Source organism: Brachionichthys hirsutus, unplaced genomic scaffold, assembly GCF_040956055.1.
Source record: "Brachionichthys hirsutus isolate HB-005 unplaced genomic scaffold, CSIRO-AGI_Bhir_v1 contig_1405, whole genome shotgun sequence".
Taxonomy (NCBI): domain Eukaryota; kingdom Metazoa; phylum Chordata; class Actinopteri; order Lophiiformes; family Brachionichthyidae; genus Brachionichthys; species Brachionichthys hirsutus.
Genome location: NW_027180323.1, coordinates 65,519 through 170,657, shown reverse-complemented (window position 1 = coordinate 170,657; position 105,139 = coordinate 65,519). Strand labels below are relative to the sequence as shown.

At 43.4% G+C, this 105,139-nt stretch overlaps 2 protein-coding genes across 2 annotated transcripts; both read left to right on the top strand.

The window, feature by feature from the left end:
• Positions 1 to 2,335: 2,335 nt before the first annotated feature.
• Positions 2,336 to 21,206, top strand: LOC137912718 (protein MTSS 2-like). The gene is made up of 16 exons (XM_068756852.1): positions 2,336 to 2,404; positions 5,089 to 5,150; positions 5,265 to 5,338; positions 14,562 to 14,646; positions 14,844 to 14,935; positions 15,034 to 15,108; positions 15,494 to 15,502; positions 16,346 to 16,503; positions 16,595 to 16,702; positions 17,068 to 17,165; positions 17,428 to 17,560; positions 18,335 to 18,409; positions 18,589 to 18,744; positions 19,119 to 19,295; positions 19,430 to 19,598; positions 19,852 to 21,206. The coding sequence occupies exons 1-16, from the start codon at positions 2,336 to 2,338 to the stop codon at positions 20,625 to 20,627; spliced, it is 2,316 nt and encodes a 771-aa protein (XP_068612953.1). The 3' UTR covers positions 20,628 to 21,206.
• A 5,688-nt stretch (positions 21,207 to 26,894) lies between these two features.
• On the top strand, positions 26,895 to 100,808 carry LOC137912719 (neural-cadherin-like). The gene is made up of 33 exons (XM_068756853.1): positions 26,895 to 27,912; positions 48,015 to 48,212; positions 49,910 to 50,135; positions 50,984 to 51,188; positions 52,169 to 52,280; positions 53,810 to 54,059; positions 56,271 to 56,413; positions 57,766 to 57,938; positions 59,840 to 60,008; positions 60,472 to 60,642; positions 61,357 to 61,529; positions 64,511 to 64,678; positions 65,555 to 65,804; positions 65,878 to 66,005; positions 66,272 to 66,458; positions 68,294 to 68,437; positions 69,779 to 70,062; positions 70,444 to 72,052; positions 72,747 to 72,840; positions 73,483 to 73,667; positions 75,425 to 75,654; positions 76,088 to 76,365; positions 78,358 to 78,572; positions 80,934 to 81,061; positions 81,224 to 81,351; positions 83,246 to 83,369; positions 86,273 to 86,456; positions 86,728 to 86,894; positions 89,009 to 89,273; positions 90,362 to 90,545; positions 91,678 to 91,928; positions 99,104 to 99,258; positions 100,242 to 100,808. The coding sequence occupies exons 1-33, from the start codon at positions 26,895 to 26,897 to the stop codon at positions 100,806 to 100,808; spliced, it is 8,763 nt and encodes a 2,920-aa protein (XP_068612954.1).
• Positions 100,809 to 105,139: the final 4,331 nt, after the last annotated feature.

The following is a 105,139-nucleotide window of genomic DNA, read 5'->3' as shown; positions in this document are numbered from 1 at the left end:
GGGTCAAGGTTAGCGGAAGTCTGGAATGCCATTCAGAAGGAGCATGAGGGAAAATATGGAAAGAAACTTTCATGAACTTATAACCTGTGCTATGTTTCACTATATTTCACTACTCCACTACTATAAGAGAAGTAATCATCAGATTGCTTATGCTAATGAGGTGATGAATTGCTGTCCTCTGGTTTTTGGTACGGATGGGAGATGGAAAAAAAGATCTATCATACAATGATGGATGAAAACTCCCAAAGAATTCAAAGCCTTTAACGTTGAGGGCGATGACTGCCAGTTTCACAGTCTGAAGTGAGTAAAAAAAAGACGCAACACTTTTCATCCTTCCAAAACATCCGCCCATTCTGATTTAAGGAATGCAGAGCACATGCATCCATATTACGCCACAGATCAATATGCCCCCTTCCCCCCCCCCCCCCCCTCTTGTCCCATTTTTTCCCAGGGGGCTCATGCTGCTTGGAAGCTAGGAATGTCAGCATCTGCATTGGGGATATTCTCTGTTTTATGGCTGTTTACTCAGAGGATGCCTGTGAGTGCTGTGGTGAAAGCACAAGCTCTGAGCCCATCCAATACCTCACATCTGGGCAGGAGGGTACGATATTAAACCAGACATAGTTCTAAAATAGTCACCACAACTTAAAGAAAAATAAAGTGGAGTCTGGTTGACATGATTCTGAATCTCGTCACCGCAACTTAAGAAAGAGGATAATTGTGTTTTCTTTGTGTTGGTCTCAGTTGATTTTATTCCCACAGGACTCGTGTTTAAGACCCTGTTCTTGTTAATAAATCCTGCTATCATGACAGGTTATTTGGTTGCTATATATGAATCCCCACAGAGGAAATCGTGTGCTCGTCTGGATAAAGAAATATGAGGAATATTATTGCAGGACAAAAGACACAGATTGTGTAATTCCTGAGGAAGCTATTTTTAGTAACCCAAAGGCAGTGATGAAAGAGAAGCACGACTGATTAAATCACTGTCTTATGTTAGCCTGATGTTTCCATGGAGCTGTGCGGCACAGAAAAGGTCTGCTATGTGGAGGAGAATCTCATCCCTGAAAATCAATTCACGGTCCAAGACCTCTGAACTGTTTGCTTATTGAAACATCCAAACTCAGTCTGTCAAAGTCAAAGTCGCTTTACTGTAAATGTCAAGACATACGAGGAATCGAGAGGACGTTTCCCACTCTCCCACGGTAAGACAGATAAGGTGCACATTTCTAATACTAAAAATAAACATAGCAAATAAACATAAATAAATATCTGGCCCTGACTGATAACGCTGAGCTATCGTGGAGGAGATTTGCAGTCTCTCTCGTTTCATTTTTGTTTTTGAGAATCAAAGAAATACTATTTCACTTTGAAGATTTCACCCCCACCTCCACTGTCTGATATCACATGATCATGTTAAATCATAAAATTATGTCAAAACCAAAGGGGTTTAAAAGGTGACATTTGAAAGGCACTTCGTGCTAAACTACCCCCCGATTGGAGTCGCCCTGTCCCATTTAAATTGCACACGCAAATTTTCTTATTTATTTATGAAACAGAGAGCAAAAATGAGGTATTTTTCTGGAACTCTTCCTTTAAATTTCAGGAAACGATGGACTGATTTTAAATTATTTGCCTTTATATTGTTTATTCGGGAGATTAAGTGATTCCTGGAAAAAAAAATAATCAATCCTTCCATACGTATAAAAGAAAAACCATTGTACAGCCCCTTTTCCATTCCCACGGATCGTGTTAGGAGGGGGGGGGGGGGGAGTCCTGCCCTAAAGACATCTGCTCAGCCACTAACAACCGAGCCCGTCTCTCGCGGTGCCACCTCCTCCTCCTCCTCCTCCTCCTCCTCCTCCTCATCCCTCTCCAGAATGTCAACCACAGCTGCGTCCACTCCGTTATTTGCGTAAACGCGGCGGTCATGACGATGCACGGTGCGTGAGTCGTGCACACAGTACCCTGCTGCAGGTCGTTCTCCCCGTCGCTCCATCCGTTCTGTGAGGCCGAGGGCCGGCGAGCAGCGGCAGAATCAGCGGCAGCGCCCGGTGCCTTCGAGCCGCGCGTTTCTTTTTGTCTGCGCGCCCCGCAGGCTGCTGCCCGGCCCGCAGGCTGCTGCCCCCGCCCCGCAGGCTGCTGCCCCCGCCGCGGGCTCGCAAGGCTTCGCAAGGCTTCGCATCCTCTCCCTCCGCTGCCGGCGCATTGTGAGAGAGGACAGGGGAAGGGCGGACCATCCAAACAGAGATTTCCATGTGTGATGGTTCGGTAATCGGATATTTCCTCTGATTTTTTTTGTCGTCTGGCTTTTTCGTTTTGTTTTTTTGACACCATGGAGTCTGTGGAGAAGGAGTGCGGCGCGCTGGGTGGATTATTCCAAGCCATCGTGAACGACATGAAGGTAAATTAACCCTCGATCATATTTGACCTTCAGTTTATGCCCGATGGCTGATCAGGCGCATATTTTTATTGCCTTTGTCTCTTTTTTTGCGGGGTCCCCCCCCGCCACCTCCCCCACTTGAAACACCGCTGCGGGACAAAATGAGAGATGAGACGCGTTTCCCTTTGTGCTATTTGCGTAATGCGGGGTCGGTCTATCAGACACTGGTTACATTTCAGGTTTACCACTCGTCGTGTCAGGACTGCTCGTGCTGCAGTATCAGCAGAGAAAGACGCGTTTTTTAAGGGGGGGGGTTACAGTGTTTAGTTCAACGATCTGACATCAATCAGACAAAAATCAGGAAAAAGGGCCGTCAGAATGGGAGGATCATTTTAATTACGCCATAACAAATATCCTGCTGCTGCTTTATTTCTAACGCCTCCATCCCAGACAGGATTTCTTTCCAGACTGAACATAAAAGATGGTGAGATGCTCTGAAAGGAAACTCGCCCGCTGCCCTGCAGCCTCACATGCTATTGACATTGGCTCTTTGATCTTTCTGGTGACATGAAAAACAACAACAGTCCTATTGAGCTGTATTTCAACACAAATCGGATTCAGGCCTCGGTTAAGAAACCAAATTAATCCAGGTTGCATCGCAGCCGCCACGCAAAACAAACCAACCCCAAATAACAAAACACAAACTGGACTCCTCTCTGTTAGAGATGTAAAGGATCCTATAGCTGTCTCCTGTTATCTTTCACACACATCCAAGTGGTGTGTGTGTGTGTGTGTGTTGGGGGAGGGGTCGAGCCGAGGAAGTTGAACTCGGGTGGTTGTTATTTGCAACAACAGCTGGAAAGTGTGCGCCATTCATCAGGCTGGGTGGCAGCTCATTGTGAAGGCTGCTTTCAACAACAGCCGACAGGTCCGTGCATCAGGAGGGACTTCTCACCCTGGGATCATTGATGTGTGTGCCTGTGTGTGTGTGTGTGTGTGGGGGGGGGGCCTCACTTTGGACTGACCATTTATGGGCCTCGGTTTGTTGTGTTCCAATGGAATCAGCCTTCAGCTATTGGCAGCCCTGCTTCGGTTTCATATATTTCCAGTTTGTGTTGTTTGCATGCCAGGACCAGAGAGACAGAGAGGGGGGGGGGGGGTTCTTGGAGAGGCAGTCTGTGTATTGATAGGCAGAACAGTTGAATGAAACTGAAGCCCTTAGTCAGCACAGTGTCGGTGTCCACTGTGATCTGACCTCATTCCTGGCTGCCTGGCTGGGCCAATGCGAGCCTGTCAGACCAGCTTTCCACCCACAGGGAGCCACGCGTTTGGCTCTGAGCTCGCTGGGTTCGAACAGTGTTGCAGCCTTTAATGATACCTACGCAGTGCAGTCCGTTGCACTGCATTACAGGCTGCACAAACAACATGCATTGGTTAATAATGATATGCTGATGCTGTGAGAGGAGAAGGAGATGGTTGAAGAGGAGGTGGAAACAATGACTCATCTCGATAAGATCAGGAATTAGGTCAACGTTGGATTTGATTCAACACCTCTGTGTTAGATGTCCATGAGACTCAGAGATGATAAGTCACGATGGTCCTGACCTCACCCTCCTGTGCAAGATGGTGCACAGGAGGAAGACTTTCCATCCCTCCTTTTTCCTATTTACCTCTGCCACTCAGTTCCTCGGGAGCGCCTGGTTGAGGATGTCAAGAGAATACCGTGCCCTCCTCTACTCCCCCTTACTGCTGTGCATGCCACACTCTCCCTTTGCTCACTTCTTCACCCTCCAACCTCAGCTGTGTTGGAAGCACCCCCCCATTGGGACTGACAGGGTCACAAAAAGCTAATTAGACACCTGTGGCAGTCAAGTGCAGAAGACAGCAGGGCTGGGAGGTTCGTACAAACATTTACTTTCGGGGTGATGATCTACTTCTACTCTACTTCATCTGAGAACAAAATGAATTTAAAGGCGTCAGTGCCCCGGAGGGAGGGTCGCATCGGAAATGGGGAGGAATGCAAGACAGGATATGTCTAACCAGGATAATGTGTTCTGTTTCAGCTCCTCGCCATCAACGAGGCGTATCTGGGGGTTACGTCCTTCCTCTCCTTTCTCCAGGGGGCCAGGCTTTTTCCTCTGATGTGATCTAGCCTCCAATGTGTTTATTGTTTGTCTTTCACTTCTGTAGTTCAAAGTAGGGGCGTGATGATCCTGGGGCAATATCTGATCCAGATTTTTTTTTACAAAGACTGGCCTTTACTGACTTGCCTGTGAACATAAACGCTTGTGATACGAGAGCTTATGGAGATCACACTTGCACAAAAGACATAAAGAGCATGTGAAGGCAACCACCGGAATGAACGAACGAGGCATTTGGGTGCATAGGCAGCAGTAATCACCCAAGTGTTTTGCTGAGAAATCATTCTGACCTTTGTTTAAAGACAAGTCAGAGCATGGTACTCGTACACTAACCTGTTTCTCACCTCCAGGGTATAATCTAATGTAAGCCCTCTGAGTTATTTAACCTTTATCTCAACTGTGTGTCTAATCAGCGCATTAAGGCAAACAAATTCAGCTGAACTATTACTCGGCTCTAGGAAACCAGACTGTGTCCTGTTGAACAGTATTACGCAGTTTTGAAACGGTGTGCTTATGCACTTGGATGTCCAGTTGTGTACTCACTTCATTTCTCTTTCTCACCAGAGCTCTTATCCCGTGTGGGAAGACTTCTGCGCCAAAGCTACAAAACTGCACTCTCAACTCAGGTGAGAAATGCTTCCTGTGAATGGTAAAACTTGAGGGAGAAAAGTAAGGCGTAACATTTACAGACTGTGTTTGCAAAGTCATAGTGCGGTGAACGTGTGCCAATGTATTTACAGGACCACAATTCTGGCAGCAGTGGCCTTTTTAGATGCCTTTCAGAAGGTGGCGGACATGGCTACTAGCTCAAGAGGTAAGGCAGAGCGTTTAGACTCTGAAAGGAATTCTGTCCAGTGTTTACCGAGGACTTGTGGAGAGAGACTGTATCCCCATTATGAATGGACATGCGTTACCTACTTACGCATGGAAAAAGCTAACCCTGGAAGTGAAACGTTTTTTGATTAAAGGATACTGCAAATCCCCCCCGCCCCCCCCCCCAAAGAAAACCCAACAACTCAAGAGCAAGGTAGCGAAAAATGGCCGAAAGAGTGTGAGTCTGTGCTCTAAGTTTTTTTTTTTCCAGCCTTTAGCTGGACTCACTAGAGATTCCAGGTCACTCTCTGTTATCCCATTCTCTCTGTACACTTGTGACATGAAAAAAACAAATGTCCTCTCCGGTCAGCAGTAACTGTTAAACGCCAACACTGAGGCGAAGATATATACACTGTTAAATATCAGACGTTTAGAAAGCCTATTCTTAGCTCTTTTCTTGCCAGTAAACTGACATTGCACAAGTAGATGTGTGTAGTCCCATTGTCCTTGGTGTTCCATGTAACCACAGAAAGTGAAACATTTGATGCTCGGTGTGAGCAGACAGAATACCTCAAAAGACACGGTTCTTCCTTTCTCGGTTGGCCATGGGTGTGGGGGGGGGGCATCTGGGGGGCACATTCAGCTCAGGAAAAGTGAAAATCTGAGCTTATTGTTTCTTTGGTCTTAATGAGGTCTGCTGATCTGCTTAGTCACCCTTCTAGATAGCAGCAGCCAGGCGGGCCAGAGAGGCAGCTGATTAACAAAGATTTCTTAATTGATCATTGAGAGTAGCATGTAGGTCAACCCCCCCCCCCCCCCCCCCCACCATCTTAACAAGTGTGACCAACTGCTGGAGAAAATGGCTCAAATTGGGCTTTTGTTCAAAGGGCGTGCGCAGATTCTCACCAGCCTCACTCCTGCAACGTGTCCAGTAACAGTGAGGCTCATTGCTATTGGTCAATATGTCACATCACCTTAAATGATTCCTGATGTAAATGTGTGTTAGTTTGGCAAGACGAAGCAAGGTAAGCTGGAGTCCAGCAGGGCGCTGCTCGCAGCCTGCTTCAATAAAACATTGGTACGGACCATGCAGCCAGAGGCAGATAAGTTCAAAGTTAGAGTTTGCCACCAGTAAATGAAGGGAACACAGAAGGAAGATAAATGGATCGGAGAGAGATGAGCGAGAAGGCTGTGTTAAGTTTCGCAACTAAAGAAATCCCTCTAAGTGTGTCATTTAAACACACACTGGGGGATTAACACACACACACACACACACACACACACACACACTCATCAGTGTATGAGGGCTGCAGGGTAATCTGTGTGACAAGAGACTAATGGAACATGGATTGGATTAGTGTTGGTGAAGTTTTCATTTGTCTTTGAACTACATTTTAATTATCTTTCTTTGTCAACACTATTGTGTGTTGATTTAGTCGTGGTTAGCTTCGGCTAATGTTGGTGTCATCTCGCCATTTTCTTACAGTAGAAGTGAAATGGAAATAAAAGGTCATTGACAAACTTTGCTCATCAGAATCACAATACTTTAATAATCCCATAGGGAAATTATATCGGCAACAATTCTCCACTCAACAAAGAAACAGGATGTACATAGTGCAGAAATAGATAAAGAAAACAATAATATACACAAATACTGAACAGTAATATCATTTTTTGAAGATGAATTTTCATCATCACATTATAGCTGCAAGCTAGGCCACAGGCTGCATTTTATTTGAGCAGTCTTGAGCAGATTCTCTTTTAAGTCGTTATTTTTTGCGAACATTCATTTGTAAATCACGACGAGTTCAATGACTGTGAACCCAACATGATTTGTGTTACAGCATCATAAAGTACTTTGTTCTAAATGCGCAGTAATTCATGGTGGTTTAGGAAGAGTTTTAGTTTTGCCCACATTAATCGGATACTAATTTAATCCACCAGACGAGTGCAACAATTATTTCAATGAATCTGAAAGCGTTTGTACATTTTTAATGCACTCCTCTCCAGCGTACCACTTCAAACCCACTTCTCCCGTGGGAGCTGAGCTTCTCTGCATGCTCTGGAAACCAGCCTTTAATTTGGAGCGTGAGGGAATGTGAATATGAATCGGAGTTGCCTGGGGTGGACTGGGTGACCTTTGAACCCTGGGTTGAAGGCGTTGTCGACAATAGATAAATACAGTTTGCTTCTCTTATGACCCAAACGTATTTTGGGATTCAAACGTTCCAATTGTTCCGTCAGCCAAACTGGCTACGACTGTTCAGGAAACAGTAACTCAAGAACCCATTCCATAAGTCTCTATTTCTGTCCCTTTTGTTTCTCTCTTTCTTTCTCCCTTCATCTGTTTTTTTAAATCTGCCGTCATCACCGTCACCCCAATTCCCCGCTGGCGTTGTGGGACAAGCTGCAGCTGTTGGCACAGCTGGAGGTTTCATCTTATTCTTCTTTCCTTTAATCTACCTTTGACACATTTACTCCATCGCTGCTGTAGTCCCTGCACGCTCTCCAAACAGTTTATGTTTCCACGTGTCGACCTCTTTGTCGCCATGTTAATGTGTCAAACGTGCAGAGTCTTTGCTCATGTTCAGGCATCCGTTTGCCCTTGCTGTCCCGTTGTAGAGTTCACGATTGTGGTCGAGGCTAAAGCGTTTGTGTTTTATGGCGCATTCGGAGTAGCCGGCTGCCAGGCGCTTTGGCGCTGATGTTTTTTTTCAACCGGGGGCTTGGATCCGGTTCAGTAAAGGCCCACAAACCACAAGGGCTGTAATGGAGGAATGTATTGGGATAATGAAATCCTTTTAAAGCTGTTTATGTTTAAACACCTATCTCTCCTTGACATGTGCTCTGTGGCTGGTGTTTTGTTGTTGCTATGGAAACGCATGGCATGCGCCTCAGATGAAGGGTGCTTTTTCTTCTTCCTCCATTTTTAGACGTGGTTGAATTAGATAGAGGTCAAAGATCCAATAGAGGGGTTCGTCCTTTTCTCAATTTCACACAATGCATTGCGGGCGGCCTTATGTGTGGGCTGCGTTTACACGCTTCAGTGTTGTTGATCGTACATCCAGTGATAATGCAGACTACGTGTGCTATTATAAACCGTCAGAATCGCAGAGGGAGAGGGAATAAAAGAGCTTCTGTCGCGTTCCTAAGGTTATTTCTTGGCAAGGGGAAGCGACAGAACAGAAGTGTGAATGGCGAAGGAGAGCATGGATTGCTGCAATCAACCGATCCGTTTGTGCCGTGCTATGACTGTGGCTAAACCCCGGCCAGACAATGATGACTGGTTTTCTGAAGCCTTTAATTATGCTCAGCCTTTAGCATGGTAGTGAACATTCCTTTACACATGACTCCAGAAACACAGTGAGCGCTGAGAGACGGATAAAAAGAAAACGCAGCTCTCTTAATAAAAGACAAAATATACAGGAAGAGCAACAAAAATCGTTCAGCTGCATGAAAGGCAAACAAAATGTTTGTGTTTGCTTGGATCATTTCAGGCAGGTTATATTAAGCAACATTTGCTCGATGTAATATCATAATAAATGAAGCCCACATTTTATATTACATTGATTTGTCTGTTCGAAAATTAGTTTGGATTATGTGAGCAGAGTAAAAACCAAACTATTGTAGCTGTCGAGACTCCGATCATTCTGAAAGTCCTTCAAAGAGTACAATAGGCTGGGTTGAAAGATTAGGTAATTGACCAAGTCCAGGTAGGAATTTACCACGTTATGATTAGTGATTGTGTACGTCTCTGTAAAAGCTGCCCACAAATATGGCCACCGGCGGTGCATTGTCGGATACTGTTACAAAAAGGATCACCCCTCTGTAGTTCAAAGCTAATGGTCCATCAGAGTATGAGATACATGGTCCATATTTTTGAGAGAGTGAGATGAGTCCGGAGGGGGGGGGGGGGGGGGGTTGGGTTGGCCTACTGTGGGGGGATGTGATTTCAGTGGGATTTCCACAGCCCTGGGTATCCAGGCTAGGCAGAGTCGTTTAGCTAATCCTCTTAACCCCACTCTGTGACACACAGACACAGCATGGCTTCCCATCCCTTCCTGATGAGCAGAGCCTCGCTTTATATATCCGCACTGCAGCATCACCGATTATACCGGGATGCGCTGCGAAATTATATTCAACACTGACGAAACATTCCTTGCTCTACATCTGTGCGCCACAGAGCACCGTCAGACACACATGGACTCCTGTGAGTCTGCTCTGGCGGGCTTTTACTCTTGCAGTCTCGTAACTCAGTGGAGGAATTGGAGGTATGCTTGTAGATCAGCGTCTCGGCAAATTGGTAATCTGCTTGGGCCTGTGCTCCTCTGAGTTTGGCAGATGGGATGGATATCCCTCCCCGCCATCTGGAGGGCCTGGCACAGGCGGGATGTGACCATGGTCTAATGCAGAGAGATCAGGGGATTATTCTCCTCCGCACTATCCCAGCAGCACAGCTATTTTTACGGACATGTCAAATTATAAGTGCGCCCATGAGGCCGTCTCTGACACCCCTCTGTCAAGCTCAGTATTTGATGTCCAAGCCCGACATGAGTCAGTGTGGTACTAGTATGTACAAATACAGGAACTTTGGCACTGGGTTTTATGTAGAGTTGATTTTATACAATAGATTTAAAGTATCTTATTTTAGATGTGCACTTTCATGCAGCCGCTTTTATGGTGTACTTTACATAGGGGCTGGGATATTGTTTGACATTTTCTGATCCTCGGTTGCCATCTCACCACTCGACATTTGGCGAGAGCCTCTGATTTCCTTCTATTGAGTTTATGGGCTTCAAAAGAAAAGCTCTAATTGGTCAACAAATATCTTTCATCCATTTTTAGAGATTACACGGTGAAAGAAAGGCGAGACGTGTCTGCAACAGTGATGTGAGGAACAGATGATGAAGCAAGGAATACTATTGCTAGAGAAAACAGATCATTTGGCTCTGCTTGGCCTTCATTCTGAGGCTGAGTGCGGAGCTGAGAAGACAAACAGGAGACTTGGGGAGAACACAGTGTTCAGCTATAGCCCAAACACGAACTCGCAGTGGACGGGAGGTAAGGAAAAATACTGAGAAGAGGGAGCTCGCTTCCGGAATGTATGAGAGGACATTAAAAGTTCTAGAATTATTATGTGAATTATATAGAATGTACTAAGTCTGTATTTTACATCTCTGCACTGATCTCTCACTGACGAGGAAGAGAAATGGCGACGAGAAATGCACTCTCAGGGTAACAAAGGCTACAGGTGTGTGGGGGGGTGGGCGGGGCCTATGAGAAACCACAACATCAGCACAGGCGTCAGCATTGTTTGTTGGATTGTTTGCAAATGAGCCGAGCTGCGGGAGCTTTGGTGGAGCAAAATAGAGGGCAGAGCCTTGCCAGCTGAGATCAAGAGTACAAAGGGTTTGAAGCAGGACAATGTCTGACTGAACTGTCCTCAGAGTCCCTCTTGTTTGTCTGAAGTTTTATACAAAGCCTCTGGACCTTTGCCTTGCATAACCTCACATGTCTCTTTCTTTAAGGCATGCTGAAGAAAATCATTGGGCTTTCTGTTCTTTCCATTTCTGTTTTGTGCGATCCAAGAGCCAAAAGGCTCGTTTATTTTTAGCAGCAATTATGTCCCCCAACAGGAAACTCCTCAAAAATAAAAAATATCACTTCCTTCATGCTCTCTCCTCTTCCTCCTACTCCTCCTCCTGCTTCTCCTTTGGTCTCGTCCTAATGCTCTACAGAACATGTTTAAACCACATAAACACCAGGGTCTCTGTGTCTGTGGGTGTTTCTGCGCTGCCTGCTGGCCAGACAACAATGGCTTGAGTGTGTTTGACTGTGTGAGTAATACAGTTGATGCTGAGGCCATTTCCTTTCCTTTCATTAGCATTGTTGCTGGTAAAAATGACGTTCTTCAAGTAAGGAAGTGAGACAAAGGTGCTGAATGCTGTTTTGTTTTCTAATGAAAACATGCAGCACGTAATGCGCAAATGTTATCTCATGAATAACACGTGCAAAGTTTGACTTTTTATTTTTATTTTTATATATACATCTCGCTTTATAATTTGTGACTTTTCTCTGGTGTAGTACAAACTAAAATCAATGTTTATTTAGTCACTCATGTCCTACAGCCTTTGGGCTATGGTCGATTTTGATTGTTAATTTTGAGTCGCTTTTTTAAAACTAGAAACAAATAAACTAGAATGGAACTAGTATGGGACTTGATCATACTAGCAATATTGCCAACCAACCAGCACGTCATATCTTTACTTATTCTTGGTTGAAGGCTTTAATAAATCTCTCTGATAAATCTTTCATCCTTATTGTTGTCTTATCACTTTTGCAAATTGAAAAATAAAATATCTGCATGGTGTTTCCATTTCTCTGTGAAGGATCACATGAAAGGTTAGATTTTTAAAAGCGATCCGTGAACCCCTGATCTTCATCAATCGTTTATTTGCTGGACCTTTTGCTGTGAGAGATTTTGTCATGTTGCACCTGCAGCAGCCAGCTAAGACTTCCTCTGCCTTCCGACTGGCCGAACCCTCCCAGCACCTTGGAAGTGTGAGCCCTCTTTCATTCTTCCCTTCCCTTGCCTTCCTGCCCTTTTCTCCCATCAGTGGCCTCCGCTGTGTCCCTGCCAGTTCACACTATTGCTTAAAAGGAGGTTAAAGGCACGTGTCCTAACAGTCCTTGCCAGCTCCGCAGCTAAGGTGCCAACGTGAGGAATAACCTTTAACACGTGGAAGACGCAATTTTCTCAGCTTAGCAGTGACTGCGTGAGAGCTTAGCAAAAGCAGAGAAGGGACTTCATTTATCGTTTTTGTAGGGATGCTCTGTACCTTTGGGTTCTACAGCCCATAAGCATGCTTCATTTCCTAAGGATGCAGAGAGAGAGAGAGAGAGAGAGAGAAACACTTGACTCAGGAGAACTGGATTTACAGCAGACTGTTGCCCAGCATGGTAGTCTTGAAATCAAAAGAAGTCGGAAGAAAGCTGCGGCGTTTACATGCTGAAACGGAGATAGTTAAGCTAAGCTGCCACGTTGAAGACATTAGGGAACAAGGCCCATGGCAGTTTAGCTCCTGGGCTCCTGGCAGGAGAGCCCTCTATAAAGCAGCCCTATTAAAATGTTCCTCCGTTCCCCAAGGAATCATGGGACTTAATCAGAACCAGGGGTCTGGATGGGACCGCTGACTAAACGTTTGACCACACTGTGCTGCTTCTGGGTACCGGCGCTCAGCTACCAACAGAGCCTATAGCAAACAGGGCTTGACCTTCCCACCAGTAAACACAGCCACTCAACTTGGACAGCAGAACTGGCGTGCTCCGTGTCTCATGATATATGGCTTGGTTGCGTGGTTGCTACTCCACCCTGAGCTCCGACTCAGGCGACACGAACGTGTTATTAACTGCTCTTGCTGCTACGTGTTACTACCAGCGCTGCTCTCTGGGGAGACGGTTTGCAAAGCAAGATTGAGCTTTGAAAAAGGATAAGGCTCTACTAAACTAAACAATATGACGTTTAACTCGGAAAAGATAGAAGAATCCATGCAAATAGAATTTGTTTTTGTTTGTCACATGCTTGTGTGTGTGTGTGTGCTGGGTGGCGCTGTGGGAGTAAATCTCTGTCCCGGTCCATCCGGGCTAAGGCCAGAAGACAGTAGGGCTCATGGATATGGGCAGGAAGAGTCTGGACCTTCCCAGGATGGAGCTGTCAGCTGATGCCCTCCTCCTCCTCCTCCTCCCCCAGATAGGAAGGAGGAGAGGAGGAGACACTAGCAAAGACATAAATTGGCAGGTGTGGATGGGCGGAGCGGGTGGAGGATGGAGCCGTTGACTGGCGACAGCGACATTAGGAAGTTCTGTTGTAGAGATAAAAGAGTCCACATTGCCCCCCCCCCCCTCTTTGCCTCACCCCCCGTCTCTGAGAGCTGTGGAGGCATCCCATAACGCTTTTCAGAGGAGAGATGTCTACCTGTCACACATGTCTTTATAAAGCCTTGAATGCAGACCCCATGATGATTCCGTCACCTCCTGCTCGCATGTGAATCAACTGGCCTATAACCTGTACCCCCCCCCCCCCCCACACTCCTCGGAAACAAAGAACAACAACCCTGCCTGCTGAAAACGTCCACGTATGATTGAGTCCATATCTCACCCAGCCTTTGAACTGCTGCACTGATGTTGACAGCCGAGCGCTGGAGTGAAATGGTCTTTGAACTCGCGCCGTGACTCGATATCGACCGGAGGCGTAAGCCTAATTTCTCTCTGTGATAACTAGAAAATGGCACGGATCTCCCCGGACGAGCAGCTGCGGCATTCCTCGCTCTGTATCTGGTTTCAGGCCTGCTATATTAGTCGTGGGCTTCTTTGTTTTATTCCGTCAGCTTGGGTCAAGCCGCAGTTTGTCTTTCTCCCTCTCTCCGCCCATGGATGGTGTTTAGGAAGCAGAGAGAACAGGAAAGGCAGAGTAAGCACAGAAGAATAGAGGGATATCCCCTTTCAGGTTACCCTCCTTTTCCCTTCAGGATAGAGGGGGTGAGAATTTAGGAAAGGTGGGGTTGGGGTTGGTAAATCACACCACCTGTCCACATCCACACACGGATGCAGGAAAACCTGTGCGTAGGCCCTTCCAAACTCATTCATGAATACGAATACGATCTCGCTTTTCGACTCTGAGAGGCGTGTGTGTGTGTGTGTGTGTGTGTGTGTGTTGCGAGACGCTCAGATTAGCCCTATGTGGCCCAGATTACAACAGGATCAGCACTGCTACATATTACACAGGTCTGTGAACTATTAGTTAGATAGCGGGCCAGCCGCGGCTTTAGGGGCTGAAACCCCATTTAATTACATTTCAGAGAGGAAAAGTAGAGAAAGAGCTCAATGCAATCTGCTGGTGCTCCGTGGTGAGAGTCATGCACGCCATCTTCAAGTGTAAAACGCATGTTTTTGTCCAGATGGAGGGATCGTAGGCTTTTTGTTATAGGGCACTGCCACGGTTTTTCTTTCCTCCCGACCAATGTGACGTTTCTGGACTCTGTCTTTGTCCACCTAGTGGCTGAAATAAGAAGTGTCTCTCATTCCTTGAATAGAAAGCGTTCTGCACATTATATTTGCATTATATTTCCTCACAGAAAGAAAACTTGTTTTTAAGGCAAAGATTTACACCTCTGACTTGTAATATTAACCTTGTAAATGAGAATTTGTGTTTCGTCCCATTCAAGGTGCCACGAGGGACATCGGCTCAGCTCTGACCAGGATGTGTATGCGGCACCGCAGTATCGAGGCAAAATTACGCCACTTTACCAAGTCAGTGTAACCAATGTTTTATTTTTTCACCTTGAGAATGATCGTGTTCCCATGTCATCAATCGTGAGTGTGCGTGAATGAGTGTCTCAGGTCCCGTTGCATCTCTGTTGACCTTCGTCCCATTCTGCCACTCTACGTTGAGTGTGTTTTGGGTTGCTCCTCATTCTCTCTCATGTTGTGTCTCTTTGACGCTGCAGTGCTCTCATGGAAGGGCTTGTTACGCCACTTCAGGACAGGATGGAGGAATGGAAGAAGACGACCAATCAGCTGGACAAAGATCATGCCAAAGGTCGATAAACCAGGAGGACACAAAAATGGATAGATGGCCATTTGTGATCGTATCGGAAAAACTGACAAATGCTTTTTTGGTTTTGCATCGCTCTACAGAATACAAGCGATCTCGCCAGGAAATCAAAAGGAAGTCACTGGATACAGTAAAACTCCAGAAAAAAGCAAGAAAAGGTGGGAAAACTTTCCCTCGAGACGAAAAACCTATTAGATAAAAGCAGCTCACATAGCAAGGATGGTTTCACATGGTTCTGATTAAAATGACACCATCTCCGCCTGTCACAATCTCAGAGGCGACAGATTATTTGTCTACTTCTGCCCTATAAATCGACTCAAGGATCTTTCCTGGCAGTTCGTACATTAGTTGCTGCTGATAGCTGTAATTAAACTTCTACTTTCTTTCAGGCCTTACTGTGTAACAGCAACAGGGGCTAGTCATGAACATGCACTATGCCCTGACCTGACGTATCTAACATTGCCTGTTCTTCTGTCCTCCTCTCACTTCACCACCCTGCCTGTTCCTGCAAACCCCTCCTCTGTTTCTTTCCCCTGGCTGTAGAGCTTCTGGGTGTGTCCTTTGGTGAGAACTTTACAAGAGTTTTCAAATCATATTCATTTTTAGATTAGAATGGCCAGTGAAAGGAAAGGCTATTACTTTAATTATTCATTTAAAGGTAAAAGAAACATTGTCCAACTAATGCTCATTCATCCTATCGATGACTGATGACATGTGTTCGAGATATGAACTTACCACAAGCAGGGTTGGCTCATCAGGCTGAAAATGGGAACAGCTAAACTTCGCCTGCTAACATGTGTCCAGCGCGTTTCTGCAAGCTATGTAAAGGTGCTCTGTAGGGCATTAGCAGTTGGCAGTTTGAGCTCAGGCCCTCGAATCGTGAGAGATAGCTCATCATCTTCATCGCATCCTTTTCATTATTTTTCCCTCCTCCATCGACGCCATCATCATCTTGTGTGTTTGTGGTATGCGGTCTTGAATGACTCGCAGACATCCTGTTTACTTTTATGCATCTAATCTCATTCATTTCAGGACAAGCACAGCGCCAGTTGCTTTGCGTCAGCGCCTGATTGATGACATGTGTTCAGTGTCCTCTCATTGCCATGCACAAGAGCCATTGGACTGTAGTGTCTGTCAGTGCATTGGCCTCAAATACACAAACCGTTTATCACTATGTCCTAATCATGTCTCATTTTTACTCTTTCTCCCCCCTCACTGCACTTTGTACATTCTTCTTCCTTCATGTCACGTCTTTAATTATCACCCATCCGTTCTGTCATTACTTGTCTCCGTCTTATCTCTCCTCTTCCTCCTCCTCGTCCTCTCTCGTCTATCTTTGCTCCCTCCCTCTCTCCATCCTCCCTCTCCCCCCTGTGTTCCTTTTCCCTCGCCCAGGCCGAGGGAACCTGCGCCCCCAGCTGGACAGTGCCATGCAGGACGTCAGCGACTTGTACCTCCTGATGGAGGAGACGGAGAAGCAGGCGGTGCGCAGAGCCCTCCTGGAGGAGAGAGGGCGTTACTGCACGTTTATTAACATGCTGCAGCCCATGGTGGTAGGAACACTTGAAATAGTATTGGTGAAAAATTACACATTAACATTGACATGTTAAATTAGCCTTAATTTGTTCATTTTCTCCCACTCAGAATGTGGAGATTACCATGCTGGGAGAAATAACACATTTGCAGGCCATTGTTGATGACCTCACTTTGCTGACCGAAGACCCTCACAAACTGCCACCAGCCAGTGAGCAGGTAACAGTGATGTAATGCTACTGATTCCGTTAGGTTTTTGTTCTGTTTTTAAACTACCCATCATTTTATGTGTCTGCAAATTCTGAAATTGCTTTCCTGAGGTTATCGCATATATTTTTGTATATATAAATTCCCATCTGTAATAGTAGTTGCACGGACCACATAGTCTTGCTTTGGTTGACAGTTCCCATATACAAAGATTTATCAAATTACATATTAAAGACTGATTTCTTTAGCAGGAAGGAACATTCCTTTGGGCAACACTCTGATTGTGAATGACTTTTTTTGGTCTCATCATGACATTTGTCTGCAGTAGCAAACATGGCATCGTTGGATCGTCACCATGCTGTTATGTGTTGTTGCAGGTGATTCGGGACCTCAAAGGTTCTGACTATAGCTGGCCCTACCAGACCCCTCCTTCTTCCCCCAGCAGCACTGGCTCTAGGAAGAGTAGCATGTGCAGGTACGTCCAGCAAAAACATAACCTCCTTGGCGGAGGCAAATATTACCTGATGACACGTTCCACAAGACCAGGTCATCTGGTGCGGGTAGAAAGAGGAAATAAGCATATGGTCCAATTATGAATTATTCAGTGTTATTATTTGTCATATTTGTAGCAATTGTCAACAATGGAAGGGGAAAAAAGCTTTACATAATATTCTCAGTGTGACACTATAGAGCTTTCGTGTATGTTTAGTAACATTGATCTGACATCCTGTTGACAGTCTCCTCCAGATGCCGTCTGCTGGAGCCCATCGACTCAGCAGCGTCTCCTCCCATGACTCGGGCTTTGTGTCCCAGGATGCCAACACACACTCTAAGCCTCCGTCGCCCATGCCCTCTGACATCATTAGCCAGGTAGCTCATCTCAGCCATTGCCCTTATGCTAAACACTTTGGCTTTCATTGCAGCAGAATTGTTTGACTCCAACTGATTCCTCAGGCAAAACACTGCTACAAAGAAGAGCTAAAATACGAGCAGCTGACACTCAATTTGCTGACGGCGTAGCTTATTACTAGTGACGAGCTAAAATTAGGCTAATTATCAGGTGAGCTAGACATGCATTGGTTCAGTCTAGAAAGAAAAGGGCTGATAAAAAAAAACAAAAAAACCTTTGTAAATAACTTTTAAAACAAGCGAACGAAATGTTTCCATATCTAACATTTAAAATCTTTGCACGTACAGAACAATTGGCAGTGCAATGCTGTAGCGCAGGAGTCTGCATAATCATTTGTATTTAGTAAAACTAGACCTAGAATATTTCTCTCTATTTTTTCATGCACCTCCAGTCTTGTTTGCATTTCAGACGCAAGCCCATCGTCTCAGCGGGAGTTTCATCGTTCGATAGCAAACCCAGACACGCCTCTTCCTTTTTTGCTGCAATAGAGAGTTACCTGTTGCAAGTGTTGAATTTGTATCCCACTGGACTGATGAAGATATTTCAGACTGTTGTGGTTTGAACCTTTCGCAATGTAGAGAAGACGAGCAGAAGCTCACCGGCAGGCCAACTGATGCAATGTTCTTTTCTAACCTCAGAAATGAAAGCGCCTCCTTCCTCCTGAACTTCATAGACACTGTTCTCCTTTTCTCACATCTAATCCTCTTCTCTATTATACCCCATCTATTTACCAGAAATCAACAAGCTCAGCCTCCTCTGAGGCTTCAGAAACTTGCCAGTCTGTCAGCGAATGCAACTCTCCTACAGCGGTTAGTGCCGCGCGCATCTCACCGCTGTGTTGGACACACACTCATGCAGATGTGCACACACTCAACTTGCTGTGCATTGTGTACCCATTGTTTTGTGTGTCAAACCGCAGTGCAGTTTGACGGGGGGCTATTCATGGATGCTGAGCACTCTGACTCAGACTTGTCTGTCCATTCCGCAGTTTGGCTCATGCTCATCCTTTGGTACCTTTCGCCCTGCTTTCTCTCACACTGGCGCCATCAGGCCTCTCTCTGTCATACTTCCTGCGTCACCCACATTTAACCACTCCTCTGGATCCAACACCCCCTCTCCCACATCCAAGATTCCTAGCTGGAAGGTTTGTGTTCATTTGCAATTTCACTTTTGGGTTTATCTCTTTTGAATCTTTGTTGCTTCTTTGCTTCTTGTATTTGTGTTGCCTTCATGCACATTAATAAGCATAAAGATTAACCTCACGGTCACCGTGCTGATGTTGCTTATTAAGCTCAGCTTTCCATCTTTCCTCGCAAAGATGTGCCAAACTGAAATAGCCCATTCATTCAACCACATGTACATGGCCCGATGTAATCTGCCCATATCTACATGAGGATCTAATCAGTTCATGAGCCCCATCAAAGGCTTCCATGTTTAACTTGCTGCACGCCTGGTGGATGGCAAATGCCAGCGATGCACAATTGGGAGATGGTGCCGTTTTTCCTTCTGCTGCTGCAGGACTGGGCCAAATCGAGCTCCTGTGAGCCATCGTTGGCCGGCACCATTCATCGTAGGATGGAGTCTGTGGATAAGATGCGAGAGCTGGAAGCTCCGCCCAGTCCACTGGGGTATTCTGGGATGCAACAAGATGATCCCAATAGTGCAAGAATTGGTGCAGGAGCCATTGCAGCCAAGGTAAATGTGATAATGTATTAACATGCCCTGAGGATTTTGGTGGTGTTGATGTGGCACACACATGTAAATGAATGCTAAAACATATATACGTCCTGTCTGCTTGTATTTGTGTCGGTGCATGTTGCGTGCCCCAGCATGGTGAGCCCCTGTCTCCAGCAGCCAGTACTCTAGCTATGGTTCTGACCAGAGGTTTGAGTATGGAGCAGCAGCAGAAGAGCAGCAGGGACTCTCTGCAGTACTCCAGCGGCTACAGCACTCAGACCAACACCCCCTCTTGCTCCGAGGACACCATACCCTCACAAGGTAGCACTCAATGCTCAACTCAATTTACTGTACTTCACGGCATTTTTGGCTTTCTCTCATTTTGATGGCAATGTTGTGCAATGCAGCACTATTTTTTTTCCAGTGTTAATTTAATCACTGTAAGATACTAAATGGTAAAACTCAACAGATGCAAAAAAGAAAACAGTTTTTAATAGATGGATAAATAGTAATAATAATTTGTGATCCCAAATTTGGGAGTTCAGCGAAATAAAATATTTCCCATGTCTTCTAGGTTCTGATTATGAGTGCTACTCCCTCAATGGAGATGGGGACAGTGAGGGGCAGGCAGACTTTGACAAGTCCTCCACTATCCCACGGCACAGCAACATTGCTCAGAGTTATCGCCGCATGATCCAAACCAAGAGGCCGGCCAGCACGGCAGGTCTGCCTGCAGGTAAGCCCCTGCAGGGAACTGCAAATGGTGCAGGGGGAGGCGGCTCCGGAGTCATCACATCCGGGACGGCAACCATTCGCCGGACTCCCTCCTCAAAGACCGGAGTCAGGCGCACGCCGTCCACGTCTGGCCCCATTCCCATTCGGCCGCCCATCGTGCCTGTCAAGACCCCAACTGTGCCGGATTCTCCAGGGCTTCCCAGCCCGTCTCCGCATCGTGTAAGCAGAGAAAAGTTTCTGTGCGACCCATCTACTAGCGACTACATTAAAGCTTCTCCAAAGAGGATGAGCCTCCCAGACACATCTTGGGGCTTTGGAGTAGGAGGGGCTGACAGGGCAGTTGCTGCCCACGGTGCCGAGGAGGACCCTCTGCTCGCTGCCAACCGCCACAGCTTGGTGGAAAAGATAGGGGAGCTGGCAGCCAGCGCCCACGCCCTTGGTGAGGACCAGTTTCCCTTCCGAAGCGCACTGCCAGGGGATCCGACTCTGTGTGCGCCTCAGGTGCCGACCTCTACGGCTCAGGAGGACAAGGATATGCTGGTGATAATACGCCGCGGGGTAAGACTCCGCAAAGCAGTGACTGACGACAGGTCAGCTCCCAGGATTCTCCGGTAGCTGGCCAGGGGGAAGACTACAAAGAAGCAGCTGCGATGCCCTTGCAAAGTGAAGCGCTCATGTGATGCATGAAGGTCAGGTACAAGAAACAGAGAGGATGCAACGTGCAGTGAACGAAGGCCAATTGAGAGCAATGACCATGAACAATATAAGTCGGGTCATTTCAGGTCATGTATGTATTGTGTACGTACAAATTAATCCATACTTGTTTTGGCTTTTATTCTTTTTGGATTCGTTTGTGGGTTTTGTGGCTAGATGCATCTCTGCTCCCAATGCGACCGGTCGTCGAGCCCAGTCTGCCCGCTTTAGACCCAATGAGGAAGACCTCACTAATGTAGAGATTGAATGCTCGGTGTCTTTGTTCTTGCTCTTTTGATTAGTGTGCATTTCTTAATGAACACAGCCACCCGTGAAGTGCTCTGTGAGCCTTGTGTGTATGCTGTAATTGTCATTGCTGTATAAGTACGTATTACTGTTTAGTTTCATAAGCTGAGCAGCAGCTGTGTAAGTCATGTAAAATAGAATGAATATGGCAGTGTTTTAGTGCTGTACTGTACTGTCAATATATTCTGAAATTAAACAGGCTTTTTACTGTTGAGTGGGTTCATTATTTTTGTCAGTAAATGCAATGCCTTTAGTCACAAAATAGCAAACCCTCATCAAAGCTGGGAACTTCTCCCCGTACAATACAGTCCAATGTGGAATGCTTTTGTCTTCCATGCATTTTCTCTTCCACTGAGCAAATGCTTCTTTATTCACTAGTTCCCTTCCCTCATGCCTGATCATTTCATATATTTATACATATTTCGTATATTAAGTAAATCTGTCTGACTCTTTGAGTTAAACGGCTGACCTCGAGCTGTCGACAGTGATGATGAAAGGGAATAAAACATATCCACACCTTTGTCCATATCTATTTAAAACATTTTTTTATCTGGGATGATGCCCACTCTTAGATGAGGTTTTTTTGAACAGTATTATAAAACTGCATCTTACAATGCAAAAAAAACAAAAAAATTCCTTCCCACAAGTTTAATTAAAATCTGTCAAGTGGCTATTTGTGTCATCCTGCTGGCAGAAAAAAGTTAGTGTTTTTTTTTAATTTTATTACCAATGTGCAAAAACCCAGTTTTTGCAAATTTTTCCTGATTTTTCAAGCCCCACAGAATATTTTTTACTATGAATATGCAAACGGTGAATGTAACAAATGAAAGATTAAAGCATCTTCTTTCATCAGAAAAAAAGTGTGTCCCACTTTTTGTTCTGGAGTTATTGGTCATTGAAGAGATGCAGACCTCAATGTCAGGGTTGGCAATGAATGTTTGGCTTTCAAAAAACGTTTTTAGATGTGAAGGGCACTCAAAGAGTTAATTTCTTGATTGATCTCGTGATTTAGATTTTTTAAAACCATATTTTTTTTGGAATGCTTCCTAAGTAGCTTTCTCTGTGTTCCATGAATTTGTCCTGGACAGTAAAACCTTTCCATCAGTCTGGATTCTATTTTTTGTCTATTCTATACCACTGCAGTTCTTTTAAGAGACAGATGGGAGCGCCAGAGATCCTTTGGCATGGTCGAGCTGACAAAGTCGCTCCAAAATGAGCAGTAATGGAGTACATCCATCGACATTACTGCTTCAGTAAAGTTCTTTGGCAGCCTGGAAAGATGAATGATAATGGGGAGAAAGAGGATGAGACGGGGAGGACGTCTTACAGGCCCCAAAATGAACAATATTCACGTTACACCAGCGACGCACAGATAACAAAAGAATCCAACTAATATTTCTAGAGAAAATGTGGCAAGCTGTCGCTTGTTTTTATCTGAACTTGAACCCTTCGGCTCTCCAGTTTCAGCTTGTCTAATCGTTGGATGAAGGAGGACGTCTTATTGTAATCAATCAGTCAAAATGAAAATGAATCCTCATCTTAAGCCTTTCACCTCGCTGTCATAAATTGAACAAAATACACTTTATATAAACTACTGCAAGATTATACATCCAGTATAATATGTAGAATGCTCACTTTAAAGCTTATTGGTATTTATCTGTTGGCAGGTAAATTAAGTGGTTACCGCTGTCTCCTCATGACAACGCGTGAATGAGCATGAAGGATAGGTTGTGTGTCTGTGTGCGTCCGTTCTGTGATGGAGTGACAACCTGGCTACAGAATAACGACACATACTGTCTTCAGAAAGGTTCCCTAGAAACTAGAATGGTTCCCTTTCAACTACTCTTTCACTGTATGCAGGCTTGTCCGCTGCAGGCACTAAATCTCCAGGGAAAATGAAGACTGACTGACAATCAGGAAGACTTGTCTGGTTCCACATTCATTACCACCGTTGTCGTCTCTTTGAATGTTTCATTGCATTAATTCAGCCGACACCTCTACCGGGACTGGCTTGTAATAAGTGCATTAAAACGGATGGGGAGAGTCCGTCGGGTCTCATCGGCAGCCTGGATGACAGGCTGCAGGATCACCACATGTGGTCTAGTTCATATATATTTCATTTCATTTTCTAACCGCTTATTCCGCTATCGGGTCGCGGGCCAAGCTGGAGCCAATCCCAGCAGTCAATGGGCGAGAGGCAGGGGACACCCTGGACAAGCCGCCAGTTCATCGCAGGGCAACACTCACACTCACACCTACGGGCAATTTAGTGTCACCAATCAGCCTAGGCTGCATGTCTTTGGTGGTGGGAGGAAGCCAGAGAACCCGGAGAGAACCCACGCAGACACGGGGAGAACATGCAAACTCCTCACAGAATGGCCACAAGCCGGAGACGAACCTGCGACCATCTTGCTGTGAGGCAACAGTGCTTACCACTGCGCCACCGAGCCGCCCCGCTAGTTCATATATATATAGCACATTATTGAATTTACACTATTGGTGCATAACCATGATCTGGTCAAGTAATGAAAAACTTATGTAATGGCCAGTTGGGGCTTCCTGGGATAATTAGATGACAAAGGGAGAACTGAGGTGCTTCATTATGCATCTGAGGTAAATGTTCTCACTGTCCGAACCATCTCGAAGAGAACATCATCACATTTCATGGAATTGGACATTTTCATTTCCTCTTTCAGCGGATGCCCTCCTGTGTCTTTTGATGGTGTGAAATATTTCTTTCTGTGCTAAATAGGATGTCGTGATTGTTCAGGGCTAAAATGGGATCCTGTTCAAATCAATAATCATTTCTTTAGAGCGTTAATCCCTGAGACAGCCTCGGGCTCCACTAATCAGAGAGCAGATATATTAAAAGCTCTCCTCAGACAAGATGCGACTCTGAAGCTGTGCAGTCTGTTTCTAACAAAACATCAGGCCGAGTATTTATCATTAAATTATTTCCGGCATTGTCCTTCAAAATTACGTGTTGTTGTTCTCGTTTTTTTAGTCGAGGCCTACGTGCTTTAAATGCGTAAGAGATAAAGTGAAACGGCTGAAGATATGCTTCATAATAAGGTTAGATTTTGTTGAGTTTTGTTGTTGGGAGGTTTTTTTTTTTTTTTTGCAGAACTGACATTTTCATAAACTAATGCTGCCTCTGCTGCTCTGATAAAGGCGAAGGAAAACTATGAACCTGAGTGCTCATGCTGCCTCCTAATGAATGCCTCTGTTAATAAACAGCTATAGTTTTCAAAGCTTAAACATCACATGCAGTGCCGGTGGTAGAAGCCTTTAGGGAGATCACAGATCAAATCTAATTTGCCGTACCTTCTACAAAAGAGAAATGTCTTAATGGCTATCCAGCTCATCTAAATGCCCTCAGGGGCTGATGAAAGAAAATTCCCCCGAGGGAAGAACATGACAATGAAGCCGCTGTAGAGCTGCGGCTTCTGTGTTGTTCCCAGAAATGCCTCTTTGTATCTGTCTCAGCTTGTTCATGGACACCGGATGATGTCCAGATATCACCTAATGTCCTGTCACTCTATGATAACCTTGACTGTGACAGCTAATTATGTCACAGGAGATTCCTTTTTTTTTTTTTTCATACACTGACATTTTAAACACTATACTTACGCTGTGCTATAAACTGCCCATTAACTGATGTTGGTGCAAAGCCTTTTCAACACCGTCTCCAATAATTTCCTTTTTTTTTTTTTTTTACCCTGCTATTTCAGGAAGAATCATAGACACCCTGTAATTTAAAGAGCACAGAAGTTACAATTTGGAACCTTCACTCCCACAGGCTCATCCACGCTGTATCTGAGGAGGCGCTCACAAGCAAAGGCAGAAATGCTGCAAGGCTATACAACCTTTGCCTTCAGCTGTGTGTCTGCCTCGTTCGGATTGAGGGGAATGGATTTAGTCAATTATTCATTAAGCAGCAGCAGGCTTTCTAACATGCATCGCTAATTCCTTCAGTGGGATTTCTTCTTCTTCCTGTAATGCCTTGTCGCTTTTAGATATCTGTTGCTGGAGCGGGACGATCGCTGATGATTTTTTTTTTCTTTTTTGTACTCTGAACAGCTTTGTTGTTTTTAATGCGGTGTACATTGGTGTTTCGTCTCAGTAGAAAAACTGCTGCAACCCCCAAGTAAACTATCCCTCACACTCTGGCCCGGCCCCTTATGATTGAAATAGCCTTTGCTACAGTTAGCTGTGGTGTATTTGACCATGTGAGACAACATGATTTGTATTCATGAGGCACTCAAGGAGTTCAAAGAGAAGTTACAGCGCAGGCTAGACAGTGCCAGGGGTCTCTCGACTCAAACAATGTCTGTTTTAGATCACACTATTCCGCCTTAAGTGACGAAGTGGCATTTAGATGGTCATAATTTGAAAAGCCCCCCCCCCCCCTCTTGTAAGACATTATAAAAAACACCAGTGATTGTGGCACGGCTCATGTGTCCTGGTGACACAACCCGGAGCTTGTGCCATACACGGTAAAATAATTTTGACAAAATGACTTTTGTGCTCCAGCTGCAGGCTGTGTCTCAGAACGATCTGGGGGGGGGGGGGGGGGGGGGCTTTACTGCCAGTTATCAGAGTTATTGCTTGAAAAGGACAGTTTTGCTGCTGAGGGTGGATTCCACAAAATTTGCAATGATGGATTATACGTTTTCAAACAGATACGGATCCTTCAGCTGTAACTCTGGTAAAAATGTTCCAACTGAATATGAGCAGAGCAAAAAGCAATTACACGTCCAGCGTGGCATTATCCCCCCCACCTAACCCCCCCCCCCCCCCCCCCCGGTGCATATGAATATATTGATGCACGTGCGTCTGAAGTAAAGGTTAACATGACATGGGAGGCAAACTCAACAGCGCTCTTCAGCCCGTTATCTGTTTGACAAGTCAGAGCCTTAATGCACCGGTAATATTTAGCCCTCTGCCTTGTCACGCAGGCTGCGGGGGAGGTGAGGGGAATCGAAGGTGTGTGAGTCTCAGAGAACCAGTAGACACACGCAGGGCTTGGTACTGCATGGCTGCTACTTGACATGCTAAGACAGTGACACTAGAACGGAGGAGCAATCTGCAGGGTGACAGTGGGAAAAAAGAACTCCTGCATACTCACACACCAGCGGATGCACAGATGTGCGGAACTGAACAGTGAAGCCCGTCTTAAATCATGTTTGCACTGTCTCACAGCTCAGATGGGAGCATTTGCATTGAGTATTGATGAATTTTCTTCCACGTTTCTTCCTGCTCTAAACCAGGCGTGATCGTACTGACACGAGATTGCAGCGCATTCAGGGAACTTTTACAAAAAGCGTCTGAGTTCAGATCCCCAGACAGACAAGTAGGGAGATGAAGAGGAAAGCGCATGAGTCAGAAATGTTCCTGCATGGGCAAGGCAGCGCTCTCTCTCTCTCTCTCTCTCTCTTTTGGAGGGGGGGCGCTCTCCTGATGCCCTTGGTTTCCAGACAGCATTGATGTGTTCACTCGACTTTCTCTGAGCCGCTACTTGTCGCTGAGAGCGGATTTACTGTGACTGTGTCACGCAGCTGCAGGGGAGACTCCTGCTGCGTGGGGCGGAGACGCTCCTAAATACTACACAGGGTGGGGTTCAAAATCAAGAGTCCGTCCCCGTGGGCCGCCCCGCCCCGCCCCCCTCTCCCTCGCGATTGGCGCTGTCCGGGGTCCTGAACGCGGCGAATGAATCCACCCAAACCATCGGCTGCGCGCTGCGCTGCGTGGAGCCTGGAGACGGATATCCCATAATGAACATTGGAAGGACCATATTGTGGATAACTGAGGAGGAAGCGTCTCGTCTGTTCCTGCCCTCGTTTTAAATGTCACCCGGAGCGACATAACTTCCCACCGGCCACGATGCGCGGCTTCCTGTTCTGCTGCCTTCTATCGCTGGCTGTCGGATACAAAACGCGGGCGCGCCTGCCTTTCTTTCACGGGCACGTCTTCGAGAACTCCCCGGCAGCGTCCAAAGTCAACGGACTGTGCATCCCGCTGAGGCGGGTCGACGCGCAACGATGGTGCCCGGTGTCCGGGATGCGCTTCAGGCTCCGCGGAAACGGCAGCGAGGACTTCCGCGCCTTCGCTCACCACAAGAGGGGGAATATGTTGCTGAGAACTTCCAGGGCTTTGGACAGAGAGGCCCGCGCAGAGTACCTGCTGCACGTGGGCTGCCGCTGCCGCACCTGCGCGCCCGACTCCGGCGCCTTCGACGTCGCGTCTGTGAAAGTGGCCGTTTTGGACACCAACGACCACGAGCCGGCTTTCCGCAGCGCGGACGCGGTCCACATAACTTTGGACGACACCACCGCTCTCCGGAGCGTGGTGTACAAGCTGCAGGCTGGTGACGCAGACAGCGGCAACAACGCGGAGTTGACGTACGCGTCCGTCCCCAAAAACGGCAGCTTCTACGTCGTCCCGAAAACGGGCGAAGTGTTGTTGGTCGACTCGATTCTGGGTCTTCCGTCTCAAGTCGAATTCCGCGTATTCGTGAGAGACCACGGGTGGCCCCCGCTGACCAGCCCGTCTGTCGTGGTCACCGTTGCGCCGCAGCGGTGGGCGACGCATTCCGGTGATCGGTCGGGGTCGGGGTCGGGGTCGGGGTCGGGGAGGGCAGGACGGTCGCCGAGGGCGTTATTGGCTGACCCTGGCGCGGTCGCGTCCCTCAACGTGTCTGAAGACGCCAGCGTCGGCTCGGTCATTACGAGCCTGGGTCCCGCCAGGTTTCAGTCAGCCGCCTACGAGCTGATCTACCCGGAGCCAGAGAGCTCTCCGGTCAGCGTGGGGCGCGACAGCGGCGATATCACGATAACCAGGAGGCTGGATAGAGAGACGGAGCCTGTCGTGGAGCTCACGGTTAAGATTCAGGATAAACGAGGTGTGTAGAGAATGTTCCTCCATCAACCTGCACCTAAGTTATGTCATTTCCCCCCCCCCCCCCCCCCCCCCCCTTCCCTGGGAATTAGTTGCATTGTGTTGGTGATGCCCTATTTTAGCAACATGCTCTCCATTAAACACGGGAAACCTGCAATGCGCTGCCATCTGGACAACCCACCCCCTCACCAGTGACCCCCCCCCTAACCCTAACCCCCCTCAGCAGCCCTGATGTACACAAGCCATCCATCAAACCCTTACAAGCCTGTCAGCACAGCATCATTTCACAGGTGTGCCTCATTCTCATCTATCTGCCCCCCCCATACCTGAAATATGGCTGAACATTACCGGCTCATTGTGGAAGATGATCCCCCCCCATAAGTGATAAGTCTAATTATGCTCATGATTGAAGCACTGTAGTTTGTGGCTATACAGAAGTAATCCTTATAGAGTGTCAAACCACTTTCACCGCCCCCCCCCCCCCACCCCCACCACCTTTTCTCCTGTCTGATGGGATTACCTCTCAAAATCCTCCTCGCTTTCTCTCTGTATAGTCCCAGGGAGGATTTGAGGTTACACTTCCTCTCTCAGTCAACCGTTCCAATTCCTTGGCTACAGGCGGAACTTGTGTGTATCAAATGTTCTCAATTTTGTTTTGGACAAAAAAAATAAATAAAGTTCGATTTCAAGCTTGAAAACACAACAACAAGGATTCAAACTGATATGTTCTGCAGTCGAGCCACACTCTGTGCAGGAAATCGTCTGCGCTGTTTTAGATCGAATTGCCTGCTGCTCATATTTTGCACAGCTTTAGGTTGTGATTGCATGCCTGATTGGGACACATTCTTTCAAAGGGAGGTTTTTTCAGATTCAGAGTGAGTAAAAATAGTATTTTGACTTTTGTTTTTCCACCGAATTGTAACGAAAATACACTGCATTCATCTGACAGATATTCAGATAATTGTCCTCCATTTTACCGGTCTCACCTGTGAAACTCTCCTCTCCTGATCAAAGACATGGCATGTCCTTTATCCTGCAACTGCGGCTTTGCAGACAGAATCTTGACAGGAGACTGGGCAGACAGGCCTTTATATGGCTTGTCTCCTTCCCTCTCCTTGCATATACATAACGGTCTGACTGAAAGAGGCCATTTGAGCTGTTTCTTAAAAAAAAAAAAATCATTTTCAGAGATTTAACCTAATCTCCCATGTGATTCTTCTTGCCTGGTTTGCATTGCGGGTTTCCTTGGCTGTTGCAATTTGAGAAAAAGAGAAGAATGACAGAAACACATCATATTCCTGCACCCGTCTTACGATTTCCATGCAAGAGTAAGACTGCAAAGTCACAAGAACTGACCCCGGGCACCATAACAACAGATGTAATAAGGCCCCGTGTGTTGCACTGCCTCAATTTGGTTTAGCACGGTCAACTCTCCGTAGCACAGAGCTGTCCGTGGTGCTGACAGGCAGCTGCTGAATGTCAAAGAGAAAACATTTTCATGTGGCAAACTCGCCACGGTTCAAAGAATGTTCAAGTCAGCGGCATTCAGTGGTAACCTTAACAATATTTATTACATTATTCACATGCAAAGTTAAACTTTAATGCAGTCCACTGCCACAGCGTGACAAGCCATGGCCTCAAATAGCCACACTCGGGCAGAAATAGCTGCACAGTGTCTGTTTTGATTGTGTGAGTATTTTCCCCTTCTCCCACAAAACGGATGATACATCTTGTCATTCCTTTATGACAACTGTGATTCCTGTTACCACTCTTACTGCAAATCCATCTCTCTCTAGCCCCTATATCAATTGTTTATTATCAGTGATTCATTTTCTTTGAGCCGCCTTTGCTTCTCAGCTCTTCCACCCTGGATAACAATAGATATTAACAATAGAAACGAGAACGCACACACACACACACACACACATGGCCATTATAATCTGTGTGGGAGAATTCCCAGGTTAATTAGCACTTTCACTCTACCTGTGCTTATTAGCTGGTGAATGCAGATGTAATACATTGTCTGTGAATGTGTTCATCAAACAGGTTCATTTGGGCAGAAAATGATAATCACATTGGAGCAAGGCTTTCTTACATTAATAGCTTTGCAGTGGGCACAAGGCATTAGATTAACTATTTTTTCCTGTTCAAACAGAGATTGACAAGTGCAATTTGTCAAAACATATGTAGAATGAATTCTTCTCGCATACTGCAGACGAAGGGTTGGGGCTGGAGCTGCAGTACTGGACGACTCTCAGTATGGGGTCCATCCTTTTTGGTATACTTAAGTAAGATGGCACAGAAATATTAAATGCTGTGTTAATGTGCAAGGCATGCCATCATCATGTTTTATCAATGAATTAAGACAGCGTGTGGTGCCTCAACCATTTGCATACAATTTATCCAAAGAATTATAGAGTGTGTCCTCATTTATTAAACATATGCAGGCTAACATACTGGGGTGGCTTCACATAGTCTTGAATACATTTAAGTTAATTTCGCCATATTTACCTCGACTGCTGTTGTTATCCATATCTAACACAATTAGTCAATGTTGTGATCATTTAAAGCCGCCGTGCATCATACTGTCATAATGTAAGACTGTGAACAATATTGCTGAACTACAAGGAGATGTGGGGTATGAGGGATTATTCCCGGATCAATTAATTAATTAATGAATTAATAATCTTAAATTAAACATTACCATCCCAGTTCTGTGATACTTTGCATCATTTGGTCTTTATTGCTTTTCTCTTTAGCAAAAGCAAATCAACTATTTTCAATGAATTTCTTCTCTTTTAATAATATATTTTGCCCCAAAATGTCTTTAACATAATGAGAAAATTCTGAAAGCAATCCCTTGTTTGTTTTCCTGCTAGAGCCCCTGTTGATAGTTGATTGAGATCTATTCCCCTTCTAAATTATGTCTAAATTATACCAATAATCATTGAAAACAAGGGAGATATATTTTCTGTGTATTAAACCTACAGTTTAAGAATAAACAAGGCAAAGACAATGGAAGTATGCGGTGACTCACAGAAACCGGTAACGTGGCGTTCTGAGGAGAGGCATTTAGAGACCTCTAGCGCTTCCTGTAAAAGGATTTACGCCGGCCCACAAAGGATGTCAAGGTGGATTTGTATTTGCTTTTGTTTGTCCCCACTGAAAGAAACCCTGTTCTTGTACCTGTCTGTTAATGGTATTTGACAGGCTGGGAGGCGTAACAAACAAGTCGTACTGTCCTTTGTGAGTTGGAGTCAGGGATATTGTAGTGCCCCCCCCCCCCCCCCCACACACACACCTTTGGGTAACTGTGGGTAGGGTGGCATTTAGCTTGTGGCAATCACCTCTTCTCAGCCTGTTTTGTCAGCGAATCTTCTTCAGCTCTTTCTTTCATCCTCCACACTCAAGTCAACATCTCGCTTGCCTTGTTTTTGCACTCATTATATTTGCATATTCCCTTTGTGGTATGAAATGAATTGAGAAGAGACCAGATTTTATTTTGTTTGTAATGTGTGACTGGGAGGCTGTTTGTTTAAGTAGAAAACAATTTAATAAAAAGCCGTCTGCATTTATTTAGTTTAGTGGGGAAAAAAGAAAAAAAAAATGCCCGTGGTCATTATTCTGCTTTTATTTCTGTGCTATTGTGAGGATGCTTCCGGTGGGATGTGCACAATGATTTTCTTTCATGCACATGTCTAATTGAGTAAATTAGTTTGTGTATCAGTCTGTGTCTGTGTTATGATTGCCCGTTCTGATACCCTGCAGTGGAGATTCTCAGATCTGCTGTTTCTGTTGACGTGCTGTGGAGCTGTGACAAGCCTGCAAGCATTTGATTTCCTCTCTGTGGTCTCTCGGATATCAAATGAATGTGTCTGAGCAACATCCCTGCAGTCCTCTCTTCTCTGTAGTCTTAGCATCTGATGCCATGGAAGGAGCGATGGGGAGCGTGTTTGCCACGTTTTTTTTTTCTTTGAAACAATGGGATTAAGAAGCAAGAACAAAAGGAGAGAGACAAAGGAGTTCTGTCCTGTAGATTTAGAGGGAACAAAAGACACGACTGTCAGGGACCCCCCCGAAATGTCGGCGCAAAAGTTGTAATGCTGGGGGTCACGGTCAAAGCGTGTGACTTTAAAGTGAAGAAGAAGAAGGTGAACTAAAGCAGAGGTGAGAGACCTGAGGAGGGCTGAGACGGAAAGGATGAAGGATGGATGGCGGTGAAAAAAAATGGAAGTAGAGTGTAAAAACGTTATACTTTTACCATTGTTATTCTTTCCTTGTATGACTAGAGGCCACTGAATAAATAAAGGGCCCCCAGATCGGAGGCAGTATTGTGCTGTACGCTGCAGATGAGGCCAGCTTGGTGAAGCATAATTGTCAGATGGTTAGAGGGCAGAAGCGAGGAACTATCGGGGTGACAGGAGGGGAATAAGGTGCGCATGTTACTCCAGACTGGATGATGGTGGGAAAAAGATCGTTTTGTACAGCAATGAAAAGGCCAGTGTGTGATTGTATTTGTCTGAAGGTGGTTTGCAGGGAGGAAGAGGAGAAGGAAAGCATGACCTCCTCAAGCAAAACAGACAGAGACAGAAATACTATTGTGTGTTTTCTTTGGGGTACAGGTGAGGAAAGATTTCTTGGCTCATGTTCGTGTCGGGTAAAAACAGTAGAGGGATTCTCCGACAAGCAAAGAGAAAAAAATATCGGTTGTTGCTGCACTCCAGAAATGTTTTCCGGTCTTCCCCCACCAGAAGGATGATGGTCATTTAACTGTGCCCTCCAGAGCCACTCCAATCCATCCTCTATTATCCACTCCAGTTAGATTATGAAACGATAACACTGACTATTATAGGGAGAAAATAGGAAGCAAACAGTTCATCAATGTCTGACGCACTGATGGTGCTCATCAGCCTGACCTCATCACAAGCCACAGTTTGTGACTGATGAGAGTTGCACAATACCACACCAGAGGTCTCACTCACAAGAGTGTAAACGTATCCTGTCAATGGTCATTTGGAAAAAGGACTGAGGCTGTCCCTTCTCTTCAGAGGACACTGCAGAACTTGCCTTGTAACTAAATCCTGAGTCGGCGGACTGCCAAGGCTTAGTGGATGTGACTGATCACAGAAACACCAAACGCCATCAGGATGAGGAACTGTTTTCAATGGGAATTGGTCATGTCCCATCTGTTTAATGAGGTTGGTGCCAGCTCTGACACCAGATCGAATCGGGAGGGCCCTCTTTCTGGAAAACAAGGAAGGGTAGGGGCCCGGCCAGTAGCGTGCGGAGAGAGCATAGGGTGAAGGTGTTGCCATGATTGGTCCAATCGCACGGAGGCTGCAACAGGAGGGCGTGGCCAGGTGTCCAGGTGGGCCGCACCAATCAGACAGCAGTTTGTAGAGGGAGGGCGTGGCCGCGATGGGGCACACCAGGTCAGAGGAAAGACAGATTACCTTAAACACAAGCGGCCAGGGCTGCAGCAGTAACAAGTGTATCCATGGGAGAAAGCACCAACGACCAAGTTAAAAAGTTTTCCTTCATGAAGTTTAGTTTCTCTAATGCGCTCTTGTCCGTCTGCCTGCTCTCATTCAATGAGGCAGATTAAGGGATTCTGTCTCTTCAGGCTGAAGGTAAAATGACGCAGCCCGGCTGCTCAGTGCAGCTTCTCTGATAAGGCCGGCCTGTCTCTGGCAGGGAAGCCACTCTGCTGCAGATTCTACAGAATGCCTGGGCGGACTCCTTTTTAGAATGCACTACACATGTGAGCAGAAAGGGCCTTAATGAGACTTGGGTGAGATATACTATATATATTAATATATCATGGGCCAGGTACCTAATAGTATAAACACACATGTGGGTTGCATTCCCAATAGCCAGAGCTATCTGTTCTTTTCTGGAAGGCCGTTTAGACTTGCTTATAATCACGCCCATGATCAATTATCCTCCGTGCATGAAGCTGCAATAACTCTCTGTGCTTAAGACATCGTCTGTCTCCCGACGCCTCCCCGCATTGCCTCACGAGATTTGTGTTACTGACTAATGGAAGATGTTAATTGTGAAACAGCTAAAACTGCATCCGTGTGTGATATTTATGAACTGTCATTTCATGTGCCATATGTCTCTGATGTGGGTGTCTGTGCCTCCTGTGGTTTGTTGGTGAAACAAAAAGCCAGAGGACCGTGGCCCGCATTGCAAACGTTTTTTGTGATGTTGTCTTGGCGACGATGCTTTGCTGAATAGTGAAGCAAACTAAAAGATTCTGTTTTTTTGTTACGATGTCTGATTTCTTAATCAGATTTACAATTGGTTGTTGTTGTTGATGTTTTTAAAAATAAATAAAATAAAGTAAATTAAAAATAGTCAAATCAAATCATGTGACACTTTGGTAATGTGTCAGACACTTTTGAGGGGGGGCGCATGGTGGTGCAGTGGGTGGTGTTGTTGCACAGCAAGGAGATCCTGGGTTCAAATTTGCCATGACCTTGAACAGAATAAGTGGTAAAGTAAATGAATGAATGCATTTTTAAGTTGTGATAAATGCGTTTGTAAAAGTTCTTTGACATTTGCTTGTTATTTGTGTGTGCATTGGTACACTCATTTCACACACACATATCATTGCACAGATTTTTAAATCTTATTTTTCAGTTGAGGTACAGTATTGGAGGCTAAATTCTCTTTGCATGCTTGCACTGCTACTGGCTGTTTGTTTGTTTTTTGTTCTGACTGCTGACTGCAGGACCAGAGGTAGACTAAAAACAGCCTTTATGCTTGACTCAAACGGTTGCCTCGTATACAGGAACATTTCCTCTGGCACTTCAGTCCTTCAGAATTAATGCTTTCCATTACCCAACACTCTGATAACCAAGGTTCAGCTGTTGAGCTGGTTCTCTGTAGATATACACTTATCACATGCGCACAAATTCATCAAAATGTGGCAATGAATTAATCAAAACCTGAGAATGAATTAATCAAAACCAGGGAAGTAATTGTGTCTTGTGAGTGCGTAATACGATTTTGAGCACCAGATGTAGTAAACATTGCTTTTATATACTCTTTAACTTCCACAGCCACTCAGTTGATGCAGCAATTATCTACCGACCTACCTATTATTATGACACTGAGCTCAAATATTGGACCCACATAAATCATGTGCATCTCATTTGACATGTAGGAGATGTGAGTGCTGCATAAGACACAATGCCGTGTGGACAGGGTGATTTTATATCTTGCAAAGCCTTGTGCATTATTGATACACATTACCTCAGACATTGCCAACGCCAGAGAAAGCACAGAGGCAGGCACTGCCAGGTAAATGTCTTGCTGACCTCCAATGGCACCAGTTCCCAGAATGCCTCTGTGCAACCTGGTGTCCACCTGTGTGATAAATGAGCCCAACTTGCACATTAGACAAAGGAACTTGTCACCAGCTGAGAAGGGTTTGTTTTATTAAATCTGCTCTATTATGTGCGGACACCGTCTTTCGGATGATACAATTTAATTTTTATCCTGTTGTGTTTGATGTGATTGCCAACGTGGACACAGTCACAGTTTAGTTCTCTGGCTGAATGCCTCCTGCACACCTGCCGTCTCCCCCCCCGTCCATTTAAAACTTTTGTCTTAGCTCCAGCTTTACATGCCGTCTAGCCTTTCCGCAGCGTTTCCCCAGAGAACTGAATTGATTTTGTGCTATTGATTAACCAGGAGTTGTTTTGCTCTCAGTCACAAAACATCACTTTAAACAAGAATTTATATGTCGCAGAATAGGCTTTGACAGATTGCTGCTGCTACTTTACGAACTTGCAGAGAGGCAGGTGAGTGTGAAAGGCTGATAATGCTGTCCTAGGGTGCTCTGATGAATCTGCCTCTCAGACGAGCTCACCTGTAGGATAGAATAGACGAGGGAGAATTTGAGCTCGCACTGGGATATGTCGTGGGAATTCAATGTGTGTTCTTATTTATCCATTTGTCTTCAATTTCTCAACCACTTTGCACCCAAAGGTCCAATTAACTGTGCACAACAATCGTTGCAGTTCTGCTCTCGGTAGTGCAAAGATGCACTGATAAACACACGTGGCACAGACAAGTTTGAAAGCTTTGCTGATTGAAGTGCGAACAAGGCAATTTTTAATGCAGAGAAAAAGATCACATGGCTGGTCAAGCTGCATCGTGAGATGCTTTGACATGCCATGGACTCAGCTTCTGGAATAAAGTGGGAAAAATTGCAGCAATTTTGTGCTGCCAATATTCAGAGCTTGTGCGAGTTTGAATGGCGATGGCTGCTATGCCAAAAAAAAAAAGAAAAAAGAGAGAGGCTTTTCCTTTGCATTCAAGCAGACAGTGAAGTCTAGGGGCATCTGGCTGTCATTACAAAGCGTGTTTGAAGATTATGTCCATCTCATGGTTGAGTTGTTTAATCATTTTCAGGAAACAGGGAGACTTAAAAGTCTACAACTCCATCACAGCCAGAGGATGGCTGATTACAATGGCAGGTGTCACTGATGCAGAGATGATGTACGGCCTCTCGGAGCCGATGAGCTTCCAGGAAAGCGTGGGCGACACTGGCTGTTTATGTTGTGTGCATTTTGAATGTGAAAGAAGAGGACCCATGAAAGAGGATTTTTTTTATTCTTGTTTTGTCATCGCCTTTGAAGAGCTATTGTATGCTATGGTTGTGCTGTTTCCATCTGTATCGGGCCTTTTCTGATATGCCAGCTCCAAATGCGGCTCGTGCACCCCTGTGCGTGGAGCATGTGTGCAAGGGTTTTATTTCTCTGTGTTCCAGCTACCAATTTGAGCCTGCTCTCAGTGGAACCAGCGAATGTGCACGGCTTTCTTTCTATCTTTCTCTCTGCCTCGACTGTGCAGGGCTTAATTCTGTGAACTAATCAGACCATATGGTCTCTACAGTCTTATGATGTGCTGAGAAGGATGGGATGAGAATGGCGCCGTACCGTTCGGCCGGAAACTTCGTGCACAAAGTTCAGCCTTTATACCCCTTTTTACTCCGAATGAAACCAAGTGAAAGATTAAAAAAACCAAAAAAACCATGAGGGTGTGGAAAGTAGGAGTTTAATGTTTTCCTCTGAATCTCTCCTAGTTAATGTTGCCCTTTCTGCCCTCAAATCGCATCCTCTATTTCATCATATCCTTTCCATAATTAATTGTTGGAGTCTGCGCTAGCTTGGTTTCGATGGATTTCTCTTACTGAGAAATGACTACGCCTGTCAAACACTAAATTGACAGTCTGTCCTGAAATGCTCCGCCGTCCCCGTGACAGATCACACAATGAAAGTTCCAAACGATCACTCAGCTTGTCCTAATTCACAGCTTGAACTCAAAATCGCTGTATATTTAAAGGCAAATCCCGTGGATGGGGAATTACTTTCAAAAATATTAACACTGGATCATGTTCATCCAATGCTAATGTGTGAACATTATCACAGATTTGGTGCATTAGAATTGATTAATGTTGCTCTTTACGCAACATAATCATAGCTTCCTTTAGCGTAGTAAATCTTGTGATAAATCATGATGAGGAAGGGGGGGTTGTTTAACGCTTGCTCTCCCTCGCACACAGTGGGTGATACGCATTGATCTTGTTTAATCTTGCTGGCCAGCTGTTAATGATGGGAGATGATGGTCCCCACAGAACAGACTGCTCACTGGATTAGATATCTAAATGAGGACTTTATCCTCATCCTCTCTTCCTCTTCCCCTGCCACCAATAAGCCAGAACGCAGTCACATGCTGAGTTACACTTTAATGCATGTGACTATGGTTGTATGTGTTTGCGTGTGTGTGTGTGTACAGACAATATGCATTTAGTGGGTGTGAATCTACACAAGAGGGACAGGTGGTTGAGCAGGTCGTCCAATGATCGAGAGGTTGGCGGTTCGATTCCCGACTCTGGCACATGTGTTCGCTGTTGTTGTGTCCTTGACCAAGACACTTCACCCACGCTGCCTGTGTGAATGTAGTGAGTGAGTGAATGTTGGCAGCCTCGCTTCTGTCAGTCTGGCCCAGGGCAGCTGTGGCTACAACAGTAGCTTCACCACCAACAAGTATGGAGTGAATGAATAATGCACAATGTAAAGTGTCTTTGGGTGCCCTGAAAAGCGCTTTATAAAACCAACGCATTATCATTATTATCGTAAGAGTGGAACGCTTATGTTGGAGGAATGCTGTCGGCGTTCAGATCCACTCTCAAACTGTTGCTGCATAATAATCCTCTGTGCTTCCAAAGGAATGCATTTGCAATGTTAAACACTTTACATTATACCTAGTCTACACAATAACAGACAGCGATAGAGTGGTTCCAGAATGCCTCCCTCTCCATTGTGCTACACAAAGATGGACCTGGGTTCTGGTTTCCGTGCTAGATTAATGTTGTCTCACCCATACGCCGTGGCTTGTTTCCCTATTTAAGCTGCATGGCTTCCCCTGTTGCTTCTGGCTGGCCCTGGTCTTGGCTGGGAGAAAGGATTTGTGAGTCTTTGGGCCTCTGACTGTGCATAGGTGGAGCGTGCTTGTGGTTCTTTTCCCATATATGTGTTTGGAAGGATATAAAAAGATCTCCGAGGACGACCTGCATCAATCACAGACTCAGAAGGAACATGGAGTGAGGGATGGAGGATGGAAAGAGAGATAGGGGTCAACATAGGAGGCAGCAATTGGAGAAAAGGAGAGAAATGCAAAAGGAGAAACATGGATGGAATGGATGGAACAGCCTCTGATGGAGCTGGCTCAGATTGGGAAGGGTAGCGGAGTTTCTATCCTTTAGAGATAAGGTCGGGGAGCAGTGCTCAGCAGCTTCCTTCTCCTGTAGCTCGAACTGAGCGTGATAATAAGAAAGCGTGAATGGGGCAAATTGAATTAATGCCGCAGCACACCATAAAAGCCCTAACTTTAATGCATTTTAAAATCCTATAATGAGCAGAGAGCTAAAATAATTTCACACTTGAGTGAAGAAGATGGCCCGCTAACAGATCTTGGGCCCAGCTAACACTGCCGGGGCTTTTGTCATTTAATGTGAATCTTGGTGCTCAGTTGAAACGATACTTACTCTTAGTTCCTGGGGTACAGTAGTGTAAGGAAAACTTAGGGGAACAAACCATTCAGAGTCCTGCAACACGTGCAGAGTTTAGATCCGAGCCGGGAGAGCAGGCGCTTTCCTGCTAATGCCTCGCCTGGGCCGGCTTTACCATCTTGGGGCAAAGCAGTTTCAGAGAGAGCACATCTGCCATGAAACTGCTCCCTCATTTCTCTCCATTAGCCCTCCCATTCAGTGGTAGAAGTTGGACCCTGTCCCGCTTGCGTGTGAACACATGCATGCTCATACACACACACATACACAGTACAGGCACAGATGTGTGCTTTTGTGTCTGCACAAAACGTGAAGGGCATTATTCTCTGCTTGCCGCCCTCGTGTGCTCTCAGCTCTCCCGTCCTCCTCGTTAGAGGCGTACTTTCATAGAACTCTCCATCGTCGAACCACTGAGGAAGAGGAAGATCGCTCTCTGACACACACTAACACTAACAGACAGGTGTTGATGGAGACTAATGACCAAATGCAAGCCTCTGATATGGGTGGAAGGAAAGAGAGCAACATGACATTAATCACTCTTCTCTTCTCCTCTTGTTTTTTTTTTTTGGGGGGGGGGGGGGGTTATTGGAATTTTGTGCACCGTCCATTAAACCCCGGGCAAAAGTGTGCTGACTGGTCGATTTCTGGTCTGACTTCTCCTGGATAATCACATGTAAACACAAACATACACAGCATACACAATGTACACAATGTTCCATATCCATACATGCATCTACAATGCATGCTCAAGGTGCTATTCAGTCGAGCTTCAGTACCCTGACATCAATAAACAGACATTTGTGCAGATTGTACACTTGGTTTCTGGTAAAGAAGCTGGGAAATCCCACATTTCACGTCTCCCAGAAGGAGGCGGGGCTCGGGCTCAAACCAGGAATTTATATCCGCACAGCTCTAATCTGCCTGAGAGATTCCGTCCTGCAACATAATTTAAATGAGCTCTTCCCTGCCACCTTTCCAAATGATTGATCCCCCACTGTGTATTTGGTGCCAGGATTTGCATATGTGCCACTGCACAGCCAAGTCATTTGCAGTGCAGTGGGTCAGTGCATGGGTGGAATGATGGGTGAGAGCACCAGACACTGTGTACCACTATATGATCTCCACCCCATCTGTCCTTTTGGACAGCAGCAACAGCATTCCATACAGATTTGAGCATATTTCACTGCCAGATCTAATTATGAATCACTGATGCTGTGAATAAACATCGCTTGACTACTAATGTAATTCGTATGCAAATGTAGCCCAATATCTGTACCTAATATCTGTACCGTTGTTTCTCCCCAGTTTAATTTGAGCAAGGAATCCCTTGTGCTCACAAATCGAAATAGATTTCAATATATCCCCCAGAGTGCTTAATTCATCTATTTTCTTTAGCCTTTTTTATTTATCATGCTCCACATCATCTGGCGGAGCAGGAAAACATAACATGCAGCGCCTGTATGGAAGTGAGAAAAGAGCTCATGTTGCAGAATTGCTGCTTTCGCCTCTTAACGTTGCCTTTCAGTGTTCAGCCTTAAGATCTTATTTTTGCCTAACAAGTGGGCTGCTTATGCCAGAAAGCTTTTAATTCCCAATCTCCTGCGATCCTGAAGAATACTTTAAACGGCTCTTCTGTTTGGTCAGGCTGCGGAAACAAAAGGCGATGAGGCGTTTTCAATCAGGGCCATCTAAACCTTGAAGCCGCTCTCCTTAAGAACTGCAGATGGCATCACTGCATCTTCTCTTAAGACAGAAGTGAAAACCTAATTATCCTGCATCAACAGTCACCCCGATACTGCCCCCATTATGCTGGAGGACTAATATTGATTTTTTTTTTGGTGCACTGGGTCCTGTTGACTTTGACAGTGCGTTTAGCGTTTGCTGAAATGGTGAATTGACTTCATTATTTATTATGTTTGTTAGTGTTTTATGCATATTAGTGGTTGCTTCTTTACTTTTGTGAGCCTTGAATGGAAAGCCTGTGCCTCATGCACGGTGCTGCTGTGGATTTATAAGCAGCTGCTTTGTCCTTCTTTCCAGTGAATTGAATGGATGCTGCAACAGTTTGGTTAACAATGAGTTTATTACTGCCTGGAATCAGAGACGGATAACAACGTCAATTTAATTGAAGTTTCTGTGCATTCAAAGCACACACATTGTTGTGTAGAAAAATGCTAGCTTAGTGCAGAAGCTATGGAAAGTTATTGAGTTATTCTATAGGGACGAGTCAGACTCGCTCTGTTAGCGGTGAAGCGAATCATTCTGTCTGGTTTAAGGCGCTGTTACCTTACACTCCTCCTCCTTCCCATTGCATTTGCCTGCATTTAGGTTGTCACACAACAAGCAAAGCTCATGTTGACGGTACTGACTCCTTCCTCTTGTTCCCACCTGGGGTGAATTTCCCAGATCAATCCGTGGAGATGGAGGATTAAAATGTTGTCACTCTTCTCGTCTAACGGTATACAGTCTAATGTGGTTCCAGGCATCCCTCCAAAACTCTAATGTTCCAGTCGATATGATTTCACCTGAAAATCCATATTATTTCAAACTATTATCGGTCATATTTTACAGCTAAATTATTTCTGATTATGATTATAACAGTCATTGATCTCTGACAAGGGCTGTACGGAAAATTTGCTGGTTGATCAAAGCGGATATATTTTGTCTTTTTGTTCAGTCTCATCTTTACTGAAGCCAAAATGCGCCCTGAGAATGAACATGGTAATCTCTTTAGGTTTAGCGCTCCTCCATTAGAGACCTACCTGTTGTCTCTGTGTTTGTAGCCATACCTCCAGACTGCTTTGGAAAAACACCTTTGATTTTATGCGAACATGAATTCAAACAAACTGCCGGCGAGATGGTACCGAAGACAACGTTTTCTTAAGGTCATCTCGTGACTGCAGATGTTGGAGAAAGTTATTATCGAGTCGAGCATCGCTGGCAAGATAAAGTCGATGAGAGACTCTAAATGTCCATTTTTAGCCCTAAGGGAAATATTAGCCTATACGGTACCTCAGGGAGTATTAAGACCATTAGTATATGACTTCTTTATTTATTTGGTGCTCATTTTATGCAAAAATCACCTATATTGACTCTTATTTAGGGAAAAGTGAGGAAGAATTTTAGACACTGTTTTGCATTATTTCTGAAAGCTTTTTGCCATTTTTTTAAACTTTGTTTTCAGCTAATTTTAGAGGACTAAAGCGGTCGAGTGGTCTCATTATTTACATTAAAGATTTAGGATTCGAATGACGAGATTAGAGAAGAAATTACCAAGTGGGATTTTCTTTCCCTCCAGTATTAAACTGGATTTCAGACACAATCACACAACCTGTTTTCTTTTCAACCACACATTGATTATCTAGCCAATGGGAAGGATCGATGAAGTTTCCTTTGATTATGAAGGGCATTGGCAGGATTTGAAGGCGACGACTTCGTTTATGACAGAGCGGGACTAAAGGACGTGTCCCATTTTACACTGTAAAATAACAAGATATTAAACATTAGGCTGTAAATTTTCACTGCGTATTTTTCCTATCAGACAGCAACCAACCACAGCACACACACACACACACACACACAACCTTTCACACAATGCTAACTTGTTTGTTGTATTCGCCGTTTGATGAATGGCAGCCTGACTCATGCTCGGTTAAGAGTAAGCCAAAACATTTGGTCGGATAGAAATTGGAACTGTTTTCACTGAAGGCTATAAACTTGAAAGTTATCGCTCCCTTACCTGCGTTTAACTGAGGTATGTGAAGACTGATCAAAAAACGAAACACATTTTGAACAGATGTAATAAAACATTTTAATTGAGTGGTACAAAATGTATGTTCGGAAATGTAGGTCTGCCCAAAACCCACTTTCAGTCTGCCGTCTCAGAAAGCCCTGCTTGCTAACTGATCTGCTGTATATCTGTACGGATGGAGCCCTCGACTAACAACAAATCACCAATCATACAAAGGTCCCTGAGACACACTGAGGCTCAGCATAAAACTGATGCAATATATCACAATATCCAATAACTAGGGTCCCTCACAAATTTCAAATAAATTGAAAGTTTCCATCCGTTGGATTTTCAATCTTGAACCAAAGTTGAACAAGCATTAATGGTTTCCATTTTTCCCATTTCTGTTATTGGAGGATTTTATCTCTCCTACAGTGTGTCGACTTATACTCTGGAAAGCTGGCCATTGTTTGGAACACCCTCTGTGTCAGAGATTAAATTAAGACCTAATTATGATTTATGCAAATTCTGTATTATCTATTATTCAGCCTCTGTCTGACTAGAATTCCAATGATAAGGCAGTAATTCACAGCAAACACTTTCCAAAGCAGGAAAGGCACAGGTGGTATAAAGAGTTATGGTTTTTAACATTAACATTCAGGTGAGACTGTTTTCCACATACTTGCTCACTATGCTGTGCGACTCACCTGATTGCTTAATGGAATGGAGCCTTTTGTTAATGCTATCATTGATACTTGGATTTTGCTGCTTTAACAAGTCAAAGACGTCTGCAGTAAAGGAGCCTATTAAACCCCTCGCAGATATATATATATATATATATAGTTGGTCTGACACAATGACCCAGGCCAGGGTAGAATACAGCTAAAGGGCATCAGAGCTTATTGAGAGAACGCATTCATCTTCACATTCTACAAAAGCATTGCAAAGTGAAAAGTTGCTGCAGGCACCAAATGTAAAGTTTTGTTTAATTCACAGAGTTCACAGTTCTTGCCCTGTATACAGAAATAAATGCATATGAATGAGCCTAAAGCCTTGAAAACATCAGGTTTCCTACAAAATGTAATTAATCTGCATTTACTTATAGCTGTGTAATAATATATCAAAGACTACAGCTGCATGACACAGAATCTTTAGAGCAATACCTGTGAAGCCTACATGGGTCAGTGCTTAAAATGTTTAGTGTCTATTTACTTTATGGCTCCTTTTTTATTGGCTGACTCGAGAGATGTGCGACGCATCATATTACTAGTGAATGAAAAATCTTGCCACTTAGATGTATGGCCAGCATAATTACTGCTGAGGGGCTTTTTTTCCACCATGGCTCACTGCAGGATTCTCTCTCTGTTGGTTTGATGCGTTCTACATTTATGTATGCATGAATCTATTTGTATCCCCACTACTGTTGAAGTGCAGGAATCTGTGAGTCAAGAGTGCTGTTTAGTTCAAAGATCACAGGACATCATACTGTGTGCAGTAATTTAATCATGCAGAGAATGTTGATGCAGAAATGTTTTTAAAAAAAAAGATTTTTTTCAATTGTGTACTCAGAGCAAATTGTGATGCAGTTATCTAATAGATCTCCCTGAGTGAGCTTTGACTGAAGGCCACATGCTGTTGAAGTAAATGGGACAGTCTCTTAATGAATGCAAAGCAAATCCCATTCTATGAAAGTGTCAACCTCCAGTTTGTTTTTGTCTCATGAGTCTTGGTTATAATTGTGATAATTGCTCATCTCGACAAAACAATCCTTCAAAAACGTTCCCTCTTAAGAGCAATGCAGATGCAGAGGATTATTTATCCATTCTTTCTGTGCACATTTCTTTCTCTTCTTCACTGAATATTTGCATATGCACTTACTAAGCCGTGCCTTAGCCACACCTTTCAGTGACCTTTCTGCATAGATGCAGTCTTTTGAAGGTGTCTACATTTATAATTGTCCTGTTTGTGCGTCAGCCCTCCATAGCCTCAGATTCCAGGGAGTGTGTTGTCAGGAACCCTGAGTTAATAGATTTCTGTCCCCAGTGCTTTTAGCATGTTGATCTCTTCACACTCTGCTTTATGCACAGAAATGCATGAAGGTGGGCAGCTTAGAATGGAGCCTCCTAAACACTGTAAGCATTTGGTCAATTCACCCCATTAATCCATCATTGAGTTGATTTTCACTTTCCATTCATTCACAGAGAGAAAAAAAAACACCTTTGAAATTCCAAGTCTCGTATGGGCCATTGATATTTTCTGCTTGCTAATGCGATTTGTTATATTCCTCACAGAAGTGTTTGTGTTTTAACTCCCTCTCTCACTGGATGGGGAAGGAAAAGGGGATCCATAAGTGGGAGTCCCTCTGATATTAATCGGGTTATGTGTGATCTTAATTTCCTCTCACCATGTGGTCTGCGCCTTTCTGCTGTGTGTTTTCTTTACAAACACGGATTCTCCCTGTGCCTTTCATTAAGCTACGCTCTGCCCAGCTTCCCTTGTGCTATTGTGTTTGTAATATTATTCCACCCTCTCGGCTAATCATCACACAAGACTCTTCCCTGCCTCCTCCTCCTCTCTGCCTCGTTCTCTCTCTGCACATATTTGTGTTTCTGTATCTGTGCCCCTCTCCTCTACTTCTCTCATCCCCTTCCCACACACTCGGCATCCCTGTATTGTGGGCAGTGTATATGAGTAAAGAAGCACTTGAGATAACTTTTTTTTTCTTTCCCATACCGGCAAGCCACTTAGTAGCTTTATATAGCAACTACCCAAGGAGAGGATTAACAGCAGGAAACATTGACAGAATGGCTTGCAGTAATATCGAACACACATTTTTCCACAACTCATGCAACCAAAGCCACCCTCGCTGGAGTGTTTGAGCCTGGGTAAACCACAGCGTTCCATCTTCTTCCACCTTTGTCACAAAACATTATTATTGTAGTCTCTCAGCTGATGCTCTTATCCTTATATGATCTCAGAGTACAGTATAGCTTAAGCTAGAGGAGCCTTTCATCACACTGAGCGAGCACAAAGCATATTTGACTTGGAACAATCCGGCGGCCCATGAGCCTCCTGGGTTTCCTGGCTATTTGTTCTTTTTTTTTCTCGGGCAGGTGAGGCGGAATGTGTCGGCTCGGTGCTCACAGGGCATTTCTCTGCCTGATCCTCTGTGCTTATCTCTCCAGATCCGAGAGAAATCGCACACATCTGCTGCTCCGGAATATACGTAGCGTTGGCGTTATCTCACTTCGCAAAACAGAAGCACCAACACAAGTACATCTTTCATTATCATTCAAGAGCTGATAGGCTCCAATTATCCGCCTTGCCTCTGATTAGTCGCTCTGCTACAAGCTAATTTGAAGGAGCTGTGTAAAATCTTCCCGACCGTTACCACAGAGACGTTGTTGGGAAAGAAACCAAGGAATGCTCCATGCAAAGATATGATAGTCGACTCAATGTTAAGTTGCTGGAGCTCAGATTTCTCCTTGATTAAATGCCTTTTAAACCCTTCTGCTTTGCAAAAGAAGCTTTATCCGCTCTCATTATTCATCATGAAGGGACTGTTCCGTCTTACAGGGTAGGGTGATCAGGCTTAAACGGCATAAACTGCCGCTGTCGACATTTTGGGAGATAGCGTCTGAACATTGATTAGTTTCTCTGCCTCGATGCTACAGCGGCTATTTATTCCATAACCAACTGTTGTCTGAACTTTTCTCTCCACAGTGGCTTTAAAGCCTGAACAGAAAGCTAGATTAAATTTCTCCCCTGCTCCTTCTTTCCTCCGTTATTATCCCTCTAACAATCCTTTTAGGAGGTGTCACACATTTCACAGTTATTCTGATTCAGTTCCAGTTTGGATTGAAACACACTGCATTTTCCATCCAAATTAATAATTTGACTTTGAGTCAGTTAAAAGATTATAAGAGAGCTGAGATCTCTGGATCTATTGTTTGCTGTCGTTTCAAACATACCATGTGTTGTATTTGTGTATCTCTCATTGCCATTGCATTAACCATGAGTTGTACTCAACTTTGAAGCGACCGTATACAGTATGAGATAGACCACCAAGGTGGAACTGCTTTGTGCAGCAGCAGCAGCACATCTGTTGAGTCAGCCCTCAGCGGGTGTAAAAAAAAAAAAAAGGCAACACAACTCCTGCTGCTTTTGTCTTGGATTAAAAAGTACATGTATAGCCTGCGGTCACACAAGGAAGAGCTTTCGCATAATGGGATTTAAAATCCAGATACTTTTAGCCTGTAGGTAGCTCACCTCTATGGGAGAATGGGTGTGTGTGTGTGTGTTTGGGACAGACACAACCGTGCATCTGGTGGCAGCTCTTCAGACATTCTTCCACATCATACTGAGAGCGCACAGCCAATATTTGAGGCAATAGTGCCTTAGCTCACAATTATGTGATTTACAGTAGATGATTTCAAAAACATCCCCTAAATCCAGTCTGTGATGGTGCAAAAAGATTTCCACATTGACATAACAGTGAATGTAGATAATAATCTCCTACTATCTCACTCCTATCCCAGACACCAGTTGTACATTGGATTTCTGTGCGTGTTGCTGTGCACTCTTGCCGTCTGTCCTGGTTCAGTGTTAGCGAGTTGGTAATTGGCTTCCTGGAATCTTCTTATTCAGTCCTGTGATGCAGTGTGCAGGTGACAAAAATTCCTGCAGCCACGAGGCATCATACCGGAGCCCCTGTGGGAAGATCAAGGTAGCTTTACACAGACTGCGTAGATGAAACTGCGTCTGAGTCTTTCACTCACACAAAAACCTTGGTGCCTAGAAATCTGGATGTGAGCCACGACGAACAATCATTTGCATGTTGTATTGTGTAAAGAATAAGCAGGCTGCACATCATCGCCAAACATCACATTCAGAAGCTTCCACCGTGGGCCCAAGCAGACCTTCTCACACCCGCTTCCGCCTTGAAGCGATCATGAAGCAAAAGTAAAGTGGAAAGATAGAGGCTAGATTGCTGCGTTTAGGACTTTAACCAAAACTAAGCTAAAAAGGTATCTGTATTGGTATCAGTTTCACACTGCTGACGCAAGGATCCCTGAGCTTTATTCTAATCCTGCGGCATTATGCGTTTCCATCTGCTGAAGAATGTTAATGTCTCAAATACCTGTAGCCTCAGCTGACATGTTGTTGCTTGTCAATTCCCCTGGTAGCCGGTCTCCCTTCCGTGCGCACAATTTACACGACAGCTGTTACTTTCTGTACCCACAGTTCGGTCACTGTCTCTGTACCCCCCCCCCCTCCCCCCCCCCCCCCCCAGGCCCCGACTGGTACCTGAACCAGGTGAAGCTGACGATCACCGATGTCAATGACAACGCTCCCGAGTGGAATATGAAGCCGTACCCTTACTTGGCTGTAGTGTCTCCCGAGGCCCCCGTGGGAACTTCGGTCTATCGGCTCCAGGCTCACGATGGAGATGAGGGCAAAAGTGGAGAGGTTGAATACTTTTTGTCAGATGGTAAGCTTTTTGACATCCGTACACACACACATGCAAATGCTCCATATTATAGCAGGGGAAATGGGATTAAAATAGGGTGTGTTATTAAAATGGGTTGGCAGGCTATAGAGGGGAAATAAATATGAGTGAGACACCAGCACAGTGCTCAGACAGAGCCAGAGGCATTCACACATTCATTCATGCATTCAAACATCTTTAGCTGTCCATTAGTCTTTGCTTCTCTGTCACAATGTCTCTCTCTGCCTCTGTATCACATGCACACGCAATCACACACACACACACACAGACACACACACTCCGCCAGAGGCCTTCACACATTTGTTTATGCACTTATCATGAACTCTTGTCTGTCTGCCCCTCTCTGTGTGTTTCACACACATGCAGGATCACACAACCATCTACTCAGAGGCCGAAAAAAATAACATACACAGTGGGCTGCTGGAGGCTTGCCAGAGTGATAGACCCCTGGTGGACGAGGGCGCAGAGGTTTTTTGGCCAGTCAGAGATGGCGGGGGGGTAATCTTTCTAAAGGGGTTGTACAAAGCACTACCGCCTTCCCTTTGACTCATTAGTCTGCTGCAGAGCTCCCTGATGTGAAGCAAACCAGGGCTATAGCACATGGTACCCGTGGCGAACTATGACCATGCTATAGGAACTCTTTTAGCAGTGAGCGCTACTTTCTGAAACATTGATCCAAACAAAGAGTGTCCCTTGAAAGTAATGCAGACTCAATTAAATATTTATTTGACCTTCCTGTCCTGTGCTTAACCTGTAAATACCCATTGAGGACTATGAGATCTTTTGTTTCAAGAAACTTTGTGGAGTTTTTTTTATTTTAAAAAGATAACAAACATTTTCAGTTTTTGGCTCAGAAACACATGGTCCGAGTTCTTGGACTGTAACAAATGAACTGAATGTTGTTCAATCCATCCATCCATCCATTTCCTTTAGACGAGACAACATTAATTAATTTGAATCTATGCTGGGTGTACTTTACTGCCTGTGTTTAGATCTATTTGACTGTCTGGCTGCCTGCCTGCCTCAGCATAGAACTTATTTATATGAATGAGCTCCTGTTTTACGGTTCATGAAGCTTCTCATTTACAAATGACATCTTGTCCTGAAGCCAAACTAATCATGAAGCCTGATTCCAAATTCCAGGGGGAAGTTTTCATGGCCAAGAAGTCATATTATGAGGGTCATGCATGGAGCTTTTGCCTCTCAGTAAGATGACACGATGAGCAGTCTTGGTGGAGTTGTTGCACTCTCTTCATGCTGTATAGTTACTTAGATGATTTATTCATGTACACACTAATAAGATTTTTTATAATAAATAAAGGAACTACCGGTAGATTGAAATATTCATGATAATTTGATCTGGAGTTGGGACTGATCTGGCTCAGAATCTGATGCCATTCACTCAGCAGATACCAAACATTAGTAAATGGTCCCATCTATGCTTCATGGAGTGCTGTTTTATGTACCTGCTAGATGTAAGAGTGGACCTTCTGATGCATGGGGGAACTCTGAATTTTGTGACTAAATGTAAATCCTCAGAATTACATTTAAACTCTGATTTCTCAGTTGTCAGGAAAGTGAAGATTAGATGATGGTGAAAGGATGACAACTTTGATAATCAACTGTTAGGCTGGTTCAGATCCTGTTCCACAAAATGATGTCACTGTATTTCTCTGTAGGTGGGGATGGCTGTTTTGCTGTGGATAAGAAGGCCGGTCAGGTCGTGACAACAGGGCTGGTGCTCCAGAGGGACAGAGAGTACCTGTTAAGCGTTGTGGCTCTGGATGGCCTGGGCAGCCGAAGTGCCCCGGCCATGCTCTCTGTGGTGGCAGGAGACAGGGCACCACAGTTCACCAACGCCAGCTACTCCATTTCCATACCAGAAAATACACCCGAAGGACAGCCGTGAGTAGCGCGTTAAGGTTAAAGTGTCAGCCAATCGTAATCAGAAGGAATTAGGGCTGGGTGATATGGCAAAACAGGATATTTTCTTTTGCAGTTACAAACATTGTGTGACAAAAATTTTGCCTAATCAGTAAAAACTGCAGCAGTTTAATGTCTTCCTGAAGTCTTTCTTAGCAGTTAAACAGCTGCAGTGGTAAACACTGAGCTCCATCCCTCCGATGCTCTGTCAGATTCTTTATTGTTGACCCTCTGGTCAACAGCATATTGAAGTATAACTGCCAGATATTAAAGGATACAATATGGGGAGAAACAGCATGAAAATGCGTTGTCGGCATACTTTGTAGCTGTAAAGCACTTAAATGAATACATGCATGATTGCAAACTGAGTCATTTAAAAAAAAGGAGTTTGCAACAAGTGAAACAGAAATGCACGAATCTCTACAGAAACGCGTCTTACAATGACTGAAACTTTTAAAGACGCACGCTTCTATAGGTGTTGATGCCCAAAGTTTACCTGTTAAGACTATACCGAATGCTCCAATTATCACACGACAAACTCAGCCATGAATTAACATATCATTGCGCACTATTAAGGGAAGGCACAATCTCTTAACCATAAAAGCAATCTTCATAATAGAAAGATGTTATTACGCAGAAATGACAAGTACTGATTGACTCTGTTTGTAGCATGCAGCCAATGAGCCATACGGTAATTGAATTCAATACGACGTAGTGCTGATGTAGGGAAAGAGGATGTCAATATTCATTTCAGACGTGTGCAACTAAAATTAAATGGCAAAGACTTTTCTTTTAATCACTTTCTCTCACTGTGTCTACGCGCCCCACAGGTTCCTGGTGGTGTTTGCCATTTCCTTTCAGAAACAGCCAGTCAGCTACAGCCTGCTGATCAATCCCAGCAGCCTTTTCGGCATCCAGCAGGAGACGGGCGAGATCAGCCTCACCAGGACGTTGGATTATGAGAGTGACCAGCGACGCTACCTGCTGATGGTGAGAGCCAGCGAGGAGCCGGGCAGTCGCAGCACTGCCACTGAGGTCAGTTTGATTCGTGTTAGGCGTTCATGCACTCAGGTTGACTGAGCCCAAAACCCACTGTGCACCTGTCACACAGACATCTATACTTACTGATGAATTAAACTGGGGGAAAAACTCTCAAACTGACCAGTTTCCACAATCTTATTAATGTCGGAAGCATTTGTGGCAATGATAAATCCTAACGCTGACCTACTGACATCACACTCAAGAGGAGAGTTTGCTGCTGCCTGCAGGAATGGCAAGGCTGAATGGACGTGAAATGTTCACAAGCTGACCAGGCGACCCATGTCATTTTTTGTTTCACCCTTTTTTTCTTCAGCAAATGTGATCTATATGTGAACTGCATAAAATATAGAACAAAGGCACGAGAACTTAAAATAAGAAGGCGATCCCTAACTGGTCAAGCCGAAAGTAGTAGAAGAAGAAGAAAGTAAAAAATATATCTACATGAATTAATTATCAATTTGGTGTCCCTCAAATAAAGAGATATTGATGCATCAGTGTCATGTGGGACCCTCTTTTCACGGATTTAGCAGGCAATGCCTGCTTTAGCTCGGCTGCATGTTGCTGAGTTTGAGATGGAGACTAGAAAACCTATCTTAGCTATTTCAGGGCTCAGTTGTCACTTTACACTTTACACACAGTGGTGACAGGAAGCTCACAGGGCGGCGGGCGTCTAAGAGCCTTTGTTGGAAGCCCACACATGCTCAGAACATTTCTATTTTTGACTCAAGAGAATCAAATAGTGTAAGATAAAGGATTTGTTGAACCGGCAACTTGAAAAACTGTAGAATGTAATTTAGATTAAGTACGGTATTGGGGTCAGCTTCCTCCAAAATGTATTTCACATGGTTCCCCCAGGATTTGAGTGTTCTTAAAAATAAGATATTTTTTGATTTTCTACTTTGAATTTTGTCTGTTTTCTCCTCCCCGACCCCTTCTCTGCTCCCTCACATTCCATTATCACTCATGCTAATCAGGTTCAGCTGCTGATAACAGATGAAAATGATTGTATACCAGAGTTCCTTCAATCCATCTACAGTGCAGATGGAGTCCCTGAGACTGTAACCACAGCAACATCACTACTGCAGGGTAAGAATGCACTAATCCCACACTTCAAATGTGGGACTAGTGCATATATGTAACGTTTCATTTTGAAGTGGAGGGAGGAGTTATTCAAAAATGCTTTTTTTAACAGGAAATCCAAATATATCTGGGAGACAGCAAAAGCTGAATTTCATAGCCTTTTTTCCATTAATTAATTCTAATTTTTGAAAATCAAAAGACTTGGAATTCACTTGACTTTAAGTATATGAATAACAGCATTCCAATTTATCTGTTACTCAGGCCTCTGTCAAAGTGGCACGATACTGAAATTTCTCCCGATGGCTGTTCCATTGCTTTGTTAATGTTTGTGACAATGGATTTCACTCTTGATCAGTGAGTGTTGGTTTGCATGGTCGTCTCTATCACCAGTGTATGAATGAAGGATTGCTTGCTCGTGTTGAGTCATGGGTCAGAATAGAAAAGCACTTACTAACACCTGTCCATCATAATCTACAACGATATGAAGATGCATTATAATTATTGGTTATAAGGTTGTAAGTTAGGGCTCCTCACTTACCAAGCCGATTAGACGGAGAGGTGCGTGGGTCATGGCAAATTCCTCAATACCATGTTCATATTTTCCTTAAATAGAACAATACTGCTACTAAATTTTAGAATTTGCTGGGGTCTCTTGTTCTTCATAACTGCATGGGAGTTTCCATTAATCAGGAGTACTTTTTTCCCTTTCACCTTTTACACTGTTGAGTTGTTGTCCAATATTTCTACACCTGTGGGATTTCTGTCCCCCCCCCCCCCCCGTTTGGCAGCCATGGATGATTCTTTGGAAATCTCTGGCTGGGTGATTGATGTGAGAAAAATTGAACAATTTAGTTTGAGAACGTTCGTACGTATGCAGCCCGGAGCGGTGGAAATTGTTGGCACAGCAGAACCAGCGGGAGAACAGAAATGGTACCCAGTACAAATAAAGTCATCAACAAAAAATGGGCCAACCAACATGGCAGAAAGAACCCGTCAGTGGCGAGATCCATGGGGAAAGAGAAAGAACATCTTCTCAAAAAGATAGATTTTTATGCTTCCACTGACATACAGGCAGATAATGTTGCCGGACAAAGGAAATTAATACATCAGAAGATAAGAAATACCTGTGGAATGGTAAGGCGGCGTATGAAACAGAAAGTTTAAGTGAAGTCCACTGAATTGCACAAACGAGCAGTGCAGCCAGGGATTTCAGTTCTCGTGGCGGCTTCTCTGAGTCGTTACGACACAATCAAACAATTTCAGCACAGTCGTTTTCATTTCATCGGGTCTTTATGCTGACTTCCAGCTCATTTATTTTTCAAACGGTGGTTATAATTCTGTTGGAGCGGACTGCAGTTCATGCACTCAGAGTTGTGGCTGTCAGCGCTTATGATCTATTACATGTGTAGCAAGGCCATGAAGCGACAATGACCTGCACAGATGTCAACATATTCATCAGCCGCTGCCATCTCATCAACTCACTTTCACTTTACTGCACATTGATGGTCACACTGTGATGCCCCCCCCCCCTGCAGTGTTGGCGACAGACTGTGACTCCGGGCTAAATGCTGAGCTCACCTATTATACCCTGAGCTCAGACTTCACCATTTCACCCCATGGGACCATTTTCCCCGCCGGCCGACTGGACTATGAGAGGCCCAACCATCTTTATGAATTTGTGGTGATGGCGATGGACGGCGGTGACGAGCCCCACTCCGGCACGGCCACGGTCCGCGTGAGGATGGCAAACATCAATGACGAGGCCCCTGAATTCTCCCAGGCCATGTGAGCATTGCTTGAACTCATACTTTATACCTATGCAAACGCTGTTTGACCTTTTTTGTCAGACAAAGAAAGCTGACATTAAGAATCCATCAACAGCTATGAGTAGATATTTCAAAAATATTCAGTGGATATGCGCCTTGTCACATCAATATTATTATTACATTATTAAAAAAGGCACCCTTCCACACACACAGAGGTGCAGCTCCAGCTGGACATGCTGTACTTTGTTACTGCGGCTCACATCAAAGAGATGAGCATTCATATTTCATGACATCAAAGTTTCACTCTTTGTGCAAAGAGCTGCATGACAGATAGACAGAATATTGCATCACACATCAGAGACCTGCCTTCCTTCAGGCTGCCCGTGTCAATAATGTTGAATGCTGCGAGTCCTGCCATGAACGCTAGCACCAGTAAGACGAACACAATACAGGATTTTTCTGTGGGTTGTTAATATAAGCAATCTGGCATCAAACCAATTCTGTACTCGCCCCCCCCTCACATACAAACCATGAACTCAGACGCATTGCCACGTATGTTCATAGGATGCTCTGCTGTTCAGAATTGTTTTCAAGTTGAGCTTTGACACAACATTTACAAGGTTTATTTACTCATTTGGAAAACCCCTTCGCATTGGACTGACACATGCCGGCAAAGCTGTCTGAGTGGGCGGGGGGTCGCTACTGCCACTGTGTTTCTGCTGCATTTATTCCCCCCCCAAATGAGGAAGCTGGTTGTCCTGTCAGTCATCCTTCGGTGACCTTCACAGAAAACTGTTCCATACCTTTGTTACTCACTCTTGCTGCATTGTCAGGTGTCTCGGTGGGTGGCGAGACACAGAGGCCCACAAATATGCGGGCAGACAAACATAAATCAGATGAGAAAAATATGCAGGGAAGTCATAGGAGGAGATGATTAGAATACCAAAACATGCAGAGAGGAGCCATATAGGCAGATAAACAAAGACGACTGTCAACAATTGGGCAAATACACCTTCAAGACTCGCAGAGGGAAGATGTGATGGGCACGCCATTACTGTTGCCCATGCTTAATGCAGATTAGTGCCTTGTGAAGGAACAGGAGATGCAGGCATGTGGAGGCAGACTCAGGATACTGTGATATTTACGAAATGAATGTTTGAGTTTGAATTAGATGCACAGATACGTAAGAGGGTGGCTGAGTGTTTCCCTCCCTGCAAACGATTCCTAGGTGCCTAAACGTGTCATTCATTGTGGGAGAGATATGAAGATAGCGACCGGGAGAAAGGTGGGCCTGCTCATTCTCCGAGAGTGACCTCACAGTTCAGTGAGATGTCAACAGATGCGTGAGAAAAGAAATCAAATGGCAGCATTTATATACACGTCTCTTCTCACAGAGCTTTGTAGAGGTGGCCTCCGGGCCAGGTGACAGATTACAGGTCACTGATGTTGCCACGGAGACCGCTGTGGCTTGTGGAGATGAATCACCCATCAGCGTTCCGCTGTAAACCATCAATCACCTCTGACTTTTCACTAGAGACACTGACAACCCCCCCCCCCCCACACACACACACACAAACAGATGCACCCACACACACATTCAAAGAGGATACAGTGCAAAAAAATGTCACAGGGGATGAGTTCTGCTGACGAATGAACTCAAAATCTGCGAGGCCGCCCCCGCTACCATTCCGCTCCAGTCTTTGTCCATCAGCGCTCCTCTCTCTCTCTCTCTCTTCCCTCATCCCCACCTATCACTCGATCTGTCACTTCGGTGCCAGCCTTCTATTCCCCCCCCCCCCCCCCTCAGTGACTCTTTCTCACCTTTGCTCTGTTTTCCATTTCTCTTCATCTCCGAATCACGCAGTTCATCTCCTCCCCGTTGTGCTCCGTGCCACAGTGGTGTATATCCGTCTCCCGGGTCTAGCTGGGCATCTCGCTACCCAGCGCCACAGAGCAAGCAAATCACTGTTGACATTTTAAAAGGCACCGGATGAAATTATCCACAGTGGGCCTGGGTATGTGAGAGCGCCATTTGTTCAATGACTTCAACATCCCAGCAGACATGATCATTTGTCTCTGGTCTGGCCAGCTGAGACGACGGGGTTCAATCAATAGCGACAAGCGAGCGCCACAGCCCTAAGTCTAATCAGCCCACTGATGTTTACGGCCACAGAATGTTTTGCTTCTCTTGTCTGCATCTTTCTTGTTAAACTCGAGTCCTTTTGTGCAGATATCGGACATTTGTTTCCGAGGATGCCGGCCCCAACACGCTCGTTGCCACAGTTCTAGCCAAAGACCCAGACGGCGATGGCATCGTGTACTCCATAACGGCGGGCAATGAAGAAGGAAACTTTGTCATCGACAACCTGAAAGGTGATTCTTTTTCATCTACAGGCCAGACGACGCTCACCTGAGTCTAATTGACGAGCTCGCTATCAAATCACGCAGTCACTTTATTTTGCGCTTCAGTGGCGCAAAAGGAAAAACCCTCTGCTTTCAAAGTCAATGCAGAATGATGATGTAAATATTAAAGGCAGTACTTTTTGATATGAGTATGAGATTGACATTTAGGACATTTCCACTTGTGTAGACCTGTGTTTCTGAGCTTTCTAGTACTGGTGACTGCACAGTTTATCTTTTTTTTTTTTTCCATCTACCCTTTGATCCGAAGCCAGTGGCAGTCGCTGTGACATTTGTCACCCAACCCTTTCAATTCAATTTCACAACAACTGCTCTATCATAGCTCTCAATCTTCAGAGCCTCTTTCTTTTGTGTGATCGTTTTATATTCCCTTCCTTCCTTTCTGTGTCTTGTTGGAGCAAGAAAATACCACATTTTTGGTGCACGGAAGCCACAATATGGCATTCCACTTACTATATATATATATAAAGAGTGCTGGCTCATGGATAGCTGCTAGAGCTCGGGTCGCATTTGTAAACAAGGTTGACATTTAGGCCCGGAGAAATACCGTGCCCATTCCACAGCTCACTTATTTTAATGTAGTGCTGCGGTGCTGTCGTCGTCACACATTGTCATTAGGAGGCGGGTCGCTTCCGTGCTCTGTGGGCATCATGGATCATGGAGTAAATTGGGAGAGAGGGAAGTCAGGCAGTTGCATTCGTTTGTCGGCATGCCATGTTGTCTTTAATCAAGGGCATTGATACAGATGAATAGAAATGCACAACAAGAGATGTTTGATGGTCCTGCAACCTCTGATGTTTTTGTATCGCCGCCGATGTTGATTCGGATGCTGCATCCTTTTATCTTATTTTTGATCTTGCCTGTTACGAGAGCAGGCAAAGGAGGGCAAGAGGAGTTGCTAATGGGCATCCACTGAGCCGAGTTGACTTCTAACCGAAAACACTTACTTTATATTTTTGCTCTGGCTCTGGCACTGGAGCTGGATAAGTGTCTTTAGAGGAGAGCACACAATGATCAGGTGGCAAATGTGGCAAAATCACCAATGTGAAATAGTTTGTTTTGAGTTTCCTTTGCATATCAAACTTTTTATTTGCACCATTTTATGGAATTCTGAGGTGGATTTTTAGCACTTGCTATCTTATCACCACTGAGTGTATTTTCTGTTAAGCTTTGCCATAGCTCATCCTTCAAGGGCTCAGTGGCAATAGCATCATGCTTAATGACTAATGGAATTGTTGCACCGACTCCGTTAGCAGAAGCCATGTTTCATGATGTGTAGTGAAATGGATTTTTGGTCTTCGTAGGGTTGATTCGTCTTCGGTCCACTCCACTGCCCAAGCTCCAAGGCCTGGAGTACGTCTTGAATGTAACAGCAACAGACGACAATGCCTCAGGCGGGCCACACCCTCTCTTCTCTACCGCACATGTCATTGTCGGAGTCGATGATGTCAACAACAACAAACCTGTGTTTGAAGAGGTGAGGGGTTTTTATTTTATTTTAAAGAGAACTCAAGTCTCAAATATGAGGATGAGACCAGCGTTGAAAAACATTCCCTTTTATGAATTTGTGTTTAGTTTTCAGAATTCACGAGCTGAATGATAAATATGGAAATTCTGCTTAGCTTAGGTTGTCAATTATTTGTTTGGTATCATTCTAACTTCATTCATTTGATTTAGTTTGTATTCCCTATATTTAATATGGGTTAATATAGCTAAAGCTTTGTGCACCTGTCTGCCATTTACCTATATAACTATTCTTTGTTCAGGATGCAACTCTAAAACTTTCAAAAACAATATTTTCCTTGCACCTATTGCTGTTTAGAAATTATTCCAAATGGTATATTTTGTGTTTCCATGGCAACTTGCTTCTGAAGCAGTAATGATGTGAAATCTGTCTTTTGCTAATTACCAAAGAAATGTTCATTTGCTTCTGGTCAGGGTTACACGCTGGTGTGGATTGCGCTGAGAAAGTAATGGCCCGTGAAAGCATCTTGGATGCTCTCGCTTTTCCATTTGAAACTTTCACTTTTTTTCCACAGATTTCATTAGCACCAATTTGATATTTATTTGCATATGACTGCTAAAAAAACAAAATGCTTGTTTTCATGCAAATACACTTGATTTTGTGGGGGCTGGAGAGAAATGCCTCCTCCTGATGGCTCTTCTTTATTGTTGTCCTGTCAACCTGCACCCTTATAATAGATGTCAATGGGTTGTTTCGTTTTCAAATCAAACATTGTTAAATCTCCCTCTATTTGCCCGCCCCTTCTTTCTCTGTGTACACTAGAGTTTCCTCTGTCAGTCAGTCCTTCCTCTTTCTTCATCCCACTCTCCATCTTGTTTTAGCCCTGACATTCTCGTTTCCCTAGCCTCAGTCTTTCTGCTTTATTTCCCCAAGAGTTCTGATTAGCCTGCACACTCAATCTATCTTTAGGCTTTCCATCGGGATTAAGTTATGGAAAAACTGCAGAATCATCACAATATGCTTTACTTCTTTAATAAACTTCATCCTTAATTAGAAATGACTTCAGAAAACATTCTCGCACAGAGGTGGAGCTCCAGAAATCCTATGGCTGGCTGGAAGTCTTGGCAACTGGATGCCTTTAAATACCAAGTTATGCCTCAGAACCGCGTGGCCTATCGTGACCTTTTGTTGTACATTTTGAGCTTTTTGTGAGCAATACCCCCAGGCCGTAGTGTGTGTGGCATCACACCCATGACCTCTTGTATTACGTTCTTCTGTTACTTGCTCACATGCTTTGATCCATTTGTATTTTCAGTTCTCTTTCTATTTTTTTTTACTTAATTTCATGGCCACTGTAATGAAAGAGCAGCTAGCATTTATGTCTAATTTTAGAGAGAAGGGCTTTAGAGATAGGTAATTTATCTGGGGCACTGCTGAGGTGCCCTTGAGCAAGGCACCGAACCCCCCCAAAAAACTGTTCCCAGGGCACCGCTACGCAGCGGCTCTTCACTTCATCATGTCATTACTCTCCGTCTAATCCTTTTGTGTGTGTGTATTTAGGCCTATATGTGTCTGAAATAATTGCATGTGTGCTAAGTCTAAGAAGAATTTCCCACTGAGGAGGGAAACAAAAGGATTGTTCTTCTTCATTAGAGGGAATGGTTTAAATTCCTTCCAAAGACAAAGCTGTTCACTGCTGACCCTGTAGAGGAAATCATTTAAATGTTCATTTCTATAAATGCAACCTTTTGTGTTTATTATAAATACAAATACCTTAGCGTGGATGCTTAATGGATGTATTGCCTTTGATCCCTGTATTCATGTCAATGTAACATATTCTGACGGTATAATCCAGTACATAAGAATTATTTCTTGTATTTGTGTCTCTTTCTTCCTCCTACTCTCAATCACAGTGCCAGAAATATCGCGAGCAAGCTTCGGTGCTGGAGAACCAGCCAGCGGGGACTTTTGTGTTGCAAGTGCATGCTGTGGATGCAGATGAGGGAGCAAATGGAAAAGTCAAATACGGCTTAATGCACAGAGACAGCGCCGTGCCCGCCTTCAGAATTCATCCAGACTCAGGTGGAGTGGTCACGGATTGTCTGTACTAAAATAGGTCTCATTTAATGTTTGGAGTTTGCTGTAGATATTTAAAGTGCTGCATTTAATGGCGATTGATATCCCTAATGACTGTTCAAGTTCAACAGTGGAGAAGAGGGCATGCTGTGAGATCTAATGACAAAGTTACGTCAAAATTAATAATTCTATCGCTGTTTTAAACGAGCTAAATGTCAAAACCTTTTTATTGACCATCATTAAATGGAATCTGTCACAGATTTTCTTAAAGCGTCACTTCTAGTTCTGCATAATGAACAGAAAGACCACAGACATATCAGCCTGCCCTTTCTTTCAGACCTTCTCTTAGTCATTTCCCTGATGAGATCTTTTTACATTCAGGCTAGATGTTTAGATTAATAGATTTTTGGATGGATTGATGGATGGACATATGGATGAGTGCTGAACGGGATTTGTTCTGTATTTACAGGAGTGATTGTTACAGCCCAGCAGTTTGATAGGGAACGTCAGAGGGAGTACTCAATAACAGTAACGGCTACTGACTGGGCGGAGGAGCCACTCATTGGTATCTGTCAGCTCACTGTCCAAATACTGGACCAAAATGATAACAGCCCCAAGTTTGAGAATCTCCGCTACGAGTGTAAGTGTTGGGTCGAAATTCTATCATTAAAGCACAATTAGCCTATAAAGATGTCGAGGTAAAGCACTGCTTTATTCTCTTCCTTTTAACATGATTAGTAATTTGATTAAACTGAGGATGTGTTTCATAGTGTGAAATCAGTAACGATGCCTCCAACTTAGATTTGGGTTAAACTTGGTAGAACAATGATTTTGCTGCTCTCTGTAAGAAAACTGTAAAGAGACATGAAGATTTCTCTGTAATAACATTCAAAGCATCTCTGTTGCTTGACCTTTATCATTCTTTGCACTCAGCCTCATTCGTCCTTTTACAAACTGACCTCAGAATATAACACGCCGTTCATTTTGACTGGTTTTCTGCAGTCCCCTTTGCATCACCATCAAGTTTTAATATGCAGCCTATGAATGAAATCTCTGATCGTATTAAAAAAAATCGAAAATCAACTCTCTGCCCTTTGGACCCCTCTTCCTACTAACTTGGGGAACGCGTGTCTCCTGTCTCTCCTCTGTAATGTCCAACATCATACATTTTTAAACTTATCTATACATTTTAGTCTATCAATGTTTTCACTCTCACTGATTCATTGCTGATTGCTGGTATTGTGCGTTGATTCTATTGTTCCATCTAAGGAATCTTCTCTTCAAAAATCAATCCTTGAGGTTATTTTTTTGACCAGCAAATAGGGGAAATGCATATTATTTCTATCCTCTGCAGACTTCCTGAGAGAGGACACGTTGGTCGGTACTAGTTTCCTTCGTGTGGCAGCTCACGATGACGATTTTGGCAGTAACGCGGCTATCGCTTACTCCATGTCCCTGGAGCAGCCGGAGTACCTGAGGGTCAACCCTGTCACTGGATGGGTCTACGTTAACCAGCCCATATCACAGGTCAGACAACCGTTATTGCACACACACACAAACGCACGCACGCACACACACACACACACACACACATATCAGCCTCTGGGTCTGTGTCAACAAAGTTAATTAATAAGAAAACGTCTCCTGTGTGTTCTACGCTGTCTGGCAGTCTTGGGTACGTGCAGTCCCAAAGGTGTTTCATTTGGAAAGACCATTAAGAAATGAAAGATAGTGAGACAAATTCAGGCTAAACAACTTATTAAAAATAGATTTTAACAGATTTGGATTACTTGATATTTAAAGTTCTGTTTTAATGCACGGTTACTGAAGGCTAACCTTCAGATATGCATAAAAGTCCTCTTGTAACCAGTAGCAACTACAAAAAGGAGTTCATGCATGGATGGCACCATTTTTAAATATATAATTATCACAAACCAGGACTTCCTGTTCATCCCAAATATTTTGGCTTTGATATCACAGATTCATGCTTTCTAAATTTTGATTCATCATCTGAGACTTTGATACGGAGGCTGGCAACAAGCAGCCACTGTAGATAAATCATGAGGTTTGAGGCTATTAATTGTAGCAATTTGGTGGCTGGAAGATAACGCATGTGATTTAAGGCCACATCACTCCTAACAGATTCTCAACAAAGAAAGTTAAGCCATATGCTTGTTCCTTGAGTTTACTTGAACTTTTCTTCTCTAATTTCATCCTTTATGCATAAACTACCTGACCGATGTTGATGATAATTAGTGGAAGGGTTGGGGCAGTGTAGCAAGGAAAATTTAGAGCTCGATTTTGGGATTACTTCATGAATGGGAAAGTTGTGATTGGAACATTTTTCTAAAGCCACATTTTCTGTGGTCTATTAACATCATCTTCCTCTTTTCCTCTTAGAATGATACAAACCTGAATCAAAAATGTTCTTTGTCTAGAAACTGTAGCTGAAGCCATGCATCAGAGTTATTTATCATTTAGCATACTTTGTGGTGCACTGGTGTCGGACATTTTTGCCACGGCCTTCATGTAAAATTTAAACCTGAATGAACAAAGCTGTTGCATATTTAACACTGGTTTCACAAGCTATTTGATTCAGTCCATAGTCTTTGTGCTGTAACTAATATTGCAAAGCCCCTTCATTAAATGTTAAAAAATAGTCATGCCGGCTTTAAATATTCTTCCATTTCGATTTCCACAGTTCAGTGTCTGATTACAGTGAACAAGTATTAAGGCTAAATTGGGACATTTTCACGCCATAATTTGTGGAAAAATGTGCATTGGAGTTTACAGTTGCTACCTCTTAGTGGGATATGATGAAGGAGATTGGCCATTGAACAGTGGAGCTTATTCTGATCCCCTAATACAGCAGCCTTGTGCAAGCATCATCACACTGTACAGGGCCGCTGCACAGAGAATTAAATGGAGACTATGCAAAACGTTTGACTAAATCCGGAAACATTTTTGGGTAGTTCTTGGTTCAGCTCTCACACTATTGCTGCCGATTTAATTCCAAACCTTGTTTAAATGTTACCACAAAATCAGACAGCCATTACATTGTTGTAAAAAAAACAGCTACCGGTGAGGCCACTGGTGCACAGTTGTACATTTACATCTGTTTGCATTGGAAAGCATTTGTATCTCAGAAAAAACTAGCTGATTTTCTCAGGAACACAAGCTGTAATTCTAAGGCAGGTGTCTTTTTCAGTACAGGAGCACAATATTAGAGCTGCGAAGCCGTGAGTTTTATGAATTGAATAGTGCAGATACAATTCCATTTGTATCTGAACAATCTTTCATGAACAAACTTAGCAGGCATTAAGTTTTGCTCTCATCCTGAGGTGGGATTCTTCTTTGCTCTAGTGTGGAATGTAATGTTGATGTAGCACATGTTTAAATTAGATAAAAAAGAATGAAATGATCCAATGATTTCTACAGGATATTTTGGTTTTTTTTGCTTTCTCTGTAGTGGCCACTTTGCTGAAATAACATTTCTTAGTCAAATGTACACCCTTATTTCCCAGTGGTTCAATTACATTATTTTTTTTATTTTGTAACCTGAATTAAAGATTAACAATTTTTTGTACAACTCACATTGCTGCCTCTGCAATTCTCAACTTAATTAAATGATTGTCTCAATGAAGCTCATACAAGTTTGTGTAAGACAGCTACTTTACCATTTACATAATAGACAGGCCAAGCATATTTAAACCTGTGGCTCCACACAATATGGCTGAAATCTGCTCTGACTGGCCAATTTCCACTGGCCCACTGCCACAGAGGAAGTTGGAGGCACAACAATGTGCTATTCTGGCAGCAGGATGACTTACTGTTATCTTATATTTATGATACAGCAGGCTTATGGTGTTTATTTCACTTATTTAGTATGATTTAATTGGACATGACCTTTTTTGGGTCTCCTGTCAATTATTGAAATAATGGTTGGGTATAGAATTTTTTTCCCGACCAAGGTTTTCAGCACTTCAGTTTGAGAAAAATACAATCAGTTTATTTTTCTCTTAATCAGGCTTGATGAGAAGTAAGAACTACCAATTTATTTTCATGATGAATCTGTTGTCAAGCAGTTGCTTATTTCATTATCGCCCTGGCACACCGGACTGCATCTCCTGTGAGATGAAAAAGTGACTCTTGATATTTTTGGAATTTTAAATATGTATTTCTCAACACAAAAAAATGAAAGAGTGAGGTTTCTTTTCATTGGGTCCATATAAGACATGCAAAGAAGATGCGCCTTTTCACATCTTTAGAATTGTATGTAGAAACATGTTTTAAATGAGGGTGCCATCATTAGACTTTTGAGGCTCTTAAGATATTTTGGAAATGACAGAAAAATGCCTTTGCTATTTCTGTTAGATCGTACTGTATTTTCATGTATTGAGATTAATATTGCGTCAGGTGGGTCGGCCCTAATCTTGATTGCTATGAATTAACCAGACAACCCTTTCACTCTAACTGCTACGATGCTAATTTCTAACTATTGGCCACAGCGAACCTACATAACGCGGGACATCATAGCGACTGATGGCGGAAACAAAAGCACTTCTGTGGAATTGACAGTCACCATCACCAACGTGAAGAATCAGCCTCCACAGTGGGAGAAGGAAAGCTACAGTGTCACTGTGCCTGAAAACACCGCCAGGGACACGCCTATTGTGGTGCGTTGCCGTGTAACTGATTACAAGACACACGTTGTTTGGCTGGTTTCTCTGACTGTAATAGTTGCAATGCAGGCGAATGCTTTCTTTTGTTGTTGTTGCTTAATTACACTAAACATTCTGATAAACAAAAAACATGCAATAGAAAGCTTGCTGGTGTTTTAGTTTGATGTTGCAAGAAAAAGCTGACATTGCATTGCGTTTGCGAAACAAGTTTAATGACTCCAGACCATTTAAATCCACGCAAACTCCCTCCTTTGATATGCAAAATATATAGCTGTCAATCTAGAGAACATAGAAAAGCCCCCACCCCCAAGGCCTACACAGAGAGATTCACATGGAGAAATCTCAAGCCTTGCACAACAGCTTCACTGTCAACCTACACTTTATTGTTAATCAATCATTATAAATGCCATTTTAAATGATATTCTTTAACCACAAATATGGACCTGGAGTTCATATGTGAACGCATTTTCAGAGCACCTTTGCTAAGTGGTTAAAAATCCCAGAACATTAACCTCCTTTTTTGATACCAAGCTTTGAATATCCATCAGAAAAAAAGAGTGAAGAAGATTATTGCCCAAAGGCTTCAATCAATCCATTAAAACGGGGAGTTATCTTGAGGTGAATGTCCAACTGTGACATCATGCAGAGTGAGTCAGTTACCCGCATGAGTTTAAATTGGAAAAAGATTTCTTAATTTTCTTCAATAACCAGAAGCTTTTTTTCACATGCACAACTAGGGGCCATGTACTTTATATATATATATATACACACACACACACACGAGTTTTCCTTAATTTGCTAAAATAACCTGAGATTCAATCAGCCAAGCAATTTCATGATGTAACCCCTGATCTTCTTCTTCTTCTTCAGACCATTAAGGCGACCTCTCAGCTGGGTGACCCGAGGGTGACCTATAACTTGGAGGATGGGACGGTCCCTGAAACCAACATGCCAGTTCGTTTTTACCTCTCTCCTAATCGTGAAGACGGCTCAGCGTCCATTCTGGTGTCTGAGCCGCTGGACTATGAGACCACAGCCTTTTTCTCCCTACGGGTTCGAGCTGAAAACGTGGCTGCAGTGCCTCTCGCAGCTTTCACCACAGTATATATAAATATTACAGGTTTGCGCTCTACCTAGTTTAACTGTGCTGCACCAGCATTATGTTTTCTCTCCTAAATCTCTTCTCTCCCCAGATGTCAATGACAACGTGCCGTTCTTCACATCCTCCATCTTTGAGGCTTCAGTAACAGAAGGAGCGCAGACAGGGACTTTGGTTCTCCAAGTGTCAGCCCATGACAAAGATCTGGGCCTTAATGGAGAGGTCTGTGGCTACTTGGTTTTGTTCATGATTCGTCCCATCCCATTACACTTTTATACCAGATTTGGACCAGATCATGGAGGTTTGTGCCTCTGCAGCTGCTTGACTGTGACAATATTGGTCGGCGGGTTTAGCCTGTAATGTGAAGACAGACTGTGGCAATATAAAGGAGACATCCTGACATTTGCAGCTACAATCCTTTATTTTTCCCCCGCCCTTACACTATAGTGCTGAAAAGGAAACCGTTGCTTCATTTTCGCTGTCCACAGATCACTTACTCCCTGCTGAGTGACAACAGCGGCGACCACCATCTTTTCCGTGTTGAACCAAAACTTGGCACGATCCACACAGAAGCTGTGTTTGATCGCGAGGCCCGCAGCTCTTACCTGTTAGAAGTTCAGTCAGAAGACGGGCAGGAGTCGGCACGACCTGGCAAGAACAAGCTGCCAAACACAGGTGAGAAATGACCGTTTTTAGAGTGACAAAGAAAGAAGCTTTCACGAATCAGCAAATTGTGTTTGTGAAGCACATCCTTTTCCCTTTCTCTGTGTAGAGCAGATGAGCAAAAATGTCCTCCCCGGTGTTTACTCTAGTGATTTATGTATTTATTTATTTTATCATGGCAATGATAGATCAATCAGAAATGAGATTTTCCAGATCATGTGGGCCACTCCAAATGCTACAACACAGTAAAGATAATCTGGATCGTAATCTGGAACCGGTAAATACAAATATTTAAAGGGCTATATATATGGGGTTGCAGTGTGGTAGCAGAAAGTGGATTTCATGTACCTATCAAAGGAAAGTTGTTGTTTCCACACAAAAAGGAGGTCCACTTCTACCGTTGTGGAAAGTCATATGTTTTGGGAAACTGCTGATGATAAATTCTAAATTGTGGCAGGATGTTTCCAGGGTCCAGGAATTCTGTGGTATAACGCAGTTTGGCACGGGCTGACCCTGGCACCACTGTGGTGTGTGCTCGTCCCAGAAAATGATTGCTCTCCCTTAGCACAGGATTTCTGCTTTGTTTTGCTGTAGCTGTTTCTGATTATTCGTGCGTGTTTTTTAATGACACTGGCATCGGAGGTGGTATGGGGTCTACTGAGTGCTTTCTAGTTGTTTGTTTTGAGACAACTTTGAGCATGGCCTGCTGGCAGTGTCCTATTCATGAAACACAGCGTTGGTATTTCCCCATGCGCCCACAGGGCAATACTGAAAACTGAACCATGATGAAATTCTTTCTCTTGGCACTGTTTTTTTTTTTTGAACAGATTGCATTGGCATCACATTCATTTTACACCCTGGGACTGACTTAATGAATCTCCATTTGATTTATGCAACTCTCAGTCCTGACCAGACAGTCTCACATTCTCAAACATTTCATGGTTTGCTATTAAAATCCTCTTCCTTCTTCTTGTTTTTTTCCTTTTTGTCACTCAGTGTTCAAACAGCATGGGCTGCATGTTGTTTACCAGGTTCTCCTTGTGACACTTTGGCATTCGAAACGCCCATCGTCTGTATCTGGACTGACGTTTGCATTCAGGAGTGTTTGTGAAGGAGGTATTAGCGGTAAAGGGTGATGTTCGGGAGCAGTAAAGCCTTTTCTCCAGAGTTGCCGGGGGTGCTTAGCATTTGCAATGAGCCTTAGCTGTGTTTTGTGCTACGAATCTCCCACATCCAGAGGGGCTCGTCTCTTCTGCAAACATTACGTGTCTTGCTTCATCACCGCAGGGACACGAGAGGAGGAGGGAAACCTAAAAACAAGCCGAGGAAATAGAGCAGCCTTCTGTTTCCAATATCTCTTACTGTGGCAGCTCCAAATTAACATGTCACCCACGTGTTCTGTGAGCAGATGTCTAACCAAAGAAATGAGCATTGTAATGAGGATGGCACAGATAACGCATAAACACTTCTAAATATTGAACCTTCCCACTAGAGGGGTTCTTTATCGACTCTCCAGCAGAAAGCCAGCTTGTTGAAGACGTTTAGCTCATTACTTAACGTCTCCTTTCTGTTGTAAACAGTTAACACTGTTAAAACGTTAAAAGCTTGAGAAAATGAATAATGCATGTAATTTATGGTGCATCTTTCTGAGAACTGTTTCTCCTGATTCCCGTGTCAATGAGGCACATTTCATTGGCTTAAGTGCCTCTTCCCAACTAAACGGTGACAATGAATTGTAGAATCAATAAGCAGATGGTGTGAGAATCCGAACATACTGTTTTTGGTGTGTGTGTGAGTGTGTTTGTCTGCCGTGTCGTTTCATCTTGAGCCGCTGTCGTTTTTTGCAGACACGGCATATGTGAGAATTTTCGTCAGCGACGTCAACGACAATAAACCGGTCTTCGCTCAGCGACTGTATGAAGTCGGCGTGGACGAGAATGCAGATGTGGGCCTCGCTGTTGTCACTGTCAGGGCTGATGACGAGGATGAAGGTATGCTCAGTGAAGCAACGGGCTGAGACGTTTCAAAGGACAGTTCACTGTTGACAATTCCTAGAAATAAAGGCGAAGGAAGTGACCAAACTAGAAATAGAAAGGAGATTTTCTTACTTGAAATAACAGATATAATATTGCAGTCAGTCAGTTTCCCTTGGAGTGAGCTTATGTGCCAAGTTGACAACTTTTTCGAAGATGGCCTCTGCATCGGTATCAATGTGCAAAAAGAGACCCCGTGGGCAGTCCTTCCCGGTCTGGCCTGAGTTCTGCTTAAATCCTGTAGCGTGCTAGATTTAGCTGTAGTCATTTGAGTGCCTGCACATATGTTCCAAAAAGAGTGACATGCTCCCACACAGTAGGTGGGCGGGATTTAACCAATAAAGCAGTTGCTCATCCTCTGCGCAGCGGAAGTCTAAGATCCCTTTATCAGGCATGTTTAGGTCCGTTAATCAAGTATTTATGGTGAGCGGGGGTGCAGCTTAGGCCAGGCGGCGGCACTAATGATGAATGGCTGTGGAATAACACCAGCCCCCAACTTTTAAATTGCAATGCTGTTGCACATGTATCTGAGAAGCAATGCTCCAGCTGCTCCCCCCCCCCCCCCCCCCCCGTTGGAGCCGCATCCCGACAGATCCCAGCGGGAGGCGTGGAGCACTTTGTCAGCTGGGGCTTTGTTAATAGCACAGATTAGTGTGTTTTGTTGGGATTGGAGCTACTTTCCTCCAAGAGGAAGATTGAAAGTGAGGACTGTTCATTCCAGCGAGATTATTTTATCTGTTCCAGTGTTCAACGTTTACACTGGATGGTCTCCAAGGAGACCCGGTTGATAAGTTCAGATATTGACTTTCTCTTTACTAAACTACATCCTTTCGCCTTCTCTCTGGCCTCCGAATCATTCCCTGGAGGACACTATCACAGAAGCATTACAGTATCCTGCCTTTTTACTCTTGAGCTCCCCCTTACTTTATGGGGCAATCTTTACTTAATTAGTTTCTGTTTAAAGCTGTGCAATGTACAATGTTTCCATTTAATTAAGTAATCAAACGAAGAAAGGGATTCTTTGAAAAACTACCAGCGCGCAGGTCTCAAAGAAAATGAGGTGCAATACCCTTGTTGTTACACCATTCTGTTGATGCTGGAAGAAAAACAAGTGACAAAACCGAGGTCAGCAGCGTGTAGTAGTGGCTGAGGAAATAATGACACCAACAGCAATTGCTGTAAAGTATATTACCTTCTTAAAATGCTGCTTCTTGACTATACATGTGCATTTTCATATTATGTGCTTGCTGTCAGCTGCACATGAAATCAGAATCATGCATTCTGTTCTTCTCGCTACAGGTGCCAATGCAAAGGTGCGCTACCAGATTACATCCGGCAACAAAGGTGGCGTTTTTGACATTGAGCCAGAGGTGGGGACCATCTTCATTGCGCAGCCACTGGACTATGAGCAACAGAAGCGATATAAGCTGCTTGTCCTTGCCTCGGACGGGAAATGGGAAGACTATGCAGCTGTGGTGGTTAGTGTGGTCAACAAGAATGACGAAGCACCCGTGTTCTCTATGAACGAGTACTATGGATCTGTCACGGAGGAGCTTGATGGGTCGCCTGTGTTTGTGCTACAGGTAAGATACTGAGAGGACTGCAGCAGTTTATTCAGTCATTTCTGGAATCCATACACTTGCAATTATCTCTGCAACACTTTATATGTCAGCAACACCTCAAAGTATCCTCCTTGTGGAGCTTTATAATTGTGTTATTTCAGTGTATCCACTGTTTGTGCTGGGAAATGTAGCAGTAAGGTTGATCAGTGATGCCTGATCGGAGTTTATTGGTTTCATTAAGGTGGTCAGGAAAAAGTGCACACGAGTCAATGAGCTGTTGTAGGAATCCAAAAAGGAAAGACAACTCAGCTCATGGCTGATTAGAGAAAGAGGAAGCGATAAACTGGTTTGATCAGATGAACGAATATCAATTTTCTTAAGACGTCGCCTTTGTCTCTGCAGGTGACAGCGACGGACCCAGACAAAGACGCCGACCAGGGCGCCATACGTTACTCTATTCATGGCCAAGGGGCAGAGTCGCACTTTGTAATCAATGACATCACGGGAGAGATGTACGCCCAGCGCACGATGGATAGAGAAGAGCGAGCTGTTTGGCGCTTTGTTGTCATGGCAACAGATGAAGAGGGCGAAGGACTTACTGGCTTTACAGATGTTATCATCAACGTGTGGGACATCAACGACAACGCACCCGTTTTTACTTGTGAACCAGATAATTGCCAGAGCAGCGTCGGGGAGAACTCGCTGCCTGGAACGTTTGTTATGGAGATGACGGCGGTCGACCGCGACGATGCGGCCGTTGGTCAGAATGCCATCCTCACCTACCGGATTACCGAGTCTTCACATATAGGGGATGACATTGATCTTTTCGCCATCGATTCCAGCACGGGTACAATATCTGTGGCAGCAGCAGGTTTGGACCGGGAATTTTCTGACAGCCACCTTGTTGTAGTCGAGGCCCGGGACGGCGGGGGAATGACCGGTACAGCTACCGCCACTATAGTGGTGACAGACGTCAATGATCACGTACCGAAGTTCAGAGAGGATTGGTGCGGCGCTCATGTGCCTGAGAGCACTAATGAAGATGCTCCTATACTGGAGTTGACTGCTATGGACCTTGACTCTGGCACGTATGGACAGCTGGCCTTCAGTGTGGTGGCTGGAGACCCAGAGCAACGATTCTACACGCTGAGCCACAGGCAGGAGCAGACGGCCACTCTGAGGCTGAAGAGGAAGCTGGACTTTGAGAATCCAGCAGAGCAGCGGTTTAACCTCACCGTAAAGGTGGAGGACTCTGACTTTTCCAGCATCATCCACTGTCTGGTTCAAGTGGAGGATGAGAATGACAACGCTCCCATGTTTGTCCCAAGCTCCCACCTCCTCTCCCCTTTGCCTGAGGATGTCGCTGTAGGAACCAGCATCATTGAGGTTGTTGCCACCGACTCGGACTCGGGCCTGAATGGGGACATTCTGTACAGCATTCTCCCTCAGACTGACCCATATGGACATTTCACAGTCAGCCGGGGTGGCGTGGTCACAGTTGCCATGCCACTGGACAGGGAGACGGTGGCAGGCTACGAGCTGGTTGTCATAGCGACAGACGGGGGCACCCCAATGTTGACTGGCAGTGTCACGGTTGATTTCCAACTGCTGGATATGAACGACAACGGACCAGAGATGGAGACCGCCTATGCTCCGGTCTTACGGGAGAACAGTCCAGTGCCTCAAGTGGTCTGGCTCAACAAGAGCTCAGCTCTACTTCATGTGGTTGACAGAGACTCTCCAAATCACGGGCCTCCTTTTTCTCTGTCCCTGCTCGCACGCTACACTCTCGACTTCCACCTGCAGGATTACAGAAATGGCTCAGCCACACTCACTGCCTTGCGGAGGTTTGACAGGGAAAGACAGAGCGAGCTTCACTTGCCAGTGATTATGACAGACAGCGGCGACCCACCAATGACGGTCACAAACACGCTTACCATCACCATTGGCGATGAGAACGATAACGCCCATCAGGCAGGAGAGAAGGATGTCTACGTGCATAGCCGCAAGGGTGAGTTGCTTGCATCCTCTCGTTTCATTCTCTTTTCCTCCGTGCTTTTGCTGCAGAGCTTTCCACTGCAGGCAGGGCTTGAGTGAAGAGGGGAAACTGAGGCTACGGCTGACGGGAACGTTTCCACTCCTGTGCTTGGTTGGTGTAGTGTGGAATTCACAATCGCATTCTTCCTTTTGAATTCAAACGGGGTTTTGTTGTGTTAATGCCATTGTTGATTCCCTTCTCAAGCCCTCAGGAAATTCCTTCCTTGCCAGCATATGCCAAAAGCTTGCTGAACATCACATTATGATAAGGATCATGATTATTCCAATTTTTGTTTTATTATTATTTTTGCCTTTCAAGTAAGTTGGTTGGAAATGTTGACTTGTTAGTGATCTATATTTCAATTTCAGTAATTGTGAAAAAGAGCTGTGCCGTGACTCGTCTTGGCTGCCATTGTTTTCCCAGCTGCAGTACTCTGGCACTGTTGGTTGGTAACATAATCCACACTGAGGATAGCCCTGCTTCCTTATGATCCACACTCTCTATTCAGTCCTGCAGTGGGGCTTCACAGTTACAAGCATAATAAGTAGAACAAGAACACAAGAATGCAGGAGGAGAAGAGAGGGACGAAAATATATGTGTTGGCATCAGCAGATTCTGCCCAGATGGAATCAATGTGTGTGTGTGTATGTGTGTTTACTTTGAAAAGGAGGGGTGGCAAATACAGCACTGGGGAAGGTGTACGCCCCAGATCCTGATGACTGGGACAACAAGACCTACACTCTGGAGACAAGTGCAGCCAAGTAAGGGCTCTCATGCGAATTCATAGAATTCTTGCTTGAAAATATGCTGATCTTGAAATATGCGGCACAAGTACAAGTACACAAGTGTTAACGCAAGTAACCGGCCTCTGATTTGAGCGCCACTTTCCAACAAGACTGAAAGCACTGCTGTCGACAGACTGAATAATTGCCTTTCAAGAAATAAACTGTTCAGTGTAACTCAGGAATCAGTCCACACAAACACGCAGACAGTCTGCCTAGATCCAGGACCTTTTGCAGCTATTCATTATTCACACCCTCAAAATCTGATTAGAAATACCAGTTGCATATTTCCTTTGTTCAAATGACGAATTCTGACGGTTACTATGACAACCATCAAGCTCTGTTTGGAGCCCAAGAGTCTTCTGTTTTTTTCCCCCTCCTTGGCAGTTTATTTTTTTTGTTTGTTTGTGTTTCTTAACTTTTTTTCTTTTCTTCAAAATGAATTTGCATTCACTGCTTGTCAGATCAAACCAAGGTACAGCTCACCAACGGATTGGTACTCGTTTGTCTGCCATCTGCCACATCACAATCAAAAAGAGCTGCTCGTCTTTCTTCCCCCTCCCTCTCATCTCCGATTGAAGCGGTCCTCTTGATCTGAACAGCTGCTCTGTTTTTCCTCAGATACTTCAGTCTAAATCAGAGCACAGGAGCGCTGACCATTCGACAGAGCGTTCCAGCCGGCAGCTACTGGCTGAGGGTCGGGGTGTCTGATGGGGTGTGGCCCGATGTGATCTCGGGGGTCAGAGTTCATGTCAGGGAGCTGGAGGAAAAGGCCATCCTGTCGTCTGCCTCACTGCGTTTGACAGGTTGGTAGACGCAGTGACTCACCTGATAGCATAAACACGGTTTAAACCCTGAGCCACTGGATGCCCGTAGCTCTGTAGGTGTGTGATAGTTGCTGTAATTCAACTCTAATATCGTTTCTGTGCCTCAAAGTGGTCCCCCCCAAAACCATAAGTCAGGCCAATATTTAATCTAAAACATTTTTACATTTCACTCTCTGTCTCGGTCTTCAATCATGGAGAGCTTTTGATGTTCCTGCTGTCATTAAATCACTTTGTGGAGACGGTGCTGAAAGAAACAGCAGCTGCCAAAAGCATGAATAAAGCCTTTCTCTTTATTGAGTGATTATCAGCTTGTCAATCCAGTTAATGCTGAAATTATAGGCTGTCAGGAGATATGTTCATACTTGCATTACTTCTCAAAGCATTGCAAAGCAGCCAGCCACACTGCCGGGTGGTTAGAGTTTTATTTTTTTTTTTTCAATTTAATTTTATGTACAGTGGTACCTCGACTTACGAATGTCCCTACATCCGAAATTTTCAGGTTACGAAGTTTCTGAATGGGAAAATATTGCCTCTTGTTACGGAAGCATTTCAGGATACGAGGTGAACTCTGGGAGCGGCGAATAGCGCTATTCGCCGCTCCCAGAGTTCCCCGAACGTAAACAAACTTGTAGCTGCTCTGCCATCTGCCTGGCAACCCGTTGCGTATGCGTGTATCTCAGCATGCTATTCGTGTCCCCCTCGTGTCCCCCGGAAAAAGTGTTGACAAGTCGGGCTATTGCTCATTATGATGACGTCTGCCTCGCACATTTCCGACGGATTGTCAAAAGCCGGCAAAAGCAGACGTCATCGGATCAGTTTTTCAAGAAACGCGAGGCAGAAAACACCGCAAAGGACCAGTAAACAAAGAGGACAAAAAGTAACAGCTAACAGGTAGATTAATATTTTAAAAAAATATCATAATGTAGCGTCCGTCGGACGCTGGAATAAGCACACGACGGGTAACTCTCTGTGTGTGTGGGTGCCGCGAGGAGGAGGAGAACGGGAGAGCTGCGGGAGCTACGCAGCTCTCCCGTTCCCCTCCTCCTCCCCGCGGCACCCACACACACACACCGCCCCTCCTCCCTGGATGCCTTTGCGGACTCTCTGCAGCGTAGGAATAATGAACACTCCTAAAACATGAACCGTTACAATACTTTTGCGGGGCTTGGAACGGATTAGTGCATTTACATTCAAAATGCGTCTCTACTTACGAAGTTTTCACGTTACGAGGTTAGTCCCGGAACGGATTAAATTCGTAAGCTGAGGTACCACTGTAATTTGTTTCTGTCAGTCTCTCAGAGCAAATCAGAGTTATAAAGGTCAATTTCAAAGTGTCAGGTAAAGTCCTTGACATTTTAAAAACCATTTGGTGAACAGAGTTGATGCCTCTGACTCCGAGTCGTTATCCTTTTCGGAGATTAAAGATGACTGCTCACATTCTCCAGATAATATTGGTGGGTGTCGCCGCAAACAGGATTGATTTTCCGGTCATTAATTATTTTTGCACAAGGAAGTTCTTCAAGAGCCCCCTAACTTTATTCCAATGATGAAACGAATGCGTTTTACTTGATTGCATCACAGCTCATTCCCCTTTACGGATGATTCATTAAATGGATCAATACAGCGACATATTCAGCTGCATCTCATGCTAATGGAATCAGCCTTTCATCAACTCTGTTGTTGACGAGTGGCCAGTTCTTACTGCAATGAGTCCCGGCTCTCTCTGTGTCCCGAAGGCATCACAGCAAGAGATTTTATCGACTCGCGCGTCGAGGGGACGAGCCGGCTGGAGATGTTCTGGGACTTCCTGTCTGAGACCCTGTCCGTCAGAACGGGGAATATCAATATCTTCAGCATAGCAGACCGAGAGGAGAAAACCGTGGACATCCATTTCTATGTGCTAACTGATGGCGGCTACCTGCACCCAGTGACACTGCATGCTGTCCTCGCTGCAAATAAAGAGCAGGTATGTATAGCATTGTGTGTGGTAGATAGAAATCAATGCTCACATATAAAGCGACACACCTGGGAACGACAGGGGAAGAGATAACAGCTTTTTAGCTGCCTCTTTATTTTTAACCCCGTTTTTCTGACTGTTTTCTGCTTGGCCTTGTCATGTATCTATGTCTCCATCATTCATTCTTTCTCCACACTGCCTTTCCTTTCCAAATAACTTTCTTTCTTACATTTTTCTATTATTTTGATTCCTCCATCATTTCCTACTACAGTATGTCTCGTTCATTTGCACTTGAAGGGTATTAAAAGGCTTTATGCAGTTTTTGTTTCTCCTTCATCTTTGATCGCCCCCCTCACCGCCAACACTGGAGTTGCAAATCGTCTCTGACGATAACTGTAATCCCATTTTCCCTCCCTTCTTTCACTTTTCTGACTCTCTGTAGTTGCAGTCGCTACTCCGCGTCCACGTAGACCAGGTGCAGGTGGACGAGTGTGTGCACACAGACTGCAAGAGATCCGGTGGCTGCTCCACGAAGCTAAGCGTCAGTGACTCCCCCACCCTGGTGGACTCGGGTGCTTTCTCCCTGGTCTCAGTAAAGCTGGCGTCTTCAGCTGTGTGTGAGTGCGCTGCCAGGGAAATGATGCACCTACCCTGCTCCACCTACTCCAGCAACCCCTGCCTTAATGGTGGAACCTGTCTCAACACACAGAACGGCTACAGGTGAGAGGCTCATCTGCAGAATCAGGAATAGGAGTTTCCTGATGTGCTGCAGTCGATGCTTTTGTCCTGTTAGACTTAAGAGTGACACTTCGGGAAATTTAGCAAACTATCCCATATGAAAAAAAAAAAATTGAGCCCATTTCTTTATGTACATGTTGAGGATGGAACTGCCAGGGAACAGGGCTAGAGGACGACTTAGGACTAGATACATGGACGTAGCGAGGGAGGACATGAGAGTGGCTGGTGTTTGGGAGGATGATGCAAAGGACAGGGTGAAGTGGAGAATGTTGATTTGGTGTGGAGACCCCTCAAGGGACAAGTACAGTATGTGCATGTACACATATCAAAGTGCATCTTTAATTAGTCTGTTGGATGTACCGACATGTATTTTACAATTCTAGCACCCTGTCTTGCAGGAATTAACAGTAGTGATGGAAAAAAAAGCACGCATGAATTTCATGTTGAAACTCTACACATAAACCATAAATATCGATACAAATATAGACATTATAATGGCGTTCCAAAGGTCTCCATGGATGTCACAGGGGAAACGGAACATATTTCATTTCATGTACAGACTAATGCGCAGATTAAATAAATATAGGGCAAAGGGATTAGTGCAGCTCTGCCCCCCCCCCCAATCCTCGCAACTACTCCAAATCTCATTTCATGACATATATATGAACATACAAGACATTCAAAGGCAGACTATTATTAGAGGATATACAGAACAGTTTTTGTTTTTTTTGCTTTTATATATAAAATAGGCTCTGCTGCAGTTTATATCCACACCGTTGAAAAAACCCCTTGTTCAATGTGAAGAATATCTCCTCATATGCTTTATATGTCCCATCGTGTGTGATAGGAACACACATTATTCCCTTTCCCAAAGGAGTTTAACAGGCCACCTCAGTTGGTGGTTGATCAGATATTGTCAGTCAGAAGAGAAAGTCCCGTCCTTCTTGATTTGAGTTGGCATGGCTCTCAGGAGAAATATGAAAAGAGCAGTGAAAGAGTGAGTTGCTTGGTGTGTGATTATGTATGCATAAAGCTACACTCTACCTAAGCCGTCTCTTTCGCTCCGTATGGATCAGTATTCCTGACATGTGTTGCCCCTCTGCAGAATAAACAGTGATGGAAAGAAACAGCTCCTAACAGCCTCAGTACACACAGATTTCCTCAGACACTGCATGAAAATAGATGGCTTTGACATTATCAGTAATGCCAGCTTGTCTCACATGCCTGCAGTGGAGGGAACAGGAAGAGATCAACCGGTCCCCCTTCATCCTAAACATCTCAGCGATGGAGTGGACTTTGTTTCATCACTGCACACGCCTGTTCTTGTACAGAGCTTTCGTACGATTCTTTTTTATTTATCTTTTTATTCGGGCCTCAAGAACAGTTTCTGTAAGAGCAGTTATCCTTAACAGGCGTGCGCTAATCAAAGTAGACATCTCACTGCGAGAAGAACTTAATTACGCCGATATCATCCGGACATTGTATTACCTTAAGAATGAAAAGGAGGTGAAAAAGACGCTTGAGAATCAAATCCAGGAATTCCGTGGCGGTACTGCATATAGGAAAGTGAGCGAAATATAATTAGTTAACTCTTAACAAAGGAGATGTGATTTGAGGCGCAGGAGTAGTCTCCAGAGGGTTCCGCTCAGGGAGCTGTGATAGATAAAGAATAGACCGGACTAATGTTGTGCTCATAGCTAATTGATTTAAAGTAGAATTGAATATTCAGGGCCTGATGGTTCATGCGAGGAATTGATTGATACGAGTAAAAGTGCTCTCTTAACTGTCCGTGAAACGTCAGGATGTTAACATCAAAGACTTTTCCAGAGCGAATCAAAACGATTGTCACGTCCGTCCCTGTGCACGGAATCAAGAGATTGGACTGCGTTAAGATACACCAATGACACTGATTCTTTCTTTCCCTGTGTTTTAGCTTGACTTTCTGCACTTTTTCCTTTCTCTATGGCGCTACAGATGTCACTGCCCCCCACAGTTTGATGGGCCTGATTGTCAGCAGACTGGAATCAGTTTCCTTGGCAACGGCTATGCCTGGTTTCCCCCCATAAAGCCGTGCTTTGATAGCCATCTTTCACTGGAGTTTAAGACCGAGGAGGACGATGCACTGCTGCTGTATGCCGGCCCGTTGGCCACGCTCCTGCCTGGGGATGCCGAAGACTACATGGCCATAGGTAAATAATGAGTCTGGATAATTAGGTGTGCCAAAATGCCTGTGGGCCTTAACTGCTCTTAATTTCATGTGCTTAATTACTGGGTGGTAGCCAATCAGACAGAAGAGGGACATTTCTTCATTATTGCACTGCTGAGGGAGATCAGCTTTCTCTCTGCTGAGTATTTACATAAAGTTGTGCTACACTGGCAAACTAGTTTGACTATTTTAATGTCTTCATACTACTTTGTTGTATGCCATGTAGGATTGTTTTATTTGTCCCCTGCCTCATTATCCAACCAGTGGTTCATCTTCTTCGTAGACGCCCTTGGATGGTAGACATTCAGTTCTCAAGGAAACACATGAGCAGGGTTTATTGTTGCTCACACAAAAGAATGACCTTCAATACACCAGTAAAGAAGTATAATAAAAAAAATGTTAGCAAGCTGAAAAGGAGATTGTGAAGAGCACAGATTGTGCAAGATATAGATTTTTGTGTAAACTAAAGGCACAAAGACCAAAAGCAAAACCCAGCCTCATCACTAATTGTGATCACGAATACTATCAATGGTCTTTTTGTTTACATTTGTTTATTTGGTTGGCTAATTAAATTCAAATTACACAATGCTGTAAAGCAATCCAGGTTATTATTAAAAGTATTAGAGCAACGTACTCTACATTAACAACTGAATATATAATAATATATGAATATTAGACACCCTTTGCTATATGCAATACCGCCACGGAATTTGTAAAGTACTAAACATTAACAACAATGGTTTTGCAAACGTATGAAAACACATTTGCACATTAGAAATAACAATGTTATTTGTCTATTTAAATGTCGTTCAACATATCATAAGGTTGTGATCAACGGACAAACTCAATGGATCTCATGTACAGCTGCGCTTGTTCATCAGTCTTTACCCATAAATGACGGTTTTATTAGAATTACTTTGTCATAATTAACCATTTATAAATAAATGCAGAATAAATAGTGATGTGAACCATATTATAATGTTAAGAACATTTATCTCTTCAAGATCCCCTCCATGCAAAATTATCCATTTGTGGCTTGCAGAAAGAAAGTTACGACAAAATCCTAAAAATGGAACCCCATACTTCTCCCTCACTTAAATTCCATAATGAATCCTGGTGAGAATATTTTAATGTTTGTTTAATAACTGCTGCAGCTGGGTGTGTGTGATGTCACTGTAAAGTCTGCTCTAAGTGTGCTTCAATGCTCCACCTTTCCACATTGCACCTGTGTGTGATAAATAATTGATCGGGATTGGTATCTCAAATAGTTGAAAAGTGTTAACTTTTTGCTGATGGGTATCTGAAAATGAGTTTTTCAGTCAGCGCAGAGAAAATCTAGAATTGTATTGATGAATATTGAATCAAATTTGGCACATCTTTACAGTGATGCTTGAACATGTAGCAAGAAGATAAGCATAGGTTTGACTGGAGAGGAACTTTAAGTCACACTTGACAGAAGGATGCTGAGTTAATATTACATAATCATGATTAATAGTTTATTAATGCTCTTTGAGGCCTTATTTTAAAGTGGAAAACAAGTTTCCCTTAAGACGTCATAAATTTACAAGTGCTGAAAAAAACCTGGAAATCCATTCATCCTCCATTTTAAAATGTGCATTTTTTATTATCACTCTTATTATTCTTTCATAAATATTTTATCATTGTTTCTCTTTACTTTAATTTCATGAACAATCAAAAGGGAATCTGTCTTGTGATGTTCACATGTGTTGCTGCTACGAGGCAGTGACACGCTGGGTCTCCTACTGTGTTCGTCTTTCTCTTTTTGTTTTTTCATTGTATAAATCATTGAGTTTGGGGATTTTTATGACATTTTACTTACTTTATAGGATGCCCTTGTACGTTTGCATGTAAGATGCTTTTATTATTGTTTTCAAAGCTCAAAAAAGTCCTTCATAACAAGATGTACTGTACTTTGCTGCATGTCTAACCCAACAAGTCAAATCAAAATCGGGTAGTTTATGCACGTTGGATATGTCGAGAAAAAAACCCAAAAGAGAAAGCATCACAATCTAAAAGAAGGTGGAGAAGAATTCCCAAACCCAAATCTGTCCCCGTCATTTTTCCAAACATCCCACCAAAGTCCATGAGAATATAATAAGTATTTTTGTAATTAATTTATCTTCTTTTGTATCATTTATATATAATGACATGTTAAAAACAAGCACCTAATTTCATAAGAATTCACACAGCTCACTGTGAAAAGTAATTCAAGTGAACCGACATTGTAATTAAATTTTTTCCCCAATTTTGCCGGCATATGTGTTAAAAAAATAAATAATTTATCAATAATGATCTTTTTGTTCCCTCACAATCTTTCCATCAGAGCTGATTGGTGGGACGCCCAGTCTGAAAATTAATCATGGTTCTGGTACCTTGGTTCTCCAGTTAACAAATAGTATCGGGGTTGCTGATAGACGCTGGCATCGCCTTGATGTGAAGAGCAACAGCAAAGTAAGACAAGCGTATTTACATGGAGTGTATGAACGAGTCCGACAAAAATTAGTTCGGCCCTTCATAGACATTGCAATTTTTTGTGTCTGGCTCTAGTATACTCGCGCAGTCACATGATTTGCAGCGGCAATGATCTCTTTCTGCTGTCCTGCCAATTTAAAGGAAGTGCGCTTCACTCTCGATCGATGCTCCAGCGCGATCATCATGGAAACAGAAGGTGTTGACTCATGGGCAATGACAGAGGACCGCTCATCCTGTGAAATCCGGGGGGTCACACCCAACAGGGACAAGTAAGATTCATAATTAATTGTGACAAATCCGAGAGACAATGCGCCATGTATAGTCCTAAAGGGAGCCAATGATTATCCCAGGCCTCTCAGAGGTAAATACATGTTATTTATGTCACTGCGCAGACAGGGAGAGCCCAAAAGCACGACAGGAGAAAGGAATCCAGTGACGTAACTTTAATGTCAAATCAAACTCAGGTGACCAGGAGACAAATCAGCACAGGGGCAAGCAAACACACGCAATCTAAAAGACGGGCAGGCTTGGTACACATGAATCAAAATCAGAACAGGAGAGCTGGGGAGGAGGAACGAGTCGCTGACAATCTGGCAGAGACATGAGGACTGAGCAGAGTATCTGTGGTGTGAGAGCTGATTGGGAGATGAGCTGCAGGTGATCACAGAAGCGCAGTTGACAGGAATGAGCCCATTTCAGGAGTAGGGGGAATCTGGAAGACATGAGAGGTTTGTGCTTAAAAAAATACTGCTCGTACTCATACTGTGGCAATTTGTTAGGTTTTTAAGAAGAAGCAAATGAGTAAATGCTTGTTTTGACCTGTTCTGTGCCAAAACGTTGCCATTTGAAAAAAATCTCCACTGGTTATTTTAGGCTTTTATTTGGTTTGCAGAGCTCTCACCCTTCAAAGGTCTCCTTTGCAGACAAACGGGCAGCAGTTTGCAACTTGGTGAAAGAGAAAAGGGATATTTTGCTTATGTGCTGGCATGATGATATTGTACATTTATTATATTTACCTATTATTGAGAGTGTCGCGGTCAAACAATAGAGATATTTCGAGATATCGAGTTCAACATGGTCTAAAACGGAGAACGCAGCAAAGTCTGAATCATTAAGAGCCCAATATTGTTCTGTCGTATTTTGCTTGGTGATTAACTTGAATTATTAACTGATCACCACAAATGTTGCAGACTCATTTAATGTTGACAGATTTTCAAACATCTAATTCATTGCTACAACTCTTAGGCTCGTCCCAAGAATCAGCAACACCTGCCTGGAGCAGAGTCAGTTTCGGTTTCTGCTCTAATAAGCAATAGGCTCTTGTCTCACAGTTCATCGTCGGTGTATAAAACGTTTATGCTGACTTTTTCACACTTTGTTTGTTCAGTTTCTCAACATACTGAACTGTCCTTTCCCCAGGGACATTATTATATTACTAAACGTTATATGCAATGCTATAATTTTTACGCTTATTCTTAAAATGGTCAACCCATCTGTTCGGAGTGTGTTTCTGCACATGCCCAATATTAGCTTTGCCCCAGCCGAGTCTGTTTGCCCCACTGTGGGCTTGGCTTACTGCCACGCTTATTGTTTTTGTGTGTAATTATGCAATGAGTTTGTGAAGTGTAACAATCTACCTGAGGGCTTTGCAGCTCTAATTCATTTTAATAACTTCAGCATTTTAAGAGGCTTCCAGAACGGTTGACTGCAGTTGCTGCATTTGACTTTCGACTGATTAGGTATTTACATCATCATAAACATAATGCGATAGTTAACGGGCAAAAGCCAGACGATCGTTTCCACGCCGCTCGCGGAAACAACCGACTTGAGCTAAATCAGTTTGGGTTTGGATTGATTCAACCAAAAATCAATTCACCCACTATGCATTACTTTTTCACTGTTTAAGAACAGCATGGATAAGATACCGTAGTATCACAAAGCGGCAAACATTGGGACAGCCTCAGAGAGGAAAGAATGCAAGCGTGAATTAAACCTCGACAGATTATATGCTGTTCCTGTTCTTCTGTTTGCATTATGCGTTTCTTTATATTGAAAGGTGCGTGTTGTGAATTATAACCCCAGAGAACCCGCGATTGTTTGCTTGTCACTGACGTGCATTCATCCCTTATCGTTCGTGTTCTGAGAGTACGTTTTTGTTTGCAGGTATCTAAATGGAACTCATGTAATGCAGCTGGGAGGTGTCTATGAGAACATATCATATGAATACCCACAGCTGCAGCACAAGCGCTTTTCCGGATGCATGAGGAACCTGCTTGTGGATACCAAGGTACTGTGAGGAGCATGCAGAAACGGCTAGCTTTGCATCGCCTGCATATGAATCGATCGCTATGTTGTATAGGCCTTCGTTCTTTATCTGTTCAGAGGACAGGCGCTATATTTCAGATAAAGGAGGACTTCACTTCAATATGAATTTATATTTGTCCTCAAGGCTACAATAGGAAGCCTGAGGAATGTAAATGTTACCTCTATTTGAGTCTCTGTAGTCCACGCGGATCTTTTCTTATCCTACTCTCCATGCTGTTTCCCTCCTTCTTCGACCGATGAACAAAATGGGGTGTGAGGTGGCGTAGCAGTTAGCACTGTCACCTCTCAGCAACAATGTTCTGGTTTTTTTTTGTATGTTCTCTTTGGGTTCCTCCCATCACAAGTGGCTCTTTCACATTTTATTCAGCCCAATAGAGCAATTTATTATGTTTTTCTTCAAGGATGTCACATTTTTATGGACAACCGATTCTCCATGCAAATTTAAAGACCAAGAGGTTATTGGACTTTTCCCATTTTGCTGTGCCTAGCTTGGTATTTGTTTTGCCTGTTTGAGTTTAATAATAATTTTGTATCTTAAAGGCAAGAGAAAGAATATTAAAACAGGTGCAGATACGTTTTGTGGAATATTAATTGTGCTATTACATATTACTGCAAAACTGTTAATATTTTATACTTTGTTCCATAAAAATGTGAACTAAACTAATTTCTTCAGTCTGGTAAACCTCTGCTTCTAGTTTTCAGGGGAAGAGGGCAGACATACTGGATCTCTTGCAATTTTAATGGAATGCTTTAGATTTTATTTTCTTGTAGATTTTGTGTATATTCAGTGGTTTTCTCTTTAAATAACTGTTGTCATGAGGTCAAACACAAATCTTGAGGTCAATGCCTTCCTCGTACTAATTTTCAACATTTTAAATAGAGATTTAAATAAATGAATCAAAATCACTTGTCATTCACCTTTTATTTTCATATATATTTGCTGTGTATTCATATGTATAAATGCAGAAATGAAATGCCTCCTGTAAATGATTACAAATCAGAGTTAAATTTTAGAAGTGGATTTTTATTTATCTAAAAACAAATCTAAAAACTACTGAGCTGAAAATATTATTATTAATTATTATCAGGTTTTAATAAACAGTCTAATTCCTTATCTAAACATCAGCACACACAAATGCAGCAACAACAAACATTCAGATAAGCCAGATATTTGTTCCAATTGAACAATATTTTTGGAGTGCGATAATTTATTTGGGGAGAGGAAAAATAACAATTAAAAAAATATGAACTCTACATATGCGATCCCTCATGTCAGCGAGGGATTATTATACAGGAGCTCAAATTAGGCAGCTGCCGGCTGGTGAAAACCTACCTACTGTTTACATCAAGATGATCCTTTGGAGCTTCCAGAACCTTAAGGACAACTTTAATCAGTAAAGTCAAATTAACAAATCAATTATTTTGTTGGTGTGGAATTCCCAAAATGCCTCACCACAATAGAGAGAGGGAGATATAAATCCTTGAAGCATACAAGGCTATTACTTGCCAGGATTTAAATTATATTTAGTTATTCAAAAAGACCATGCTGAATACTAAAGCAAAATGAAAAGTGCAAGCTATTTTCACAATAACACTGGGAAGAATGGGGAAGGATCTGCAGACAGTGCTGGCTAATGACCAGCTCTCCTTCATGGAGAGGATTCAGGTGGAAGCATGTCACCTGTTTTCCTCTGTACTCCGGCTTCAAAGACAAAATGCTGTAATCATCCAGCCTGCTGGAGGTCCAGTGGAAGCATAAACGGCAAGCTGCTTTCATATTTTCTGAAAGTGTTCCTCTGTGGATACATTTTGGAAAAGCGTCTACAGAGTTACGGAGGCAGGTTTTATGACAAAAATGCATTTTCATTTTTAAGTCGTGTGCCTCGGCCATCTGAAAGAGCTCCACTGAACAAAACAAGATAAATACTGGTTTAGGGTGTTTTTGGTGGGCTGTAAAAATGACTCGAGAAAGACAAAACTGCCATTAATAAAGGGATCGACTTCATTTATACAGTAATCTGAGATGGAAGATATTACTTTTGGACTTGGTCAAAACATCCGATCCCTGTAATCCAACTTTTTGTATAGCAGTAATATACTGTACATACATTAAAACATTTTTCCTTGATTTGAATGTGTTTATATTTAGGTAGATACTTATATCTGATTGTGTATTTTATAAAATCTACCCCATAAGTGTGTCCATTTTATAGACAGCTTGCATAATATTTCATACACCTAGAATTCCTTTTTAATGGCTTAATATCCCGCTGAAGGGTAGACTATTTTCTTTTACATATGGCAGAGCAGAAATATAAAAGGAAAAATAAAGCTGCATAAAGTGAAAATATACACATAAATTATAAGTTGAGTAAGTTGTGTAAAAGGGTATATAAAGAATATATAAACTATTAAAAAGACTAAGATTACTGCACTATGCTATTAAAAGGCTTGTGCTGTTTAATGGCACCTAACCAACCGCCAGACTGTTATGAGCTGCATTTTACATTGATTTATTGGAACTTAATGGAGTTATTACACTTGCCACATTATTTTCATTTTAACAGAGTCGTGTGTAGTATTCACTTCTGTTTTTTTTATTTCTCTAACCGTGAAGTAGATGTCCATAATGCGCATAGAATTGCAATTTTTCTTATTGATGGTACTTTTAAGAAGCGATCAATCAACGTGAGATATGCATGAAACAGTAATCGGGCTTTAATTTATAATATTTTGCATTTATTATCAGATCAAATGTTCTTTTTCAAACTGCAATCACATTTCCTTCACCCATCTACTCTCAATGTAGGAACAGAACCATTTTATGTTCCTCCTTTTACGGATTTTTCTTCTTCTTCCATTCAGCTATATGACCTCGCTTCCCCTGCTGAATCCTCTAATGCTGTGCCAGGCTGCTCTCTTATTGATGACTATTGCACCAATTCGGACCAGCGTCCCTCCTGTGGTAAGAAGGGGCGCTGTCGTGGCGGGTGGAGTTCCTTCAGCTGCCTGTGTGAACCGGGGTTTACGGGGCCTCGGTGTGATCAAGGTAAACATTTAAAATTACTTTTTCTTGACCACAAGGTTATGAGGGGAAGTGCAATGAGCTCTCGGTGGGATTTTAAGCCTCATAAAGTGTATTCTTCATGGGAACTGTGGGAAATTCTGCATTCCTAAACCCCACTATGCTGCTGGAAGATAGCCTTGCCTTCCACAAAGTGCTTTTGCAGAACTGCATTTCCCAGCTTTGATTTCCACTTGAATTCCCCACATGACAGCTGAATTAATTGAACATGTCTTGTGTGCTTTTGATTGACAAGCGGCTCCGGAGTTCTCCTTTGATGGCCGCAGCCTCGTTCAATTCCAGCTTCTGTGGTCGTTGCCTGCACGGCAGACGAGGGTCCAGGTTGGGGTCCGGACACGGGCTGCCGCTGGTGTCCTCCTCAGCCTGCTTTCCCAGGAGCAAAATGAGTACCTACGCTTGGAGGTGAGTCATGGCTGGAGGTCACTTCCTTCTACTCTGAAGTCTCTGTTGTGTTTTGCAGGACGAAGAAATGGTTAAGCCCCAATAATGAATGCTGTGAATGCTTGTCAGGCTAAGAGCGAGTAATATCAGGGTTGGGGATGTAGGGGTGGATACAGAGGGGGCTGGTGATTGACATTTATGTTCTCGGCATGTGCTTTCAACACGTCTTTAAAATGCTACTATTGAGAGGCTGCTGTTAAAAAAAAAAAAAAAAGGCATCCTTTATTGAGGTTGTTTTTTTTGTTATCTCTGCTTATGTTTCAACAATAATCAACAGTTCAGTATTTCAAGAAAGCAGATTTGTGTATTGTAATTCCAGGTCAGCGTGTTCGAAAGTAAAGGGCAGCTCCCTTGTGTGTGAACGTTTTAATAGTGAGCTTCAAGTGGTGAGCACAGTCATGTCTGCATGCGTGCTGCTCACATTGCCACAGTGAGAGTGAAGTGGTGCTCCTGGAGACAACTCTCCTTCACGTTGTCCTGTCTGAGACATTCCTGAATGCAATTGCTTCTTGTCAAAATCCTTAGTCTTGGCGATTTGGCAGGTCAAGTGTGAGCAACCCCTGGATGTAAATGGCTATGTTTGACACAGGCCAGCCATTTGCAGTGAACCCGTCTCCGTTGTGGTATATTCCACTTCACTGGGCTCAGGACATCTTGTTGTTTGCTGGATAGCATAGGTCCTGTCTATCGTTCCACAAATAGGTCTTTACACAGCACGGGCAATAACAGCCCGGTAGTCTCAAAGCGCTGGGGAACAAGCCGGGGGTGTTTGTCGACAACAAGCTTCAATATAAAGAAGTGTCTCACTCCTCTTCCTTTCTTAAGGCTAGATTTGGGATGAAGTGCACACTGAACAAATAAGTACACTCTCACATAAAGGTTACCAGAGAGGCCAGGTGTGTATAAATAGCATGCATCTGTGTGTGGTGCTACATGCAAATGCAAAGAAACCAGTTGTGATTTGAGTGTGAAACATTCTGTGGAAATTCACCGTTTTATATTTAATGGTGACCGTGATTAATGGCCATTCTTATTGTGTGTGTGTGTGTGCGTGTGCCCATGCTAAGGGTGCAATAGCCAACGCAGTTTATTCTGAATGGGAATTATCTTGCCCCACTGTTTTCAATTACGCCTTGGACAAGTACAAGCTGTAGTTACGGAAGCCCCTCATTGGTCGAGCCCATCTGTGTTCACTTATCCTTGACTCCTGAAAATAACTGTTGTTTCTCAAATTCTTCCCTTTGGGTTGACTATATTAATGTTGTACGGCACAGCTGCAATTTCGCTAAATTAATTTTTACCGTTTAAAAATTTCACATTATATTCTTCCGGAAGATTCACCACAGTGTTTTTAGTTGAAGTAATTAAATATCACAATCCAAAAAGTCTGAACTAGGCTTCACTGTCTGTTATCACATGTTTCTTTATTTTGTCTACACGGAATGATTTTTAGACTTGAATTCTAGATGAAGTCAAGCACTGTTTTTGTAACTGATGACAAATCAACATTATGAACTACAAGAGTTGTACATTATGAACTACAAGTGTTACATTTACACTTACATTCACAATTTGAAGATCACACCTCAGACGTCATGTATTTTATGCCTGCTGTAAAGAAACTCTTCTCAGGTCAGTCAGATTTAGCAGGAAGGAAAGAGTTACGATTTTAATCTACAATCACTCCATTATCATGAGTAATCATCATCATATCAATCTCAAAATTTAAATTCTGTTTCAAGCACCTTGGATTAAAGTTGATGAGTTTATCCTAAAGGTAAGTAGCCATGACAGCAATGTCTTCATGGAAATGGTTTCAGTAGTTTTTGCATCATGTCACACATTTTCTTTATTACCGACACCTACATTTAGCAGGGGTTTTCTGCCCTCAAGAATAATCCTGCTCACAAACACATGAGGCGGAAACCAAACAAGGACATCAGTAAAAACATGGCCTCCTTGACAGAGGTGATATCAATTATACAATTATTTCCTGGATGTTGTGTGTGTGTGTGTATATGTATATGCTTGCAATTTGTGTCCTATCTATATATAACCGCTCCTGTTGATGTCAGGTTATTCAGGGTCTGCTGGCTGTTTTCTACAACCTCGGAGATGACGACTACAACATGACGCTGTCCCACCATCACCTCAATGATGGCGAGTGGCACGAGGTGGAGCTGGATCGGTACGGCAGAGAGTTCACACTGCGGCTGGACGGAGGCGGAGGGAGACGAGAGATCACCGCGTCGCCGGGGCGGAGTCAGGAGATTATTATTGACCCTAGCATGGTGATGCTTGGAAACTCTTTTCCCTCAGGACACAACCGGAGCTTCCTGGGTAGGTGAACATTTTTCTGTTTTGATAGATCCACGCTGGATGAATGAATATTTAGATGAATAGAAGACGTGCATAAATAAACAGGGCCGTTAATAAATGGATGTTCAGCACGCAAATGAGTGGACTCATTTTCTCATTTATAAAGATCCCCATTAGCAACTGATATTTCATTTGCTCTTCTTCCTGGGGTCTCCTCTACATTAATCTTACACCCTTCACGCCACACACACACACAGACAGGACATATAATAAACAGTCCAATGCAATAAAAATAAATGAACAAAATAAGTGCTTATACATTTACACTCATTCACCAAACAATAGCTGTCTGATACAAATCATCTTACAAAATTATCAACATTCATCATTGGACCTACTGCAATTGTATCAATACTGTTTCCATTTCATGTCCATTGTGCAAAGAAAAAAAGGTTTAAATTTCTTTTGAAAACATTTTCTATTATTGTCCAACAGAAACCCTGGCAATCCATTCCATGTAACCATGGCCCAATAAAAAGCAGTGTGCTGCAGCTACCTTTAGGCAGAACACACCGTGCTCCACTGGTTTGTCTCGTACTCTAACTATGTTCATCAGCAAAAAAGCAACAGTTGTCTGTAAATCATTTCTGGAGACTCACAATTAACTTGTATCCCTGTTAAAAAATATGGTGATTCAGTGGTTATCTTTACCCTTCACTTCTTTTTTTTTTTTTCACTTTCCACTTTGGTCCAAAGGTTTTTTGATCCCTTAGTTTGGAGCAATGAGAGACAGGGAGTCGATGGGGACTGATCTGTATTTCAATGATGTATTAGACATCATGCTGCACACAGACTGGGCAAACAAACCAGCAGGGGAAAATATCCTGCAAAAAAGAAGCCCATGCCGACAGCTTAGCCTCAGGCTGTTTGGCTGTTTGAATGCACAAGAGTATGGGCGTGTCAATGAGGTTGTGTACTGGAGTTTACACACCTGCAATGGTGTAAATACGCCTTCACAAATGAAGTTGCCGGAGGACACGTCTTAGAGTGTATGTTGCCATTCAATAAACTAATGTTCTCTTCTCTATCTCTCTGCCTTTCTACACCAGGCTGTTTGCGAGATTTGAGATTTAACGGTCGTTCCATCCCTCTGGATCGGGAAGGGACTTCAGAGGATCACCAGGTGGTCACTTTGCAAGGCGTGTCCTTTGGCTGCTCTTCAGACGCCTGCGGGAAGCAGCACTGCTCCCCTCCCTTAGTCTGCATGGACCTCTGGAGACACCATGAGTGCAGGTGCTGCAAACATGCAGAGCAGAAAACACAGCCTGTTAATGAGGCCTTATTGTATGCAAGCACTTTCTGTACACATTGATATGCATACATTTAGAGATGTAGCCTTGATAATGCCACTAACAAGCTAGAGGTAGACCTTCCAGCGATCTGATCAGCGGTCGCTTCTGTCCGTCGTATTGTTAGCCAATCATTGAACGGGTTACACTCTGAAGGGCGGAGACATACCTACATACTTCCGCAGTTGAATGTTTTGATTCTAACGGAGAGACAGTCTGCCTCCGTGGAGCGAGCGGGCAGCAAAACAACACCAAACGGAATGGATCGAGTTTACGCCACCGACCTCAAAAACAGACGAGGACGAATCGTCTCCGTATCCGGTCGGAGTGAAAAGAACATCAGATTTTGGAGCATTTATTCAAAATCCGGCAGAACGCTAAAAAGCTTCCACCCTGATATAGATTGTTATATGAATTCCAATATTTATTTTTCATCGATTTTTGTGTTAAACTCATTAGCATTTCCTTGTGGATGAAAAGGAATAAAAAAAAAAAATATATATATTATATGTATAATATAATATATAGCGACACATTTCAAATGAAAGCATCCTCCAGATGGCGGCTGGGCAGAGTTCAGCCCAGTTCCACCGTCTATTTGAGTGTCAGCATGAGAGAACAGGGTGTGTGGCGTGGCAGCAGGAACTGCGTGTGCGTCTCACCTGCCGTTTAAACTCTGCAGGATCACTAACTATCCTGACTGCGCACTCAATACCAGAACCAGGGTGAGCCGTGTTCCTGTGGTTGGATAGCCCTATTTTGTGATTGCAGCAGCAGCGGGGGCGGGTGTGGAATGAACTCGGGCAAGGTTTTGATATTGAAATAGATATATAGGGACGACTCGTAGAAATCCGATCCTACCTTGGTTGGCTTCTTTTCCTCACTCTCTTCTCAACATGACAGTCTTTAAGGAGCATATCTTTGAATCTGAAAGCAGAGGCGTTACTCCTTAGGGATTTGGTCTTACACTGTCAGCTTAGGCTTCATGGCACAGTGCAAGTCCCTCGTCCTTTTATCTGACAGCTTCCCACGTGTCTCTTGTCTTTGTTTTATATTGCTGTCTCTTCTCTGCGCAGATGTCCCCCAGGTCACATGACCAAAGAGAACTCCTTGGGTAAAGTGTGCATCTACACGCTGTGTGCCAGCCGGCCGTGCCGCCATGGCACCTGCGTGGCTCACTCTCCTTCCCGCTACACGTGCCACTGCAGCGAGGGCTACCGGGGACGCCACTGTGAAGTGAATCTCGCCATGTTCCACAACGAGGATGGCAACAGCCTCAGCCTCAGCTCCATGTTCGCCATCAGCATTTGTGTCATGGCCTTTCTAGGTAGCTATGTCGACTATGTCCTCTTCTACCTGTGGTAAACCACCAATCATCTCTTTTCATGCACCATTTAATGTCCTGCATGTCTTTTGTTTTTATTCCCCATCATGTGCACATCCTGTTATATTTGTCACCTTCATGATATAATTACTGTTTCATCTCTGTTTTATCTGTAACACTCACTGATTTATTTGTTCCTCACACCAGTTTGCCTCCAGAAAATCAAGTTCACGTTACATATCATAGCTGTATCGAGCTCAGATGTGATGTTTTTCATGGGCGGTTGTCTGAAACATGAAACAAATAGCTTCACTGAGAAAGAATGACTACCGGTACATGTCTTCATTTGTTATTCACAGGCAGACATCCCTTGAGAACGCAGGAGTTTCTCTTATGTGTTTTTCTATATTTTTCATCAATTCTGTGTCCCCTGTCTCTTCTAATGTTACGCTCTGACTTCAGAAGTCAATTTCACTCCCAGCCTTATTTTTCACTGTCCACCCTATTTTATATCCCACCACCCAGTTCTTTTACGCTCCTGTTGTTTTTCCTTCCAAACTCCACACCTAAATGTGACCCTATTGTGCACTTTTGGTTTATGTGCACTGCTTTGGATCTGTAATCAGGGATCGTTTTCATCAAAATGAAACTAGTAGGGACAAGATGAAAGTTGTATTGTGTCTTGAAGCCAGGTGCATTCTAGGCTAAAGATTAGTTTTATGTTTGGGGATTTAAAACAAACTTTTAGGTTAGTGTTCAGGTCACAGCAATATTACGGTGTCATGGGGCACGATTCCTGTGGCCAGATCTGCCAGTGAGCAACAACAACAGAAAAAAACAGTAGCAAAAAGCAAAATTGACAAAAACAGTTTGTGCAAAAGTACAAATTGCACATCTGCGCAATCTCGCGTCTTTTTGTTGTCAGTTTAGAGAAACTGCTCTTTTTCATCATTTGCTCTAAATGGGAAAGCCTGCTAGCTATCAGCATTTCAAAATAGGAGGAGTATGACAATGGCAGCATCTGCGTAGATGCCACGCTCTGCTCATTTTAGATTTGTTCCAGAGGAAGGCTGGAACTGAGGGCTATAAAAACACAGCTACCAGGTTACATGTCTCTGCCTCTCTACCCTCGCTCTGTCAAGAGCGGCAGGTCCAAAGGCTGTTTTGGGGCTAGCTACTTATAAAGCTAGACTGAGCCTATAAAGCTATATAGTCACAGAAAATCCAAAGGGTCATGTATAAATGTATGCATGTTTATTTGTGATTTAGAGCTGATACAATTAAAGAACAACTTTTCTTTTTCTGATTGTAGTATGTGTTACACGCCTACCAAAACTCCTCCCTCTCGTCATTCATTGCTAGCTTACTCTTTTATTTTGTCTCACTCTAATTTGCATTGCTGGCAATTAGTTTTTAAAACATTTGAATTTTTCTTTGTTGAAGAAATCTAATTTAAAATTTAAACCACTGCTTTTCTCCTAATTAATGCAAATTCTATTCTGGGGACTGAAAAAAAATGTATATAAATGTATTGGCTGCAAAATTCAAAGTTAAGGCCAACTGGGTCACATTGTTTCATTTCATAGGCAGGTTTAATTGTGTATCTGCTTAAAAATGTAGTGTCTTTCACATTTGCATATTTTGTGACTAAGACGTACAACCTAACAAGCATTCATAGCCAAGAATTGAACCCTCAGCAGCGCAACTAATTAAAATGCAGATAAAAAAAACGACAATTGTTTGTGATGCTAGAAAGAAAAATCCTGTTTAAAACCACAGAACCAAAAATATATTTACATACTATTTTTCAGAATTTAAAAATTGTCCATGTATTTACCCAATAAATAAATTACTCCAGTTAATGCATTCAAAATTTGGTTGAGACATACTCTTAAAAACCAGGAAATTCAAATGGACCAAACGTTTTCAGCAGCTAATGGGAAACTTTCATTAAACATTTGAAAATTGCAAAAATGCAAATTCATGTAGTTGATGAAAGCAATGTTCATGTGTGGTTATTTAATGTGCAGCATATGTAAACATATGTATGTAAAACATACGTGGCCTTTCAGCTCAAGTCTCCAACTGATTTAATTGCAGCTTCACCTGTATATGCCGTTAATAAACCTGCTTGGGCGATGGTGTCACAAGCAGCATTAAACTCTAATAGGACGAAGACCCAATATCAAACCACGTTGGCTGCCAGAAGGGATTTTTTAAATGTATATGCATTGATATCCGTTCTCAAAATGCCTCACTGGTGTCAAAGACGATAATCTATTCCTTCAGTTCATTATTGAGGCTCGGCAGGAGAGGCATGAAATAATTGTGTTGTCGATATTGCACAACTGTAACTGAGGAAATGTGATTTATTTTTTGGGTTTGGAGGGGGTGTGTGTGTGTGGGGGGGAACAATATGAGTGGCTTACATGTTGTTGTACTGTTGACGCTCTGTAGGGCCACATCACTGTTTATGAGTCTTTCTGTCAGAAAACAGGCTTATAAAACGCTTGGGCAATTCAATGCACTGTCCCTGTCTCTATAACTGACTCAACATTCCCTCCAGGGCATGTGGCTGCTATTGGGACATCAGTTATTCTGACACTTGAGAATCGTATAAAGCGGTCTGCAATATCTGCTAATGAATTCAAAGATGATAAGGTGTTGCCATGGTACCATTCATGAAAACGCATCTTGTCTGCATACTAAATAAAGAAATGTGCTGTCCTTTGGAGCTAACTTGCCCACTGATGAAGCATTTATATTCAAAGCTTAGCCTTTTCACCTTAACAAGAACGACCCGCTGGTTGCTCAGTAAAATTCATACAGTGCCTGTCGGAGCTGTCTTTGCTGACTGCATTTACACACCTTGAAAAAACCCCAGACAGTTGTTTCTTTCAAACAGGAAAAAAAGGAACTGTTTTCATGATGTGCTTATTAAAATGAAAAAAAGATGAAACCTGCTCCCAGTTTTAATTAAGAGCTGGCTGTACAGGATGTAGCGGTTTAATCATAACCCTCATTAACTCATGGACTACAATCACAAACACATACACACAAGCTTGCAATACGTAAGACTGCTAGCTGGATGCTAAATTAAAGTGGGACCTCTGCCTCAACATGCATTACAAGTTAAAATGATCATCCGTTAAGTTTGACATGAGCCGAGCAGAATGTGAATGCAGCATGTGCTGTTGATAGAGCCGGAGGAGCCGAGGCCTGATCAAGCCTCACTGATCCAGCATCAAATCTAACTTTGCATTTTTCAAGAATCAAAGAAATTAGCTTCTCGTATGTGCTCTGGATGCCAAATTGATGATGTTGCGTGCCTTTTTCTTTTTCATTCCCTTCTTATAAATAAATGATTTTTCGACTCTTCCCTATATCTCACCTGTCTCATTTCCTTCTGCTCATTCATTCTCCGAGATTTCATTTCCTCAAATCTCCCACTGATCCCACGCTCCTCATTTTCCTCATTTACCTCTTCTCGGCGCTACCATGAAAGGGTTAAGTGTTTTGGTATGGCTGTGCAGGTAGCTTTTTACTCGCTCAAGCTTATTCATAATGCACAGTCCGGTCCAGGCCGACATCATAATACCATGTTCATAGTAACGGTTAAAGGGCAAAGAGGCAACAGCATTACAGATTGATGAATGGCCGTGATGCTTGTTCTCCATCTTGAGTGGTATTGATCCCCCACTGGATTGTGCTGCGCACACAAAACAACAACTCTGGGCAGTAGAGGCTGCAGGTGTAGAGGCGAGGCTTTCCAACAGGCAACTACTGTGGATGTCTGCGCATGTTTACCAGTGTCTAATTCTGTGTGTATCGAGCTTCTCCCCTATAGAGATGCGTTGAATATCTACTCAGGTGATGGTTGGGTTAGCAGAGCCCTACAGGCTGCGCCTCGGAGCAGGTAATTTTGAAAGCGAGAGGGAGGGCCGGCGATTGGCTGGGGGCTTCATTGAGATTCTGGTGTTTTCTGCACCGTCTCTCTGGTGTGCACTGGTAATGTAGCCGGGTCAGATGATCAATACCACTGCACGAAGGACAACCAGCTGAGAAGTGGGTGAGAAGGAGCTAAAATTATCTTTATTTATTTTTTATATGAGAGCAGCACAGAAATAGAAAAGTGCCGCAGTTTAAGCGATAAAGATATTCCAGTCACAGAATAAAGAGATTATGATTTCTATTTGAGATGAGCAGCGATTTGCGCTCAGGGAGTTGTTATCCTGCCTTTGTTTAGGAACACCTGACTGTTAGTGTGACCGTAAAAAGCCAGCGGTGCATCCGTCTCTTGCCAAGTAATCGCCTTAAAAATACAGACTAATGTGATTACTTTGCATTTGTCAGATATTAAAATTAAACTGGTAATTAGCAGACACAATATAAACTCTCATGGTCGAAATGGATCCCATCTAGTGTGACAGATAAAAGCTGAGGCCAAAGAGGACCTGGGAAATAGAAGCAGTTGGATAGTTGACAGGAGAGGAAAGACGGAGGGACGTTCCACCAAAAGACCAAAAAAGTGAACTAGTGATAAGAGATAGTGAGAAAAAGAAGCAGAGAAAGAGGGATGGCACATGGTAGAAAAATATTGGTTGAGATTAATGGACTTTAAAGGTCAGTCCAGCATGTTGTGTAATTCAACACACAATAGTTGTGATTGATGAGCGTGCTTAAGGACCTTTCCCGTTCAGCTGTCGCAGCATTCCTTTCCAGCGTTCGGCTGAGCCGACGGGGCTCTGGGTTGGGAAAGAGTACCAATTCAGTTAATAGGCTTCCAAGGAACTGCGAATCACAATGATAATAGTGTTACTTTATTCATGTACCGCCTTTCAAAATAAAGTTACAAAGTACAACCACAATTCCAAAATGTTTGAGCATGATGGTAATGTTAAGAGAAATGGGTCGCGATGATGGTGTTCAATACAAAGACAAGAGACAAACGCCTTGTCTTTTTGTAGATGTACACCCACTTAATTTATTTAATGCCTGCAATTCATATAAGGATGCGTTTAGTGCTGTGCTACATCACCTTTTCATTTAACAATGCTCAGTTTGGAAGAGAGGATATGACTTATTGGTGTTTACAAAGGGGAATTCTGTCCTTTTCTTGCTTAACACATTCCGTCTGTTCATCAGTTTGAGGATGCAATGCATCACACTTTTCTCAGTGGGAGAAGGGTGGGCACTGCGGACATGCCGGCCCAAAACCCAGACTCTACTCAGAAGCCACACTGTTGTAAGGTGGCAGAATGCAGCTTCATTGTCTTACTAGCACACACGGAGAAGTCCCTGAAAAAGCCCGCATCAGCATATGTTGTTCTAAATGGGGTCACGGGTGCTGTTTTGTTTTGTTTTCTTCACTTTGCACTTGGAAGAATCAGGACAGTCCTTTTAACGCTTTAGCACACAGGATGGTTAGCACTTCAAAAAAAACTCCTTGAGATATGAACTCCTCAATCCAAAGGACCCATGTGTCAATCCATCTAAAATGAGGTCGGGCCCAGGAAAGTCAATGGCATTTCAGATTTGAAAGCAGCAGCGTCTTGTGGATTGAAGGTTACAGCCATTCAGTATTGGGTTTTGGCCTTGTCCCTTACATAGAGAGATGCTATTATGGACTGGAAATGGCGAAATTGTGTGTTGAGAAATGTTCTTAAACCTTTGGACTATTTCCCCATCGAGACTTTCACTGAGTGGTGACCCTGTTATCATCCTTGCTTTTTTATTACTGCGCCTTTCCAGAACATCCCAATAATACCAAATCATAATGCCACCTGTTACCAACTTCTGTATCCATTGAATTTTCCAATTTTGTTTCTGAACGTTCCACAATCTACCTCGTCTTTTGTTGCCCCTGTCCCTTTTTGGAGACCTAGTGCTGGCATAAAATCCAGACTTGCCATTTATTTACAAAAATCAATAAAATTGATTAGGTAAATGTGTAATTATCTTGTCTCATTCCATTTTGTTTGATTTGCTTTTCTAAATAATGTCCCAGGCTTTGAAATTGGGTTGTATTTTAAAATAACACAAACAATAAAAGCCAGTGAGGTACAAGAATTGGGTAAAATACTGGCTGTAAAGAAAAATCCATGAACTAAAAGCATTTAAAGAGCATACCAAGTTTGCCTGAGTGATCTCTCTGGGCAGGGCTTTTCAAAACTCAGGGCCCAGACAGTAAGGGCCAATTTATTGACTAGGCCAGGTCCATCATTACATCCATTAGCTGGGCCATGCCAGAGATCAGCCTCAAAGTATCAACCTATTATTTATTACCTGCTGATGCTGAACTGAATGTTGCATTTGTCAAGTCTGGAGGGGGAGCATGGAAAACCTTTTCTAAACCTGCAGCGGAAAGGAACGTGATCTTGGTTAAATGTCTCCGTTGAGGAAATCAGGACAATAAAAATACAAATCTGATTTAAAAAGTACAAATTCAATGCAGAAACGGCTGGAAGAAGTAATTATAAGGATATAGTTATATCTGATTTAGATTTGTTCAACTGTAGAAAATGCTTAGACATCCATAACTTAACTTTGGCAAGGTGGGACATTATACAGGAAGCATCGGTGGCACCAGACTTTAATGGGACATTTAACTGAGTGGTACGCACATCACAATGAAAATCAATAATGTATTCACACTTGATTTACCCCAGGGTCAGTCTGTGTGGTAAATAATAGGGGAACAAGCATAGAGTGTGGGAAAAGACCGCTGAGCATGAGAAGGGGACCTGACCTAAAGCTTAACAGAAAATAACTTGATGGATACGAGACGATCCGAGCACAGTTTCCCAGAGGGATGTCTGTGGTCCACTTTGGCAAAGACTGAGATGAGGTCAAGGAGTAAGACAGGAAACGGAGGCAGCGTTTATGGGAATTGGTGGAAAGATAGGGCCTTTGTTTTCCATGAATGTTCCATTAGTATGTCTAACCAGTCAGTGCAAGTAATATGTCTTAAATCAATGATGGAAAAAATCCATTTACAGTTAAATGTGATTCATCTGCATTGTTTATTTATTCACGCGAAAGTCTTTGAGTCTTGTGTCACTTTCTGCTCATATTGTCAATTTCTTCCACACCCAAAGATGTGTTTTCCCCTCACTCTCTAATTTTTAATACCGTGAGTCTGCTCCTGCTGTGTTAACCTGCACTCTGCCACTCCTCAGTGTTGATGCTGGGCCTGTTCCTCTACTCCTGCTGGAGGAGACACAAAGGCCTGAAGGAGGGCGTGTACCACGTGTCTGCTCACCACGGGGAGTGGGAAGACATCCGCGAAAATGTTCTCAACTATGACGAGGAAGGTGGAGGCGAGCAGGACCAGGTAAACGCAAACACGCTGGCGCTGAGACTGGCAGGGAAGCACAACACTAAACAGAATTATTGCCCTTTGTATTCTAAATTGTCACACACAGGGGATTTAAAAACATGCCACTGTGTTTATGCGCACATTTACAATATTGTACACGCCACTGGTGCCAACCCGGTCAATTTGTCCCAATTGACTTATTCGAGCAAATGTCATTTTCTGCCTAATCTCTGTGCCTTTTTAAAGAGGTGCATAATGTGGGAGTAGTCATTTGGAATTAGCTGGATAAAGGCATTGTGGCTTTGTGTGTTTTCAGACTCAGGACAACTCAGGAAAAATCACTCAAGCACAACTGAACCTCACACGTTGAGAATTAATAATCATAAAGCCTTCCCTACACAGAAATGTACAGCCCATTTAAACAGAATGTGCAGGCAATTTTAAACTAGAGGAAAGCTTTTGTTAAATTGCTACATAAATGAGTGGTAGCATTTGTAGATCCACTGAGTGTATTTTTATGAATGTGAAATGTCATCACATTGTATGTTTTGTTTTTGTTTTTAAAGCTAAAGAATTTGAATACAAATGAGATGGAGCAGAACCTTAATGATGCTTCTTGCAGACCAGCGCTTTTGTTACTTTGAAATGAAAGCAAAATATCAGTTCCCTGGAGATCTGGAAGCGTTAGTTAATTAGCTGAAAATAACCGAGTAGACGGCAAAAAGCTTTTAATTTGTTTTAATGCTGCTGGTAATAGCAGTCCTCTCCGCTACGCAGTCTGATAGATTAATTACTCCCCTAATCAATGTTGCTGTTGTTTCCAACATGCGTTCCTTCATTGTGGATCTTTGCCTTAGTCTGAGGAACGGGCTCATGTGTGAGCAGAAGCATCAGCTGCGCGACATTGCTCTGTGCACATTTTGCAAAATGATTACACGAGGGGGGGCGTTCTCTTTTCTTCTGCTCTTCTTTCACTCGCTCTCTTGTCGGTCTCTCAGAATGCCTTTAATATGGTGGAGCTGCAACGCTCCCTCCAGCCCAGCCCTGCCCACTCTCTTCGGTACAGCTACCCACAGGGCATCATCTCCTACCCGCAGACGAAGCTTCCCCAAGACAACACCAGGAAGGGGGTGTCTAAAGGGAATGGCAATGCAGCTATCGCCCTGCGTCTGGCCATCCCCCCATCTGAGACCGAAACCCTGCCTTCCCCGTTGGCCTTCCGTCGCTCCCAGAAAACTCTTTCCTTCTCCAGCCAGGACTTGGCGTGCTACCTGTGTGAGGTCATCAGAGACTTTGACCACCCGGGGGAGTTCGGCACCATGACCACACCACGTTGTACTTCTGGAAAGGAGCGCAGACTGGCGGCAGTGCGCTCCCTCAGCTCCCTCAGTGCATCTCAGGGTTCAGAAATCAGGCTCCAGGCAGCCCCGATCACCCGCATGGACAGGTTCAAGACCCTCCGAGCCATGGTTAGCGATTTGAGGGGAGACGCCAAGACTCCCGAGGCCCAGAGAGACAAAGTGAAGGAGAGCAGAGGCCAGCTGAACTGTGAGAAGAGTGGGTGAGGCTTCACTGCAGGAAACAGAGGTGGCAGTCAGGCAACGCTAATCAGAAGGCGGTGGAATTCCAAAGGGAGATTATTAAATGTGAAATACTCTGAGACTGGCAGGCGGCCCAGGGTACATGTGAGTTCTGCTAAATGTACTGTATTAATGAAACTTTGAGCATTTATGTTCTTTGATATAAATCATGTCCACCAATGATCAGAAGTGATGTATTGTTTACTCGCCATTGCACTGTACAGTATTTACTCCACAGGAGGCACCTGTTGAAAGTGTTCTGTGCCAGAATCATCTATTTCACCAGATCCATAACAGTTATATGACTCTAAGATGGCAAATGAGTTTCCTATGGGAGTCGGATTCTTTCAGCTGTTAATGACTCATGCAATCCTTTATGTGGCAAAAAAAGAATTTGTTTCATTTGTATTTATTTCCTTTTAAATAAATGATTGTCTTTGATAATATTTCACATTTGCTCTTGTTCAAACAGATGTTCACGCTACTGATCTTTCAGCCTCTCCTATCGAGGTATAGTTTTGAAGTCTAACTTTCAGATTCATTCCTGATTGTGGCTAAGAAATAAATGGATCAGCTGTCTCAGATGGGAAAGGCAAAGTAAAAAATGAAAGTTAAATCATTCATGTCCATCCTTCTTAACCTGCAGCTTCTGGGAGTTTTCAGTATGAACTCAAACATGTGTGTGTGTGTGTGTGTGTGTGTGTGTCCCAGCAGGCTGGCTTATACCACATATAATTAGCCAGTGTTACTGGAGTTTAACAGCTGTGACACTGATTAAAGCCGCTGGGAAGGACAGAGAGCTTCTGCATGCAGCTGATGGCCTTGCCATAGCTCGGTCCATCCACACATCTACATAAAGCATCACACTGAGATGTAAGCAGCAAAGAAGAGGGCTTTAGGTCCCTGCTGGTTTCACGGAAGGTTGCATTTATTCATATTGAATTCGACAGTCTTGGTGTGGAATAGATGTGAAGGACCGGATTGATTGTCCACACATGCATTCATAGTTAGATCTGGATCACTATATGGAGAGTCATATATTGTTGGTCAAATGCTCTAAAGACTGGTTCGGTCTTTTTTCCATCACGCTGAGATGGAAAATCTTGCCTGAATACACACTGCCACCTACCGGCGAGATGCCACATTGCAACAAGCAGCTGATTACTTCTTTCGATTAGGGATTCTCCACAGAGACGAGTGCATGATTGTTCCTATCACGGGTAATAATTCAGATGTGACATTAATGCATACATTAAAAGGTGTGCTGTATGCGTAGTGCGTGTAAATTTAAAATGCATTCATGCAGTATATTCTAATGGTTTAATAATAAAGCCCAAATTTTTAATTAGAATCAGCAGAAGTAGTTCATTGCCATTGTCAGTGAGGGTTTACAGACTAGGAATGTTTCTCGGTGCTAAATGTAACGGTAATGACTAATATACAAAACACATACAAGTACAGACACATCACAAAACAGCAGCAGCAGGAGTGGATACACAGATGTATACTAGCAGCAGTATACTAGCAGCAGTATACTAGCAGCAGTATACTAGCGTAATCACGCAGTGCAAATAGAACAGTGCAAGTTATCGGTTGTGAAATGTTCAAGAGTCAGGGACGGAATTATTAAGTGTTCATGAGTCTTCATGAGTGTTCAGAAGTGTTCTTCTCAATTAGAGCTCTCTTGATGCATCTATTCCAAGGTCTTGTGCATTTTGATCTTCTGTAATTAAACTGGTTATACTGGCCTGAGCAGGTGTGATGTGACCAAGCACTTGTGTGACATAATATGTACACAAGTACTTATTCATATTACACGAGCAAGATGACTAAAGTGACTTTTTGTTTACAAGTGCAACATAATTACAACATGTTACCAACACAAGGCAGCTTCTATCTCGTCAACATGCTGAAAATATTAGACACTTATTTTTTCAAATGATGTAAAAATACATAAAAATAATAATTTCAATGGTCTTGCAAAGTGCTCAATTGAAAATCCATTTATCCAGAGCTGCAGTGTTAGACTCCTTAGTCAAACAATTAAGAGAATGTAAATTTTATTTATATACATTCTTATATATTATATGTAATTCACATTTAAAACGTTAGGAGGCGTTGTGAGTCCATAATCATTAAGACATTATTTTCACATTAAAGGTTGGTTGCTTGTCATTCCTGGCGCAAGCCGAGCTGCATTTATCCAGGCTTGGGGCCGGCTCAAGGGAGACACTGGCTGATTACCTGATATTCATTCCGCATATTAAATCATGTTCATGCTTGACATTAGTATCACCAAGGGGATTAATAATCCTGAATAAGTAGTGGTAAGATTAAAGGTACTGGCTACTACAATATCAAAGTCTCCCTACTTGCTCATGTGTTTTTAATGTCAGCCACGCTTGTCTTTCACCATTCAACTGTCTTCTATTTACTCGTGTATGTATTTATTGATTTATTTATTGATTCTATTAGACAGGTCCAGGTCTCAATGAGTCGCTGTTGCTGCGTTCATTAAGGCTTTTATCATTGTCGATGTAACCAGGAAGTGAGTGTCTAGAAGTGCTCTGAATTATATATTGGTTTTCTTTAAATCTATTGTTAAATCTATAATTAATCTCATTTGATTACTGCTTGATTCTAGTGGTAGCACCACTAATACAGTACTACAGCTGCATGAGAAGGCCCAATCAATGCCCTGCATTCGAGCACGTGACGGCAGTTGCTGCATTAAATCCGCCCAACAACATGCCATTGTCATCGTGTTTTGGAGGCTCCATCAGACATTTCCTTTTCATAATTCATGTTTTTGTTGAACTCTTCCTCCTTTTGCCATAAACCACCTCTGTATTATCCACCTAATTCCCATATCTCCGACTACCATGTATCTTATATTTTTGTGTCCATCATTGTTCCCACAGGGAAACCCTGTCAGTGAAATGTCATGCATAATTTAACCTACAGGATAGCAATGACATTTGACACATTGCAAAGCCCAACCAAATCATAATCTTACAATATACCTGCTCAAAATTAACTTTACCCAAAATATTGCACATTTTACAGTGCTTCACAGCTTCCTGGTTAGAAACTGTTTTTAAACACATTTTCAAACACAACTTTGCACAGACCTAAAATACTGATCTGACCATATTCATATTTTTTAATGCCTTATCCTTCTAACTTCTTCCATTACAGCTGAATATTTACCTACTCGAGCTGCTCGGCGGAGGTCTGTGCTCTCTGAGTGCTTTTCTAGTTTATATATTGTCCCGTTAACTCTATGTTGTCCTGTGGTGTGCTGCATTTAAATACCGCTGTGCTGTCTGCATCACAGGCTAATCTAGCAGCTTCAAGACTGAACCTTGGAAGAGACGAATTCTCTGATTTCAGGAGGAGCAGATAACATTTTGTCATGATTTCTCACCGCTAGAGGCAGACAGAGCTACGTATTTGTTGATGTTGATGATGAAGAGTTGATCTTGTCCTTCAATTTGGGCTTCATGTGAGGTCACGATGGCTTTCACAGCAGGACGTTTGTTAAAATGGCATTTTGATCCTTATTACCTCCGCCAAGGTGGGGGGTCGTGTGATCGCGGTCATTTGTCTGTCAATCTGTTAGCAAATTAATTTGAAAAGTACTGGACAAATCTTGATGAAATTTTCAAGAAATGTTGGGAATGGTACCAGGAACAGATGATTCCTTCATTCATTTTGGTGATGATCCAGAAGAGTTCCTGGATTATGGAACAGAGTAATTTGTTTACATAGTTGTGTGTAGGGAACTCACAAATTAAGACTTTCATTGATCATGTTGTTGTGTACATGACAATAAACTTCTTAAATCTTGAATGCTAGGAACAATGTGGTTTTCTCAAATCTGTCGTGGCAGATTTCAGCATGTTGCAAGGTGACAATCACAATGATATAATTTAACTTAAGTGTGCGTTTGAAAACAAAAACAAAATTGAGTGTTTTGATTCATGCAAAATTAGATGTATTTTATTGCATTTTTCCAAATATCTTTTTTTTTTTTTTTTTTTTACCTCAAATACCTTTTTACTCTACACGAAACATTGCAACAGGTTTAGAGAAGATATGAACTGGAAATGCAACAAAGTTAAGTTAAAATTAAGTTATCTTAAACTAGAACTGCACAAAGTACAAGCAGTGCTTCAGTAAATACTGAAGGCCGATACTGTTCATTCACACACAAGGGTTCAGACACTGAAGTTTCATGGTGACATTTTACTGAGACCAGATTCAAAGTCAGCTACGCTGGAATATCTTTGCATCAAGCCTGTCATCATTAGATA

Excerpts from the sequence above, each read along its gene's own strand:
- LOC137912718 (XM_068756852.1), top strand. The coding sequence starts at position 2,336 with ATGGAGTCTGTGGAGAAGGAGTGCGGCGCGCTGGGTGGATTATTCCAA. Across the intron at positions 14,647-14,843 it reads AAATTACGCCACTTTACCAA|TGCTCTCATGGAAGGGCTTG; the intron begins GTCAGTGTAACC and ends TTGACGCTGCAG. Across the intron at positions 18,745-19,118 it reads CCAAGATTCCTAGCTGGAAG|GACTGGGCCAAATCGAGCTC; the intron begins GTTTGTGTTCAT and ends CTGCTGCTGCAG.
- LOC137912719 (XM_068756853.1), top strand. The coding sequence starts at position 26,895 with ATGCGCGGCTTCCTGTTCTGCTGCCTTCTATCGCTGGCTGTCGGATAC. Across the intron at positions 60,009-60,471 it reads CAGAATTCATCCAGACTCAG|GAGTGATTGTTACAGCCCAG; the intron begins GTGGAGTGGTCA and ends CTGTATTTACAG. Across the intron at positions 91,929-99,103 it reads TTGTGTCATGGCCTTTCTAG|TGTTGATGCTGGGCCTGTTC; the intron begins GTAGCTATGTCG and ends GCCACTCCTCAG.